This window comes from Panthera onca, chromosome X (assembly GCF_046562875.1).
Source record: "Panthera onca isolate mPanOnc1 chromosome X, mPanOnc1 haplotype 2, whole genome shotgun sequence".
NCBI lineage: Eukaryota > Metazoa > Chordata > Mammalia > Carnivora > Felidae > Panthera > Panthera onca.
Genome location: NC_138357.1, coordinates 42,201,987 through 42,323,882, shown reverse-complemented (window position 1 = coordinate 42,323,882; position 121,896 = coordinate 42,201,987). Strand labels below are relative to the sequence as shown.

Here is a 121,896-nt window from a genome sequence, read left to right as displayed (position 1 = left end):
TTATCATTGCCCTCCTGATTAAAAGCAGAGCTTACAATAAAGGAAATAATGGCATAAATAAATCTGTTTATACATCTGAAAGAACTAGAATTAAAAATACTGTTAAAAATTAAACCTTGACTGATCTTTTGTTACAGTATAACACATGGGACATAAAAATTAATGGAATGTGGCAACTCAAGTATCAGGCAATCAACAAATATTTGAGTGCCTACCATGGGCAAGGCATTGTACTTGAAAGGGTCCCTAGCCACTGACATATGTTTACTTTTCAATGAACAAACAAAGTGGCAGAAGATATTCCTTGGGGAGCCTGTTAAGAAAAATTCCACAAAGAAATAAGAGGGTAAAGGGCTTTAAAATCAATTCTACTGCTACCATAGCAGTTAAACTTACGGATCTTCACTTATTTCTGGCAGAACTGGTTGATAACATATTTCAGCAGGGCTTGGAAAACCAGTTTTGCGTTTTAGATATTCTGAGAGAGGTGACTTTCAGCCTGGTCACGTGGGGTTCCCAAGAGTCCAGTTCCTCATTCCAATCCACTCCATGTTTATGAAACTGCATTAGCTGGAACATTAAGAAAAAAAATCTCAGTGCAGGAAGTCATCCAATCCTGATAAGTTGACATGTAGAATAAAGTTTATGGTGTTATTTATTGCGAAGGTAGTCCTCGTTAAAAGTTACGTGTGTACAGTTGGAGGAGGGGCAGACAAGGGAGAATGTAGATAACTAAAGTGAAATAGAGCTGATGTATTCAGAGCTTATGTTGCTAGACGGGAGATCAGTTACCAGCTTGCAACTGAAATTTCAAACTTCTTAGCGGGGACGTGAGTGGACAAATGTTGACTGATAGCTGGAAATATCAGCAGTCATCTTAAATTTTATGCTCAAATGAACAAGCAATGAACCAGGAGAATAAGTCCAGTTGTTTTTGGCTGCTTATAATTTGTACCTTTTTATTTAGAATCACAGTGTCTTTTTCAATGAATGCCTATGTGACTGTGACTTACTACAACGAAACCAGCAACTACACTTCAATAGAGACGTGTGAATGTGGTGTTTATGGATTAGCTTCGCCAGTGGCTACTGCTATGGGGGTGGTGAGCATCCCTAAGAACAATAACTACCAAGCCTGTGACTACAACACTGAGTTTACTAATACTAACAGTCCCTGGATTGCGCTGATAGAAAGAGGTAATTGTACATTTTCAGAAAAAATTCAAGCAGCGGGCAGAAGAAATGCAGATGCTGTTGTGATTTACAATGTTCCAGACACTGGCAACCAGACGATACAGATGGCAAATTTTGGTAAGTAATGACCAAGACCCAAAAGGGGGTTATGTCTTTGTTTATCTTAAAATGGTATTTCCATCTAGAACTACTCTAGGATCTGGCAATGATGTTGTAAAACAATTTTACTTAATTTTTTTTTTTTTGCCAAGCACTACTTGGAATTTCTTTATTACTTAATATTTGTAATTAATTTATTCCAAGGATAAAAGCAGTTCATGAAGTGAGCCCTATTTTTTTTTCATGATTTTCTTAGCTGTATTAGTTTTCTCACTGTTTATTATATAACTACTTTTTAAAGAAAATGTACCATACCTAAAGGAATCATAAATATTTTAATTTCATTTTTAATTTGCACTTTTCAGTTTGATTCATTTTCTCATACAGAAAGGATTGTATGTATTCAAGTTATGTGGTAGCTACAAAACTAATTCATTATTATGAGTAAACAATAGCATATTGTAAGTATGCAAAATGTTTACAGAAAGAGAATTCAACTATCGGCTATATGCATGTGAGATGTGAATCTGTGGGACTAATATATATAAAACTACTCTCTAAAAAAATTATACATTGGAAAAAGCATGGTAGAAATAGGATCACACTGGAATTTACATTAAAAGTAAAGATTTCCCTTAGGAGTATTTACTTATGACTTCTTGAGTAAATATAATCATCTAATTTATTAACTTTGTATTGGAATTTACTTCCAAGAATCACTGTTTTTGTTTTGTAAAATAGTGCCACTTTCCAAATAAATAGTTTTAAACTAGTAAAGAAGTAGACTTCTGACCCAAGTTTTCTATACCATGGATGGGTAGGGGTGTTTTTAGCCCCAGATGGCTGAAAAGAAAAAACTGATAATAATTTAATTTCAAACAAGGTAAGAGCTGAAAGAACACAATATCAGAATAATTGGTTATCACCACTCAATCTGGCCTCTGAGAAAATTAATTCAAAGTAAACGTATTTTAGAATTGTAAAAGAAAATCAAATTTGTGGCATGGCAGTTTAGTAGTAATACTCGAACAACAAGTAGCTTTTTTCTCTGGGTGTCAAAAAAGCAGGTAACATGGTCTTTCAACAGTACAAAATTATGGTAAATGTAGAAAACTCCCCTCACTACTGGACATTCCCAGTATATATCCTGGACATTCCCAGAACTCAGGCATTCATGCTTTTTTTTTTAGTGTGCATTTATTTCTGGTCTCCCTTATTTTTCTACTCTCCTCCCTTCTCCTCCTAACTTCCATTTGTCCCCTCTTCCCCATTCCTACTCTTGATTTCTTTCTTTTCCTCTGGGTCCATTGAATCTCTTTCAGTATCTTCAGTTCCATTTTCCTTTATTTAATCTTTTTTGTTTGGTTGCTTGGTTTTGGTGTGTGGGGGGATTGTTTTTAATTTTATTTAAATCCAAGTTAGTTAACATATAGTGTAACAATGGTTCCAGGAGTAGAATTTAGTGATTCATCACTTACATACAACACTCAGTGCTCATCCCAACAAGTGCCCTCCTTAATGCCCATCGCTCATTTAGTCCATCCCCCCACCCAACACCTTTCCAGCAACCCTCAGTTTTTTCTCTGTATTTAAGAGTTTTTTACGGTTTGCCTCCCTCTCTGTTTTTATCTCATTTTTCCTTCCCTTCCCCTATGTTTATCTGTTGTATTTCTTAAATTCCACATATGAGTGAAATCATATAATATCTGTCTTTCTCTGACTTATTTCACTTACTGTAGTACATTCTAGTTCCATCCATGTTGCTGCAAATGACAAGATTTCATTCTTTTTGATCACCAAGTAATGTTCCATTGTGTGTGTGTACATGTATGTATGTATGTATATATATACATGACATCTTCTGTATCCATTCATCAGTTGATGAACATTTAGGCTCTTTCCATAATTTGGCTATTGTTGATAGTGATGCTATAAACATTGGGCTCCATGTGCCCCTCTTCAAATCAGCATTTTTGTATCCTTTGGATAAATACCTACTAGTGCAATCGCTGGATCATAGGGTGGCTCTATTTTTAATTTTTTGAGGAACCTCCATACTCTTTTCCAGAATGGCTGCACCAGTTTGCATTCCCACCAGTAGTCCAAAAGTGTTCACCTTTCTCCTCATCCTTGCCAACATCTGTTGTTTCCTGAGTTGTTAATTTTTGTCATTCTGACAGGTATGATGTGGTATTTCATTGTGATTTTGATTTGTATTTCCCTGATGATGAGTGACGTTGAGCATCTTTTCATGTGTCTGTTAGCCATCTGGATGTCTTTGGAAAAGTGTCTGTTCATGTCTTCTGCCTATTTATTCACTAGATTATTTGTTTTTTGGGTGTTGAGTTTGATAAGTTCTTTATAGATTTTGGATACTAACCCTTTACCTGATATCATTTGCAAATATCTTCTCCCATTCTGTCAGTTGACTTTTAGTTTTGTTTGTTAGTTTGTTTTAGTTTAGTTAGTTTGTTTAGTTGTCATTGTTCCTTAGCTGTGCAGAAGCTTTTTATCTTGATGAGGTCCCAATAGTTCATTTTTGCTTTTATTTCCCTTGCCTCTGAAGACATATCTAGTAAGAAGTTGCTGCGACCCAGGTTACAGGTTGTTGCCAGTTTTCTCCTCTAGGATTTTGATGGCTTCCTGTCTTACATTTAGGTCCTTCATCCATTTTTAATTTATTTCTGTGTATGGTGTAAGAAAGTGGTCAAGGTTCATTCTTCTGCATGTCACTGTACAGTTTTCCCAACACCATTTGCTGAAGAAAGTGTCTTTTTTCCATTGGATATTCTTTCCTGCTTTGGCAAAGATTAGTTGGCCATATGCTTGTGGATCCATTTCTGGGTTCTCTATTCTGATCCTTTGATCTATGTATCAGTTTTTGTGCCAGTACCATACTGTCTTGATGATTATAGCTTTGTAATACAGCCTAAAGTCCATAATTGTGATGCCTCCAGCTTTGGTTTCCTTTTTAAACATTATTTTGGCTATTCAGGGTCTTTTCTGGTTCCATATAAATTTTAGAATTGTTTTTTCTAGCTCTGTGAAGAATGCTTGTGTTATTTTGATAGGGATTGCATTGAATGTGTAGATTTCTTTGGGTAGTAGCAACATTTTAACAATATTTGTTCCTCCAATCCATGAGCATGGAATGTTTTTCCATTTCTTTGTGTCTTCAATTTCTTTTATAAGCTTTCTATAGTTTTCAGTGTACAGATCTTTTAACTCTTTGGTTAGGTTTATGGTTTTTGGTGCAATGGTAAATGGGATTGATTCCATGATTTCTCTTTCTGCTGCTTCATTATTGGTGTATAGAAATGCAAGCAATATCTGTACGTTGATTTTATACCCTGCGACTTTGCTGAATTCATGGATCAATTCTAGCAGGTTTTTGGTGGAGTCTTTCGGGTTTTCCATTTAAAGTATCATGTTGTCTGTGAAGAGTAAAAGTTTGACTTCTTCCTTGCCAATTGTTTTCTTTTGAAGCTCAGAGTACTTCATAAGCCTTCCCTGCATGTTCTTATTATTTTCACAAGTGACTTTTATTTTTGTAGAAATAAAGAGAGACAGCCTTCTCATGAAAGTTAGAAACTAAACCTGTTCTAAAGAACCTACTTCCCTTATGTTTCAACTTAGATTCTGAGTACTCTAGGTTTCCTTTTACATGGACAATCACATTCTTTTCACCCCCTGCTATCTTTAAAGCATAAACAGTACCAAACTGAATAGTAGTCCTCTTTTCAAAAATTGCTTTACAACATGCAGTAGGCACCAACATCTAGTGGAATGTAGGTACCCAACCATTGATTTTAAAAGATTTGCCAGAGGTCACTTACAGTAAATCTCACCAAAAGGCATGCCTGCAGTCATTTGAATGCATGACCCTGAGCAGAGTATTAAAAACAAGGAAGCTAGATTTGATACATGATCAAAAACGTATTTTGAAACTACTGCATTGTCCCTCTTTTAAAATAAGCGCATTGAAAAAGATAGCACAATGATAATACTTGTAATAGTTTATAGTTATTGCCATTTACTATATGTCAGGCACTGTTGTAGGGCCTTTATTTTATTTAATAAATATTGATCTTATCTCAACCCTAAAGAATTAAAATTGTAAGTTTAGTGTTTTGAAGTTATAAGACCTGTCAACTAGTGTGTTACTGGAGTTCTTCCCTCCCAGAAATTTCCCTTTATGTAGAAATTTTTAGATGATGCAGTTGACAAACAGGGAAACAAGTGTGTATACAAAAACTCTATGATCAACTTCTAGACCATTAAAGATTGAGTCATTATTTTATAACATAAGCCAAAATTTTGTTAGTATTTGCTAACATTTCATTAGTGTTCTGTTTTGTTTAAGCACACTACAACTCCTCTTCCTCCTACAAAAGCTCATGGCTTCATCTCCATCACCTCATCTTTTATCACCCCTAAAAACCACCTTTTCAGAAAACCACACCCTAGCCCGCTCAAGGCTGTAGAACCCTTTCATTCTTGCCCTGTTTCACCTACCTCCATTCCTTCAGTCCCATTTTTCCATGCTAGGCCTTAGTAGCTTTTCCACAATGCTGTGCCTCTTCACTCACTGATGTCAATGACTTCCAACCAAAAACCACTGGAAACAGACCTGTAGTTGAAAAAGTTGGGTTTATTATTTGCTGCAGCAAAGGGAGAATGTGCACCATGAGAAACCATGGGCCATTTCAATAAGAAGGTTTGTGCACTGCTGCATTGCCTGGATTCTCAGACAATTCTTGTTATTTAGATATATTCTTACTCTCTTTTCTCCTTCTTATCTCTTCCCTCCTCTAGTCTGGTTACTCTGGTTGTTGGTTTGTTTAAGCAGACATATTTAATCCATTCTCTTCATACATGTTCTACACCTCCTTCTTTATTTTCCTTTCTCTCTCTCTCTCTCTCTGGAATAATCAAGCCATATAATCACTCTGTCTGGGTAAATTTATCTTCGTTTCTTTTTCCCCAACTCCTTCTTTATTTTCCTTTCTCTTTCTATCTGGATTAAGCCATTTGGTCTCTCTGCCTGGTCAATCTTTACTTTTTCTTTTTCACTGCCCCTGTCATTTCTCTCTTATACGTGCTCTTACATCAGCACTGCATCCAACTTGTTCTTTACTTGTAGCTGGTGGTTCTGGTTTTTTGCTTTTGGATTGTTTTTGTTTGTTTGTTTTATTTGTGTGCTTGTGTGTTTTTGTTTTCTGTTTGTTTTCCTTTCCAGGGCTACTTCAAGGAACAAATCAAAGCACACCTGGTAGAGGGTCCAAAACATCATTACAAGTAGGGAAATAAAATAACCAAAGTCACAACACGAGACAGCAATAACACTCTCCAGAAAACACCTCCTGAAGGTCCAGGCCCTGGACAGTGTATGACCCCCTTTAATATAGCAGTGCTTGCAGGTGCACAGCACATAACAAGCTTTTAAAACTCATAAAGGACAGAAAACTAGCCAAAATGACAAAATGGAAGAATTCTCCTCAAAAGAAATTCCAGGAATTAGTGACAGCTAAAGAATTGATGAAAACAGATATGAGCAACTTAACTGAACAAGATTTTAGAATAATAGTCATAAGATTAATTGCTGAGCTTGAAAAAAGCATACAAGACAGCAGAGAATCTATTGCTGCAGAGATCAAGGAACTAAAAAATAGTCATGATGAATTTAAAAATGCTATAAATTAGGTGCAAAATAAAATAGAGGTGGCCACAGTATGGATTGAAGAGGCAGAGGAGAGAATAGGTGAATAAGAAGATAAAATTATGGAAAAAGAGGAAGCTGAGAAAAAGAGATAAAAAACCCAAGATCATGAGGGGAGAATTAGAGAACCAAGTGATATAATCAAATGGAACAAAATCCATACCATAGGGATTCCAGAAGAAGAAGAAGAGAGAGAGAAGGGGGCTGAAGGTGTACTTGAACAAATCATAGCTGAGAACTTACCAAATCTGGGGAAGGAAACAGACATTGAAATCCAAGAGGCACAAAGAACTCCCTTCAGACATAACTTGAATCAATCTTCTGCATGACATATAGTGAAACTGGCAAAATACAAGGCTAAACAGAGAATTCTGAAAGCAGCTAGGGATAAACAGGCCTTAACATACAAAGGTAGACACATAAGGGTAGTAGCAGACCTATCTACTGAAACTTGGAAGGCCAGAAAGGAATGGCAGGAAATCATTAATGTGATAAACAGGAAAAACATGCAGCCAAGAATCCTTTATCCAGCAAGTCTGTCATTCAGAATAGGAGAGATAAAGGTTTTCCCAAACAAACAAAAACTGAAGGAATTCATCACCACTAAACCAGCCCTACAAGAGATCCTAAGGGGGATTCTGTGAGTGAAATATTGCAAGGACCACAAAGTACCACAGACATCACTATAAGCATGAAACCTACAGATAACAAAATGATGCTAAAACCATATCTTTCAATAATAACATTGAATGTAAATGGACTAAATGCTCCAATCAAAAGACATAGGGTATCAGAATGGATAAAAAATAAGACCTATCCATTTGCTGTCTACAAGAGACCCATTTTAGACATAAGGACACCTTCAGATTGAAAGTGAGGGGACGGAGTACTATCTATCATGCCACTGAAAGTCAAAAGAAAGCTGAAGTAGCCATACTTATATCAGACAAACTAGACTTTAAATTAAAGGCTGGAACAAGAGATGAAAAAGGGCATTATATCATAATTACAGGGTCTACCATTCAGGAAGAGCTAACAATTATAAACATCTATGCACCAAATTCAGAGGCACACAAATACATAAAACAATCACAAACATAAGAAATCTTATTGGTAAGAAGGTGATCACTGCAGGGGACTTTAATACTCCACTTACAACAATGGACAGATCATCTAGACAGAAAATCAGTAAAGATACAATGGCCCTGAATGATACACTGGACCAAATGGACGTGACAGATATATTTAGAACTCTAAATCCTAAAGCAACAGAATATACTTATTGCTTGAGTGCACATGGAACATTCTCCAAGATAGATCACATACTGGGTCACAAAACAGCCCTCAATAAATATAAAATAAATGAGATCATACCATGCACAGTTTCAGATCACAATGTTATGAAACTTGAAATCAGCCACAAGAAAAAGTCTGGAAAATATCTAAAAGCATGGAGGTTATAGAACACCCTACTAAAGAATGAATGGGTCAACCAGGCAATTAGAGAAGAAATTTAAAAATATATGTAAACAAGTGAAAATGAAAATACAACATCCAAACCCATTGGGGTGCAGCAAAGGCAGTCCTAAGAGGAAAATACATTGCAATACAGGCCTATCTCAAGAAACAATAACAATCCCAATTACAAAATCTAAGAGCACACCTAAAGGAACTAGAAGCAGAACAGCAAAGACACCCCAAACCCAGCAGAAGAAGAGAAATAATCTCTTAGAAGAGAAGAGAAAAAAGATCAGAGCAGAAATAAAAAATATAGTATCCAAGAAAACAGTAAAAGAGATCAATGAAACTACGTGTTGGTTTTTTTAAAAAATAAACAAAATTGATAAACCTCTAGCCAGTCTTCTCAAAAAGAAAAGAGAGAGGACCCAAATAGATAAAATCATGAATAAAAATGGATTAATTACAACCAACCCCTCAAAAATACAAGCAATTATCAGGGAATTCTATGAAAAATTATATGCCAACAAATTGGACAACCTGGAAAAATGGGCAAATTCCTAAACAACACAAACTACCGAAACTCAAACAAGAAAAAAAAGGAAATTTGAACAGACCCATAACTAGTGAAAAAATTGAATCAATCATCAAAAATCTCCTAACAAATAAGAGTCCTGGACCAGATGGCTTCCCAGGGGAATTCTACCAGACATTTAAAGCAGAGTTAATACCTATCCTTCTCAAGCTGTTCCAAAAAAATAGAAACGGAAGGAAAACTTTAGACTCATTCTATGAAGCCAACATTTGTTTAATTCCCAAACCAGACAGAGACCTAACAAAAAAGGAGAACTACAGGCCAATATCCTTGATGAATATGGTTGCAAAAATTCTCCATAAGATACTAGCAAATCGAATTCAACAGCAAATAAAAAGAATTATTCACCGTGATCAAGTGGGATTCATTTCTGGGCTCCAGGGCTGGTTCAATATTCTCAAATCAATCAGTGTGATACATCACATTAATAAAAGAAAGGATAAGAACCATATGATCTTGTCAATCGATGCAGAAAAAGCATTTGACAAAATTCAGCATCCTTCCTTAATAAAAACCCTAGAGAAAGTCAGGATAGAAAGAACATACTTAAACATCATAAAAGCCATTTATGAAAAGCCCACAGCTAATATCATCCTCAATGGGGAAAAACTGAGAGCTTTCGCCCTGAGATCAGGAACACGACAGGGATGCCCACTCTCACCGCTGTTGTTTAACATAATGTTGGAAGTTCTAGCATCAGCAATCAGACAACAAAAGGAAATCAAAGGCATCAAAATTGGCAAAGAAGAATTCAAACTTTCGCTTTTCACAGATGACATGATACTCTACATGGAAAACCTAAAGACTCCACCAAAAGTCTGCTAGAACTGATACATGAAATCAGCAAAGTCTCAAGGTACAAAATCAATGCACAGAAATTGGTTGCATTTTTATACACCAATAATGAAGCAACAGAAAGAGAAATCAAGGAATCTATCCCATTTACAATTATACCAAGAACCATAAAATACCTAGGAATAAACCTAACCAAGGATGTAAAAGATCTGTATGCTGAAAAATATAGAAAGCTTATGAAATAAATTGAAGAAGACACAAAGAAATGGAAAAACATTCCATGCTCATGAATTGGAAGAATAATTATTGTTAAAATGTCAATACTACCCAAAGCTATCTACACATTCAATGCAATCCCAATCAAAATTGCACTGGCATTCTTCTCAAAGGTAGAACAAACAATCCTAAAATTTGTATGGAGCCACAAAAGACCCCAAATAGCCGAAGTAATTTTGAAGAAGAAAACCAAAGCAGGAGGCATCACAGTCCCAGACTTTAGCCTCTACTACAAAGCTGTAATCATTAAGACAGTATGGTATTGGTACAAAAACAGACATATAGACCAATGGAATAGAATAGAGACCCCAGAATTGGACTCACAAATGTATGGCCAACTAATCTTTGACAAAGCAGGGAGTATCCAATGAAAAAAAGACAGTCTCTTTAACAAATGGTGCTGGGAGAACTGGACAGCAACATGCAGAAGAATGAAACTAGACCACTTTCTTACACCATACACAAAAATAAACTCAAAATGGATGAAAGGCCTGAATGTGAGACAGGAAACCATCAAAACCATACAGGAGAAAGCAGGAAAAAACCTCTTTGACCTCAGCCACAGCAAATTCTTTCTCGACACATCTCCAAAGGCAAGAGAATTAAAAGCAAAAATGAACTATTGGGATCTCATCAAGATAAAAAGCTTCTGGAGAGGTTCCGGAAGATGGCGGCGTAGGAGGAGGCGGGGCTCACAGCGCGTCCTGCCGATCACTTAGATTCCACCTACACCTGCCTAAAGAACCCAGAAAACCGCCAGAGGATTAGCAGAAGGGAGTCTCCGGAGTCAAGCGCAGACTAGAGGCCCACGGAAGAGGGTAGGAAGGGCGGTGAGGCGGTGCGCGCTCCACGGACTGGCGGGAGGGAGCCGGGGCGGAGGGGCGGCTCGCCGGCCAAGCAGAGCCCCCAAGTCTGGCTGGCAAAAGCGGAGGGGCCGGACAGACTGTGTTCCGACAGCAAGCGCGACTTAGCGTCTGGGAGGTCATAAGTTAACAGCTCTGCTCAGAAAGCGGGAAGGCTGGAGCACAAAGGGAGGGAGAGCTGCTGAGCCCCCGGACGGCAGAGCTCAGCTTGGCGGGGAACAAAGGCGCCAGCGCCATCTCCCCCGCCCATCCCCCAGCCAAAATCCCAAAGGGAACCAGTTCCTGCCAGGGAACTTGCTCGCTCCGCGCAAACACCCAACTCTGTGCTTCTGCGGAGCCAAACCTCCGGCAGCGGATCTGACTCCCTCCTGCTGCCACAGGGCTCCTCCTGAAGTGGATCACCTAAGGAGAAGCGAGCTAAGTCTGCCCCTCCACCCCCTGTGCACCTTGCCTACCCACCCCAGCTAATACGCCAGATCCCCAGCAACACAAGCCTGGCAGTGTGCAAGTAGCCCAGACGGGACACGCCACCCCACAGTGAATCCCGCCCCTAGGAGAGGGGAAGAGAAGGCACACACCAGTCTGACTGTGGCCCCAGCAGTGGGCTGGGGGCAGACATCCGGTCGGACTGCGGCCCCGCCCACTAACTCCAGTTATACACCACAGCACAGGGGAAGTGCACTGCAGGTCCTCACCACGCAAGGGACTCCCCAAAATGACCAAACGGAAGAATTCCCCTCAGAAGAATCTCCAGGAAATAACAACAGCTAATGAACTGATCAAAAAGGATTTAAATAATATAACAGAAAGTGAATTTAGAATAATAGTCATAAAATTAATCGCTGGGCTTGAAAACAGTATACAGGACAGCAGAGAATCTCTTGCCACAAAAATCGAGGGACTAAGGAACAGTCACGAGGAGTTGAAAAACGCTTTAAACGAAATGCAAAACAAAATGGAATCCACGATGGCTCGGCTTGAAGAGGCAGAGGAGAGAATAGGTGAACTAGAAGATAAAGTTATGGAGAAAGAGGAAGCTGAAAGAAAGAGAGATAAAAAAATCCAGGAGTATGAGGGGAAAATTAGAGAACTAAGTGATACACTAAAAAAAAATAATATACGCATAATTGGTATCCCAGAGGAGGAAGAGAGAGGGAAAGGTGCTGAAGGGGTACTTGAACAAATTATAGCTGAGAACTTCCCTGAACTGGGGAAGGAAAAAGGCATTGAAATCCAAGAGGCACAGAGAACTCCCTTCAGACGTAACTTGAATCGATCTTCTGCACGACATATCATAGTGAAACTGGCAAAATACAAGGATAAAGAGAAAATTCTGAAAGCAGCAAGGGATAAACGTGCCCTCACATATAAAGGGAGACCTATAAGACTCGTGACTGATCTCTCCTTTGAAACTTGGCAGGCCAGAAAGGCTTGGCACGATATCTACAGTGTGCTAAACACAAAAAATATGCAGCCGAGAATCCTTTATCCAGCAAGTCTGTCATTTAGAATAGAAGGAGAGATAAAGGTCTTCCCAAACAAACAAAAACTGAAGGAATTTGTCACCACGAAACCAGCCCTACAAGAGATCCTAAGGGGGATCCTGTGAGACAAAGTACCAGAGACATCACTACAAGCATAAAACATACAGACATCACAATGACTCTAAACCCATATCTTTCTATAATAACACTGAATGTAAATGGATTAAATGCGCCAACTAAAAGACATAGGGTATCAGAATGGATAAAAAAGCAAGACCCATCTATTTGCTGTCTACAAGAGACTCATTTTAGATCTGAGGACACCTTTAGATTGAGAGTGAGGGGATGGAGAACTATCTATCATGCTCCTGGAAGCCAAAAGAAAGCTGGAGTAGCCATACTTATATCAGACAAACTAGATTTTAAATTAAAGGCTGTAACAAGAGATGAAGAAGGGCATTATATAATAATCACAGGGTCTATCCACCAGGAAGAGCTAACTATTATAAATGTCTATGCGCCAAATACCCGAGCCCCCAGATATATAAAACAATTACTCATAAACATAAGCAACCTTATTGATAAGAATGTGGTCATTGCAGGGGACTTTAACACCCCACTTACAGAAATGGATAGATCATCTAGACACACAGTCAATAAAGAAACAAGGGCCCTGAATGATACATTGGATCAGATGGACTTGACAGATATATTTAGAACTCTGCATCCCAAAGCAACAGAATATACTTTCTTCTCGAGTGCACATGGAACATTCTCCAAGATAGATCATATACTGGGCCACAAAACAGCCCTTCATAAGTTTACAAGAATTGAAATTATACCATGCATACTTTCAGACCACAATGCTATGAAGCTTGAAATCAACCACAGGAAAAAGTCTGGAAAACCTCCAAAAGCATGGAGGTTAAAGAACACCCTACTAACGAATGAGTGGGTCAACCAGGCAATTAGAGAAGAAATTAAAATATACATGGAAACAAACGAAAATGAAAATACAACAATCCAAACGCTTTGGGATGCAGCGAAGGCAGTCCTGAGAGGAAAATACATTGCAATCCAGGCCTATCTCAAGAAACAAGAAAAATCCCAAATACAAAATCTAACAGCACACCTAAAGGAAATAGAAACAGAACAGCAAAGGCAGCCTAAACCCAGCAGAAGAAGAGAAATAATAAAGATCAGAGCAGAAATAAACAATATAGAATCTAAAAAAACTGTAGAGCAGATCAACGAAACCAAGAGTTGGTTTTTTGAAAAAATAAACAAAATTGACAAACCTCTAGCCAGGCTTCTCAAAAAGAAAAGGGAGATGACCCAAATAGATAAAATCATGAATGAAAATGGAATGATTACAACCAATCCCTCAGAGATACAAACAATTATCAGGGAATACTATGAAAAATTATATGCCAGCAAATTGGACAACCTGGAAGAAATGGACAAATTTCTAAACACCCACACTCTTCCAAAACTCAATCAGGAGGAAATAGAAAGCTTGAACAGACCCATAACCAGCGAAGAAATTGAATCGGTTATCAAAAATCTCCCAACAAATAAGAGTCCAGGACCAGATGGCTTCCCAGGGGAGTTCTACCAGACGTTTAAAGCAGAGATAATACCTATCCTTCTCAAGCTATTCCAAGAAATAGAAAGGGAAGGAAAACTTCCAGACTGATTCTATGAAGCCAGTATTACTTTGATTCCTAAACCAGACAGAGACCCAGTAAAAAAAGAGAACGACAGGCCAATATCCCTGATGAATATGGATGCAAAAATTCTCAATAAGATACTAGCAAATCGAATTCAACAGCATATAAAAAGAATTATTCACCATGATCAAGTGGGATTCATTCCTGGGATGCAGAGCTGGTTCAACATTCGCAAATCGATCAACGTGATACATCACATTAACAAAAAAAAAGAGAAGAACCATATGATCCTGTCAATCGATGCAGAAAAGGCCTTTGACAAAATCCAGCACCCTTTCTTAATAAAAACCCTTGAGAAAGTTGGGATAGAAGGAACATACTTAAAGATCATAAAGGCCATTTATGAAAAGCCCACAGCTAACATCATCCTCAACGGGGAAAAACTGAGAGCTTTTTCCCTGAGATCAGGAACACGACAGGGATGCCCACTGTCACCGCTGTTGTTTAACATAGTGCTGGAAGTTCTAGCATCAGCAATCAGACAACAAAAGGAAATCAAAGGCATCCAAATTGGCAAAGATGAAGTCAAGCTTTCGCTTTTTGCAGATGACATGATATTATACATGGAAAATCCGATAGACTCCACCAAAAGTCTGCTAGAACTGATACATGAATTCAGCAAAGTTGCAGGATACAAAATCAATGTGCAGAAATCAGTTGCATTCTTATACACTAACAATGAAGCAACAGAAAGACAAATGAAGAAACTGATCCCATTCACAATTGCACCAAGAAGCATAAAATACCTAGGAATAAATCTAACCAAAGATGTAAAAGATCTGTATGCTGAAAACTATAGAAAGCTTATGCAGGTAATTGAAGAAGATATAAAGAAATGGAAAGACATTCCCTGCTCATGGATTGGAAGAATAAATATTGTCAAAATGTCAATACTACCCAAAGCTATCTACACATTCAATGCAATCCCAATCAAAATTGCACCAGCATTCTTCTCGAAACTAGAACAAGCAATCCTAAAATTCATATGGAACCACAAAAGGCCCTGAATAGCCAAAGTAATTTTGAAGAAGAAGACCAAAGCAGGAGGCATCACAATCCCAGACTTTAGCCTCTACTACAAAGCTGTCATCATCAAGTCAGCATGGTATTGGCATAAAAACAGACACATAGACCAATGGAATAGAATAGAAACCCCAGAACTAGACCCACAAACGTATGGCCAACTCATCTTTGACAAAGCAGGAAAGAACATCCAATGGAAAAAAGACAGTCTCTTTAACAAATGGTGCTGGGAGAACTGGACAGCAACATGCAGAAGGTTGAAACTAGACCACTTTCTCACACCATTCACAAAAATAAACTCAAAATGGATAAAGGACCTGAATGTGAGACAGGAAACCATCAAAACCTTAGAGGAGAAAGCAGGAAAAGACCTCTCTGACCTCAGCCGTAGCAATCTCTTACTCGGCACATCCCCAAAGGCAAGGGAATTAAAAGCAAAAGTGAATTACTGGGACCTTATGAAGATAAAAAGCTTCTGCACAGCAAAGGAAACAACCAACAAAACTAAAAGGCAACCAACGGAATGGGAAAAGATATTTGCAAATGACACAACGGACAAAGGGCTAGTATCCAAAATCTATAAAGAGCTCACCAAACTCCACACCCGAAAAACAAATAACCCAGTGAAGAAATGGGCAGAAAACATGAATAGACACTTCTCTAAAGAAGACATCCGGATGGCCAACAGGCACATGAAAAGATGTTCAACGTCGCTCCTTATCAGGGAAATACAAATCAAAACCACACTCAGATATCACCTCACGCCAGTCAGAGTGGCCAAAATGAACAAATCAGGAGACTATAGATGCTGGCGAGGATGTGGAGAAACGGGAACCCTCTTGCACTGTTGGTGGGAATGCAAATTGGTGCAGCCGCTCTGGAAAGCAGTGTGGAGGTTCCTCAGAAAATTAAAAATAGACCTACCCTATGACCCAGCAATAGCACTGCTAGGAATTTACCCAAGGGATACAGGAGTACTGATGCATAGGGGCACCTGTACCCCAATGTTTATAGCGGCACTCTTAACAATAGCCAAATTATGGAAAGAGCCTAAATGTCCATCAACTGATGAATGGATAAAGAAATTGTGGTTTATATACACAATGGAATACTACGTGGCAATGAGAAAAAATGAAATATGGCCTTTTGTAGCAACATGGATGGAACTGGAGAGTGTGATGCTAAGTGAAATAAGCCATACAGAGAAAGACAGATACCATATGGTTTCACTCTTATGTGGATCCTGAGAAACATAACAGAAACCCATGGGGGAGGGGAAGGAAAAAAAAAAAAAAAAAAAGAGGCTAGAGTGGGAGAGAGCCAAAGCATAAGAGACTGTTAAAAACTGAGAACAAACTGAGGGTTGATGGGGGGTGGGAGGGAGGGCAGGGTGGGTGATGGGTATTGAGGAGGGCACCTTTTGGGATGAGCACTGGGTGTTGTATGGAAACCAATTTGACAGTAAATTTCATATATTAAAAAATAAAAAAATAAAAAAATAAAAAAAAGATAAAAAGCTTCTGCACTGCAAAGGAAACAATCAACAAACTAGAAGGTAACTGACAAAATCAGAAAAGATATTTGTAAATGACATATTAGATAAAGGGCTAGTATCCAAAATCTATAAAGAGCTCACCAAACTCCACACCTGAAAAACAAATAATCCAGTGAAGAAATGGGCAGAAGACGTAAATAGATACTTTTCCAAAGAAGACACCCAGATGGCCAACAAACACATGAAAAGATGCTCAATGTCACTCATCATCAGGGAAATACAAATCAAAGCCACACTGAGATACCACCTCATTCCAGTCAGAGTGGCCAAAATGAACCAATCAGGAGACTATAGATGCTGGAGAGGATGTGGAGAAACGGGAACCCTCTTGCACTGTTGGTGGGAATGCAAACTGGTGTAGCCTCTCTGGAAAACAGGGTGGAGGTTCCTCAAAAAATTAAAAATAGAACTACCCTATGACCCAGCAATGGCACTGCTAGGAATTACCCAAAGGATACAAGAGTGCTGATGCATAGGGGCACATATACCCCAATGTTTATAGCAGCACTTTCAACAAAGCCAAATTATGGAAAGAGTCTAAATATCCATCAACTGATGAATGCATAAAGAAGATGTGGTTTATATATACAATGGAAATACTACTTGGCAACGAGAAGGAATGAAATCTTGCCATTTGCAGCAACATGGATGGAACTGGAGGGTATTATGCTAAGTGAAATAGGTCAGTCAGAGAAAGATACCATATGTTTTCACTCATATGTGGATCTTGAGAAACTTAACAGAAGACCATGGGGGAGGGGAAGGGGGGAAAAGTTACAACCAGGCAGGGAGGGAGGCAAACCATAAGAGACTCAAATACAGAGAACAGAGTTGTTGGGGGTTGGGGAGAGGGGAAAGTGGGTGATGGGCATTGAGGAGGGCACTTGTTGGGATGAGCACTGGGTGTTGTATGGAAGCCAATTTGACAATAAATTATATTTTTAAAATGCAACAGATTTATCTTGGTTGATCCTGCTACTTTACTGAATTTGTATATCAGTTCTAGCAATTTCTTGATGGAGACTTTCAGGTATTCTGTATATAGTATCATGTCATCTGAAAATACTATAAATGTTTTACTTCTTCCTTAACAATTTGGATGCCTTTTATTTCTTTTTGTTGTCTGATGCTGTGGCTAGGACTTCCAGTAATATGTTGAATAAAAGTGCTGAGAGTAGACATCTTTGTCTTGTTTCTGACCTTAGGGGAAAAGCTCTCAGGTTTTTTCCCCATTAAGGATGATGTTAGCTGTGGATTTTTCATAAGTGGCCTTTATTATGTTGAGGAATATCCCCCCCTAAACCTACATTGTGGAGGGTTTTTATCATGAATGGATGTCATACTTTGTCAAATGCTTTTTCTGTGTCTATTGAAATGATCATATGGTTCTTATCCTTTCTCTTAATAATGTGGTATCACATCAATTGATTTGCAAACATTGAACCACTCTTGTATCCCCGGAATAAACCCCACTTGATTGTGGTGAATAATTTTTTTAGTGTATTGTTGAATTCAGCTTACTAGTATTTTGTTGAGAATTTTTGCATCTGTATTATCAGGGATATTGGCCTGTAGTTCTCTTTTCTAGTGGTATCTTTATCTGGTTTTGGTATCAGGGTAATGCCAGCCTTATAGAATGAATTTGCAAGTTTTCCTTCTTTTTCTTTTTCTTTTTTTTTTTTTTTTTTTTTTGGAATAGTATTAGAAGAATAGGTATTAATTTTTCTTTAAATGTTTGGTAGAATTTACCTGTGATGCCATCTCATCCTGTACTTTTGTTTTCTGGGAGTTTTTTTTTTTATTACTGATTCAATTTCTTTGCCGGTGATCATTCTATTCAAATTTTCTATTTCTTTCTATTTCAGTTTTGGTAGTTTATATATTCCTAGGAATTGTCCAATTTGTTGGCACGTAGTTTTTCATAATATTCTATTTTGATTTTTTGTATTTGTCATGTTGGTTACTTCTCTCTCATTTGTAATTTTATTTATGTGAGCCCTTTTTCTCCTTTTCTTCATAAGTCTGGCTAGAGGTTATCAATTTTATTGATTTTTTTCAAAGAACCAGCCCCTGGTTTCATTGATCTGTTCTTTCTTTCTTTCTTTCTTTTTTTTTTTACTTTCTATATCATTTATTCCTGCTCTTATCTTTATTATTTCCTTCCTTCTGCTGGTTTTAGGTTTTGTTTATTGTTCTTTTTCTGGCTCCTTTAGGTATAAGGTTAGGTTGTTTATTTGACATTTTTCTAGCTTCTTGAGGTAGGCCTGTATAGTTATAAACTTTCCTCCTGGAATGACTTTTGCTGCATCCCAGAGGTTTTGGACCATTGTGTTTTCATTTTCATTTGTTCGATGTGCTTTTTTATTTCTTTGATTTCCTGGTTGACACATTCATTATTTAGTAGCTTGTTACTTAACCCCCATGTGTTTGTGGTCTTTCCAGATTTTTTCTTGTGGTTGACTTTTAGTCTCATAGCATTGTGGTCAGAAAAGATGCATGGTAGGACTTCAATCTTCTTGAATTTGTTGAGGCTTGCTTTGTGGAGTAGTAATATGTGATCTAAATGTCTCTTATTCTGGGAGCTCTCCCTCAACCATATTATTTTCCATCAAACCCCACTGCTCATTTCTTTTTAAATGTCTTATAATGTGTAATTGTTTTGTTATTTGTTTATTATCTGCCTCTCCCACTTGACTGTAAGTTCCAGGAAGGCAGAAACCATGTCTGTCATGCTTGTCATTGTATCAATTGTACTAAGAATAGCTCATGGTCTTCACTAGTTGTTGAATGAATCAAAGTTTAAGCAATTAGAAAGCAATTCCCTTTTACATAAGAAAAGATGGGCAAATTTAGCATCCTCTACTGACTGAGCCAGCCAGGCGCCCCTGAAATAATTTTAGATTCCCAGAAGAGTTCTATATACCCTTTCCCTTAATGTTAGCATCTTACATAACCTTGGTACATCTATCAGAACTAAAACAAAAATTAACATTGGTACAAAACTGTTAATTAAATTACAGACTTTACTTGGATTACATCAGTTTTTCCAATAATGTCCTTTTTCTGTTGCAGGATCCAATCCAGGATACCAAGTTGCATTTAGAATTATTGCTTACTTTTTTCCTAACTTTTTATTTTGAAGCCATTACAGATTCACAGGAAGTTGCAAAGCTAGAGGTACCCTTCACCCAGTTTTCCTTAATGGTTACTTCTTACATAGTTATAATACAGTATCAAATCCCAGAAGCTGACACTGGCACAATGTGGGTGTATAGTTCTCTGTCACAAGTAGATTTGTGTAACCGCCACTTCAGCCTAGATAGAGCTACCCCATCACCACGAGGATCTCCCTCCGGGCACCCTCTGAGAACCACACCCACCCCCTTGGCCTCCATCCCTAATCCCTGGCAACCACTAATCTAAGATTTTGTCATTTCAAGAATGGTGTGTGAAATCATACAGTATGTAACCATTTGGGATTGGTTTTTTTCACTCAGCATAATACTCCAGAGATACATCCAGGTTGTTGCATGTCAGTAGTTCATTCCTTTTGATTACTGTATTGTATTCCTTGATATACTCCTTGTCCCATTGAAGGACATCTGGGTGGTTTCCAGTTTTTTGGCTATTCCGAATAAAGCTGCTATGAACATTCAAAAAAAAAAAAAAGAAAGAAAGAAAAGATGGGCAAATTTAAATGACATTTATTAGATGAATTCAGCAAGCTGTTGCATTTTAAAACTGTTTTCATTTTTACCTATACAAGTAATACTTTCTCCTTTAAAAAACAAAACACTAGTGTGGCACCTGGGTAGCTCAGTCAGTTAAGCATATGACTCCTGATTTTGGCTCATGTTATGATCTCAAGGTTAGTGAGTTCAAGCTCCGTGTGTAGCTCCGTGCTGGCAGTGCGCAACCTGTTCGGGATTCTGTGTCTCTCTCTGCCCCTCCCCTGCTTGTGTTCACTCTCTCTCTCAAAATAAATAAATGAACTTCAAAAAAATAGGAAAAAAAACAATTGAGGGTTGCCTGGATGGCTCAGTTGGCTGAGTGTCTGACTCTTGATTTCGGCTCAGGCTGTGATACCAGGGTCGTGGACTAAGCCCTGCATCGGGCTCCACACAAGAGTGAACGCTGCTTGGGATTCTCTCTCTTCCTCTGACCCTCTCCCCTGCTCGATCTGTAAATACATAGATACATACATACATACATACATACATAAACCACTAGAGATTAAAGTCCGCATTGACTTCCACCCCCAATCTCAGTCCTCTCCTAAGAAATAGCCATTGCTATTCATCCAGTAGGTAACCTTGCAAGCTTTTTCTATTGATTTTCACGTATAAAGTATAGAATATATAGGCAACTTGTGTTTTTTTAAATTTTTTTAATGTTTATTTTTGAGAGAGGGAGACAGAGAGTGAATGGGGGAAGAGCAGAGAAAGAGGGAGACACAGAATCCAAAGCAGGCTCCAGGCTCTGAGCTCTCAGCACAGAGCCCAACGCAGGGCTCGAACCCATGAACCATGAGATCATGACCTTCAGTCAGACGTTCAACCAACTGAGCCACCCGGGCGCCCCAACTTGTGTTTTATTTGTAACATTAACGAAGTTATTCTGCAGCTTGATTTTGTTACTCAGCCATAGGGATTGGGCTATTTCCATGTCAATATGTTTACATTTAAATCTAATTAATTCTTTTAACTACTGCATAATATTTCGTAGTGTATACACACACATAATCTATTTAACCACTCCCCTATTAATGAACATTTGGGTTGTTTTCAACTCTGCCCTTCTACTTTGATGAACATAATTATTGCTGATACCCAAGGAAGCTATTGATATTGATCTTGCATCTGATCACCTTGTTGAACTTCTATTAATTTTAATAGTTTGACCATTGATTCGCCTGAATTTTCAAGATAAATGATAATTTTCTCCACAAATTTTTGCCTCATCTTTTATATTAATTATATCTCTTAATTCTTTCCAGTGGTCTTATTCCATTATCTAGGGCTCTAGTAGGGATAATAGTACACATCTTTGACTTGATCCTGACTTTAGTAAAAAATGTTCCCACGCTTCCACTATTAAGTGTGTTGCTTGAAAGAAGTTTCTGGGAGATACTCTTTATCAAGTTTCAGGACTTCAATAAGGCCTTTAATCTTGTTATTCTTATTGGCAAGCTATAATATAAATGTATATGTATATTGATACATATATGTGTAGATCAATGTAGATATAGATCAGATATATTTGCTCTGCTTGCACTCTGTATCTCTCTCTTTCAAAATAAATAAACATAAAGCACTGGGTGTTGTATGGAAACCAATTTGACAATAAATTATATTAATAAAAAATAAAAGGCAAGACTGAAGTGAAAAATAAATATAATAAAAATAAAATAATTAAGTAATTAAAAAATAAAAATTGGTATGATCATGACATGTACTAACAAATACATAACATGTTATGTCTGGAAAATACCTCAGCTGTGCTTGGAATTCATGAAACTGCAAACATCACAAGCCTTAATATAACCTAGCTTACACTAACAGTATTTTAGTACTTCTGTCTCATATATTCCCAAGGATCTCTATCTCTTTCTCTCTCTCTTCCTTCCCCTGACTCCATAGAAGTAGATACATATATAACCACACAAGAGTTTACCTTTTTATAAGGTAATTAAAGATACAGAACCTCTGGATGCTGGTTTCCAGAAAAAAACGAATACATTCACTATGAGCTCTTTTTTTTAATGCTTATTTCTTTATTTTGAGAGAGAGAAAGTACAAGTGAGGGAGGGGTAGAGAGAGAGAGGGAGAGAGAGAATCCCAAGAAGACTCCATGATGTCAGTTCAGAGCTCATCTCAGGGCTCAAAATCACAAACAATGAGATCATGACCTGAGCCAAAATCAAGAGTTGGATGCTTAACTGACTGAGCCACCCAGGTACCCCAGAGCTCTTTAATGTACATTTTATCTCCCTTTTCTCCATTTTAAAATCAAGAAATATTTTTTAAGAGTCTAAACACGTGTTTTTTGTTCATTAACATAGTCTTTGCTTAACTCTTGGCCTCTTCCTCCAAAACTTTTAATGTTTGTTGATTATATTATGATTTGTTGTGGACACAGATTTCCCCCTAAATTACTGATAACTATTGGGAAAGAATGTACACATGCACCTGTGTGTCTGTGTGTGAAAACATTCAGAGAAATGCCTGAGTGGGATTGTACAAATAGGCTCGTTCCTCTTAAGTACCCTTTCCCTCTCTTTTCAGCAATCCTTGGTTTCTAAGTCCTCTTACCCCAGCTACCCCTCTTCCTTTACTCAAGCCTACCTTTCCTAGGCAGCAAGTACTTCATGTAAGTAAATTGTATCCATTTCCATCTAAACTCGCAAGTCCTATGTCCTACTCATTTAGGGAATTGTTAGATATGCAGGAACTACTTTGATAGAGTATCCAGGTGGGAACTTTACTTATTGCACCTGGAAATGACTTGAGTGAAGAAATCTGATTTCCAGCTGGTGATAATAACAAGACTTTTGACAGAACCATCCAACAGTAAATTTGAGAAAATGGTATGTTAGACTCTCCCTCATTACATCATGTAAGCAACAACCTATTCCATCTACACTCAGAACCTTCCATGATCACACCAAAGTTTAACATTATAACAATGTTAGTTATGACTTTTTGGATTTTTTATGTATAGCATATTTTTATCCAAATTTTTAATAATATATAGTCTCAGTGTGACCTTCTAATGACTTCACCATGCAATGATAGTGACACCATGTGGTCAAATAAACAAGTCTCTGGCAAAAATCAATAAATACATTGGCCTCTCCTCAGTGGAAAACACAAATAGAAATGAAAATTTGCTTAATAATTCATTTTCTTTCAATTTCTCTTTTAAATGACTGTCTCTCAGTATCATTATTCCATAATTGGAGCTCTGTTTTCTTTCACTGTTGTACATAATTCCTATTAAAATGTTTTCCCTTGCCCTTTATGAAGGCAATTGTTAATAGTATTTTATTAGCCCTGTGCCAAGCATTCTTCTAAGTGTAATCATCTCAACAACTCCATGAGACACATAGTGTTAGTATCTTCATTTTATATATAAGGAAACAGAGGCATAACTAACTTCCCCATGGTCATACATCTCATAGGTTGCAAAACCAGGATTTGAACCCTAATCCTGACTCTGGAGCCTGTGGTCTCATTTAGTTCATGATACCTCCTCTCTAGTAAGCATATACTATGCAAAGAACTGTACAAAAATGGCACAAAAATATGATAATTGCCCTCAAGGAGGAAAATGTAGGGAGAACTGATATTTATATAACTAGTAGAAGGCAGACTATGACACTGTAATAGAAGTGTAAAGGTTATTGGAGCTGAAGAGATTAAGAAATTATGAGGCCAGGGTGCCAGGAGGGTCATCAGCATGGATGTTAAAATTATGGAAGATGTTAGCAGAGAAGTCAGAGATCAGTAGTGGGCATATTGAAAGGGAGAGCAACAGGGTAGGGCAACAGAAAGTGGGGTACTTCTGTTAGGATTTAGGAAGTTGAACCACATCTTCTTAATCCATTCATCAGTTGATGGACATTTAGGCTCTTTCCATAATTTGGCCATTGGTTTATATATACAATGGAACACTACTTGGCAATGAGAAAGAATGAAATCTTGCCATTTGCAGCAACGTGGATGGAACTGGAGGGTATTATGTTAAGTGAAATAAGTCAGTCAGAGAAAGACAGATACCATATGTTTTCACTCATATGTGGGTCTTGAGAAATTAGCAGAAAACCATGGGGGAGGGAAAGGGGGCAAAAAGTTACATAGAGGGACAGAGGCAAACCATAAGAGACTCTTTTTAAAAATTTTTTTTAATGTTTGTTTATTTTTGAAAGAGAGAGAGAGACAGAGCGTGAACAGGGGAGGAGCAGAGAGATAGGGAGACTGAATCAGAGGCAGGCTCCAGGTTCCAAGCTATCAGCACAGAGCCCGACATGGGGCTTGAACTCACAAGCCGTGGGATCATGACCCGAGCCAAAGTCGGACACTTAACCGACTGAGCCACCCAGGTGCCCCAAACCATAAGAGACTCTTAAGTACAGAGAACAAACTGAGGGTTGATGGAGAGTAGGGGAGAGGGGAAAGTGGGTGATGAGCATTGAGGGCACTTGTTGGGATGAGCACCGGCTGTTGTATGGAAGCCAATTTGACAACAAAATATATTTTAAAAATAGAAAATAAACTTTAGTTTCATGGACAAAAGAAAAAGGATTTCAGAAGTTGAGCAGATCAGGATGACACTAATGTCTTGAGTATGGCCATGGCAATTGGATGACTAAGGTGGCAAAGTTCCCTGAAGTTGTATCACAATGAGGTGAGAGTGTTGGATGATGGAAGGACATAGGGTGGAGGGGATGACTGTGATTCAAATGACAGTCTTCATATATGTGGGAGAATGACTGGGATGTTGGTCCATGACTAAACAGGCAGGGAAGAAAGAGAGGATGGTAAAACCAAATGCCATGAGTTTCTTGACTACCACAAATCTCCAAGAAACAGGGGTTTTATTTGTGAAGGTGGGAGGAAAGTGGTCAAGAAACCATGTGGGAGTGAAAGAACCCCCTATAGCCCAGAAATATGTGAGGTACAGAATGATGGGCTGCCTCTACCGAAAGTAGCTGAAGAAGTGGTATCTTCAGGGTTAAGATGGGTTAAGAGAAATGTCATAAACCTTAGTATAACCCTCAGTGAGGAGGAATGAGAAAGAAAATCTTACCTGTTATGCATGTGTCATGTAGCCAGAAATCTTGAAGATACAGTGGAAACTTCTGGGAGGAGAATAGTGGAAGAAGAATGAGCAGTATAGAGTGGGGAGAACAGAAGTGAATATGAACTAAATTAGCTTCCATTTGGGATAACAACTAAGGATGACATGAATGGGAGACCAGGGAGGCATTAGTGTAAAAGTTTCAAACTAAATTCTGGAATAAAGTTATCTCAGACAAGTAGAGCACTTGGTTGATTGGTATAGAAGGCTGGTGGTGTACACAAAATGTAAGAGAATTACTCACAAGAAAGCAGGCACTGTTGGAGGAGCTGAGAAGGGCAGAGCTGAATATGGTAGAGATAAAAATATGGAAGAATTTAGACCAGAAGGGTCCTAGAGGTGAGATTGTAGATTACAAGGATGAAGGAAGGGCCTGTTAATGTCTGGGCAGGAAGGGGTAATACAGTGGAAAGTAATAAGTGCTGAATGACCTGAATGTAAAACTAACCAGCAGTAAAGTTCCAAATGGAACTGCTTTAAAGTCTTAAATCAGGTGAAAGTTGGAGCTTGAGTTGAGTGTTACCTAAGTATCTGGAGGATGTTGCATGAACATATGAAATCATTATAAAGAATGAGAACACAACAAAATTCTTTTAGGCCATTTTAATAAATAAAATGTCCTGGGAAATGATCTGTTTGTTATGACTAATGCTAATTCCCTGTCTCTGCATTGAGGAGATTAAGATTTTAGTAAAAACTGACAGAAACCTAGTAAAGGCCTTAGGGTGTCAAAATTGCAATCATTAAATGCCTGAATGCCCCGCATTCCAGAATTGAATTAAATCCAATCTACATTTGCTTGTGTATATTTTTAGCTTTTAAATGAAATGCAAATTGAGTTCTTTTCCTCAAAGCAGTCAATTCAGTGGAGGAGGAGGAGGATGAGGAGGAGGAGGAGGAGGAGAAGGAGTGTATAATCAGTCAAATAGGATGTTTGACATTATTTTAGCTCTAAAAACATCTGCATAGACTAAATAACCATTTTTCAAAATAATTTTTGCACTGTTTTTATTAGTCTCATACAGGACATAACTAGCATCGAAATGCTCAGTAACTTATACATGGTAAAATTAGCTGCAGTCGGAGGCCACAGTGGTTTATTCTGAGACATTTAGTACCATTCCAAACACAGAGGCAAATGCTCTTTAAAAAAAAATTAGCCTTGTCAAAAAGCCAGGATATACAAAAAGGCCATATTTACCAAAGGGCTTTGTGCAGAATTTTTGGAACAGAACTCAGATGGAGAGAGGGGTAAGTTGCATGTTGGCTAAAGGAAGATGTGCAGTTTCTCTGACGGTTTCACACACACACACACACACACACACACACATCCTTTTCTCCCCTGAAAACTGCAGCCCTTTGACTCAACAAGGGAAACCTAAAGAAGTCCTGAAGAGAAATACTAGGGCTCTAACCTGATGTGTATTACTACAGGATACCTGAGGTTAAACCCTAGGGTATAAAGCCCTGGAGAGCTATTTGTTCTTGTTTACATAGCTAAACCCTGGACCAAGGGAAGTTCTGCAGCGAGTAAGCTCTTAGGAGGTCAAACTCAGCCTGACAATTGGGTTTTCCAAATGGGAATAAAAGAAGACATAAAAATGTGTGTTTCTTTTTTTCATCTAAAAGGCAAGGGTTTGGGGCACCTGGGTGGCTCAGTCGGTTAAGCGTCCAACTTCAGCCCAGGTCATGATCTCACAGTTTGTGAGTCCGAGCCCCGTGTCGGGCTCTGTACTGACAACTCAGAGCCTGGAGCCTGCTTCAGATTCTGTATCTCCCTCTCTCTCTACCTCTCCCCCACTCACGCTCTCTCTTTCTCTCAAAAATAAATAAACATGAAAAAAATAAAAAATAAATAAATAAAAAGCAATGGTATACTTAGTCACTCAACAAATATTTACTAAGGGCTATTTGTCCTGCCCTGCCACGTTTCACACCTCATAGTTCTCTGAGAACATGCGTTTAATGAAAAGCAGTGAATGTAGTATTGATTGAGAGCATGGGCTTTGTAGGGAGGTGGACTTGTGTTTGAATATCAGATCTTCCGTTTTCTAGCTGTGTGATTTTGGACAATTTATTTAACCTCTCTGTATTCCAGTCTTCTCTGCTCAGTCACCCCATCGGTAAGATGGGGATACGACAGTACTACTTTACAGGATGGTTGTAAGGATTAAATGAAATAACACATGTAAAAAAAAAAGCACTTAGCATGATGCCTATTCTGTAGTACACTCTCAAAAAAATCGTAGTAGTAAGATGATGCTGATGAAATCATCCCCCTTCTTGATTTATTCTACCTCTTCTTCTTTACCTGACCATGTCTCTTTCTCACTTTAAAATCTTGGGCAAAAATTACGTCCTATTAGAAGCCTGTCTTGACTAACAGTTTGCCCTGAGCTCTCCTTTATTTGGCATCTATCCAACACTTACAAACATGGGTAATAATTTACTCCTTACCCATTTGTATGTATTCATATGTATTATTTGTGTCTTTCCTGGGTTCCCAATTATCATATAGTAATAGAGTCAGAGGCAAAACATAAAAGAATATAAATCTTCCATGTACATCACAAACCCCTTCACCTATAGTTCTGTCTGATGGCCATCCATTCACAACTTGAGCACTTTCAGGGACAAGATTTCATCTCACAAGGGCTGTTCAGTTCATTGCTGGACAGCTTAAGTTTCCAGGAACTTAAGTTTTTCAAACTACACCAAAATGTACCTCCTTCTATCTTTCACACATTATTCTTAGTTGTGCCCTCTTGAACAATATGACTAAATATAGGTTTAATTTAGGCTTGCTCTAGGATTAAACTGTTCACTACATGAAATTGTCTTCTACTTAGTTTATATCATCCATTCAATTCTCAATCAGTGGTATTGACTTTTTTTTTTTAACTCATGGCAAAGTTGAATTTCAATGTTTTTAACTACTACAATCTTTTTTTCCCCCATTGATGGGGAGGGGGAATTGCCTTTGCTTTTTGAGAATGACTTTACTTTTTGAGTCTTGGAGAGGATGTGGAAGCCAGTCACCTGTGTGATGTGACTTGTTGGGTCCCAGGAATTCCCCTGCCCAACAATATCCTCCTCTCTATGATATCTGAAATTCCATCCATCATTAAAGCAGCATTCCTTTGGAGTTTAAAAGCTATAGGGTTTTTGAGTCCCTGTTTAAAAGGAACGTGCTCCTGGGAAAGGTAACATCTTAACCTTAACAACTGATACCACAGTAGCGACTACATCATTGATAGTGACTTGAGCACAAAATATCAGTTAGGCTAAGGTGTGACCTGGATGCAGTACTAAACAGCTGGAGATCCAGGGGGCTTTTTCATTCATCTGAGTACACACAACACTTAGCACAGTGACGAACCCTAGGCTCTCACTGACAAAAGAATGAATGAAGCTGAAGAGGGGAGTATATGCCCTTTCAAATAAATATTACCCACTTCACAATTCTATGTATAGCCAATGGAGTGTGGTAACACCAGAAATATTGGGGCTTTTCAGCTTAATGACAGCCTTGCTGGCTATTAACAGTGTTCTTTTTCTCTCTATTGGCTCTCCCTGAAGCTATTTGGTGTCTCACCTTCAGCTGGCAGTCGGGGACATGACTTCTTTGTTAGGCAGTTTCTATATAAAGCTCTGGCAATAGGAACTGCCTATATTGCCACCAGTGATTCACACACCTACACAGAGAGCTTACACCCACACAGGGTCATGGAGTGAAGGAACCAGATTCTAGTTCAAGCCTTGTGTCACTGCGCAGTACTGTGGAATTAACATTACTCTTTCACTTATTTGTATAAAGCTATTGTAGATGTGGTGACCTGCATTGTACTATGTGAATTTGGGAAGAGTATAATAGAAACCTCATTAATTCTCACCAGTGTTTAATCTAAGTTAAAAATATGGGGTTGGAACTTAAAGGAGTGGAGAGACGGTTAAGTGCCTTCAGAGAATAGAAACTCTTTTTAAGCAGTACATAAGAGCAACTCTTTTCCTGCAATCTTTGCCTTCATTAAAGGATATCCAGCAGTGCTTCTCTTTGGCATGATTTTAGCAGCAATTCGTTTGTGCTATTGTATCACTTGAAAATAATAAAGCTGCATTTTGTATTTTGTTAAAACTTTAAGAGGAAGGCCTATCTGACAGGAAATCAATGAACTATGGAAGAGTGTTTTTTAAAATATCTTTTTCGACATATACAGTAATGTAATCAAAGCTAATGAACTCTAGAACTCTACTTCAAAGAACAATGTAAATGATTTTAATTAATAGTCCAATTGCTTTTATGTAAATGAGTATTTCCTAAGGCACTAGAAAAATTGGTTTTCTCATTCAAGGTAACTGCTCCCAGTGCAGAACTTATATACACCATGAATTTCCTTTCATCATATAAGGAACAAAGTAACTTCCTCCAAAGGAAGTTTGAACTTCCTCCAAAGTAACAAAATCTTTCTATATTGTATAATTGCAATGATAGAACTTGCCAACTTCAAGCAAGTCTGATTTAGTAAGGCTTTACTCTATTTGCAAAACAATTTCATAATGCAAGTAGAGTTCTACTGTCTTTGTATGCTTGGACTATATTTCTAGCAATGAAAACAAAAAGTTAAACCTAAAAGAATATCCACATTGTTTATTTGTGAAAATTGTTTAAACTATTGGATATACTATTAATACTTCTCTAAAGAAATACTTGTCCACAGCACATTAATCCTCACTCTATGAATACTTAAAATGTTAGTGAAGTGGTAAATACTGACAAAAGGTGTCTCCTTCCAGCAGTCATACATTACAAACCTGGTACTTTAGGCTCCCATTTAATGGCCTGTGCCCTTAACCTGTAATTACATTTTACTTGTTCATTTACAAAAATTTTTTTTAACGTTTATATATTTTTGAGAGACAGAAAGAGACAGAGCATGAGCAGGGGAGGGGCAGAGAGGGAGGGAGACACAGAATCCGAAGCAGGCTCCAGGCTCTGAGCTGTCAGCGCAAGACCCAACTTGGGGCTCGAACTCACATACTGCAAGATCATGACCTAAGCCAAAGTCGGCCCCTTAACCAACTGAACCACCCAGGCACCCCTGTAATTACATCTTAAAAACATGAAGTTGTGGTGGTTTGTGGGGTTTTTTGACATTCATTTGGGACATTTATGGTATAACTTCTTATGGGGATACTTCCATTTCTTTACAGTAAGATCTAAGATCATGGAGAGAGTGAATCTTCTAAAAATGTCTTCTGAACTCACCCTATTTGCTCTTTAGACAAAGAAACTATTTCTCAGAGTACAAGGGTTATTCAAGATTTCTTTGCCTTCTGCCAAACAAAATGGCAAAAACAGACGGATAAAAACTGTTACCCTTAATTACTGCCTAGATTGTATTCTGATTTCTGAGAAGCTAAACAGTAAAGTTACGACATTCTATTGAAATATGAAAAAATACATAATCCCAATTCCTTTAAATATATTTGTGTTTCTGTCCTTGAGTCTGTGTTACCCTTGCCTTTGACACACCACTAACATCCATAACAAAAGAAAAGCGGTGATGACTGACACACCAATAGGCAAATTTCACTTAGTGCTCCAAGCATTAATTTTGCACCTGTTATTATTTAATAATGGTGTAAGCAATTGGAAACAATGTTTTAGATAACTCAGAGAACAATGATTTAATTGAGGGCATTGACTGAAACAGTCTAGAAGAATTTTCACTTTGATAGAATGAAAATCTTTTTGACTCCCAGGGGTATGAAAAGCTGATCTTTGTGCCTTAGGGAGAAATTCATAAAGAAAATAGCCAGCTATATTCTGGCCAGTTCTATTTTTTGAGTGCCAGTTGGCGCTGGGGAGAGTAAAAACAATAGTCTCTCTAGATTCCCTGTAGTTTCATGATTTGCTTCTTTTGAAGCTATAAGCAGGAATGTGTGGTCAACTAAAATGAGGCTATGTGTACAATTTATACAACTGAATTGCATACAACCCTACTGATTGTGAAAGTAGTTGTCTGGAAGATACTTGCTGAATATTTGTTACTTTATCACATAGGATGTTAAAAAATATTTTGATCCAAGAAAAATGTATAAATATCTTTTGCTAAAGAAAGCATTGACTCTAATTCTCCAATCTTCTCCATAAGCAAAACATCCACTTAATTTATAGGAATATGATTTATAAGATTGGGCCTCAGATAAAACCGCAGGGATGGGGGCAGTGGATCGAAGTGACTCTTTGCAAACTCTGCAAAAATCTTCAATTAAAACTCACCTCTTCACAGATGTCCTCTCATGGAAGAATTATTGAGTTGGTTTACATAATAATGTAATAATTACATAATAATGTAATAATGGTAAAATTATTTAGTTGGTTTACATATTTATGGACAGATGATCTGATGATAAAATTATTTTATTTCATAAAACACAGGAGAGTTCCTAGGCACATCACAAAATTTTACTTTCTTGGTGTCTAGACAGCATTTTAAAATCTTCCTTTTCAAACTAAGTGAGCCAGACGTATCCATTCCAGAAAGACTTGTGAATTGGTATTTATCGTTTATTCATTGCATGTGATAGTTACAGAGGAATTCCTTTCTCAACCCACTGTATAACTAGATGACACAGCATTTTTCTGTTCCAACCTTAGAAAGGCCCAGCAGAGGGCACGTTGAGCATTTTTATGGCTAATACAAACACCTTGGTACTTAAGCATATTTAAACAGTAACATGCTATATTGGCATCTGAATCAAAATTGCCAATGTCTTCTGACACCATATGGCAACTCTTTCAATTAAGAAAACACCAAGATGCTCAGTTAGTCAAGGTCAGCCAAATAGATTTGAATAAAACGAAAATCAATCTAATCGATTACTTTAAAACCAAGCACCTTGAAGATGTAAATAAATTCCTGGAATGAATAAGAACCATGCATCCATAGATTCTCTTTAATGGTTGGTTACATGCTCATGGGAGTAAGGCGATATTCAGAATATACATATGCTAAGTTATACCATTAATTTAATTACATGCATGCAGCAAATCCACTTGCAAGGTTGAAATCAGAGGCTGTCTTTGATCATTCATGCTACTTCAGAGTCACCTCTTAGGGGTCTGGAGGGAATGCCTGAGTAAAACATAAAATGAAAATGTGCTGAAGAATGCATTTCAAAGCCAACACCAGGGGTCTTTTGATTGTCTGCTGTTTTGTATCATCTACATCACCGCTTCCCACCTACTAGTATCTATAACTGAATTCTAACTCAATTCTTTTATAGAGGACTAATAGACAATGACCTGAGAAAACTATACCTTCAAATAATGATTCTGGTGTGTACTTAGCTTTAGGTGGAAACTGAAATTCAATTCAAAAAAGAAACAAGGGGCGCCTGGATGGCTCAGTTAAGTGTTGGACTCTTGGTTTCGGCTCAGGTCATGATCTCACAGTCGTGGGACTACTGAGCCCGGTTTTAGGCTCCCCACTGACAGTGTGGAGCTTACTTGGGATTCTCTCTCTCTCCCTCTCTCTCTCTGCCCCTTACCCCACTTATGTGCATGCTTTTTCTCAAAATAAATGAATAAATATTTAAAAAAATTTTAACGATTTCAATATTTGAAGGAGAAAAACAAGAAGGATGTTGTTTACATTTTAAGAATATAATTCTTCTAATAAAAGAAAGATCATCAGAGCTTCGATAAATGCCTACCACTTGAAGCATGAATGCCTTCCATTCCTAAATACTTGACAAATTACAATGAACCAGAAAGCTACTTATTGCAAGACACAAGTTCCCTTACATTTTCTACACCTTTTCTCTGCCTACACATCTAAAATGTCATTCAACTTGGCTATTTATTTTCCCATCACAACATTTAAAATCTTGTTCTTCTATTTCTATTTTAATAACCCTTTGCCACAGTATCATGTGTTTACATGACACTAAAATAAATTAAAGATACTAGTTGAACAAAGCAACTGAATGTTCCACTTTTAACCAACTGTTTTGGTATTATGTAGATGAGCCCGACTCCTGACTATCTCTTAATATCTATTCATCTGTATCTATTCTCCTCCAAAAGTACTTCATGCACTTGAAACAATGCTCCCTACTTGCAAATGTCAGCCCTGTCTTCTTCTGCCATTGTATATAATTGTTGAAATGATAATTTTGGTGTATAGTCTACCTAATTCAAAGGGGATTTAAATTAGTCCCTTGATTAAACCTGATACAAAAGAAAACAATTATGGATAAAATAGCATCCATCTAAAGAAGAGGTTCTTAGGCTGGGGTCCTTGGAGGTGCACAGGTGGGCTGCACAGGGTCTTTATACAAATGAAGTATTATTGAAGTTAAGTACAGGGAGTTGATTTTTAAAAAATAAAGTAGGAGTGCCTGGGTGGCTTAGTCAGTTAAGTGACCAACTCTTGGTATTGGCTCAGGTCGTGATCTCATGGTTCGTGAGATTGAGCCCCACGTCAGGCTCTATGCTGACATAGCAGAGCCTACTTGGGATTCTTTATCTCACACTCTCTCTCTCTGTTCCTACCTGCTCTCTCTCAAAATAAATAAATATTAAAAAAGTAAAAATAAAAAATAAAGTAAATCTTGTCCTAAATGTTCCAGAGCAATTCTGTTCAATAGAACATTCAGCTCTATCTCTATACTGTCCAATACATAGCCACAGCCACCTGTGGCCATTGAGTGCTTGAAATGTGGCTAATGTACCTGAAGAACTGAATTTTTTATTTAATTTTAAATAACCATATAAGGCTACTGGTGACCATTTAGAGCAGATAAACATTAACATAGGATCATTGGATAAGCTTCATGAGGCCCATAACACCCCTTGAAATTGGGCATAAAATTGTGTGTGTTCATTTATTCTGTACATAGGTTTCATCAAATTTTCAGAAGTAGCTCTGACTCCAAAAAAAGGGTTTAGAACCACTATAGCAGAAGCAGTGGTAGTTGCTCCTGTTTGGATTCTGTGTTTCCTGACAACATAGTTGAAACTAGAAACATGGTGAATTTTACTGTTGGTTGCTTTTTGTTGTTGTTGATTTTGCTTATTGAGCATCTTTTTATTAAGCATTTACTGTATGGCATATTTGCAATTTGACAGGGATACAGGGGTGACAAGAGGTGATCCCTGCCTTCAGTGATTCTACATAAGTGGACATGTATACAGATAATTACAATAATACAATGAAATAATTTCTAAGAGAGCTGCTATTACTGCAGTAGAAATGTTGAGGCTAGAATGACCAATTAATAAGACAATGAAGGAGGCAACAGAATGTCACCAGAAGTGACATCTAAAACAAGTCCTAAAAGAAGAACAAGATTTTAGCATGTAAATTAGGGGGAAGTACACTTTAGGCAACATCAATAAATAGCATGAGTTAATAGCATGAAGGAAAGAAAATAGGTAGCTTGTTTGAGAAACTTTGTTTTTTAAAAGTAATCTTTACACCCAACATGGAGCTTGAACTCACCACCCTGAGATCAAGAGTCTCATGCTATACCAACTGAGCCAACCAGATGCCCCTTGTTTGAGAAACTTTTAGTGATTTTGTGTAACATAATATGAGGGAAGGAAGAGAAGATGAGGCAGAAAAAGTAGTTTAGGATCAAATCATGAAGGATTTTAATTTTTTTTAATGTTTTTATTTTTGAGAGAGAGAGCATGAGCAGGGGAGGGACAGAGTGAGAGGGAGACCCAGAATCTGAAGCAGGCTCCAGGCTCTGAACTGTCAGCACAGAGCCCGATGCAGGTCTCAAACCCCCAGACCGTGAGATCATGACCTGAGCTGAAGTCAGTCACTCAACCAACTGAGCCGCCCAGGCGCCCCTAAAATCATGAAGGATTTTAATGTTATGCTATTTTTTCCTTTAGGACTGGTGGTGAGGAGTTCCAAAAGATTTCAAAAGAATCACATGGTTAGATCTTTGTTTTTTGAGGAGCAGTCTTGGTGATAATGTGGAAAACATTGTCTAGAGGCAATCTACCAGGAGACCAGGTAGAGTTATGTAGTAGAAAGGACAGTTAGAAACAAACTGGAGTGCAACAAAATCATCTGCATGGAGGGAGACAGATTTGGGAGTCATCAACCAAAGTAGTGAAGGGTGTAGGAAATATACGCCTAGGAAAATTTGTACATCTCTAGAAAAGTAGAGGCTAGAGAACCCTGGGGATGATCAGCATTTAAATAGCTGGCAGGGAAAAAGAAAACAGTTGGAAAAACAGCCAGAGAAGTAGGAGGACCAGGAAAGATTGGGTTTGTGAGATACAAGGCAAGGGAGAGTTTTTGAGAAGACAATTATTAACAGCACTCAAATGTCACTTTAAAGGGAGTATAAGTATCAAAAGCTGGGCTATTAGTGGAGTAGTAGGTATGGAAGCTCACTGGCAATGGGTAAAAGGCTATAAATAGTGAGTGTTACAGCTCTGACAGTGCTTGAATAAGTGGATGCAGAGGGTAATATTACCATGTAGGGGCACCTGGGTGGCTCAGTCGGTTGAGCGTCCGACTTCGGCTCAGGTCATGATCTCACAGCTCGTGAGTTCGAGCCCTGCATCGGGCTCTGTGCTGACAGCTCAGAGCCTGGAGCGTGCTTCAGATTCTGGGTCTTCCTCTCTCTCTGTCCCTAACCCACTCACATTCCGTCTCTGTCTCTCTCAAAAATAAATAAACATTTTAAAAAAATTTAAAAAAAAGATTACCATGTAAAAGATATGTGTATGTACACTTCCATGATGGTAATTTTTTTCTCCAGTTTTAGTTGTTGGTAATTCTGAGGAGACTTTGGTGGGTGGGGCGATGTGGAATGAGAAAAGTCTTCTAGGTTAGGCATTCCTTATCCACATTAATTTTTCAGTAGACTTAAATGTAAGTTGATACTGTATTGCATTAAATATAATTTGTGCAAATGGGACGTGAATCCCAGATGTCAAAAATGTATTGGAATATTAAAATTTTGTAATTCCACACATTAGAAATTCAGGAGCATGGATGATATTCTCTGGTACTTTTATATATATAATATATATAAAATATAATATATATATTAATTTACATTCAAATTAGTTAGCATTTGGTACAATAATGATTTCAGGAGTAGAATCCAGTGATTCATCCCCTGCATATAACACCCAGTGCTCATCCCAAGTGTCCTCCTTAATGCCCCTTGCCCATTTAGCCCATTTCCCCTACCCAAAATCCCTCCAGCAATTTCTCAGTTCTCTGTATTTAAGAGTCTCTTATGTTTTGTCCCCTCCCTGCTTTTATATTATTTTTGCTTCCCTTTCCTTATGTTCATCTGTTTTGTATTTTAAATTCCACATATGAATGAAGTCATATGATATTTGTCTTTCTCTAATTTCGCTTAGCATAGTTGTTTTTTAATGCCATAAGAAAACATCCAAATTCCTTGGCAAAAAGAAAACAAAAATAATTTCCTAAATTTAATTAAGGTAATATATCATACATTTCTATAACCAACACTATTCCTCCCTTTAAAAAACTTTTTATTTTGAGAAAATTGTGAATTCACATGCAGTTTTAAGAAACAGAGATATCGTATACTATTCGCCCAGTTTCCCCCAATAGTATTACCTTAAATAACTATATATAGTACAATATAGCAATCAGGAAATTGACATTAAAGCCAAATTATGGAAAGAGCTCAAATGTCCATTGGCTGTCAAATGGATAAAGAAGATGTGGTATATATATACACAATGGAATATTACCCAGAATCAAAAAGAATGAAATCCTGCCATTTGCAACAACATGGATAGGACTAGAGTCTATTATGCTAATCAAAATAAGTCAGTCAGAGAAAGATAAATATCATATGAGTTCACTCATATTTGGAATTTAAGAAACACAACAGATGAACATAGGGGAAGGGAAGGAAAAATAATATAAAAACAGAGAGGGAGGCAAACCATAAGTGACTCTTAAATACAGAGAAGAAACTGAGGGTTGCTGGAGGGGAGGTGGGTGAGGGCATGGGCTACTTGGGTGATGGGCATTAAGTATGGCACTTGCTGGGATGAGCACTGAGTGTTACATGTAAGTCATGAATCACCAAATTCTACTCCTGAAATCATTTATACACTATATGTTAACTAACTTGGATTTAAATTTTAAAAATAAAAATAAATAAATAATAAATAAATTTACCTTGATACAATCCACTCACCCTATTTGGATTTTACAACTTTTAATGCTCTCATTTGCATGTGCTATGTGATTTTATCACATGTGTGGGTTCATGTGCCATGGCCACAGTCAAGATTCAGAATAATTGCATCACTACAGGCTCCCGCATATTGCCCTTTTATAGCCACACGCACCTCTATCCCATACCCTCTCTTTTACTCTGGGCAACCACTAATCTGTTCTCCATTATTATAATTTTTTCATCCCCAAAACATTATATAAATGGAATCACACTGTACGTAGCCTTTTAGGATTGGCCTTTTTTTTTTTTGTAACTCAGCATAATTCTCTGGAGATTCATCCAGATTGTCCCATATAGTCATAGTTCATTCCTTTTTATTAGTGAGTAGTAGTCCATGGTATGGATGTACCACAGCTTAACCATTCATCTATTGAAAAACACCTGGGTTGTTTCCAGTTTGGGGCAATTATGAATTAAGCTGCTATGAACATTTGTATTCAGGTTTTAGTGAACATAATTTTTCATTGATCTGAGGTCAAGGCTCATGACTGAAATTGCTGAGTCATATGGCAGTTGCATGTTTAGTTTTTTTGTTTGTTTGTTTGTTTTTTAATATATGAAATTTATTGTCAAATTGGTTTCCATACAACACCCAGTGCTCATCCCAAAAGGTGCCCTCCTCAATACCCATCACCCACCCTCCCCTCCCTCCCTCCCCCCACCAACCCTCAGTTTGTTCTCAGTTTTTAACAGTCTCTTATGCTTTGGCTCTCTCCCACTCTAACCTCTTTTTTTTTTCCTTCCCCTCCCCCATGGGTTTCTGTTAAGTTTATCAGGATCCACATAAGAGTGAAACCATATGGTATCTGTCTTTCTCTGTATGGCTTATTTCACTTAGCATCACACTCTCCAGTTCCATCCACGTTGCTGCAAAAGGCCATATTTCATTCTTTCTCATTGCCACGTAGTATTCCATTGTGTATATAAACCACAATTTCTTTATCCATTCATCAGTTGATGGACACTTAGGCTCTTTCCATAATTTGGCTATTGTTGAGAGTGCTGCTAAAAACATTGGGGTACAAGTGCCCCTATGCATCAGTACTCCTGTATCCCTTGGATAAATTCCTAGCAGTGCTATTGCTGGGTCATAGGGTAGGTCTATTTTTAATTTTCTGAGGAACCTCCACACTGCTTTCCAGAGCGGCTGCACCAATTTGCATTCCCACCAGCAGTGCAAGAGGGTTCCCGTTTCTCCACATCCTCTCCAGCATCTATAGTCTCCTGATTTGTTCATTTTGGCCACTCTGACTGGCGTGAGGTGACATCTGAGTGTGGTTTTGATTTGTATTTCCCTGATAAGGAGCGACGTTGAACATCTTTTCATGTGCCTGTTGGCCATCCAGATGTCTTCTTTAGAGAAGTGTCTATTCATGTTTTCTGCCCATTTCTTCACTGGGTTATTTGTTTTTTGGGTGTGGAGTTTGGTGAGCTCTTTATAGATTTTGGATACTAGCCCTTTGTCCGATATGTCATTTGCAAATATCTTTTCCCATTCCGTTGGTTGCCTTTTAGTTTTGTTGGTTGTTTCCTTTGCTGTGCAGAAGCTTTTTATCTTCATAAGGTCCCAGTAATTCACTTTTGCTTTTAATTCCCTTGCCTTTGGGGATGTGCCGAGTAAGAGATTGCTACGGCTGAGGTCAGAGAGGTCTTTTCCTGCTTTCTCCTCTAGGGTTTTGATGGTTTCCTGTCTCACATTCAGGTCCTTTATCCATTTTGAGTTTGTTTGTGAATGGTGTGAGAAAGTGGTCTAGTTTCAACCTTCTGCATGTTGCTGTCCAGTTCTCCCAGCACCATTTGTTAAAGAGACTGTCTTTTTTCCATTGGATGTTCTTTCCTGCTTTGTCAAAGATGAGTTGGCCATACGTTTGTGGGTCTAGTTCTGGGGTTTCTATTCTATTCCATCGGTCTATGTGTCTCTTTTTGTGCCAATGCCATGCTGTCTTGATGATGACAGCTTTGTAGTAGAGGCCAAAGTCTGGGATTGTGATGCCTCCTGCTTTGGTCTTTTCTTCAAAATTACTTTGGCTATTCGGGGTCTTTTGTGGTTCCATATGAATTTTAGGATGGCTTGTTCTAGTTTCGAGAAGAATGCTGGTGCAATTTTGATTGGGATTGCATTGAATGTGTAGATAGCTTTGGGTAGTATTGACATTTTGACAATATTTATTCTTCCAATCCATGAGCAGGGAATGTCTTTCCATTTCTTTATATCTTCTTCAATTACCTTCATAAGCTTTCTATAGTTTTCAGCATACAGATCTTGTACATCTTTGGTTAGATTTATTCCTAGGTATTTTATGCTTCTTGGTGCAATTGTGAATGGGATCAGTTTCTTTATTTGTCTTTCTGTTGCTTCTTTGTTAGTGTATAAGAATGCAACTGATTTCTGTACATTGATTTTGTATCCTGCAACTTTGCTGAATTCATGTATCAGTTCTAGCAGACTTTTGGTGGAGTCTATCGGGTTTTCCATGTATAATATCATGTCATCTGCAAAAAGCGAAAGCTTGACTTCATCTTTGCCAATTTTGATGCCTTTGATTTCCTTTTGTTGTCTGATTGCTGATGCTAGAACTTCCAGCACTATGTTAAACAACAACGGTGAGAGTGGGCATCCCTGTCGTGTTCTGATCTCAGGGAAAAAGCTCTCAGTTTTTCCCCATTGAGGATGATGTTAGCTATCATCAACTTTTCATAAATGGCTTTTATGATCTTTAAGTATGTTCCTTCTATCCTGACTTTCTCAAGGGTTTTTATTAAGAAAGGGTGCTGGATCTTGTCAAAGGCCTTTTCTGCATCGATTGACAGGATCATATGGTTCTTCTCTTTTTTTTTGTTAATGTGATGTATCACGTTGATTGATTTGCGAATGTTGAACCAGCTCTGCATCCCAGGAATGAATCCCACTTGATCATGGTGAATCATTCTTTTTATATGCTGTTGAATTCGATTTGCTAGTATCTTATTGAGAATTTTTGCATCCATATTCATCAGGGATATTGGCCTGTCGTTCTCTTTTTTTACTGGGTCTCTGTCTGGTTTAGGAATCAAAGTAATACTGGCTTCATAGAATCAGTCTGGAAGTTTTCCTTCCCTTTCTATTTCTTGGAATAGCTTGAGAAGGATAGGTATTATCTCTGCTTTAAACGTCTGGTAGAACTCCCCTGGGAAGCCATCTGGTCCTGGACTCTTATTTGTTGGGAGATTTTTGATAACCGATTTAATTTCTTCACTGGTTATGGGTCTGTTCAAGCTTTCTATTTCCTCCTGATTGAGTTTTGGAAGAGTGTGGGTGTTTAGGAATTTGTCCATTTCTTCCAGGTTGTCCAATTTGTTGGCATATAATTTTTCATAGTATTCCCTGATAATTGTTTGTATCTCTGAGGGATTGGTTGTAATAATTCCATTTTCATTCATGGTTTTATCTATTTGGGTCATCTCCCTTTTCTTTTTGAGAAGCCTGGCTAGAGGTTTGTCAATTTTGTTTATTTTTTCAAAAAACCAACTCTTGGTTTCGTTGATCTGCTCTACAGTTTTTTTAGATTCTATATTGTTTATTTCTGCTCTGATCTTTATTATTTCTCTTCTTCTGCTGGGTTTAGGCTGCCTTTGCTGTTCTGCTTCTATTTCCTTTAGGTGTGCTGTTAGATTTTGTATTTGGGATTTTTCTTGTTTCTTGAGATAGGCCTGGATTGCAATGTATTTTCCTCTCAGGACTGCCTTCGCTGCATCCCAAAGCGTTTGGATTGTTGTATTTTCATTTTCGTTTGTTTCCATGTATTTTTTAATTTCTTCTCTAATTGCCTGGTTGACCCACTCATTCTTTAGTAGGGTGTTCTTTAACCTCCATGCTTTTGGAGGTTTTCCAGACTTTTTCCTGTGGTTGATTTCAAGCTTCATAGCATTGTGGTCTGAAAGTATGCATGGTATAATTTCAATTCTTGTAAACTTATGAAGGGCTGTTTTGTGACCCAGTATATGATCTATCTTGGAGAATGTTCCATGTGCACTCGAGAGGAAAGTATATTCTGTTGCTTTGGGATGCAGAGTTCTAAATATATCTGTCAAGTCCATCTGATCCAATGTATCATTCAGGGCCCTTGTTTCTTTATTGACTGTGTGTCTAGATGATCTATCCATTTCTGTAAGTGGGGTGTTAAAGTCCCCTGCAATGACCACATTCTTATCAATAAGGTTGCTTATGTTTATGAGTAATTGTTTTATATATTTGGGGGCTCTGGTATTCGGAGCATAGACATTTATAATTGTTAGCTCTTCCTGATGGATAGACCCTGTAATTATTATATAATGCCCTTCTTCATCTCTTGTTACAGCCTTTAATTTAAAGTCTAGTTTGTCTGATATAAGTATGGCTACTCCAGCTTTATTTTGGCTTCCAGTAGCATGATAAATAGTTCTCCATCCCCTCACTCTCAATCTAAAGGTGTCCTCAGATCTAAAATGAGTCTCTTGTAGACAGCAAATAGATGGGTCTTGTTTTTTTATCCATTCTGATACCCTATGTCTTTTGGTTGGCGCATTTAATCCATTTACATTCAGTGTTATTATAGAAAGATACGGGTTTAGAGTCATTGTGATGTCCGTATGTTTTATGCTTGTAGCGATGTCTCTGGTACTTTGTCTCACAGGATCCCCCTTAGGATCTCTTGTAGGGCTGGTTTCGTGGTGACAAATTCCTTCAGTTTTTGTTTGGGAAGACCTTTATCTCTCCTTCTATTCTAAATGACAGACTTGCTGGATAAAGGATTCTCGGCTGCATATTATTTCTGTTTAGCACACTGAAGATCTCGTGCCAATCCTTTCTGGCCTGCCAAGTTTCAAAAGAGAGATCAGTCACGAGTCTTATAGGTCTCCCTTTATATGGGAGGGCACGTTTATCCCTTGCTGCTTTCAGAATTTTCTCTTTATCCTTGTATTTTGCCAGTTTCACTATGATATGTCGTGCAGAAGATCGATTCAAGTTACGTCTGAAGGGAGTTCTCTGTGCCTCTTGGATTTCAATGCCTTTTTCCTTCCCCAGTTCAGGGAAGTTCTCAGCTATAATTTGTTCAAGTACCCCTTCAGCACCTTTCCCTCTCTCTTCCTCCTCTGGGATACCAATTATGCGTATATTATTTCTTTTTAGTGTATCACTTAGTTCTCTAATTTTCCCCCTCATACTCCTGGATTTTTTTATCTCTCTTTCTCTCAGCTTCCTCTTTTTCCATAACTTTATCTTCTAGTTCACCTATTCTCTCCTCTGCCTCTTCAATCTGAGCTGTCGTCATTTCCATTTTGTTTTGCATGTCGTTTAAAGCGCTTTTCAGCTCCTTGTGACTGTTCCTTAGTCCCTTGATCTCTGTAGCAAGAGATTCTCTGCTGTCCTCTATACTGTTTTCAAGCCCAGCGATTAATTTTATGACTATTATTCTAAATTCACTTTCTGTTATATTATTTAAATCCTTTTTGATCAGTTCATTGGCTGTTGTTATTTCCTGGAGATTCTTCTGAGGGGAATTCTTCCGTTTGGTCATTCTGGATAGTCCCTGGAGTGGTGAGGACCTGCAGGGCACTTCCCTGTGCTGTGGTGTATAACTGGAGTTGGTGGGCGGGGCCGCAGTCCGACCTGGTATCTGCCCCCAGCCCACCGCTGGGGCCACAGTCAGACTGGTGTGTGCCTTCTCTTCCCCTCTCCTAGGGGCAGGATTCACTGTGGGGTGGCGTGGCCCTTCTGGGCTACTTGCACACTGCCAGGCTTGTGTTGCTGGGGATCTGGCGTATTAGCTGGGGTGGGTAGGCAAGGTGCACAGGGGCAGGAGGGGCAGGCTTAGCTCGCTTCTCCTTAGGTGATCCACTTCAGGAGGGGCCCTGTGGCCGTGGGAGGGAGTCAGATCCGCTGCTGGAGGTTTGGCTCCACGGAAGCACAGAGTTGGGTGTTTGCGCGGAGCGAGCAAGTTCCCTGGCAGGAACTGGTTCCCTTTGGGATTTTGGCTGGGTGATGGGCGGGGGAGATGGCGCTGGCGAGCGCCTTTGTTCCCCACCAAACTGAGCTTTGTCGTCCAGGGGCTCAGCAGCTCTCCCTCCCTTTGTGCTCCAGCCTTCCCGCTTTCTGAGCAGAGCTGTTAACTTATGACCTCCCAGACGCTAAGTCGCGCTTGCTGTCGGAACACAGTCCGTCAGGCCCCTCCGCTTTTGCCAGCCAGACTCGGGGGCTCTGCTTGGCCGGCGAGCCGCCCCTCCGCCCTGGCTCCCTCCCGCCAGTCCGTGGAGCGTGCACCGCCTCGCCGCCCTTCCTACCCTCTTCCGTGGGCCTCTGGTCTGCGCTAGGCTCCGGAGACTCCTTTCTGCTAATCCTCTGGCGGTTTTCTGGGTTATTTAGGCAGGTGTAGGTGGAATCTAAGTGATCAGCAGGACCCGCAGGGAGCCCAGCGTCCTCCTACACCGCCATCTTCCGACTTTGCATGTTTAGTTTTATGAGACACTGCCAGACTGTTTTCCAGATTGGCTATACCATTTTACATTCCCATCAACAATGTATGTGTATATGTGATTGTTATGCCCAGAATTCGTGATCCCCAAAGACCACTAGGGAGCCGAGTCCGATGCAAAAGCAAAAGAACCTTTATTCGAGCTAGCTCGAGCTCAATCCCCTACCTGCACCGACACAGCGGTGAGATACCAGGGAGAGAGAGCGAGTTTCAAAAGCACAAAGGTTTTATAGGGGTCTAGGGGCAGTTGGTGAGGTAATGGCTGTGGCCTCAGCCGATTGGCTGGGGAAGGATCGTGGCCTCGGCCGATTGGCTGGGGAAGGGTCGGAGTCCTGTTACGCAGGTCGCTGGGCGTGTTTTGATCAGGAAGTTTGAACGGGTGAGCGGGAGGTTACTCAAGGGGAGGAGGCGCGGTCTGAGGTTTCTGTGATTTTCCCAGGAAAGGGGTCATGTCGGGGACATAGTCACTCAAGGTGGAGAACACAGAACAAGATGGAGTTGGCCGGCGTAGGCCCGCCCTTTCATGATCCCGTTTCTCCACATCCTCATTGTCACCTTTGGTGTCACCACTTTTTCTTAAGCCATTCTGGTAGGCACACTGTGATATCACATGTGGTTTTAATTGCATTTCCCTAATGGCTAACGATGTTGAACATCTCTTCATGCACTTATTTGCCATTTCCTCTTTGGTCAGATGTCTGTTCTTGTCTCAGAGAAAAAGCATCCAAAATACGAAGGGGGTTCTTTTTATGTAGAAATTTGAGTAACATTGGTGGGTAATAAGGTTTTACAAAAGAAACTAATGCTGTTAAGTTGGGACTTGTTTATTGGATAAGATAGAAGCCCTAACATTAATTCTTACCCCTGTGAAGACATTGTTTTTTAATGTCATAAGAAAACATCCAAATTCCTTGGCAAGTACTCCTGTGGAGAACTAGGAAAATGGGATCCAGGAACTATACTTGGCTTTTTGATACTTTGACTATAGAGAGAATACAAATGAATAGAGAGATAAGAGAGCTTTTTGTAGGTATTGGATTCAGTCATTTCATGAATACATTTTCTAGCAAGTACCGGTAATGCAGATATTTTATATTTTTGGCATGCTTTAGATATATTTGGATACCGTTTGTTGCCCTGTTCTAAGAGTCACTGTTGTATACTCACCCTGACAGAGACCAGTCTACTTCAGCTCTGGCGGGGCAGCATAATTACCTGTCAGCAGAACTACTACTCCCTTCAAAGAAGAGTTTGAATCAAAAACCTGCAATGACAGACCACTGCCTAACAAAATCAAGACCAAATTCCTAAATATATATTCAAGGTCAATAAAGCCCTAACCTACATTTTCTGCCCTCCCACTCCTTCTCTTGTGCTCTAACCAAACTGAAACAATGTTTTCTAAATCCATTCTGCTCTTTCCTGACTTCGAGCTTTTGTCCCTACTATATCGATTGCTGAAATCTCTTCCCTCACCATTTATACCTATAAAAACCCCACCTATCCCTTAAGGCCCTGCTTAGATGTTACTTTCTCCATGAAATCTCCTCTAATTCCTTGAGTCAGAAGCAAACATTCCTGCCTTTGTACTCACACAGAACTTTGAACCCCCTTACAGCACCCATCTTTCTGACCACCCTTTTGTGTAACTGTCATGCCAACACAGTAACATGGACGAATTTGAAATGCATTTTGCTAAGTGAAGGAAGTTAGACACAAAAAGCTACATACTGAATGACTCCATTTATCTGACATTCTGGAAAAGCGAAACCATAGGGACAGAAAACAGACTAAGGGTTACTAGGGTAAGGGTGGGGGGCAGGGTTTGACTATAAAGGCATAACACAAGGGAATTTGGGGGGTGATGGAACTGTTCTATGTCCTGATGGTGATAGTGGCTACACAACTGTATGTCTGTCAAAAAATACAGAACTGTACACTAAAAAGGGTGAATGTTACTGCACTTAAATTACACCTTCACAAAAACAATGAGAAAAATTTATACCAGCCAGCCAACCTGCCCTTTAGCTCTGGTCATCCATTTACTTGTTCTTCAAATGTACTGTAATGTACCAGGCTAAGAGCTGGGGCTACAAAGAAGAAAAATATGTGGCTCCTCCTCTCAAGGAACTCAGTCTCTGATGGAGGTGATAGGTATGCAGGTAAATAAATGCAGCAGGGTATAAAAGATGCTATATATAACACAGGCATATGTCAGATACAGTGGAGGCATAAAGGAAGGAGTGGTCATATGGACCTAGATTGTGGAGGGGCTATCCTTCCAAGTTTAGAAATTTATATTTTATTCAATATGCAATGAGAAGTGACATAATCGTAGCTATGTTTTCATAAGTGTAATATGGCAGTTAATATGAAGGATGATCTGGAGGCGGGGGAGAGACAAAAAGCAAGGCGGTCAATTAGAAAGCTATTTACAATAGTCTAAGAGAAAATTAATATTACTTCCCCATTAGTAGACGATTGAGATTGGACTAAGCTTTCAATTAAAGCTTGTATGGCTAATAATCCAGATGCATGTAGGCAAAAACAAACAGAGGGCCCACAAAATTTTTCTTGCTACAATTTACCCCCGGTAGATTGGCATACTTAATGGAGGGATCACATTGCATTGATCCTTTTTTTAATGTTTTTATTTTACTTCTGAGAGAGAGAGAGAGAAAGCATGAGCAAGGGAGGGGCAGAGAGAGACGGAGACACAGAATCCGAAGCAGGCTCCAGGCTCTGCGCTGTCAGCACAGAGCACGATGTGAGGCTTGAACTCACAAACCACAAGATCATGACCTGGGCCAAAGTCAGATGCTCAACCAACTGAGCCACCCAGGTGCCCCAACATTGATTTTTTTTATCTCCCCCAGCAACTATCATAAGACTTTGCAGATATTAGAAGCTCTAAAAAATGTTTATTATTCTAATGAATAAATTACAGAACAGGGGAATTTTCTTTTAAATTACTGAAATTCCAAAGGAGAAAATTATAATTCCTTCATGCCCGATGTCACTAACTGCTTACAATTTTGTATGTCAGACAGCCCAGAGGGTAAAGGTTAGTAAAAATGTTTTATTCCTAAATTTGTATACAGATTGAAGTGATCAGGTGGAATTAGTCTAGCACTTTTCCCCCCCGAAAGTCTGCTTCTTCTTTGCTCACTGCTACCTAACACAACTTTCAGTGACAGGGGTAAGATTCTGTAAAAAAGAAAATGGAATAACAGCAGGTATTATAAATACACTTCTGTTTTTTCTTTTTCTTTTTTTCTTTTTCTTTTCTTTTTCTTTTTTTTTTTTTAACTATGGCCTCTGTCTTGAAACTTTGAAAACATCTGCTGAAAATGCCTATAAGGGGCATAATTGAAAGCACTAATATAAGATAGCCTTCTTGAAACGTGTGAAGTTTTCATCCTGCCTTGAATCTAACCAAATAGAAGGTCCAAAAACCAGCAGAGTGCTATGCTGTAAACACCATGTAGGGCCCAAACGTATGCTCTCATCAGGTCCCTAAACACCTCAACTATCTGCACCTAAGAAAAACGAAGGCATTTAATGAACTTGGTGGGATTATTGAAGGTAAACTTGATGAGCCTCTTCATCAAACACACAAGAGCTTCAGGCTTTCAATTTCTGCTTTTTTTTTCTCTTCTCTCCCAAAGAGCAAACATTGCTGAGCCACTTCATTGCCTCTGGTGAAAGGCTTTCTGTGGCTCCAGAGTTGACAACATCCAGAATATTAAGCAGTCAGCGACTTCTGCATCTGAACTAGTTTGCTATGAAGAACATGAATTATACTGACGCTATCTGCACCCAAAGTTACACAGAGACAACTTAGAAAAAAGTGTACCTACTCCCTGCTATTTGAAAGTTTGTCAGCTAAGGGAGAAGTGATTTTATAGATTCCAGAGTGCGCTGTGGTTCAGTGGATCAGGACACTTTTTTTCCTTTGGATGTTCCCCTTAGTATTTTTCCTCATTAAAGTTCCTGTGCCTTTACATTGCATGATTTGTGATGAAGTCAAACCAAAGTAATTTTTGTAGCCACAAAATACCCTTTTGTTGAAGGCCTGCTTGCCCCTTGCCTGTTTCCTGTGACCAATATAACCATAACACTTACCTAATTCTGGTGTGACAAAACTTAATTACTGTGCGAATTACAAGTGGTAAGCCAGCTGATTTCAGCTGTCTCAACTATGTGACAGCACCCAGTCACTTAATGCCAAATACTTGTTTACTACATGTTATTGATCAGTTTTGAGCCCTGGCCAGTTGTGGCTAATCCTAATGCATATAGCTGGCAGCTGTGAATTTGTGACTTTGCCCCTTGGAATACAAAGGCTGCCTTTGCCCACACTTGGGCAGACTTGAGCTTCTAAAGGGCAAGCCTTGGCCTCAGTAGGTGATTGTGATTACGCACTCTAATACAAGTATGTTTATTCTTAAACTGCTTTTCAGAAATCCCAGCTTTACTAGGAATTATCAAATTATGTTCCCATTAAAAATGAACCCCTGGGGGGCGCCTGGGTGGCTCAGTCGGTTGAGCGGCCGACTTCGGCTCGGGTCATGATCTCACGGTCCGTGAGTTCGAGCCCTGCGTCGGGCTCTGTGCTGACAGCTCAGAGCCTGGAGCCTGTTTCGGATTCTGTGTCTCCCTCTCTCTGACCCTCCCCCGTTCATGCTCTGTCTCTCTCTGTCTCAAAAATAAAATTTAAAAAAAACGTTAAAAAAAATTTTTTTAAAAAAATGAACCCCTGGGGCAGCTGGGTGGCTCAGATGGTTAAGCATCTGACTTTGGCTCAGGTCATGATCTACGGTTCGTGAGACCCACTTCGGGCTCTGCGCTGACAGCGCTGAGACTGCCTGGGATTCTCTCTCTCTGTCTCTCTCTCTCTCTGTCACTCTGCCCCTCCCCAACTTACATGCTCACTCTCTCTAAATAAATACACTTAAAAAATTAAAATTAAAATTAACCCCATTCTGTCTGTAGGTTAAAAAAAACCACCCATTGTCCAAGTACATTTTTAAGAACTCAACTCCTCCCTAATTTAGTAAACTGATCCGATCTATGCCTGCGAGGCCCACCCTTCTCTATAGCTCTTCTATCATTTGTGCTAGGCAGTGGCAAGATCATAGATACTTCTTCAGATATACTATTTGAGTTGTTAGGCTTTAATTTGAGGGAACATTAAGTGGTTCAGAATATAGCTATATAATTTTTCATTATTATTATCCCCATTTTATAGTTGAGCAAGAAGAAAGAGAAACTGGGGTGCCTGGGTGGCTTATGGTTTGTGATCTCACAGTTTGTGAGTTTGAGCCCTGCATCAGGCTCTGCACTGACAGTGTGGAGCCTGCTTGGAATTCTCTCCCTCTCTCTCTGCCCCACCCCAACTTGTGCATGTGCTCTCTTTCTCTCTCTCAAAATAAATAAACATTTTTAAAAAGAAAAAGAAAGAGAAACTTCTTCAGTGTCAAACAACCAGTCAACAGTAAATCTAAAACTAATAGCAGATGGGCGCCTGGGTGGCTCAGTTGGTTGAGCGCCCGACTTCAGCTTAGGTCATGATCTCATGTCTTGTGGGTTCGAGCCCCGCATCGGGCTCTGTGCTGACAGCTCACAGCCTGGAGACTGTTTCGGATTCTGTTTCTCCCTTTTTCTCTGGCCCTCCCCCACTCGCACTTTGTCTCTGTCTCTCTCAAAAATAAATAAACATTAAAAATTAAAAAAAAAATAACAGCAGAGGCTGGAGTGTGGGTGCTCTGTGGATCTAGTCTACTGAGTAGCATTAATGGATTGGAACTGAATCTCACATGTTTTCATATCTGTAGGGCAAATTCATTAAAAACATTGTTCTCACTCATTTTCCCCAAGTAATTACTTTTCTTTCTTTCAATAGCATATACATAAATCTCTTGTGGTCACAGATCTAATTCTTTTGGAATCTTCATCTTACTAGAAACCTGAAAAGGAAAGAGAGGAGACTGCCTGAGACCAGATGAGTTTCCCAAGTAGGCTGTCCTGATGCCGGCAGTGGAGGGAAGGTAAAAATCAATTGTGCCATGTCCATCATTTCCCCCCAGCACTGGCCCTGCCCAATGTTCCGCCAATGCCATTCCTGTTCACCATATCTTGGGCCCTTCCCCACTCTTGTTCCTCTTTAGCAATCTGGGATCTCCTCAATCATCTCCCCAAACTCAATAGCTAATCTAATCCCCAGTAGCAACCAAATTGACACAATTTAGTACAAATTTTCTGCATTGTCATCCATCAATACAATTCCTTTCTGTACTCATTTTCATCCACGGACATAAAATACCCTTTCTGCACATAACACACACGTGTTCAGGCACTGCTCGCCACACACTCGTGGGAGTGAGAGTGCTCACCTGAAGATGTAAGCATTTATAAATGATGATGAAGCACTTGACTAAATGTACTTTCATAATCTGTTTAGGAATTTGGAGGCTGCAAAGCAGGAAATCTGGGCCCTCTGGTGAGGGGCTTCATAGAATACTAAAATATGTTACTGGATGTACTGTAAAACACCCATTCTTTGCACCCTGTCATAATTTCCTTACTATGTAAGTGGGGAGATGGTATAGGAGAGTGAAAATGGCATAGAATTTGGAGTCATACTCCTACTGTGAATTCCAACTCTGCCACATACTGGTTGTATGACCTTTGGCAAGATACTTTACTTTTCTGAGCCTCATTTTCCTCATCTGAAAAAAAAAGGGAATTATAATAGGATTTTATTACCTGTTGTAAGAATTGACTGATATATATAATTCATGCATGTAAAGTATCTGGCACATAGTAGGTTTGCAATAAATATGTTGCCTTCCTACCATTATTTTTGAAAGTACTATTGAATAGAGTGGAATGTGGTATAATAGGACAAGTGTAGTGTTTTTTTTAATGTTTATTAAACATTACCTGAGCCGAAGTCGGACGCTTAACTGACTGAGCCACCCAGGCACCCCGGAACAAGTGTAGATTTTATTTAAGATGGGTCAAATTCCAATTCTGCCATATGGTTACCATGGGTGACCTCAGTAAGTTACTTAACCTGATCCTCAGTTTCTTCTTCTGTATGATGTAGCATATACTTATCTCATAGGTAGAAGTACCTGGCCTATAGTAGGTTCTCAAGGATAGCTGTTAATGGGGGCTCCTGGGTGGCTTAGTCGGCTAAGCATCTGACTCTTGGTTTTGGCTCAGGTCATGATCTCACGGTTCGTGGGTTTGAGCTCTGCATCGGGCTCCGCACTGACAGCATGGAGCCTGCTTAGGATTCTCTCTCTCTCTCTCTCTCTCTCTCTAAATAAATAAATAAATAAATAAATAAACTTTTTGGTAATTTTTTATATTTATTTATTTAATGTTTTATCTTTTTTCCTTTGTTGTTTATTTTTTAATTTTTTTAATTTTATTTTTTAAATTTACATCCAAATTAGTTAGCATATAGTGCAACAATGATTTCAAGGGTAGATTCCTTAATGCCCCTTACCCATTTAGCCATCCCCCCTCCCACAACCCCTCCAGTAACCCTCTGTTCTCCATATTTAAGAGTCTCTTATGTTTTGTCCCCCTCCCTGTTTTTATATTATTTTTGCTTCCCTTCCCTTATGTTCATCTGTTCTGTGTCTTAAAGTCCTCATATGAGTGAAGTCATATGATATTTGTCTTTCTCAGACTGACTAATTTTGCTTAGCATAATACCCTCTAGTTCCAGCCACATAGTTGCAAATGGCAAGATTTCATTCTTTTTGATTGCCGAGTAATACTCCATTGTATATATATACCACATCTTCTTTATCCATTCATCCATCGATGGACATTTGGGCTCTTTCCACACTCCGCTATTTTTGATAGTGCTGCTATAAACATTGGGGTGTATGTGTCCCTTTGAAACAGCATACCTGTATCCCTGGGATAAACACCAAGTAGTGCAATTGCTGGGTCGCAGGGTAGTTCTATTTTTAATTTTTTGAGGAACCTCCCTACTGTTTTCCAGAGTGGCTGCACCAGCTTGCATTCCCTCCAGCAATGTAAAAGAGATCCTGTTTCTCTGCATCCTTGCTAACATCTGTTGTTGCCTGAGTTGTTAATGTTAGCCATTCTGACAGGTGTAAGGTGGTATCTCATTGTGGTTTTGATTTGTATTTCCTTGATGATGAGTGATGCTGAGCATCTTTTCATGTGTCAGTTGGCCATCTGGAGGTCTTTGGAGAAGTATCTGTTCATGTCTTTTGCCCATTTCTTCACTGGATTATTTGTTTTTTGAGTGTTGAGTTTGATAAGTTCTTTACAGATTTTGGATACTAACCCTTTATCTGATATGTCATTTGCAAATATCTTCTCCCATTCTGTCAGTTGCCTTTTAGTTTTGCTGATTGTTTCCTTCTCTGTGCAGAAGCTTTTTATTTTGATGAGGTCCCAATAGTTCATTTTTGCTTTTATTTCCCTTGCCTCTGGAGACGTATTGAGTAAGAAGTTGCTGTGGCCAAGATCAAAGAGGTTTTTGCCTGAAATAAACTTTTTTTTTAATTAAAAAGGGGTAGCTAGTAATGTTATGGTCGTGAGAAGACTGTTTCAGAGAGAGCATACTCACTCTTGGAGATCCCTTCGTTGAAAGTCTGTCCTGTCTTTGAGTGCAGGAAAGCTTGGTTTAACAACAATCCCCTGTTTTCTAATAGTTGCATACCCACTTGAGTTGACTGAAGTTTACCTGCACTCGGAAATGATGTTATTTGAAAGTATGCTGCACCATCACATTGTGGGCTTTTTGCTTTGTTTGGCTGCTCACTCTCTCCACACCCCCATCAATTCCCTCTTGCTATCCACAAAACAGCTGCCTGGAGCAGAAAATTGTTGCCATCCCCTCTCTACACATTTTCTACACCTATATTATGAGCCATGTAGCCATGACATTGCTTAGTTGTCAAGACACTATTTGTCCCAGATGGTGCTTTGCCATTTATTTAATGGTAAGAAGCCAGATGTGATGTCTCATTTCTTGCAGACATATTAAAGGCTGAATGCTGTTGTCCATCTCTGCACCTCTGCAGAAACTCAGGGTGATTGGAAACATAATTGGTCACAATGGTGCCCTGCTGTTGCTTCTGCATGATGCTTCTCTGCTTATTAGTTCATTATTTTGATGGCACACTGCTCAAGGCACCTTTTGGCTCAGTACTGCTGATACGAATATTTAGCAGGGTTAGCCTTTGTGGTAGGATTTGAGAAATCCCAAAAGGTTCCTGGCCCAAGTGTGTCTCCCTCACTGGTTACAGTGCCTGAAATGCATATGAGAAATATTTCACTTGAACTTACTTTGGTATAAGGCCATGTTAAAGTGCGAAAGCCACTCTCCAAAAGGAAGATACGGAGTCATTATCAGCTATTAACACTTAGAGTCAGGACTGCATTGGAATCCTGATTCTGTTACTAGTTATATGACCTCAAGCAGGTTGTAAATTCTCTCTGAGCTGGTCTCCTCTTCTGAAAACGGGGATAATAGTGGATGATTGTGAAAATTAAATGAGATAATAGGGGCACCTGGGTGGTTTAGTCGATTGAGCTTCCGACTTCAGCTCAGGTCATGATCTCGCAGTCTGTGAGTTCGAGCCCCGCGTCAGGCTCTGTGCTGACAGCTCGGAGCCTGGAGCTGCTTTCAGATTCTGTGTCTCCCTCTCTCTCTGCCCCTCCCCCACTCATGCTCTGTCTCTCTCTCTCTCTGTTAAAAATAAACATTAAAAATTTTTAAAAAAATTAAATGAGATAATGCATGTACAGTACATAGTGAATGCTCAATGAGCAGTAGCTGTTATTTAGCCTTACGGACAGTAGGACCCCTAGGGAATACTTCTATGGCTAGTCCATTTGGTTGGAGGGTTGGGAATAAGGTGAAGTTTGGTACAGGAAAATTGCTCAAAGCAAACGTCCTGGTGCAGTGGCAATATAGCCATGAGTAGCAAGGAAACTCTAGGGGCTCGGGCTTGCAGGAGCTGGGTGGGAGGAAGTGGAAGGACTGAAGCAAAGTCAAACTACACTTTCATGAACTTTCCAACAAGCAAAATGTAGTACTATTCAGGATGCGATGCTCTGTGAGGTAGTAAACTCTGACACTGGGAGTGTTCAAGCAGAGCCTGGGTGCTGGCTACCCATCAGCAATACCCTAGTTTGCCCCAGGGTTTCTCAAACTTGTGTGCATGTGTACAAATCATCTGCGGATCTTGTTAAAATGTAGGTTCTGACTCAGCAGGTCTGGAGTGGGACCCAAGATTCTTCATTTCTCACAAGCTCCCTGCTGATGCTGATGCTCCTGATCAACAGGTCTTATCCATAGGAGCAAGGCTCTGTTGCAGTTTGAAAAGAAATCACAGACAGAGGGATATGATTGGGGAAAGCCACAGAGTTACCCAGACAAGTCTCCACAGAGTGGAAGGACTTTGATGCAGTCATGATATGCGGTCTGGTTCTTAGCTTTGTAGGTTTTGAGATTTGATTGGTAGTATAACTAGAGACTGGGCTCTTGGGGACTGACTCATATTTAACCAAATTCACAAGAGACCAATATCCATGCCAGAATGCCAACTGATTAATTTATAATGAGAAGTATAACTTCCAAGCGGACCAGATACTAGTGTTTGCTGATCAGTGCATTATCTCCCTATAGGCATATTTACATGGGGAGCTAGCTGATAATAAGAAGGTTGCTTGATGAGGATGGACTCGTAGCAAGGGGAGAGTTCATAGGATGATTTTAACAGTTACATGTCTTTAAGCTATAATAGTGTGATATCTCCATCTCCACAACTGGGCTAGACCTCCAGAAAAGTGCTGCAGATGTTAGCTTCCTCACTAGTCTTTCTGCCTCCTGTCTTGTCTTCATACAATTCAGATGATCTCTTTGAGCCTAGGTATGATAGTAATCATTTATTTGTTCCACTGACTTCAATATAAATTCACAGTTTAAAACATCATTACAAAATGCTTAAAACATAGAGACAAGGGGCACCTGGGTGATTCAGCTGGTTGAGTGTCCAACTCTTGACTTTGGCTCAGGTCATGGTTCCAGGGTCCTGGGGTCAAGCCCTGTGTCGAGTTCCACGCTGAGCATGGAGCCTGCTTAAGATTCTTCTCTCTCTCTCTCTGTGTCTCTCTCTCTCTGTCTCTCTCTCTCAGGAGTCTGGGTGGCTCGGTTGGTTAAGCATCCAACTTCAGCTCAGGTTATGATCTCACAGTTCATGGGTTTGAGCCCCGCATCAGGCTCTCTGCTATCAGCACAGAGCTTGCTTTGGATGCTCTGTCTCCCTCTCTCTCTGCCTCTTCTCTGCTGATGCTTGCAATCTCTCTCTCAAAAATAAATAAACATTAAAAAAAAAGATTCTAGCTCTCTCCCTCTGCCCCTCTCAACCACTCATGCATGCTGTCTCTAAAAATAAAAAAATTAAAAATTAAAAAATAGAGAGAAGTTGAAAAAAATAGTACAGTGAGCACCTATAGACCCACCATCTAGACTCAACAATTGCTATCATTTTGCCATATGTACTTTATGTAGGTGTGTGTGTGCCTGTATGTACATATGTGTTGAATCCATACTCTTTAACACAATTTTCTAAACTCTTCATATTCTGGCACAGCCTACTTGTCCAGCTTCACTTTCCCTGGCTCTCCCTTTGCAACTTGCATCCCAGCCATACTTAACTATTTAATGTTAGTTCCTTGAATGCTCCTGGTGTTTTCATGTAATATATTATTGCCTATGCCTGAATATCCTTACTCCCTTTTGCTTGATTAACTCTATTTGTTCTTAAAGACTCAGCCACACCCATGTTGCCATAGCACCCTACGTTTTTCTCAGTCATAACAGTTATTAAACTGTACTGTTATTGTCTACCTCCCTGACTTTCCTACTAAACTGTGAACTCATTGAGGGTAGGGACTTTTTTTTTTTGTCTCTGTATACCTATGCCTCTCCAGTGGCTTGCACTTGGTAGGTGTTCAATAATCACAAAATCCAACTGCCCACCGGAGGGTTCTACCTAGTTACATCATAGGCAACTCAAAATCAACCTATCTATACTGAGCTCATCTCTCTTCCACCCGCTTCTGCCCATTTACACCCCTCCTCTGGGGTGCCTGGGTGGCTCAGTCTGTTGAAGCTTCCGACTTTGGCTCAGGCCATGATCTCAATGGTTCGTGAGTTTGAGCCCCACTTTGGGCTCTGCACTGACCCTGTGGAGCCTGCTTGGGATTCCCTCTCTCTCTCTCTCTCTCTCTCTCTCTCTCTCTCTATCCACCCCTCCCCCATTCGTGCTCTCTTTTTTTCTCTCTCAAAATAAATAAACTTTAAAAAAATAAATAAAGCCCTCCTCCTGACTGAACGTCATCCAGTCTTCCAAGCCAAAAACCTCAGAGCAAACCCTAACTCTTCCCTCTCTTTCATCCTCCAACATAAGTTTCCAATCTGTCCACCTCTCTTTATCTCTGCTACCTGTCTAGCTTGGGCCAGCTTCTTCTCTCACCTGGAGCACTCCTGAAAATCTTCTATCTTGGCCCACTGCTTCTCATCTTGTCCCCTCCAGCCTATTATCCACAGAGGAGCCATAATGATCTCTAAAATTCAGAGCTGATTATATTACTCCATGTGTAAACCCTGATTGTATTACTCCCTGCTTTTGGATAAAGTCCAAACTCCCCAGCTTTGATGAAAGGACTCTCGAGAACTGACCTCTGTGCACCCATAGAACTTTGTGTCTTGTACTCTTAGGTTCCAACCATTTTGTGTTTATAGAGCCTGTAGTACTTTTTGTCTCCCAACATTTTCAGTTTCATGCCTCAGCGCATTCCCTTGTATTGTTTTCTGCCTAGGAAGGCTAACCCTCTCAAACTCAGCACGGACAGGTGTCACCTCCTGTGGACAGCTTTTCCTTACTTCCCAGCCTGGGTTAGGTTCCTCTTCTCTATTACCCGTTACTGCCCTGTGCACACCTCTGTCACAGCACTCACACTATACACATATAGCTCTCTATACTGCAATAATAAGTTTGCTTGTTTGTCCCATTGAAACTAATTTATGAATTTTTTGAGAGCAGAGTTAATGTCTTATTTGCTTTTTTTCCTTTTTACCCCAGTGCTTAGTTGAGGGCTGGCATATAGTAGATGTGCAAGAAATACTTGTTTAAGAATGAATATTAACAAATGTCTCTCCAAACTTCATTTTTGTAGATGCCTTATAAAAGATCTCTTTATTTTTTTTAATCTTTATTTATTTTTGAGAGAGAGAGAGAGAGACAGAGTGCTAGCATGGGATAAACAGAAAGAGAGGGAGACACAGAATCCGAAGCTCACCAATCATGGCTGGAACTCACCAATCATGAGATCATGACCTGAGCCAAAGTCCAATGCTTAACCCACTGAGCCACCCAGGTGTCCCAAAGATCTTTTTAATTTTAAATACATTGTTTCTTTAAAGTACAACATAGTCGATTGCCACACAGGTAATCGTTATTGAATTTTGTGTGTTCTTCAACAAATTCAGACAATTTCTAGAATTGTACTTTCTTAGAGATGGTCGATCCTACCCTTTCCTTTTTCTGTAGGTAATTTTTATCTCAGAGATAAACATCATCCGTAGTTGGGGGTGTCATGCTGTTGGCCTCACATACCCACTTTGATCTCTTATGTTCCTTTTAGTATAATAGGGTTCATGTTTCACAGATTTGCCCATTTAATTTGGATTCTAGTGCTGTTTAGTTATGGTGTGAATTTTCCCTTAGGTTTGTCTCAAGCCATGAGAGTATCAAGTGAAAAATTGTCCCATTGCTTAATCTTTGGGAATAATATTGATTAAGTAAATGTTGGTCCAGGGACGGAGGGGAGTGTGACTGGGAATTTAACAAATGCTGGGCTGGATAAAGTGAATTGTCTCTTTGAACTGAAAATGTAGCTAAAACTGAACATCCTGAACATCACTGTCTCTGATTATTATCTCAAAGTGACAACTTTAAGATTATTTACAAGGTATGGGGTCCCTGACCCTGTTTACTAATAATAGTATTTAACAGATATATTTTTTACACTGTGCTAAGCACTGTTCTAAGTGCTTTACATGTATGAACCCATTTAATCGTCTGAACAACTTTATGAGGTAGGTGATATTACTATCCCCATTTTACAGATGATGAGGAAACTGAGTCACAGAGAAGTAACTTCCCCAAGGTAAAAAGTTATCCATAACTGTTATACAACAGGTGTATTAATTCACTTTTGTCCAATGCATATTTCTTAAGCACCTCTTAAATGCAGTAATTGACAGGGCAGATAAAAATTGTACACTTAAAGTAAGGAGGAATAATAATGCAATAGTGCCATGCATGAATCACCAAGGTGAGTCAGGCTCCCTTCAGTTGGCGGTAAATGGGCAAAGATTATATAGCGAAGGTCAGGAATGGCGCAGATGTATAGATTCGAGTAAACCTGTTTGTGGAAGACGAGAGAAGAGATTTAGTTTTGATGTGTGTGAAAACGGTAATTCTTTTCTGAGGACTAAGATTACTTTCAGAAGGGGCTTCTGATGCAGTCTATTTAGCACGAGGTAAGCGTCAGAAGGAAATACCCAGTATGACGCTTGTCTGGAGCAAGAAAGGAGAAAGCTTTAAAAAAAAAAAAAAAAGTAACAATGCGCTTTTCCTGTCCATCCCCCTCTAGAGAATCAATAAACAGCCTGCCTGCCCCCTCTCCGGACACCACCCACCCACCCGAATTCCCTTGACTACAACTCAGACCCTTCTGATTCGCGCTTTCTAGTACTTTCACATTCTGGCACCTTAAGCCAGAAAAGGCCTTTAGGCAAATGTTTGGAGCGAAAAAGCTATTCTTGCAACCCCAAACGGGCTCGGATCCTACTGGAGAGCTTTTACGGTCGCAGATGGTATATAGTTCCTGGCCTGTCCATTTTTTAGAACGCGACGCGACACACCTGGCCACACAGCCTCAGAGCCTACTCTAGCCTGCCCATCCTGTTACCCTTTTAAGAGGCGGATCCCGCAGTGTCCTTTCCTCCCTCCCAGCCACCTCTACCCCCAGTCCTCTGGGCGGAGCTTCCAGCTAAAGCCCCAGAGCCCGACGCGGCCGCAGCAGTAGCTGCGAGGACCGGAGCTGCGAAGAGCTGCATCTGCTGCAGCCCCTTCGCCGACGCTACGTGCCTCGCGGCTCCCACCTAGCTCCGGCGCGCGCCGGCCCCTCTCCGCCTCCTTCCCACCTGGCGCGCACCTGGGCCCGGCCGGGTCCCGCCGAGAGCCAGGAGGGCGCGTGCCAGGGGACCCTCGGGAACCGCATAGCGCGCGCGCCATGGGGCTGCTGCCCGGGGCCGGGGTCTTGTGCCGCGGTGGCTGCGGCTTTTCCCGATTGCTGGCGTGGTGCTTCCTGCTTGCTCTGAGTCCCCAAGCCCCCGGCTCCCGGGGGGCCGAGGCTGTGTGGACCGCGTACCTCAACGTGTCCTGGCGGGTTCCGCACACCGGAGTGAACCGCACGGTGTGGGAGCTGAGCGAGGAGGGCGTGTACGGCCAGGATTCGCCGCTCGAGCCCGTGGCCGGGGTCCTGGTGCCGCCCGACGGGCCGGGGGCGCTCAACGCCTGTAACCCGCACACGAATTTCACCGTGCCCACGGTCCCGGGGGACTGGGGAAGCGCCGTGCAGGTCTCTTGGTTGGCCCTCATCCAGCGTGGCGGGGGCTGCACCTTCGCAGACAAGATCCACCTGGCTTACGAGAGAGGGGCGTCTGGAGCCGTCATCTTCAACTTCCCGGGGACCCGCAATGAGGTCATCCCCATGTCTCACCCGGGTGAGTGCAGCTACTACATTGCGCCCCATCAACCCCCCTCCGAGGCCAGTTTTTTTTTTTTTTTTTTTCCTCTTATTTTGCTCGTTGCTGTCTTTCCCCTATCCCCTTCCATCGCCGGGAAAACGAGTGCCCTTTCTGTCCCTACCAAGTGAGGCAGGGTCTTCTCCTTCCCGAGATCTCACCCTGCGTGGGGAGTGGGGCGAAAAAATCCTTCAGAATGTGCCTGTCTGGTGGAAAAGGGTAAGACCAACGGAGTGCGTAGGCTGGCAAGTCGAGAAGGACTGTTTGGGCTCCTTGGGTCGCCTTTTCCTGGTGTTCCACCAAGGGTGCCTTGCGTTGGCTGCTTTGGTGGTGGGCATTGGCTTTGAAATGACTGGAGTGCAGGCGGCCTGGAAATCCCTTCCTCATTCTTTTTCCTGTTTAACAGCCTCAGGCCCGAGGCAGGTTTTGCCCTCCTCTCTCCCAGTTTTTCTCTCCCTGTTTCCTAGTATCAAGTACACGAGATTGTGTTACTGTGCCCTGTTAACCTCATTGCAGTTTGGGTGGAAACTGCCTAGTTTAGGGGCTCTTCTCTGCCCCGGGGTCTCGGGTCCCAAGCGACTGTTGGTATCAGTGCTTTCGTTTGCCTTTGAAACATCCGATTTCGGTTATTGAGTGGCCAAACAGGTGATTAATGTTACTGAAAAAAAAAAAAAAAAAAAAGCTTTGTGGATGAGGATAGCAAAGGCCTAGACTTTGGGAAAAATAGTCCAGGTGGGTCTTCAATTTGTGGAGATGGTGTGGGTTACAGTTTTTCCCTGTTGGGTGATTCTTCCAGAAACCTTCTCCCTATTTGTGATTAGGTAGTGACAGTGTATGTATGATCCGAAGCCCCAAAGGACAAAGAGAAAAAAAAATGGAGAAAAAGGAAGAGACACATAATAGCAGTATATCATAGTTGTTCGAGAGCTGGGCCCCAAGTCAGACCTTGGTTAAATTCCAGCTCCATTGCTAACTAGTCCTGTGACCTTGGGCAACTTATTTGAAGTCTTTCGAGTCTGTGTTCCCTCATCAATCAAAAGGGAAAGAACTGAGAAAAACTACTCCCACAGGTTTGCCTTGAGGATGAAATGAACTAACGCCTGTAAAGAGTTTTAATACACCATCCTTTTCAGTAAAGGCTAGCTGATAGGATTAGCCTTTTAAGGAGTCACTGGAGAGATGAATCTGCTTATTTCAGTACTAGAGGTTTTGTGTTTTTCTTAAAGCGGTGGGTTTGGCCCTCCCTAGAGAGCACTTGCATGGGTTGGGTGGTAAAATGGAAAGAGCACTGAACTGGAACTCAGGAGATGCGAGTTCTTTTAGTCCCTTCTTTGCCCCTAGCAGCTTTGTGACCTTGTACAAGTTACTCACTAGCCAAATGATAGTATAGAGTTAGGAGGTGGAGGCCAAATTGGCAGAGTGTGCAGAGACAAAAGCGAAGGAGATGAACTTTTAAGATCCCTTCCAGCTCTAACATGCTGCGATTCTTAGATTTTAATATTGATTAAAGGAGCAAGGGTATCTCTCCTGGTTGATAAGTCATTGATTAGAATGAAATTATGTTTTAAAGTCTAATAAAAATGAAGAATAAGGATTTGGTAAATTTTAAAGTCCTTACGTTTCAATTGGCTATCTAAATGCAAAAGTTTAACTTTGTCTCCTCCAAATGAGATTCGTTTGCATGAATGATTTGAAATTGAGTACTCTTTAATAAGACAGTTCCTATTTAGATCACTTTTATCCTACTTTCTGTTAAGGATGTAAGCTTATATTTATCTGATAGTTTTAAGGGACACTAAAATTAATTTTTGTTGAGCTCCCACTAAGTGCCAAGCAGTCTACATACATCTTACTTATATGCTATTCAGAGACAATATGGTGTACTACAAAAAGCACAGGCATCATAGTCAAGAACGGGTGTCAAATTCTGGATTTACCACACAATAGCTTTGTACCCTTGATCAGGTTCTGTAACTTTACTGAGTCTCAGTTTCTGCATCTGTAAGATGGAGATACTTATGTTGCTGGGATTGTTTTCTTCTTTTTTTTGTAATTTAAAAACCTTTTTTAATGTGTATTGATTTTTGAGAGAGAGGGAGACAGAGTGCGAGTGGGGGAGGGGCAGAGAGCAAAGGAGACACAGAATCTGAAGCAGGCTCCAGGGTCTGAGCTGTCAGCACAGAGCCTGGTGCGGGGCTTGAACCCAGGAAACATGAGGTCGTGACCTGAGCCGAAGTTGGATGCTTTACCGACTGAGCCACCCAGGTGCCCCTACATTGCTAGGATTAAGGATAATATATGTAAACTACCTAGCAGATAATAATCACACTCAATTAAAGTTGGTTATTACAGTAGGTTAAAGCCAGCAAGATGCAGAAAACATACAAATAGATGCTTATGCAGCTGTCAGTTTAAATAGAATCATGGCTGTTTTATTTCAAGATACTGTCTAGAAATGCCTAAATATTGAGCACTTAATTAAGTGACACTCAGAAAGGTATTTTGAGACTTAAAAATTTTACTACTGAGATGATAACTACAGAAAATTTTACCACTAGGCTAACTAGCCATAAAAAGCTAGCTAGTTACTTGAAGTATAGAATCACATTTCTTCCACGAATGCGTCGAGAAACTTCTTTTCAACACAGGGGACAAAATCACTTTGCATTTCATGCACGTGTGTTGTTGAATATTTGCTCCCAAAGTTTTGTATTGTTTGCTTTGCTCATTCTTGAGAGTTAGCCTAGGCTAGGGTTCATTGTAATCTCTGGTCAGAAATGACTTATCTGGGATCTTAGTGGCAAAGAGGTAGGACTGAGGTTTAAATGTTGATTAACTCAGTATGTATTGTCTTGAATTACCCAAGGGCCACCAAATGTGGAAAAGCCATTGCTGTTGTCTTTGTTTATGAAACCTCTCTTTAGCCATTCTCACAGGAGTGCTTGAATTGTTTGCCTTTTGAATTTAGGATGAACATCCATACTCTCCCCTATCACAGTCCTGGGAACATGAAGACCCATTTGTTTCAAGTAACAGAACTAACTGGTTTAGAGCAGTTGCTTTAACACTTTTGTTTATTGTAGAGGAACTCCACTATATAAAGAGCAATCAGTCAGGAAAATGAGGCTGTTTTTATGTATACCGAAATTTCACAAAAGGTAGTCATAGCCTTGCATCAACCCATGCAGTTTATTTCTGTCTATTGTTTTGGGTTGCAAAGTATCCAGAAAAATCCTGATTTACACAGATAAATAATTGCAAGTGATAGATGTTTATTAACAGCTTGTCTTACAGTCTCTGGATATTTTTCAATCACGTTGATCCAGAGTCCTGGAAGGGAATTAGGAGAAAATTTTGGTTTCCAAGGCTAATCACTATTCATATATCTTATCTTAAATATGAAAATGAGATAAGCAGCCAAAACTTAGAGTAAGCACTAAAGCCATGTAAAATGTAGGATTATCATGATGAGACACGTTACACATGTTATTGTGCAACTGACTGTTCTGCTTTTGCTGGGCAGATGGGCCTGAACCTTGCATGCTATCTAATTGAGCACAGCCCACGGGTTGAAGTGCTGTAGGTACCTGCTTGTTCAATTTTCTTCGAGTAAACATGTGCAGGCATGAATTAATTGAAAGACCCGAGCAGTGCTACAACCTTCATAATCCATGACACATTTAAGGGAACTTGAAACATATTCCAAGGCATGACAGGGTAAGTGTTATTCCTGAGGGTTGTAAAAAAGTGAATGAACCAAGCAGTTTAAGTTAATGATTTGGTGGTCTCCAATGAGATGTATAAAACAGTTGCTTGTATACATTGTTGAAAGACAGTAGAACATATTAACAGGTTGGGCTCTGCCACTTACTTCAGATTTTTGGTCAGATTTTGGTCAACTTAGGATGGGGTTACACCTCTGATTACCCCATCGTAAATTGAAAATATCAGTAAGTCAAAAATGAACTTAATACACCTAACCTACCAAACATCATAGTTTAGTGTAGCCTACCTTAAACATGCTTAGAACACCTCCCTTAGCCTACAGTTGGGCAAAGGCATCTAACACCAAGCCTGTTTTATAATAAAATGTGGCTATCTCATGTAATTGGTTGAATACTATACAGAAAGTGAAAAACAGAATAGTTGTAGGGTACAGAATGGATGTAAATGTAGATTGTTTACCCTCACAACCGCATGGCTGGCTGGGAGTGCCAGGTCGCTGCCGCTGCCCAGCATCACTGCTGGCCTCACTACTGCATATTGCTAGCCCCAGAAAAGATCAACATTCCAAATCCAAAGTTTCTACTGAATGTGTTTTGCTTTGATACAGCCATTGAGTCGATCCATTATTAAGTCAGGGACTTTCTGTATTTTAAAAATCTTAGGCCAGTTATTTTACTTTTCTATGTGCCTGTTTTCTCCTGTTTAGGATGGTCGTAATAATACACTTTCCTCATAAAGTTGCTGGGATTAAATGAGATAATACAAATATAGTATTTAACACAGTGCCTGGCATATAAGGAAGCTCCTGAAATATTTTTTTATCACGATCAAGATAGTTAAATAAATGTATTTTAGAAAACAAAAATGGAACCTGATGTTTGTAGTACATACTTTGCAAATGAATAGCCTAGAGTACTAAATCCACATTACTTGAAATCCTAACTTTCACACTTTAGGAATAGGGTGAGTAGACTTGAATTCTTCACAAGAAAGTCATCTTTGGGCCCACCTGTGTTTGTCATTCTTTTTTCAAATAACTATTTCTCCCTCAAGCTACCAATCTTTTCATTCACAAAGGACTTCAAGATAATATTTTATACTGATTTATCACCACCCAATCCCTTCTCAACCACTTGACATTTAATTTTTATTCTGCTTTTTTCCTACGATGTTGACTTTGAAGAGAACCTTTTTTCAATAGAGAGGTTCGAAAGAGGATGAGAAGAGACTGGGTGGTGATGGTTTACCAATGTAAAGAACCATTTCAAAATCCATTTCTAGATAACTCCTTTTTGATATTTCTGCTGTACCATATTTAACACTGTTGACCACTGCTCCGAAATTCTCCCAAGCTGTCTTTTACTTCTCTTACCTCTCTTTTGTTTCATTTTGGTTGTTTTATTAATTCATTCATCTAACACCTCTTCTTCCTGGTGTTCACACCCGGGCCACCACCACCCTTGCCTCTAGTACATGCCACATCCAATTGATTCTATCACTTTAAATCTCACATATGCCCCATTCTCCCTTGCAACTGTTATTACCCTGCTTTTAGTTCCTGTGTCTTCTCATAGGAACAAATGCTTAGCTTCCTAATTGTTCTCCCTGCCACTGATCGGTTGTTTCTTCCTTCCAGATCTTCCACATTGCCTCTGGAACACAGCTCTGATCACATCTATGCCATTGTGTGAAAAGCCATTGCTTACAAATTTTACACTCCATTTCCCAGCATGGGATACAAGACTCTTAATCTGGTCCCAACATACTTTCAAAGCTTTATGTACCTCTTCTCTCATGTTGATCCCTAAATGCCCTCTGTCCTTTCCCATTATCATTCCTTTGTTTGTACTTCTCTTTTGCCTCTATACCCTTTTTTTCCCAGCTCTGCTTGCCAAAAACTTACCCATCCTTCAAAACCCAACACAAATGTCTCATCTTTGAAGCCTTTGTCAATTCCTTCCTTTACTCTTCTCACCACAGTCCACACCAAAAACAAAATAATCCTTTTGTTTTAGCTCCCATGGCATTCCGTGTCTTATAGTACTTTTTGCATTTTACAGGTAGTTATGTGTTTATATGTTTTACCTTCCTACTGGATTGTACTTATTTTAATATTTTATTTTCATATTCCTCATGGGAACCTTTGCACTGTGTGTGCTCTGAAAATGCTTGTTGAGTTGCTTTAAATACCCAAGAATGAAAAAAAAAATACCCAAGAATGAAAAGAATGCCAGAGGGTCATAAGATTCACTAGAAAAGTATCTAGTGGGGAAGGGGATTGAAATCCAATTCATTGAGCATTTATCAAGGATATATTGTGTGCATACTATGCTTCTTACCTGAATATACAAAATAATTAAGGTAAATTAGGAGGAATAAGAGTGTACAAATTCTTCCAGATTGCAGGCTCCTTAATTTCTATGGTAATCACCATCATGGGCCAGTTAATGGGTTTTTATTCATTTTTTATTTTTTTATGCCTTCACTAGTTTATTCACACAGTGTATGTTTACTGAGTGCCTACTCTGTTCCAAGCACCTTGAGAGAGAGTTATGAACACAAACATTCTGCATTTTAAAGGAAAAGACAGTGAACAAGTAATGATTTCATTGTTCTGTATTCCATTATTCCATAAAAATTGTTAGAGATTGATTTTATGGAAATACAACAGAAAGTTGCAACTTCTGCTCTCGTCATTGGATTCCACACACCCCGTCATCTGTTCTGGTTGTCCATCCTCACTCTCCAGGTTGCGGAGCTTGGGTCATAAGTATGGTTTATGTGTTTTTAATGGCAAAATGACCTATGTAACAAAGAGATAGTGAGAATGAGTATTTACATTGAACTTTCCCTGTTCTGTTTTTTTGTTTTGTTTTGTTTTAAAAGCTTGATTTACACGAGCATTCAATTTATGTCTCCACTTAAAATGCTTCCACTGAATTTGTTGTGGTATGTGGAATTCCATTACATAAAAACCTTTAAAAAATAGCTTGATCAGCAAATTATTTTTTTAAGATTTTATTTTTAAGTAATCTGCACTGAATGTGGGGCTCAAACTCACAACCCAAGATCAAAAGTCACATGTTCTCCGACTTAGTCAGCCAGGCACCTCAGAAATTGTTTTTCTAAGCACATAAAGAACTGCATGCCCCCCTCAGTCCCTGGAAGATGCGTTATCTCCTACAGAATGCCATATTTAATCTGTTCCCAGCCTTAAATGTAATAAACAGAGGAGAGTATCAAAGACATTTTCTGTTATTTCTGATTATGAAGTTAATCCTACTTCTTGAAGAAAACTTGGAAAACACAGAAAATTATAAAACTAAAAACTATGGATAATTCCTGGGGCACCTGGGTGGCTCAATCTGTTAAGCATCTGACTTCAGCTCAGGTCATGATCTCACAGTTGGTGGGTTCGAGCCCCATGTCGGGCTCTGTGCTGACAGCTCAGAGCCTGAAGCCTGCTTTGTATTCTGTGTCTCCCTCTCTCTCTGCGCCTCCCCTGCTCATGTTCTGTCTCTTTCTGTCTCTCAATAATAAATAAATGCTAAAAAATTTTTTAAAAAACTATGCATAATTCCACAATACCATTAATATTCCTTCATGTTTCTTTTTCATGTGTAGATAGGGTTTTATACCCTACTTGTATCATAATGGTTATTTTTTATGAGTATTAATGTATTAAGAAAATAAAATTTAAAGGAAAATATAAAAATCCATAGATAGAAGCATTTTATCATTTTGGGGTATTTTTGTTGTCATTTTCTTCTTTTGCTCTGTATATATATTTAAAGAATTATAATTATATATTGTATGTACAGTTTTGTATCCAGCTTGTTATTGTAAGCATTTCCCTATGTAATTAAAAATAGAGGATTCCCTTACTAGTTGAATGGGGTAAGTTTTGAGGGGGGTAGGGATCGAGCTTCTCTTTCATTAACTGGCAGAAAGGAAGTGCTGAAATGGTGACAGGGAGGATTATGAATTGGTACATTTAAAAAATGGGGTGCCTGGGTGGCTCAGTCTGTTAAACATCGGACTTCAGCTCAGGTCATGATCTTGCAGTCCATGGGTTCAAGCCCCGCATCAGGCTGTGTGCTGACAGCTCAGAGCCTAGAGCCTGCTTCGGATTCTATGTCTCCCTCTCTCTCTCTGTCCCTCTCCCACTCACGCTTTGTCACTCTCTGTCTCTCAAAAATGAATAAATGTTAAAAAAAATTTTTTAAGCAAAAATATGCTCTATAGAGATTTATGTAAATATATAAACTTCTGGCCATAAACGTGATCTGGTCTAACCCATATGCATTACCTATTGTGTACTTGGTCTTTTGAAAGGTTTGATCACCATTTGTACCTTTAGTTTCTCTTCTCCCCATAATATTCCTATCGGTGATGTCTTTGTCACAAATGAGTTTTGCACCTAATTAATTTCCTTGTTGCTTGGTGAAGTAGCACCTCATTGGCTAAGATCGCTTTTCGTTTTCATGACGACCACTGAACTGTCAATTATTGGTTGGGGTTTTCCCCAGAGTTTACTTGATAGGGTACCACAAATATTATCTTAGGGACAAAGAATTTTTTGTATATGTAAATTTTGTTGAAGTATAACATACATACCAATGAGGTACAGAAATCATTAGTATATAGCTCAGTGAATTTTCCCAAAGTAAACATGCCTGTGTAGCCAGAGCCTAGATCAAGAAACAGAACAGTACCAGAACCCTAGAAGACTACCTCACACCCCAAGATGAAGAATTTTTGAACTTTGTCTCTTCAGGGAGTGACCTCTTGCAGCATGTGGTAGGAACTTTGTCACCCACAGAAATGCTTTCACTGCTCCGGAGCTAGTTAACTGTGACGCTCCTCAGCTATATAGTGTAGGGAGTTATTTCCAAGCACAGAGTACATGCACTTTTTGATGCAGTTACCAAGCCAGTTCAGAGTTGCTACATTTTGCTGTGAACACCCACTTTGGAGCCCTATGAGCAAAGCAGAGTACAAGGGCTCTTTGTTATTATTGTATTTCCTGTTCTTTTTTCTCTTTCAGCTGCATGTGCATGTCTTTCTATATATCATGGCATATACTTGCTGCTTGAATTTACCCATAGACTTATTATAGTATTCATTTCTTTTGAAAAGAAAGTTTGGTGATTCATGCCTGACTTCATGGAGGCTGTTAGGATCAGGACCTAGTCGTGATTTACTTGGTTTTCACGCTTGAATGCTCAAGTTAGATACAAATCAGTGATTTTGAGTTAACCCTATTTATTTCTGCTTTTTTGAAATAAGATGGTCTAGAACTCCCTTGTTGATGTGTGTGTTTCTCAAGACATTTATCATTTCAGATAAAATGTTGAAGTAGCTTAGTTAATTAAATGCTGCCTTCAACTAATAAAAAGTCTTAGCTTTTAAGAAGAAAATACACCAAAATGTTAACGTTGGTTATTTCTGGTTGGTAAAATTATGGGTGATTATTGTTCTTTTCATTATGTTTTTCTGTATTTTCTGAATTTCCTATAATTAGTATGTTTTATACTTGTAATTAGAAAAAAAATCCATTATTTAAAAAAAATTTTTTGTATGTTTATTTATTTTTTGACAGAGACAGAGTATGAGAGGAGGAGGGGCAGAGAGAGAGGGAGACACAGAATCTGAAGCAGGCTCCAGGATCTGAACTGTCAGCACACAGCCCGATGTGGGGCTTGCACTCACGAACTGTGAGATCATGACCTGAGCCTAAGTTGGACATTTAACTGACTGCGCCATGTTGGACATTTAACCGACTGAGCCATTCAGGCGCCCCTGTTATTTTTTAAAAACCCAAAATATTCCTATACCATTGATAAATCTTGAAGCATTAATAATGTGACTATAGCAACAATAGGAACAAATCATATCTGATAATAGAAATGATTTACAGACTATTAGGAGAATTTAAAGAATTGTTTTGGCCCTTTGAATATATCTAACCTGTATGATTGTTAATGTCGTCCTTTCTTGTTAACACTAATTGGTTTCTTCATATGTAAAATGAACCTTGAACACTAAAGAACCTTAAAGACTAATTTTTTCCTATTTTAATGTGAAAAATTTCTCTTTACCCTTCATATCACTATTTACATATGTTTTCTTTCCCCCCTTACGCACATACCCACCTCTTACCTTTCTTGGTATTTTTGCTTATTTCCCATTAGAATCCTGCTTCCCCTCACTTGCCCCCTTCAATATCTGTTCTTGTCAGTACTTAATAGTGCTAAGTTTAACAGCTTTGTATGAAGAATCAAATATATTAGCAATTTTCATTTATGACACACTGGGTTCATTTGATGACAGTAGTTTTTGTCATTCTAGGAAAGAGGAAAATTTGTTACAGTAAGGGCAGAGGAGAATCATAATATTCTTATCTTACACCTTATTAATGATATGCAGAACATACAAGCTCAATCAAGATGATATTTAAGACATCATTAAAATCGAATTACTTGTTTTTAAAATTAGCATGTCCCTTGAAATGATAGCCCACTATACAAAACTACCAGTTGGCAGTTTGCACAGAAACTCCTATTCAGGGGTGCCTTCTGCACCACTTCTTTCCTTCTGAGAGCAGATTTTGTATCCTACGTTTCCACCCTCTTCCCCTGCCTTTCATAGCATGATTAATTTTACCTTAGATAATGTTACACACATACCCTCACACCCTCTTGGAGCCCCATGTTCTTTTTTAAAAAATCTGAGCTTCTTTCTGTGGGGTTCCACTTCTTTTGAAGTGAAATTTAACATAACAGGTCAGCGCTCTCGTATTTAACAACCTTGAATGTGTCCATAACTTACTCCCACAATCTCCACAAAAACCACCCATTAGCCATGTAATCCTCCTGAATATATATGTATTTTCTTATGTCCTGGTATTTAAGATAAGTTTGAAGTGCTTTTGTTTGTTTTTCTTTAGTTATTCCAGTGATCCTGCTTCCTGAAAAGTTTTATTACAAATATGGGCTAAATAATAGTTCATAATTTGCTTTGCAGTTTTTAGTTCTCAACACCTTTCACATGTAATCATTTGTAGGCTCATTTGGGAACCCAAACACTGTTTAGCACATTACTATGGGAAAATATGCTGCCTTTACTTCCCAACAGCTGACTTACAAGTGAAGAGGTGAAACACAACCCACTAGGGTTACCTTTGTAGCTTTTGTTCATAATGATAGCCTGGTGAAATATACTTTATTATATTATTCCTGATTATGCTGGTTTAGAATTTTCTCTGCTTATTTAGTGTCTTTGTAATGTCGATTCAAGCTTTACCTCACCTTTTCTGTGTGTTTCACCTTGAGGACTCTGCATTTTGTTTTCCTAACCTATGGTGATCTCAGAAGTTGGCTTATTTTAATAGCATTTGTAATGTTCGTGAAAGTTTTAAGAACGTAACTGATTTGTAAATCAGTTAGCCATTAATACATTTTCAAGTTGGTACATCTTTTCTCATTGTAGAGGATTTCAACAGGCATTTAGGCTAGAAATGAAGGCTAGAAAATGTGATTATATCACAGTTGTCATTCATAGATCTATGAGCAACCTATATTTAACATCGCCCCAAAATGATTTGAGTTGTAATGGTATTGAAAATTCTTGTTTTCCACCACCATCATTTCATTTTGGCAAGAGGACAGGATGTTTAAGAGAGACCAAAACTGGCTAGTGCCAACTCACCAGTCACCTCCCTTACCCTAATCCCCCAACCTCCAACCCTTTTTGCTGTTCCTATTTGACTGATGCCTTTTGGTTGAACTGATGAAGAGGAGCATATTGATTTACCTTGAGTAATGTAATTAAAGACAAGCGGATTATTCTTTGATGATAAGGAAAGCTACATGATTGCTCTATTTTATTTCAGTATATTGTACCAAAGATGAATGTGGTCTATTTGAAATTGAGAGATAGCATATTACAGTGGAAGAATGGGTGTCCTTGAGTCTGACTGCTTAGCTTGATTTTAGTTCTACCAACTAATAAATATGTAATCTTGGGTGAGTTGTGAAACCTGGACTTCATTTATCTTGTTCATAAAAAGTGGAATAATAATGCCCATTTTCTGTGATGTTGTAAATAAAGTGTTTGACATGGAGTGGGCATTTAGCAAATGTTAGTTCTCTTGAATCTTTTACTAACATTTTTTTATTACTAAACGTGCTGTTTCTCCTTTGGTTATCACAGCTGTTCCCTACTACATTTTGAGATATGTAATTGTTTTAGATGTAAAAGTGGGGAAAAAAACCATGCCATCCAAATTTCTGGTTTTCTGGGCTGGTTTTGAGAAATTCAGGGAGAAATCACATAATCAAGAAACTATAAAACAACTATCTTGTTCTTCTCCATGTGCATTTTCATTTTAAGGAGCAACAACTCCTTAAAATCAAGACGTTCATCCCTAACAATAGAAATGGCTGTGGACCTTTTGATGGCACAGTGATAAAGAGAGGGGATTTAGGAATCAGATGGATTTTGATTTGAATCCCAACACTGTAGTGTAATAGCTTTATAACCTTGGCCAAACTAACCTCTTGAAGACTCAGTTTTTTCGTCTATAGAATGTGGGGGGAGGGGGGTGATGGTAATAACTGTACCTACCTCATAAGGTTATTGTGAGGGATAAATCAGATAAGATACAAAGCACTAAGTATACAGCCTGGTTCATTAAAGGATATTTTAACCACCTCCTCACCCTCATCTATAGCACTTTTTTTTGGAGACTGACAATGCATATCACTGCAGGGCTTCTCAGGGCCTCTGATATGCTAAAGAAGCACTATTCAACACTGTTAAATGAAATATTTTCTAAATTTGTTTATCTATAGAACTCATTTTGTCTTAAAATACTTAACACCTGAAATAGAATTTGGAAAACACTGATTACCATGCACTTGATAGCTTCTCCTTCCTTCCCTCCTCCTGCCTCATTTTCAGACTGGCCTCAGGCTTTAACTGTATCTATTGTCAATGTCAAGGAACTAGTTATCTCACATGATAAGAACAGAATGTTTTTGACTGTGATAACAAGCATTTTAGTTATATTTCTTTGTACTAATGTGGTACTTTTTATATCAAGCTAATGTAACTTCAAAGTGTAGTTTTACAGGCTAGATTTATTTTCCTTATTGACTTTCAGAAACAATTTATTGTGAAAGTATAAAATCGCAAGGAAGACCGGTTTATGTTTATTAAAAAAATTTTTTTAATGTTTATTTTATTTTTAAGAGAGAGAGAGACAGGCATGAGCAGGGGAGGGGCAAAGAAAAGGGGAGACACAGAATCCAAAGCAGGCTCCAGGCTCTGAGCTGTCAGCACAGAGTCAGGGGGCTCAAACTCAAGAACCAGGAGATCATGACCTGAGCCGAAGCTCAACGCTTAACAGACTGAGCCACTCAGGCGCCCCTTATGTTTGTTTTTATATTTAGTGTGTGGACCTTAGTACAAAAGTTAACTTTTGTAATACTTCATACAGGAGGAAATTTAATATTCCCAGTACACTGTTCTTATTTATGAAATTTTTATACTAAATGATACAAAAATTTCTGCAGAGGCGTACCAAATTCTCTTTTTCTCTAATCCAGATACCTCATAGAATACTAATGGGACACCTGTAACTTTTGTACCCTTGGGTTCTTATGGCCAGATCAAAATGAATACCTTATCCCTAAACACAATGTTGTTCCTAATTTTAATGATTAATGAATTTTCCAATGTAATCCCCCTATTACAATCTATACCTGAAGAGAATGCGTACAAAAAGTTCCAAATTCAGCAAAAATTTGAATACCCTTTATGACCAGCACTGTACTGGATGCTGTGGTAGTAGAAGAGTGAGAAGGGAATTGCTAAAGATAAACAATGACACGGTCCTTTCCTTCCAGGGACCTCATCTTTTCAGGCCTTATTGCATTTTTTTAACTAAGGACATTTTAGTCTAACATTGAAATATCAACTTAGTTGGGGCTTTTAGGCACTTGGGTGGCTCAGTCCATTAAGCTACTGACTCTTGATCTCTGCTCAGGTCATGATCTCAAGGTTTGTGAGTTCGAGCCCCTCATGGGCTCTGTACTGGCAGTGTAAGCCTGCTTGGGATTCTCTCTCTCTCTCTCTCTCTCTCTCTCTCTCTCTCTCTGTCAATCTCTCTCCCCCTCTCCCTCTCTCCCCCTCTCTTCTCTTTCCCTCTCCTCCCCTCCCAGCCCCCCTTCCCCTCCCCCGCTCACATGCACTCACACTCTAGCACTCACTCCCTCTCAAACAAACATTAAAAAGAATAGATGGGTCTTTTAGATCTACACAAAAATGGCACTCGCTAGAGTTTGAAAGTATTTAAGGTACAAAGTGCATGTCCCTTGCATACATTCTTGGACCAGTTTCACCTGGTCTGAAAGGTTGCAGGTAAAGTGGCAAGTGGTACAGACCATGTCCCAATTTCATTGTAGGTCTAGGCTATGGCTTGCTTTTGTGCTCATGTTTTCCCCCTGGATATAGCAACATTTTGTTCACTGGAATTCTGCTTCCCAAGGTCTCATGTTATAGGAAAACAGAACTGATTAACACAAGGACAAAGGGTCACCAAAATTTCTTATGTTCATTTGTATAAGTTTTCTTTGCCTCAAACCCCTAAATCTCCAGTTTATCTTTTTACACTGCTCAACAAATATCGTTCTAATTGTTATTAGCCTGTTGTGTATATGTTGCTAGTCAGTAGTTGCTTCACCTTGCACCATCAAATATTCTTATCAGATTCTGAACAGCTCTGGATATTGCACAATTTATTGTCCCAAAGGATTGAATAAGTACATTGATGTTATAGAGTTTACCGACTGATATTCCTCCAGAAAACATTAACATATAGCAACAACAAATGTTGAATTTGCTTTCTAGAAACCTTGCCACCCCAAAACAAAAACTATGACCATAGACCTTTAGCATAAAAATTTTAATACAATTACAGAATACCCTACTAATTAGATAACATGTATGCTACAATTTGTGCATCGCCTTGTAATAGCATATCTTATTTTCTTTTCCTCAGTATCAGCACAAATTTAGAGTTGTGTAGACATTCAGCCTCTTCCAAGTGTTTTAAGACTTCTCTTTTATATCCTCTGAACCTCCTCATAAGTGTCTAAATTACCAGTCTCCTAGTGAGCCAGGATGACTGTGTTCTAACTTGAGCTTGGGGCTGAAATGGCACCTGTCCTAGCTCCTGAATTTAAGTGGGAAACTGAGGCATAGTCAAGCCCCAGGTTGGAGAGGGATTATTGCCACCATTAGCACTACTCTGCCAGTATGGTCATTTCAGCGGGATCAGCACTGTGGCAGTAAGCGTCACATTAAACCCAAAGTCTATAGAGTAGAATTGGTGTTTAACTTTTTATCTGTGTGTCTGTGATATGTCCTTTCTGTGGGGAGACATGCCCTGTCAAGATATGTGGTCTTTGACTGTAGGGAGGAGGCAAACCTTAGACTCTGTTTTCTACAATTATCTTTAAGGATAAATCTGTTTTCAGATTGAATCAAGATTCACATTATCATTAAGTATAGCATACTTAAAATTGCTTTATCAAACATTTATTTGACATATATTATGTGCCAGGCACTCTGCTAGATGTTGCAGATACAGTGATGAAAGACTCAGTCCCTAACCTGCAGGAGTTCATAGTTAGTGAAACACAAATAAACCAGATAACTTCAAGGGAAGTCTGCACTTCTGCACTTCCCTTCTGCACCATTTTGAGTTTATTCTTGTGAATGGTGTAAGAAAATGGTCTAGTTTCATTCTTCTGCATGTTGCTGTCCAGTTCTCCCAGCGCTATTTGTTAAAGAGACTGTCTTTTTTCCATTGGATGTTCTTTCCTGCTTTGTCAAAGATTAGTTGGCCATACGTTTGTGGGTCTAGTTCTGGGGTTTCTATTCTATTCCATTGGTCTATGTGTCTGTTTTGTGCCAATGCCATGCTGTCTTGATGATTACAGCTTTGTAGTAGAGACTAAAGTCTGGGATTGTGATGCCTCCTGCTTTGGTCTTCTTCTTCAAAATAACTTTGGCTATTTGGGGCCTTTTGTGGTTAGCCAGTCATTTTGAAGAAGAAGACCAAAGCAGGAGGCATCACAATCCCAGACTTTAGCCTCTACTACAAAGCTGTAATCATCAAGACAGCATGGCATTGGCACAAAACAGACACATAGACCAATGGAATAGAATAGAAACCCCAGAACTAGACCCACAAACGTATGGCCAACTAATCTTTGACAAAGCAGGAAAGAACATCCAATGGAAAAAAGACAGTCTCTTTAACAAATGGTGCTGGGAGAACTGGACAGCAACATGCAGAAGGTTGAAACTAGACCACTTTCTCACACCATTCACAAACAAACTCAAAATGGATAAAGGACCTGAATGTGAGACAGGAAACCATCAAAACCCTAGAGGAGAAAGCAGGAAAAGACCTCTCTGACCTCAGCCGTAGCAATCTCTTACTCAACACATCCCCAAAGGCAAGGGAATTAAAAGCAAAAATGAACTACTGGGACCTCATGAAGATAAAAAGCTTCTGCACTGCAAAGGAAACAATCAACAAAACTAAAAGGCAACCAACGGAATGGGAAAGATATTTGCAAATGACATATCGGACAAAGGGCTAGTATCCAAAATCTATAAAGAGCTCACCAAACTCCACACCCGAAAAACAAATAACCCAGTGAAGAAATGGGCAGAAAACATGAATAGACACTTCTCTAAAGAAGACATCCGGATGGCCAACAGGCACATGAAAAGATGTTCAACGTCGCTCCTTATCAGGGAAATACAAATCAAAACCACACTCAGATGTCACCTCACGCCAGTCAGAGTGGCCAAAATGAAGAAATCAGGAGACTATAGATGCTGGAGAGGATGTGGAGAAACGGGAACCCTCTTGCACTGTTGGTGGGAATGCAAACTGGTGCAGCCACTCTGGAAAACAGTGTGGAGGTTCCTCAAAAAATTAAAAATAGACCTACCCTATGACCCAGCAATAGCACTGCTAGGAATTTACCCAAGGGATACAGGAGTACTGATGCATAGGGGCACTTGTACCCCAATGTTTATAGCAGCACTCTCAACAATAGCCAAATTATGGAAAGAGCCTAAATGTCCATCAACTGATGAATGGATAAAGAAATTGTGGTTTTATACACAATGGAGTACTATGTGGCAATGAGAAAGAATGAAATATGGCCCTTTGTAGCAACGTGGATGGAACTGGAGAGTGTGATGCTAAGTGAAATAAGCCATACAGAGAAAGACAGATACCATATGTTTTCACTGTTATGTGGATCCTGAGAAAGTTAACAGAAACCCATGGGGGAGGGGAAGGGAAAAAAAAAAAGAGGTTAGAGTGGGAGAGAACCAAAGCATAAGAGACTCTTAAAAATTGAGAACAAACTGAGGGCTGATGGGGGATGGGAGGGAGGGGAGAGTGGGGGATGGGTATTGAGGAGGGCACCTTTTGGGATGAGCACTAGGTGTTGTATGGAAACCAATTTGACAATAAATTTCATATATTGAAGAAAAAAAAACAAAATGACTGGCTATTCGGGGCCTTTTGTGGTTCCATATGAATTTTAGGATTGCTTGTTCTAGTTTCGAGAAGAATGCTGGTGCAATTTTGATTGAGATTGCATTGAATGTGTAGATAGCTTTGGGTAGTATTGACATTTTAACAGTATTCTTGCAACCCATGAGCATGGAATGTTTTTCCATTTCTTTATATCTTCTTCAATTTCCTTCATAAGCTTTCTATAGTTTTCAGCATACAGATCTTTTACATCTTTGGTTAGATTTACTCCTAGGTATTTTATGCTTCTTGGTGCAATTGTGAATGGGATCAGTTTCTTTATTTGTCTTTCTGTTGCTTCATTATTAGTGTATAAGAATGCAACTGATTTCTGTACATTGATTTTGTATCCTGCGACTTTGCTGAATTCATGTATCAGTTCTAGCAGACTTTTGGTGGAGTCTGTTGGATTTTCCATGTATAATATCATGTCATCTGCAAAAAATGAAAGCTTAACTTCATCTTTGCCAGTTTTGATGCCTTGGATTTCCTTTTGTTGTCTGATTGCTGATGCTAGCACTTCCAACACTATGTTGAACAACAGAGGTGAGAGTGGACATCCCTGTCGTGTTCCTGATCTCAGGGGGATCAGTTTTTCCCCATTGAGGATGATGTTAGCTGTGGGCTTCTCATAAATGGCTTTTATGATGTTTAAGTATGTTCCTACTATCCCGACTTTCTTGAGTGTTTTTGTTAAGAAAGGATGCTGAATTTTGTCAAATTCTTTTTCTGCATCGATTGACAGGATCATATGGTTCTTATCTTTTTTTTTATTAATGTGATGTATCATGTTGATTGATTTGCGAATGTTGAACCAGCCCTGCATCCCAGGAATGAATCCCACTTGATCATGGTGAATAATTCTTTTTATATGCTGTTGAATTCGATTTGCTAGTATCTTATTGAGAATTTTTGCATCCATATTCATCAGGGATATTGGCCTGTCGTTCTCTTTTTTTACTGGGTCTCTGTCTGGTTTAGGAATCAAAGTAATGCTGGCTTCATAGAATGAGTCTGGAGGTTTTCCTTCCTTTTCTATTTTTTGGAATGGCTTGAGAAGGATAGGTATTATCTCTGCTTTAAACGTCTGGTAGAACTCCCCTGGGAAGCCATCTGGTCCTGGTCTCTTATTTGTTGGGAGATTTTTGATAACCGATTCAATTTCTTTGCTGGTTATGGGTCTGTTCAAGCTTTCTATTTCCTCCTGATTGAGTTTTGGAAGAGTGTGGGTGTTTAGGAATTTGTCCATTTATTCCAGGTTGTCCAGTTTATTGGCATATAGTTTTTCATAGTATTCCCTGATAATTGCTTGTATTTCTTTGGGATTGGTTGTAATAATTCCATTTTCATTCATGGTTTTATCTATTTGGGTCATCTCCCTTTTCTTTTTGAGAAGCCTGGCTAGAGGTTTATCAATTTTGTGTATTTTTTCAAAAAACCAACTCTTGGTTTCATTGATCTGCTCTACAGTTTTTTTAGATTCTATATTGTTTATTTCTGCTCTGATCTTTATTATTTCTCTTCTTCTGCTGGGTTTAGGGTGACTTTGCTGTTCTGCTTCTATTTCCTTTAGGTGTGCTGTTAGATTTTGTATTTGGGATTTTTCTTGTTTCTTGAGAGAGGCCTGGATTGCAGTGTATTTTCCTCTCAGGACTGCCTTCGCTGCATCCCAAAGCGTTTGGATTGTTGTATTTTCATTTTCGTTTGTTTCCATTTATTTTTTAATTTCTTCTCTAATTGCCTGGTTGACCCATTCATTCTTTAGTAGGGTGTTCTTTAACCTCCATGTTTTTGGAGGTTTTCTAGACTTTTCCTGAACCATGAGTTTTTGATATTGTATAATCTTGAATCACTGTTTGTAAAATCTGCATAACTCGGTGAACCAGTACTTCCCAAATGACCAATGTATGATATTATAAAACCATGCATGGGAAAGGGTCTATTTGATATGTGAGATAGAGCAATGCATTTTTATTTAACCAAGTACAAAGAGTTCATTGATGTGGTGTCAAATTCTACCTTGTACCTAACGTTTAGGAAATTACCACTTGATGGAGCGCCTGAGTGGCTCAGTCCGTTAAGCATCTGACTTTGGTTCAAGTCATGATCTTGCGGTTTGTGCGTTCAAGCCCCTCATTGGGCTGTGTGCTGACAGCTCAAAGCCTGGAGTCTGCTTTGGATTCTGTGTCTCCCACTCTCTCTGCCCCTTCTCTGCTCACACTCTGTCTGTCTCTGTCTCTCTCTCAAAAATAAATAAATGGTAAAAAAAAAAAAAAAAAGAAAAAGAAATTAACACTCGTTGAGTTTTGGTGTAGTATCAAAGAAGAGCATCTACATTTATTTCAAAATGCTATTAAATGTTGTAAATACAATTTTCTAATTATAAATCTACATGAGTACAGATTTCCTTAATATACCTAAACCAGAAGAACAGATCACAATAGATCTAATGCAGAAGCAGATCTGAAGATCCAGCTATCTTCTATTAAGTCTGACATTAAAGAGGTTTACACAAACGACAATACCATGCTTATTACATTTTTTAGGGGGAAATATTTTTTATTTAAAAAGTCTATTACATTAACATTTATTTACAACTGCTATTTTAAATGAGTGAATAAATATTTTTTAAATTTCCCAGTGTTAATTTCTAATATGCTAACTATATGTACATAAACAATAGTTCTTTGGATTCCTCAGTAACTTTAGAGTATAAAGGGGTCTTGAGACTAAAAACTTGAGAGAAATGCTGATCTAGCCCTCTGTTTCTTAACAATGTGCTAAACATTCCCTAATGGGAATCAGAGTAGTATTTTTAAATAAGGGCTAGGTATTTTTAAATAATAATTCTAAGAATTGTTTACCTCTGAATATGACCTGTTATCCACAACTTAGGCAAATATGACCTTTTCAACAGCGATGTTTCTAATTCCGTAATGTCTTTAATATGCTGTTTTCTGAGGACTCCCAACTGCCAGAGATTTTGTGGTGCGATATCAAAGCTGAGACCCATTCTGTAACATACTGTCATCTCCACAACCTATAGCAGAAGTATCTGTGGGTTCCTGGCAGAAAGAAAGGCCACTTGCTGTGCTTTGCATGACTGTCTACCTCTGTGTCATTCCTTTGGCATAAAATAATGATAATAAAAGATGATTTAGGTTGTTTTCACTGTCACCATCCCTCCCCCCCAAAAGATAATTTGTTAACAATACAATATGTTAAGAAATATTGCTTTACCCAACAGCTGACCTGTACTAATGCCTGTTTCATATCTGGCAACATAGTAGAATTTAACTAAGGCTAGTTAGGAGCATACTGGTGTATTAAAGAGGTATGCAGTACTGATTTGTCTGATTCCCAGTGAAACACAGACATATATTTCCAATACCTTTCAGAAATCATTTGTGTATTTTTTTGTAGTACAATGGTAGAATTATTATTTTTTTAATCAAGAGAGCTGATGTGAAGAAGTCAATTTAAGAAACCTAAATTCGGTTCATCTGTGGCTGGCAATCAAAAGGGGGCCAAAAAAAGGTCACAAAACGGGAATTTGAAGAAAGATAAGCTAGTCAGACCTGAAAGTTCAGATGTTTAGGTTTTTTGTTTGTTTGTTTGTTTTTTACTGGTTTAAAGAAAATGCCACTTAGGACTCCTTGGTCTTATGACCTTTAGTGTTCCTCTTTAAAATACATTCACCATCCCTACTTGCCCTAAGTTGAAATACATTGACCTGCCCTGGTTGCTATCATGGGGGGAACTGAACCTTTGAAAGCTACTGTGAACAAAATGAATATTCAGAAGTCCACTTGAATCAGTTCCAGATTTTCTAATGGAGGAAATGTTTGTTGGAGAATCATGTTGGACTTCTTCACACCTAGATCTTATTCATTGTACATATGAGTGAATTCAGAAGTGTTGATTTCATTGTATTATCAGAATGTCGGGCAGTATTGAATGTGAACTAAGTTTTGGAAGAGCTACTTTGGCCTTCAGTTGCCCTTACTTATTACTTGTAAGTCACTCATTGCAGACACTCTCTTTTCTAATATTAAAAGTGGAAAATGGTTGAAAGTGATACTGGAACAGCTTTCCACACCTCCTTGTATTTTGTGTTTGAATACCAAGGTGCTGGAAGCACGCCATCATTATACTTTGAATATTTCATATATTGTAAAATGCTTTTGAATTTATTTTGCATTTTGACACATTAATATTTAAATGTATGTGTGGGGGGGAGGTCCAGAAGTACAGAACTTAGTACATAGTTTATATTGAATAAATATTCAGTGAACTTGTGTTCATAAGTAAGATTAGGCCATAACCATAATAGCATTAGCTCTTCGAAGGACACGAAAGGGGCTGGCCACCAGCAGAATCCTAGATCAAATTTCTCCATGTTATGAACTGGAAAGTGTTTTTCACCAGTAGTGCCAAGGGTCGACATGCTTTATTTATATTAACATTTTAATTGAAAGATACTGCGTAAGATTAGTAAGAGTTGCCACAGTCTAGTTCATTACCTTTTTCCCAAGCTAGACACAGGCCAAAACCTTTATTCTTTGTTGAACATTTGAAATTGGAGTATTTCTTCTGCTTAATTGTTACCTATTCCTAATCTATCCCTTCTCCCAAAATATTTTAGGTAGCAGAGTGAAAATGTAAAAAACTTGATCTACATTGTGTTACTAATGATTTTTAAGTAGCAAGTTCAAGGATTCCTTATTGAATGGAGTGAATGCTATCAAGATAATTGTTCCCATATTTTCCCAACTCTGCATTCATATGGCCACAGGAGCATTATTTACACCATGGAAATTGGCACACACTACCATTCAAGGCTTCCTCATTGTTAAACATTTACCATGACATTCCCCCCATCCTGAAGGTATCTATTTAATTTTCATTTTTACAGTCAAAGAATAGCTGATGTAGAATGGTGGTGAAGAGCAGAGACACTGGAGTCAAACTGCCTGGGTTCAGGTACCAGTTGTGTACTTATTAGCTTGTGTTCTCCTAGGCAAGTTAGTCAATCTTATCTTTAATGAGATAATAGCAATGCTTACCTTATAGGGTTGATGTGAGGATTAAATATGTTAATGCATATAAAGCACTTGGAACAGAGTCTAGTTTATAGATAAATCTTATCTGTCAACCTCAATTATGCAGAGCATAGCCAGGATTCAGGAAGCAAACAAAAATGTCACTGAGCAACCAATATAAATATCAGAGGGTACTTGCAACTAAAACCCTCAAGCTCTCTTTGGAAGCCTGTTTACTTTTTCTTTGGACCAAAGCTTCACTGACTTTTCAGAGTTGAGAGCAGATTTGAAGTATAAAATTACAAAGGGGTGAGAGATACTGCTAGAGGCAACAAGTGAGAACCTCCCTCCCTGAAAGAAAATAATCCAAAGTGAGAACTCAGAAATGAGTCAGACTGTATGATTTCTAAGGTCCATTGTAGCTCCAAAAAAATCAGTGACTTCAGTGAAAACTCGTAACAGTTTAGGGACAAATAACCTTACTAGTACCGTGTAAAATAATGGCTCACAAAGGTGATCCACTGCTAATAATAAATCCTAATCAGTATATCTTGGTTAGGAAAATAGGACAGTATAGATTACTTTTTAAAATGTCCATTCAAGGAATATTATTTAGCCTTAAAAAGGAAGGACATTTTGATATATACTACAACACCATCATTGGTTGAAGACATTATGCTAAGTGAATAAGCCAGTCACAAAAAGAACAATATAGTATGATTCCACTTTGAGGTACCTAGCATAGTCAAATTCATAGAGGCAGGAAGAATTGTGGTTGCCAGGGGCTGGGGGAAGGAGGAATGGGGAGTTAGTGTTTAATGGAGACAGAGTTTCGGTTGGAGGAAATGAAAAAGTTCTGGAGATGGATGGTGGTGATAGTTGCAGAACAATGCAAATGCACTTAATGTCACTGAACTTGACACTTAAAAATGGTTAAAATGGTATATTTTATGCTGGATGTATTTTACACAATAAAAAATAAAACTATAGTTAAGTGGGGAGAGCTGTCAATATTAGGAAAAAGAAGCCTAATAAATGGACCAATAAACCTATACCACCTCAAATAAATAAATAAATAAATAAATAAATAAATAAAATGTCCATTCAAAATTGTTAAAATTAATTATTTGTGTAAAACTTTTTGTTACTTGGAAATTTTACTTATACAGAATACCTAATTCCCTGACAATACCTGTTAAAGGAAAGCATTACTATCATTAATTAAAAGACACTCTCTGTCCTTAAAATGCTCTTAATTTAGGGAGGGAGTACGACATGCCAATTGAAACGCAAAAGCAAAATGAAGTATTAGATAAAGGTTAAAAACTAAGTGACAGGGGAACAAAGAGGGAGCATTTACATTCCCACTTGGAACTTGGGAAAATAATATAAGAGGCAGCATTTGATCTGGGATTTGGGTAATGAACAGGCAGAAAAGGAGGGGAGAATGTCAGCAGATGGAGGAAATTTTAGTCTGAGGGAACAGAATGAACAAAAGGAGAGTTATAAAAAGTGAATGACAATAGCCAACCCCATGTGCTTGGGATCTGAATGTTCATGAGATGGGCGTGTAGTGGGGATGTATCAAACTGGAAAGGTCAGTTGGGACCAGATCATAAAAGGCTTTAAATGTGAGGCCAAGGAATCACTAAAGACTTTAGAGCCGGAAAGAGGCATGATGCAACCAAGTGACGGCTAATGTCAACCAGGAAAGTAAACTCTGATGAAGCTTTAAGGGAAGGGGAATGTCGGATACAGAGTCACAAGTTAGGAGATTACTGAAGTAGTTCAGGCAAGGAAATCATGAGGACCTATATTGAATAGGCAGCAAGAGTGGAAAGAAGGATCTGATAATGGGAGACACCAGGAAAGTAGCATCTGCATGACTGACTAGGTTAGCAGTGAACATTCAGACAGGATTCTGGGTATTCACACCAGATGACCAGAGGGTTGTGATACCATTAACTGTGATTGGGAAGGGAAGGAGGGGGCAGTTTTTGAATAGTTGCAAAGGTATGGGGAGGAAGAGATGTATAATAATGTTTAGAAATGGGCCTTTTATATGATTACAAAGCTAATACAATGGTTGGGCTATATAGATATAGATATAGATATAGATATAGATATAGATATAGATATAGATATAGATATATATTCATACATTATGAATGAATTGTTTGCTGTGTGTAGACAAAGTACATTTCCTTAGTGTCCTTGCTTTTTAATCTCCATCTGACTACAATGGTCCATATTTTCCTGATCATCCACCCCTGCCACCCACCTCATGTCTTCTGAAAGAATGAAAACTTATTTCTATCAGTCAAAAAAGTTTAGAGGGACACATCTTTGATTTAAAAAGAAATCTTTGAAATGATATTCTAAAACCTGAATTTTTATAATTATCTTTACTTTCAATTATACAGGTTACAATATCTGAAATGAATGCTAGATTATATAATTGCAATTTTATAACCAGAAATATTCCTGACAGATGGCTTATAGAGAAAAGACAAATAATGACAAAAGAGAATTGAAATAATATCTGGGCTTTTAGTGCCAAAGCTAGAAATTTAAAGCTTCCAAATAAATAGAAAAGTGAGCCACTCTCTTGCAAAATAGCCAATACTCTAGATCCATAAGGGATATTTGGGTCATTTACTGAAAGAGGAAAAAGGTACAACAAAAGCCATTTCAGACTCCTTCACTGCTTTAGAGATTTTCTTCATGTAAATGAGAAGAGAGAGTAAGTCATTGTCTACCAAACTGAGGGATGGCAAATTAGTAAAGTTGTAAAAGGTTTTAACTAGATGGCTGTCATATGTAAAAAACAAAAATAGTGTCTTTGGAACTTTAAGGATCTGTAATCCTACCCTGTAAATATATTTTTTGAATTAGTAACTTCAAGTAAGGACGTCATCTTGAACTTTTGAAGACTTTGGCTACTGGGGGACCTTAAATTTAAGGGATTACTTGGGTAGTAATTCTGCTATGTACATTGCCATTTAAGGTTTGTACTCTTAATTTGATCATTGAAAGTGAGTACTATTTGAATAATGTACTTTTGTGTTTAAATTCTAGTTTAAAGGGCCTTTGGGATTTATGTGTATGTGTGTGTGGTGGGGGGTTGTGTATAGTTATGTTTATTCCAGATTGAAGTTTGATCATTAACCAAGATTAGTACCTTAACCTAGTATCAGTGGGAGGTTTCTCTGGTCGGTAATCTCTTAACATTCAAAGAACTCTATTCTTGGGGCGCCTGGGTGGCGCAGTCGGTTAAGCGTCCGACTTCAGCCAGGTCACGATCTCGCGGTCCGCGAGTTCGAGCCCCGCGTCGGGCTCTGGGCTGACGGCTCAGAGCCTGGAGCCTGCTTCCGATTCTGTGTCTCCCTCTCTCTCTGCCCCTCCCCCGTTCATGCTCTGTCTCTCTCTGTCCCAAAAATAAATAAAAAAAAAAACGTTGAAAAAAAAAAATTTAAAAAAAAAACAAAAAAAACAAAAAAAACAAAGAACTCTATTCTTTTGCTTAAGATTATTGGTCTCAGGTCATATAAACTAGAAGGAATATAAACCTTGATAAGCATTGGAATGACATGAGTAATCTGACGTTCTCACAACATTGGGAAAGATAATGTTTGTCCTTTATTTTTTTCACAAGATTTATATAGTTGGGGGTAGAGAGGGAAGTGTTTAAGCCTCTTGATTAAGATTTAGACTATTAGACTAAGTAATAAGCTTAGTCTAATTTCAGGCTTGACTTTAGTTGGTGTTGAGTAGAACCATACAGTACTATTAATTTTTCATGTTCTATTCATTGCTAACCTGATTAGGTCCATGCAAAACCTTAGAGTACCCTGGACAAATTTTATATTGCTTTTGAGGATATAGAAAAATGTGCACATGGAGATATATAAATATATACATTGTACATTTGGGCTTGTGGACATCATTTATCTCAGATTACTACTCCTGATATGTAAATTCTTGTACATTTTAAGTTTATTTTTGAGAGAAAGAGAGAGCAAGCAGGGGAGGGGCAGAAAAAGAGGGAGAGAGAGAATCCCAAGTAGGCCCTGCACTGTCAGCCCACTATCATGGGCTTGAACCCACAAACCATGAGATCATGACCTAAGCTGAAACCAAGAGTCGGATGCTTAACCGACTAAGCCACCAGGCACCCCAATAAATTCTTGTACATTTTAGTAGTGACCTTGTGAGATAGTCTATCACTTTGTAAATTGGGAAAATACATAGTTAAGTATTTCTGTCTTTCCCAAATCTCAGATTCCCTAGGATGTAAAGCCCTGTTCTCTACCATCCAGGGGACTATTTGTCTTTAAGAAAGCTTTCATGTAAGAGGTAAATTGGACCCCTGTTGAGTTATAGGTGTTTAATCTGAGGAGAGTGGAGGTATTTGTTAAATATCATAGCTCCTTACTAAACTTATGAGTTACTTAAGATCAATAACCAAGTCTCAGTATGTTTATATCCCCTATAACGTATGTGCATAGTAGGTGCCCAATAAATGTTAATTGAATGAATGAGTATCCTTTCATTTGTCTCATTGGGAATACTTTAAAATCACTTTAGCAATTGGATTTTTATACTAAGAGTGCCTTACCAAAACTAAAACTGAATTTCTTTTCTTTTACAGGTGCAGGAGACATTGTTGCAATCATGATTGGCAATCTCAAAGGAACAAAAATTCTACAGTCCATTCAAAGAGGCATACAAGTAACAATGGTCATCGAAGTAGGGAAAAAACATGGCCCTTGGGTGAATCACTATTCAATTTTCTTCGTCTCTGTGTCCTTTTTTATTATTACGGCAGCAACTGTGGGCTATTTCATCTTTTATTCTGCTCGAAGATTGAGGAATGCAAGAGCTCAAAGCAGGAAACAGGTCCGTAATGGTCCTTTCTTCCAATCTAAAAATACTCTTTCAGTTGTAGCTTTGTAGTCATGCATTTTAATATACTTCACTTGCTAGACAATGGATCCATGCATATGTTTTATGAAAACTGCTAGTTTTTAAAAGCATATCAGCTTCCATCCTCTCACAACTTTTATTTTTTGTAATTTGTCTTTGGCCTTAATCCTGCTTAATTAAATCTTCTGACACTTCATTAGGGAGCACAGCCAGCAATTAATTATATATGGGTATAAATACATATGTTCTTTTAAATTTCTTTCTAAATTACCAAAGTGTTTCATGCTCCATATAGAAAATTGAGAAATCAGAAAGTACAAGGGAAAAAACTCACTCAAACACCATATAACAAAAAACTGTAATCACCACCCAAAGTTAACTACTGTTATTTTACATGTATGTGTGTGCCTGTGGATGCATGTATTTGCATGTGGGGTTAGGACTGGGAAGGGAGACTAGGCTGAATATCATGAGAAGGCAGATTTAAATACCTAATTGTGAATGATATAGTGCTAGGCTCCAAACAGAGTCACATATTCATAATTTCTATCATATTTTAACTGACATATAAATAGGTACAAAGTATAGAAGTAATAGAGCAAAAATACAAAAACATCATTGAACAGGGTGGTTGTATGCCATTAACCCCACCACTTTTAAACTGTTCCTCATCCACCTGATATCTTCCCTTCTCTTCTTACCCAGCTTCACTTCCATGGTCATTGCCATGTATACATCTTCAGTTCCTTTGGCCCCTCTATTTGTTACACTTGCTGTCAAAATCCAACCCTGGTTAAATCCTAATTCCTCCCTACTCTGTGTCTACTTTGAAGTAACAGGAAAACACTGACATCATTACAGACTGGTCTCTCTTTAAATCTATGACCACAAACTGAGAGTGAGCCTTTAACGTGGCCTGACAACCATACTATGTTTTCTTAGGCATTTCCCCCTGCTTTCACAGGTAACTAATCATTCATGTTCCTTTCTCCTTAAACTGCCAACACCTCCTCCAACTTAACTCTCAACTTGGCATTTGGATCTTACTCCACTGAGGAAATTGATCAAAAGAGTACCTCTCCATGCTACCACCACATCTACGCATCTGTCTGTGACTGTCTATATCCTATGTCCTCTGCCTTGTCTTCTGTTACTGTGGACACACAAACATGCTATTACTGCTTCCCTTTTCAAAAGAGCTTTTCCTGACCCCAGGCCAGAAATCTTGGAGTTATTCTTTATTCTTCTTTTACCTCTCACTTCCCATATAACCTCTAGCAGCAAATCCCATTGGTTCCACCTTTGTTGTATATCCAGAATCCAGTTACTTCTCACTACTTCATTGCTTCCAACCCTGGTGCAAGCCACCATCATTTAACTCCTCCCCCTCTCAAGTATGTATTCTCAACACAGCTGCAGAGTGGTGTGCTATTTCTCCAGAATGCTCAGTAGGGATTTAATGTTTTCAGCTGATCATTATAGTAAGGGCAAGAATATATTTCTATATGCACTGAGAAGTTCCTCCAAAGACAATGAAATTCTGGCCACTTCATGTACTCTTTCTCCAAGAAACAAAAATGAACCCAATTTATTTGGGAGTGGGGGAGCAGTGAAGATTTCTATATGGCAAGAAAGTTCATTGAATTTAGGAACAGATGAGAAATTGAAATCTTATTACAAAACCTTCATAAAAATTAGACACCGGTATATGGTAATGAGTGATGATTATCTCAATGTTTAAAGTTAATTGACTTCTGTTCCTCATAGAACATTGGTGGCAGGTTCAGCCTGTTACTAGCTGTGGTCAAAAGGATGTTTAAAATTCCTAGGCCAAGCCATTCAATAGTTTCACACTGTGTTAATATTTGACATTTCTATATTGTGCTGTTTTATCTCTGAGGTGGGAAAGAAATTCGTATCTAGTATGAGTACTAAAGGTTATGGATACAATGACAAGAGTGTTTGGTTTGTGTATGTTCATGGTGGGGCATGAATTCCTATATTCTGAGTGCTATAATAAATCTATTAATATGGCATTAAATCCAGTCAGAAAGCAATACAGTTTATAAAGAATGGCCTGGTGTTGCATAAGTTCCATTGAATATATAACTCTGGTTTCATCATTCATTTAAGTAATTTTCATAGTTTATAGTATATTTTATGAAAATTAACTTCTGTAAAAATGGTCAAGAATAACATTAAAACTTCTCACCTTTTAGAGAAGGCTTTGGAAAGGGCTTCTTTCACAACTTAGTGGGCTATATCTATGTATCCTTTGGTGACTAAAGGATTAAATATATGACTGGTAATCCCTTTTGCTTATAAATATTTGAGTGTTATGATATCATTTACATGTTATTTAGTTTTCCTGACTTCCTGTTTTTTTTAAAGGTAGAGCTTGATGCATATGATGGTTATAACTATCACTAAATACTTAACTGCATTAACCCCATTTTACAGGTATAAATGGTAATGAAACTGAGTTATGGAAACTTACCTTCATTAGAATATTAGGAATTCATTAGAGTATTCAGGAATGTCTTTTCTCTGAACTATTATAATGCATAATATATAATGTCAGTCAAACTGATAAATGTGTAGCCATAAATTTTGATGGCCAAGATGCCCAAATGTATTGGGCAGTATATAGTGGCCACATGCTTGATATGTCATAGTATGATGTGTGAGAATACATATCATCCCTGTTTCTGTGCAGTGAAAGCTTTTAAACAAAAGTATCAATGGATTGTGAACAAAATTAACATATTAGGCATTACATGGTAGATTTGTGTCCACACTGGGAACAACCCTAACCCGAGACAAGGAAGATTATGGAAAACCTTATGGCGTGCTCAGACTAAATTGAATTTGGGAGTGACCACAATAAACTTAACTCAAGCATGAGATACCCAGAATTTTGGGGTTTGGTACACATACCCTAACCATACTTTAAGCAGTTAATACTCAGTACCAACAAGGTGTGTGTTGGAGTGAACATTGGCTGGTGAAATGAAAGAGAGCTGTAGGTGAAATAGAAGCTGGCCTAGGTATAATGGAAGAAGCTGAATTAACTTTTGATGAAGAGTGACTTTCAGAAGAAAATAATTTATTCTTTGAAATAGACACATTGCAAGGGATCATCTTCTAGGAGGAGGGAAAAATGGGAATCCACTTGGAAGGATGATAAAGCCTTGATAATATGGCCACACAAACCCAATACATAATGCTAGATAATGCTAGCACTTAACACTGGGAAAGAGCATATATCTGACACAACAGGGCCTGCTAACGATCTTAATACAAATGGAGGCCCAAGTAACCATGGGGCAATATAATGGCCTTCCATTTTTAGCTATGGAAGCTCAGGGAGAGCATCTTTGAGACACATACAGATCCCAAACTTATGGAAATTTTTTGAGTGAATTTGAAATTACATTACTGATCTCTAACCTATCTTGACTAAAGGGATGGACCAAAATAAGATGAGCTAGTAGGAATAATATCAAATGATACCCATCAAATGATCTCCCATCAGGAGAGGGAGATGGCCTTGCTGCACAGCAGTCAATGGGAACCTATAACTATATAATACTGTGAAGTGAGACAAATGATTGACTTTGTCCTCAGCTAACATGGAACCTAGAAATGACAGAATCATCCTCACTGGTGACAACACTTGTCCATAATAATATCTAATATGTGGCCAAAGAGCAGTTCTTCTAGGAAGGTTTAGTAAACACTTCGGTGATACTTCCTGATTTATTTTGTGACCAAACCTAACTGCATCATAACCATATTGTGATATGGTGTAATACCAGTATTGTTAGTGAAATTCAACTACCTGATATAAATAAATCATGTGATAGTCATATGTATTGGGAAACTGAATTAAAACCTCCAAAGGATATGATACCAATGGAGAGTAATTAGCCTGAGGAAGAATTAGATTTAATTCCATTATTACATTAAATGACACTGTAAGTTTATCACAAAGTTCAAGTAGTCATAGAATAAGGAAGTAAACAGATAATTAAACTGGCACATCAACATAAAGATGTTTGAAATTGTCTTATACATTAAAAGAATCCTATTTACACCCTTCACTGGCTTCTGCAAGTATTAGGTATGCTTCTGTTATCCTTACTGCACCTTATGTATAAATGCTGTACTAATTGCAGAAGTCCAAATAACTATGACTATTTTGTTGTTAAAAAGACCTTGATCAAGAGATAGGGGATGGATTATGAAGTAAGAAATAGCATAGTACATCTGGTTGCTTACTCCTTGCCAGTCTCCAAGGGAACCATGATTGGCCTTTGGCCAGCCCTGGGAATGTGGCCCTCAAAGTGTTCTTTATGTTCGTTATTGATGATTTTGTTATACACACCTGGAGCAATGGACCATGTTGTGCCAGCTTGTCATGGTTGCCAGGCGCGGCAGTAAAGATGGATGATATGCACCTATTTTCATTGTTGCGGTCCTGAGTGTCAGGCAGCATGGCCAGTTGCTAGCAGGATTACCTAGTGACCAGCCTCAATCTGAGTCTCAAACCCTGAGACTCCAGTTGGTTCCCTGGGCAAAGATATGTCACACATGTCTTTGTAGTTTGCTGCCAAAGAGATAGCACTCCTTTGTGGTCTCACATGAGGAAGAACTAAGCTACATTAATATCTTAAAATTTGTCCTTCAACTTAAAGCATGACTGAAAATATCTGAAGTATTTCTGGTTATATTAGGTTTTCTCTACTAGTGCATGAAGTAAACTGGAAGACTTATCAGGTGTCGCATACTGTACCACTGTCAATACACACATTTGCAGTGGGTGTGTTTGTATGTATCTGTTCCTACCTGAAGATTTATTAGAGCCTTTTACAAAACCATTGTTTGGCTTTATGTTAGAAGAGCAGATTAAACAAATTATTCTCTTAGTAGGACTTAGTTTTATAGACTTTCTCTGGCTCTCATTGAACAAAAGGAAGCTCTTATAATGGGTCTCAGGATTATTTTATATTCACTTTCTCTAATTTTATTTTTATATCACTAATTCTAAAGGTTTTGATTGCCTTTTTTTTAATTCAATAATCTGAGTCATAACCTATCTACTGGGTCAAATTCCCCATTTCCTCACCACTCTTCCTTACAGTGCATTTCCTCACACTGTTCACAGTGATCACCTCCAGGCAAGTAGTCTGTACTCCTATTTATCTCCATCTTTATAGTTCCATAGACTTATAAGAAACTGCTTTATAACCTGTACCTCTTTCCTTTAGGAATACTTCATTAAAACAATATGCATAGATTTTCATTGAAAAAATAGTCTTTCAGTTCTCATATATCAGAATAGCCACATGACTCAGACATTGATTTTGTTCAAAGGAATAGATCTGAGGAAAAGAATCCTGTTACCATAATTCTTGATTTTAAGTATTCTGTCCTATAAATTCTGAGTCAAACTTTTTATGAAAAATTTTATTTAAAAGAAGTAATGACTTAAAGCAGGAAAATCTAGTTTGCTTACATCCACTCTCCTTTCTTGCTTTTGCACACCCTGCCCCCCATCAAGTAAGTAGGTTTGACTCCATGCCTAGTGTTATTCATGTGGGTTTCAGTTATGCTAAAAGCTTGAATGCCTTGGGACCAAAAGCCAGGCTGACAAATCACCAGCCTGCAACATTTATTTTACTTAATTGGATGTAAATACACAAATAAACTAGGTAGGATATCTTTGAGTTTATACTTTAAAAATTGAATGTTGGAATATCTGATGATAATTGGCTTGGCTTTTCATTTCCAGCCCAAATACAGTCTCATTCAGAACTAAGAAAACTATATAGGTGAGATTCTTCAGTGACTAGAACGATCACAGTTTTTGAATAGAGTAATGACATTAAGTTTCTGTTAAGAAAACTGGCCAACAACCAAGCTTTTTTGGATTAGTCTTCAAGTCTCTTGCCAAATATTCTTAGACCAGGTATCTCTTAGGATTGGAGAGGAGGCAGGGAGAGTCTGTTGGTATAAAATATTTGCTTAAAAGAGTTCCCCCAATCACAGTAAGTAGTGAATTTAGGTAGGATTTGAAGATTGGATAATAGCTGACTTTGAGGGTTTTTTTCTTTCATTTATCTTCTTCACAAAGAATGTGAAGCCTTTTTAAAGGCTTCTTTGCTATTACACAATGGAGGCAGTGTACTATAGTGGAGAGATCATGGGCTTTAAAGCCAGGTAGAACCTGGGCCTGAATTGAATCACAGCTCTGCAACTAACCAGCTGCCTGGACTTTAGTCAAGCTTCTGAACCTTTTCTTGTCTATAAAACTTGGATATTAAAATACCTATTCCATAAGGCTGTTAATGATTAAACAAGATGACACATGTAAAAAGCTTAGGGTTGCACCTGACACACGGTAGAGGCCAATACCTGTTCCTGAAACCTTTCTTTTCCCAAATTTAGCAGAGTAGAGGCTTTTAATGAGTGCAAGTGTGACTTGGATGAGAAAATTGCGACAATCTGTTTTGATTTTCTAAATTCAGAAGCTATTCTTTGAGCAATTACTAGGTTTTATGGAAAAATTTAAAAATGTTTAAGCCCCACTCCTCCAGTTACTCACAACCTAGTAGGAAAGACACATGAATAGTACAATTACAGAATATGATAAGAGGTAGAAATAATGAGCTATTGGAATTTATAAGGTAGGAGGGAATTCTGAAATGGTGGCAAGACATTTAAAAAGTGTCCAGAGGAAAATTTGTGTAAAAAACTAGATACATGCTTAAAGTTCTTTTTAAGGAATAGAATACAAATTACAGTTAGTATTGGGCACATTGTCTTTAAATGTGGAAACATATTTGGGCACCCAAGAAGTTTGACTTGAGTAATATATCCAAACATATGTATTTAACATAAACTGCTTGATCTTAATGTTGTTCTCAGATTTCAGTTTTTAGAGGAATGAATGTATCTTGGAAACTCTTGCTGTCAGTGTGACTGAACTATTTTGAGGACTGGCAGTTTTGTGAGTGACCCTCATTCAGGCTCTAAAACATAGTTTGTGCTTCTTACCAAAATGATGATTCTCACATCCATGTTTAAAGAAAATGGCTTTGCTTTTCCTTATAAAAGCTCAGTAGGAGCTATTGGAATTACCCACATTTCCTTTTAAAGGACTTGTTTTTATTCCAAAGCTGCTTTAATAAACATGGGTTTATACTATTATGCAAGTCTTTTACAGATCCTTCAAAATCAAGTCCCTTGCCTAGGATCCTCTGGCATCTTGGATTTTGCCCTGTATTTTTATAGTCCCTCAACTTTTTTTAAGCATTTCTCTATAATCTGAGTTCTATTCTCAGAAGCATAGACTTGGACATTACATTTAGAGCTTGCCTTTGAGGTAATCCCTCAAATTTACATTAGTCTTTGATATGGTTAAAGAAAGTTATATATTTAACATTCATTCCTAATAAATTAATAAGCACTCACACTGGAGACTCAAGCATTTATATTGTGTTGAATATTTTGGAATGAGAAAACAGACTACATAGACTCAAGTAAATACTCTAGAGATGTATCACCTCCTAGTGAGTGCAATTCCTTGATTGTGTCACAGAGCTTGTTTAAATCAGAAGTGCTCTAAAGACAAAATGCAAAATGATTGTCAAAGACTTATCATCAACTACATTTTTTTTCTTTGCCTGTTTTTCTTGTTAGCTCTTTTTTTAAACCATTTGCAGTCTTCACATCTAGGTTTCTAAATAGCTTATGATCTATGTGAAAAGAAAGTACTGGGGCGCCTGGGTGGCTCAGTCGGTTGAGCGTCCGACTTCGGCTCAGGTCATGATCTCACAGTCTGTGGGTTCGAGCCCCGCATCGGGCTCTGTGCTGACAGCTCAGAGCCTGGAGCCTGTTTCAGATTCTGTGTCTCCCTCTTTCTCTGACCCTCCCCTGTTCATGCTCTCTCTCTCTGTCTCAAAAATAAATAAATGTTAAAAAAAAAATTAAAAAAAAAAAAAAAAGAAAAGAAAGTACTGATGTTTGGAAGTCTAGGCCAGCACCAGGACCCTTGGGCATACTGATTGTTCACTATAAGGACTGGCCACAGTTTCATAGATCTTAGAATCCAGGAATTGGAAAAGCTTCAGAAAGTAGCTGAGTTGTAGACGTATTGTAATGGAATCTTGAAGTATGAAGAGCAAAGTCCCAGTAACAGCTCTATCATTTAGAGGTTGCATGCCCTTTTGGATGAGTTATTTCACTTTTTCAAGCCTCCATTTACTCATCTCTAAAATGGGGATGTTAATCTCCTTCAAGGAGTTGTTGGGATTAAATGAGGTAACAGACATCAAAAATAATTTTAAATTATAAAATAACTACATAAATATAAGGAAATAGTAGTACTAGCTTCCTAGTGCAAGCTACGGTAAAAAAAAAAAAAAGACAACTACCTTGATATTAGGGAAGGGAACACTTAACTCTAGGCTTCAATGGGACCTACACTAACCAACTCTGAGATTTTGAGCAAGGCAGGAGACATCAGTTTTCTTATCCATCAGATTAGATATCAGGGTAGGTGATTTCTAAGAGTTCTTCCAGCTCTAAAGATCCTAAGTGTACCTCATTTACTTTCACTGTCCCCCTATTATTTACTTATGATGCAGGTAACAGGACAGAAAATATGTGTGCATAAAATAAAGTACCATCACTGAATTGCCCTTTTGAGTTAACTTACAATTAAGTCCCAAAGTGGGAGTGAAATGGTCTTGATTACCATCTTTCCTTCAAAGGACTAGCTAGGCCTTCCTGTTAACTGTTTCTGTTAAGCTAGATCTGCTACTCAGGTAACAAGCTCAGAAGTTTCAGCTGTTCCTGAGACAGCAAGGAAATAGTTTGTCTAGGAATCTCCTTGGCATTAAGCCAAATACCTTTCACAAAATACTTTATATAGAGGCAGGTTTAGGCATTAAGGAATGTCCTCATATATACCTTTACTCATGGATTATTTCTTTCCAAAATATATTCGCTACAGATATGTATAAATATGTTACAAGAAACTGTTAGACTTATTGACGAATAGTAGTTTATATTTTCATTTAATCAACATTTTATTTAGTGTCTGCTATATGCCAGACATTATACTGAATTCTTACATTATCTCTGATTTCCACATATTCTTCATGTTAGCTGGGGGTTTCCCTGCTGGGGGTAGAGGAACATATTCACAATGACCTCTGGTTCTGAGTACCTACTGTTTGCTGAATTTCTACTAAGTTCATTTTACAGTAGAAAATAGGAAGATTGCTTATCATCTTGCCATGCTGCACATGCTGTGTCTCTGTTCCAAACAGCATTCACCCAAGTGTGAAACCTAGCCTTTTCTTCAATTTACTCATGTATTATATTCACTTGAGGCATTCATGTATGTAGTAGATTTTACTGAAGGGGAAGAAAGGATTTATTTGCAGGATTACAAGTAATTTTAAATTAACACCAAATATCTCCTACTACCTGGGATTTTTTTCCTTTTAGCTGTTCACCCCACAAAGAGGGACAGCCTTTCATTGATTCTTTCTTACCTTTCCCTTACCTTTTAGATTTCCCCCTATACCCTAACTTCACTTCTTGTATTTTTATTGAGGTCAAATTGGTATATAACTTTAACTTTTAGGTGTACAACATAATTGGACATCTGTATGTACTACAAAATGATCACCACCAAAGCCTAGTTATCATCCATCACCATTCAGTTGACCTCCTTTGCCCATCTTGCCCAACCCCTTTCCCTCTGGTAACCATCAATCTCTTCTCTGTATCTGAGTTTTGTTTTGTTTTTTTTTTTATTTTTTAATATATGAAATTTACTGTCAAATTGGTTTCCATACAACACCCAGTGCTCATCCCAAAAGGTTCCCTCCTCAATACCCATCACCCACCCTGCCCTCCCTCCCACCCCCCATCAACCCTCAGTTTGTTCTCAGTTTTTAACAGTCTGAGTTTGTTTTTATATTATTTTGGTTTTTTTCTTAGATTCCACATATGAGTGAAATCATAGGGTATTTGTCTTTCTCTGCCTGACTTATTTCACTTAGCATAATATTCTCTCTTTCTAAAATTAATTTTAGATGTTTATTTTTGAGAGAGACAGAGACAGAGAGACAGAGCACAAGCAGGGGAGGGACAGAGAGAGAGGGAGACACAGAATCTAAAGCAGGTTCTAGGCTCTGAGCTGTCAGCACAGAGCCTGAAGCTGGGCTCAAACTCTTGAACTGTGAGATCATGACCTGAGCCAAAGTCAGACGGTCAACTGACTGAGCCACCCAGGTGCCCCTAGCATAATATTCTCAGGGTCCATCCATGTTATTGTAAGTGGCAAAATTTCATTCTTTATGGCTGAATAGTCTTCCTGTGTGTGTGTGTGTGTGTGTGTGTGCGTGCGCGTGTGTGTGTATGTACCAACCACATACTCTATTCATTCATCTGCTGATGGACATTTAGGTTGTTTCCATATCTTGGCTATTGTAAATAATGTGGCATTGAAGATAGGGATGTATGTATCTCTTTGAATTAGTGATTTGATTTTGTGTTCTTTGGATAAATGCCCAGAATTGGAGCAGCTAGATCTTACGGTAGATCTATTCTTAACTTTTTGAGGAACTTCTATACTGTTTTCCTAGTGGCTACATCAGCTTATATTCCCACATCCTCTCTAACATTTATTTCTTGTCTTTTTGATAATAGCCATTGTAACAGGTGTGAGGTGATATTTCATTGTGGTTTTGGTTTGCATTTTTCTAATAATTAGTAATATTGAACATCTTTTCATGTGCCTGTTAGCCATCTGTATGTCTTCTTTGGAAAAAAATGTCTATTCACAACCTCTGTTCCCTTTTTCAGTTAGGTTGTTCAGTTTTTTATTGTTCAATTGTAGAGCTTTTTTCTCTATTTTGGCTATTAACCCCTTATTAAATATGTGATTTGCAAATATCTTCTCCCATTGAGTTGCCTTTTTGCTTTGATGATGCTTTCCTTTGCTGTGCAGAACTTTTTAGTTTGATGTGTCCCATTTGTTTATTTTTGCTTTTGTTTTCCTTAACTTTGGAGTCAGATCTACAAACATATCACTAAGACTGATGTCAAGGAGCTTACTGCCTATGCTTTCTTCTAGGAATTTTATGGCTTCAGGTTTTACATTCAAGTCTTTAATCTATTTTAATTTCTGTGTATGGTGTAAGATAGTGGTTTAGTTTCTATTCTTTTCCATATGGCTGTCAAATTTTTCCAGCACCATTTATTGAAGAGAAGGTCCTTTCTCCATTATATATTTTTGGCTCCCTTGTCATAAATTGTCTGCATATGCATGGATTTATTTCTGAGCTCTCAATTTTGTTCTATTGATCTGTGTCTGTTTTTATGCCAATACCATACTGTTTTGATTACTATATAGCTTTGTAGTATAGTTTGAACTCTGAGGGCGTGATACCTCTAGGTTTGTTCTTCTTTCTCAAGATTGCCCTGGCTATTTGGGATCTTTTGTGGTTGCATACAGATTTTAGAATTATTTGTTCCAGTTCTGTGAAAAATGGATTGGAATTTTGATAGGGATTTCATTGAATCTATAGGTTGCTTTGAGTAGTGTGATCATTTTAGCAATATTAATTCTTCCAATCCAAGAGCATGAGATATCTTTCCTTTATTTTTGTTTTATTCAGCTTCTTTCATCTTATAGTTTTCAGTGTACAGGTTTTTTTTTTTTTTTTTTTTTTTACCTCCTTGGTTAAATTTATTCCTAGGTATTTTATTGTTATTGATGCAATTGTAAATGGGATTGCTTTCATAATTTCTCTTTATGATACTTCATTATTAGTGTGTAGAAATGTAACATTTCTGTATATTGATTCTGTATTCTACAACTTTACTGAATTCATTTTTTCTCATAGTTTTTTGGGAGAAACTTCAGGGTTGTATATATACAGTATCATGTCATCTGCAGTTTTCCTACTTCCTTTCCTATTTGGATGCATTTTATTCCTTTTTCTTACCTTTTTGCTGTGGCTAGGACATCCAATACTACATTGAATAAAAGTGGCGAGAGTGGGCATCCTTGTCTTGTTCCTGATCTTAGAGGAAAAGCTTTCAGTTTTTTTACCATTGAGTATGATGTTAGCTGTGAGTTTCTCATAGATAGCCTTTATTATGTTGAGATACATTCCTTCTATACCCACTTAGTTGAGAGTTTTTATCAGAAATGGATGTTGAATTTTGTCAATGCTTTTTCTGTATTTACTGAGATGGTCATGATTCTTATCCTTCATTCTATGAATGTGGTGTATCATGTTGATTGACTTACAGATGTTGATCCATTCTTGTATCCCTGAAGTAAGTCATATTTGATCGTGCTAAATGATCTTTTTAATGTATTGTTAAATGCACTTTGCTAATGTTTAGTTGAGGATATTTGCATCTGTGTTCATCAAAGATATTGGCCTGTAATTTTCTATGTGGTATCCTTGTCTGGTTTTGGTATCAGGGTAATGCTGGTCTCGTAAAATGAGTTTGGAAGTGTTCCTTTCTCTTCAATTTTTGAAAGAGTTTGAGAAGCATAAGTATTAAATATTCTTTGAATGTTTGGTCAAATTCACCAGTGAAATCATCTGGTCCTGTCCTTTTGTTTGTTGGGAGGTTTTTGATTACTGATTTAATCTCCTTACTAGAGAATTGGTCTGTTCAGGTTTTCTATTTTCTTCATAATCAGACTTGGAAGGTTGTGTGTTACTTGGAATTTATCCATTTCTTCTAGGTTTTCCCAACTTGCTGGCATATAATTGTAGTAGTTTCTTATGATCCTTTGTATTTCTGTGGTATCAGTTGTAAATTCTCTTTCATTTCTGATTTTATTTACTTGAGCCCTCTCTCTTTTTTTTCTTGGTTGTGTAGCTAAACATTTATCAGTTTTGTTTATCTTTTCAGAGAAATGTCTCTGAAAAGTTTTATTAGTTTTATTGATCTTTTCTACTATCTTTTTAGTCTCTGTTTCATTTATTTCCACTGTGATCTTTATTATTTCCTTCCTTCTACTGATTTTAGTCTTTGTTCCTTTTTTTCCCTAGTTTCTTTAAGGTTTAAAGTTATATTGTTTATTTAAGATTTTTCTTGTTTCTTGAAGTAGGCCTATATTACCGTGAATTTCCCTCTTAGAACTGCTTTTGTTGCATCACATAGGTTTTGGTATGTTGTATTTCTGTTTCCATTTGTCTCTAGGTATGTTTTTTCTTTGATTTTTTTTTTTTAGTGACTCATTGGTTGTTCAGTAGTATGTTTCATTTCTACATTTTTGTGTTTTTTCCGTTTTTTTAAATGTTTATTTGTGAGAGAGAGACAGACAGAGTGTGAGCAGGGGAGGGGCAGAGAGAGAGCAAGACACAGAATCCCAAGCAGGCTCCAGGCTCTGAGCTGTCAGCACAGAGCCTGACGTAGGGCTTGAACTCACGAACTGTGAGATCATGACCCAAGCCAAAGTCAGACGCTTAACCAGCTGAGCCACCCAGGCGCCCCTCCACTTTTCTTTAATTGATTTCTAGTTTTACAACCATTATGGTTGGAAAAGATGCTTGATATGACTTCAATCTTCTTGAATTTTAGACTTGTTTTGTGATACGACATGTAATTTATCTTAGAGAATGTTTCATGTGCACTTGACAAGAATGTATATTCTGCTGCTTTTGGATGGAATGTTCTGTATATATCTATCAAGCCCATCTAGTCTGAAGTGTTGTTTAAGGCTGATGTTTCTATATTGATTTTCTCTCTGGATGATCTATACAGTGATGTATATGGAGTGTTAAAGTCCTCTGTATTGTATTGTATTGCTGTATTATATTGCTGTCAATTTCTCCTTTTAGGTCTGTTAATACTTGCTTTATATATGCTAGTGCTTCTGTGATGGGTGCATATATGTATATATTTGTAAATGTTATATCTTCTAGCTGGATTGGCCCCTTTACATTAGGTAATGTCCTTCTTTGTCTTTTTTATAGTCTTTGTTTTAAAGTCTGTTTTGTCTGGTATGAGTATAGCTACACCATCTTTCTTTTCATTTCCATTTGCATGGAATATCTTTCTCTGTCCCTTCACCTTCAGTCTCTTTACTTTTGACGCGAGTCTCTTGTAGGTAGTGTAAAGTTGGGTCTTTTTTTTATCCACTCACCCACTCTGTACCTTTTGATTTTAGAATCTAGTCCATTTTACATTTAAAGTAATTATTGATAGATATTGACTTATTGACATTTTGTTACTTGTTTTCTGGCTTTTTTGTAGTTTCTTCTCTTTCTTCTTTTTCTCTTCCCTTGTGGTTTAAGGGCTTCTTTAGTGTTATATTTAAATTTCTTTCTTTCTTTTTTAAAAAAATGTTTGTTTGTTTGTTTGTTTGTTTGTTTGTTTAGAGAAGGGAAGAGAGCACACAAGTGTGGGAGGGGCAGAGAGATCCCAAGCAGGCTTCGTGCTGTCAGCACAGAGCTGGACACAGAGCTTGATCTCACAAACCATGAGATCATGACCTGAGCCTAAATCAGGAGTTGGACACTCAACCAACTGAGCCACCCAGGTGCCCCTAGGTTTCTTTCTTATTTAGTGTATTTACTAAAGTTTTTGCCTTGTGGTTACCATGATGTTTGTATGTAACATAATATGTATATAATGGTAGGTTTTAAATTGATAGGAACTTAAATTTGAACACATTTCAAAACTTCACATTTTTAGTCCCCCCCATTTTATGTCTTTGTCACATTCTACATCTTTTTGTTTTATGCAACCCTTAAATAATTACTATAGTCTTAAATTTACTATTGTCTATTAATCTTATACTTGTTTTATAAGTGATTAATCCACTCTCTTTACCATGTACTTACCTTTTCCAGAGAGATTATTACTTTCGTAAATTTTCTATTGATTAGTGCCATTTCTTTTCAGCTTAAAGAAATCCCTTTAACATTTCTTGTAAGGCTGATTTAATGGTTGACAAACTTGTTCTGTTTTTACTTATCTAAGAAACTCAATCTCCCCTTCAATTCTGAATGATAACCTTGCTGGGTAGAGAATTCTTGCTTGGAAATTTTTTTTGCTTCCAGCACTTAAATATGTCATACCACTCCCTTCCAGCCTGCAAAGTTTCTGGTGAAAAATCTGCTCATAGACTTATGGGGCTTCCCCTGTATGTAGCAAGTTAGTTATTCTCTTGCCTCTTTTAAGATTCTCTCTTTAATTTTTACCATGTTAATTATAGTGGTTTTGTTTTTGTTTTTGTTTTTGGTGTGTATCTCTTTGTGTTTGTCTTATTTGGAACCCTCTGGGGTTCCTGGACCTTGTTCTTTCATTTGGAACATATTCCTCTCATTTTGCCTGATGTTCTGTATTCATTTCTCTGTATTATGCAAATCAGATACCTTTCCCAGACTTGATGGAATGATCTTGTGTAGGAGATGTCCCATAGAGCTCAGCAGTGCTATCCCCCTGGCCGCCTCCACCAGGCTTGAGGGATGATGCCTGTGTGAGCTGGGCATTACTGCTTGCTTTGGTGGGGCCACAGCTCTGGCATGGGGGTGGGCAGGGCCCTCAGTGGGGTGTACCATCTAGCACCAACAGGCTAGAGTAAGAGTTCTAAAATGTCACTGCCAGTACCAGCATTAGCAAGTTAGAGTGAGTTATCAAAAATGGCACTTGCCAGTGTCTCCATCCTCAGATAGAGTCCCAACAAGTTTCTGGCTCTCTGGCACACACTTAAAGCTGGTATTTTTACAATGGGTCGAGTGGTAAGTGAGTCTGTGCATTGAGCCCTTTGAGAGTGGGTTCTCTGTTCTCTATTTTAATGGTTTTCCTAAAACTAATCCCTGTTGGTTTTCAAAGCCAGGCACTTTGGGGGCTTGTCTTGCCTATGCAAGATCTAGGGGCTGGGGTGCCTGATGTGAAGCATAGACCCCTTGCTTCTTAGGGAAAAGTTCCATATTTTTGAGATTCCTCTCAATTGTGGATCACTGTATCTGGGGTGGGTTTTGTTTTGTTGTGTTTTGTTTTGTCTGTTTTTGATGAGACTATGTCTCTGTCTCACCCATTTTGATGCTACTCTTTTATCCTTTGTTATCCTCTGTTTATTTAGTTTTCAGCTCTTTTTCGAAGGAAATTATTCCATATGTCATACAACTAATTTGTTGTGTCTATGGGAGGAGGTGAATTCAGGATCTTCCTATGCTACCATCTTGAATCCCCAATTTCATTTCTGATCCAAGTATGCATATTTTAGTCCTTAGTCCCTAAATGAGTCTGGGGCTTGCTTTCTCATATCTAGACTCAGGTACATATATGTTCAGTGAAACAAGAAAGGCTTACTACTACTTTATCAGACTCCACCCTTCTTAAAAGGCAGTAGTGGTTATAAACAGCAGTTTTCCCCCTAATATGAAATAACACTGTATGGATTGGTATTATCTGCATGGTATAGGTGATTAAACAAGTTTAAAGATTTAATCAATCACCTGTCCAGGACTATTCATTTAGTAAGTGACAAAGTCATATTTTGAATCTAGGTCCATTTGAATACAAATCCTGTACACTTTTTACAAACAAGACACAATTCAAAAAAGAAATGGGAAAAGATGCATTTTAAGATACTCTAAGGTTGAAAATAGGAAGTGCTTTGAAAATTCATACATCTGAATCCATTTGCAATAGTAGCTTTGTCATTGGGTTATTGCAATAGTAGCTTTGTCATTGTAATCCAAAGGTACTATTTAAGAACGTAGGGAAACATAAGTGAAAAGTTTCAGTAATTTGAAAATTCTGCCTGATAGATAAGTGGGACATTTATTATGGATAATTAAATTATCATTAAAAATGTTATTTATAGTTGTACCTGAAAAATATTTATTAATCCTCCCTCCCTTTTTCACCATATTTTTTTTTAATTTTTTTTTCAACGTTTTTTATTTATTTTTGGGACAGAGAGAGACAGAGCATGAACGGGGGAGGGGCAGAGAGAGAGGGAGACACAGAATCGGAAACAGGCTCCAGGCTCCGGGCTCCGAGCCATCAGCCCAGAGCCTGACGCAGGGCTTGAACTCACAGATCGCGAGATCGTGACCTGGCTGAAGTCGGACGCTTAACCGACTGCGCCATCCAGGCGCCCCCATATTTTTTTAAAATATTTTTTCTAACATGCTTTTTATATTGCAGAGACAACTAAAGGCAGATGCTAAAAAAGCTATTGGAAGGCTTCAACTGCGTACACTGAAACAAGGAGACAAGGTACATCTATGACTTTTAAATCCTGTTTGTTTTAAAGCAATGCTACCAAGTTATTGTTAAAACAAAATGTTCTTCCGAAGTATGCTTTTCATTGGAATTTATAAATCTTATTGACTTTTTTTATTTATTTGATCCTGGAAGTAGGCTGAATAATGACCAGTGGCTTCCATAGATGTCTAGGTTTTAATCCTTGGAACCTGTAAATATTACCTAATATGGCAGAAAGGACTTTGCAGATAAAATTAAGTTAAGGATCTTGAGATGAGGAGATTATCCTGGATTATCCAGGTAGCTCCTAAACATAATCACAGTGTTGTTATAAGAGGAAGAAAAAGGGAGATTGGACTGCAGTACAGTAGAATATGTGACCAAGGAAGCAAGAAGGTTATAGTGATGCCGGAAAGGGGTCATGAGCCAAGGAATATAGCCAGCTTCTAGAAGCTAGAAAAGGTGAGGAAATGGATTATCCCCATGAAGCCTCCAGAAGGTACATGGCACTGCCAAAACATTGACTTTTAGGCTTCTGATTTCCAGAACAATAAAAAAATAAATTTGTGTTATTTTAAGACACTAAGTTATGATAATTTTTTATAGCAAAAACAGGGAACTAATACAATTCCTCAGTGCAACTTTACTTGAACAGTTTTAGATTTAGGACAGTTAAAACTGCCATTGGTGTGTAAAACATATATCAAAAATACCTATAAAAATAGCTATAGAGCTTATTGAAATAATAATTACCATTTATAATAGCACTCAGACCATTAAGTACTTAGGTATAAATCTTGCAAAATACATACACGATCTATATGCTGAAAAGTGCAAAACACCAATGAAAGAAATCAAAGGACCAAAAGAATGGAGAGATATGCCATATTCATGGATCAGAAGACTCACTGTTGTTAAGATGTCAAATCCCCCCAAACTAATCTATAGATTCAGTGCACTTCCATTCAGAATCCTAGTGGGATCATTTGTATTTATTGACAAGTTGGTGCTAAGTTTATATGGAAAAGCAAAAGAACTAGAATAACCAAAACAGTCGTTATAATGAAGAACAAATTTGGATGACTCACATTTCCCTAATTTTCAGAATTATTTTGAAGATACAATAGACAATATAGTGTGGTATTGGAGAGAGGCTAGACCTTTAGATCAAGGGAATAGAAGAGAGTCCAGGAGCAGACCCACGTGTATATGGTCAGTTGATTTTCAACAAAGGTACAAAGGCACTTCAATGAAGCAAGGGTAGTCAATTGTTGGCTCTCCATATGCAATGATTAGGTATCTTTATGCAAAAACCATGAACCTCAATTCATACTGTCTGTAAAATTTAAGTCAAAATGGATCACAGACCTAAATATAAAACCTAGAACCATGAAATTCTTAGAAGAAAACTTTGGAGAAAAATATCTTCAAGACTTGGGCTAGGCACAGATTACTTAGATAAGACAGCAAAAACAAATCCATTAAAGAAAAGAAAGAAATCTAATTTTGTCAAAATAAAGAACCTTTGTTCTTTGACATTGTTACGAGAATGAACATACAAGTCACAGACTGGGACAAAATATTTGCAAATTACATGGCTGATAAGGGACTATATCTAGAATATATAAAGAACTCTCAAATGTCAGTAGTAAGAAAACAAACAGCATACTGAAAAATGGTGAAACAGACATTTACCAGAGAAAATATATGGATGGCAAAAAAGCACATGAAAAGATGCTCAATATCATTAGTCATTAGGCAAATGTGAGTTAAAATCATAATGAGATACTACAACACATTCATTAAAATGGCAAAACTAGTACACCTGACAATAACCAAGCACTGGCCAGTTGTGGAACAACTGAACTCTTACGGATTTGCTGGTAAGAATACAATGTATAGCTAGTCTGGAAGACAATTTGGCAGTTCTTTATGAAGTAAAAAATAACCCTTTCTGAAGAACCCAGCAATCTCACTGCTAGATAGTTAACCTAGAGGGAAAAAAAAAAAAAAAACATGTTCAAATAAAAACTTACACATAATTGTTCATGGCTGCTTTACTCATATTTACCAAAAACTGGAAAGAACCCAAATGTCCTTCAAATAGTAAATGGATAACTAAACTGTGGCACATCCATATCGTGGAATACTATTTAGCCGTAAAAAGTGTGTGTGTGTGTGTGTGTGTGTGTGTGTGTGTGGGGTGGGGGAAGACCCTATTGATATAATAACATGCATGAGTCTTAAATGTATTGTGTTAAGTGGAAGAAGCCAAATTAAAAGGCAGTATAATACACGATTCCATTTATATGGCACTCGAGAAAAGCAAAAAGTATAGGAACTGAAAAATCCATGTGGTTGCCAGACGGTGGGGGTGAGTGAAAGTAGGAGTTAATTACAAAGAGGTATAGAGGAATTTGTTGGGGTAATTGAAGTATCCTATATCTTGATTGTGGTGAAGATTAAGTGACGGCATATTTGTCCACACTTGCAAAACTCTATACTAAAAACTGTGAATTTTGCTGCATGTGAATTATACCTTAATTTTTCTGAAATTGGGAGCATAGCTTTAGAACTTGTACAAATGGCATTTGAATTCTAACACCAATTAACAGCATGCATTTGTTCAAATCACTGCTACCTGTTCCTCTTTGCACTGTTCCTCTTTTGGTTGACTCTATTTTCTTACCTTTTTTAAGTCTAAATTATTTTCAAATTTCAATTGTATAAGAGTGTTATCAATGATAGTCACAATGTTTTACATTAGATCCTCAGACCTTATTCGTATTATATCTGAAAGTTTATACACGTTTTACCATCTACTCCCTATTTCCCCCATCCTCCAGCTCCTGGCAACCACTTTTCTACTGTTTCTATAAGTTTGACCTTTTTTAGATTCCAATTAAGTCTAAATAATTTTAAATCACTTTTTGAAAGAATCTATGCAATTTAAATACATATATATTGTGATCTTGCTCTGTAGTTTAATGTATTTTTTCTTATCCATCAGAGTAACAATAACTATTTGCTCATAGGAAATTGGCCCTGATGGAGATAGTTGTGCTGTGTGTATTGAACTATATAAACCAAATGATTTGGTGCGCATCTTAACCTGCAAGTAAGTTTGATTTTCTTTTATATCCTCAGTAAAAATATCTGGTTTATTGAAATGATTATAATGGGGGAAACTATTTTGAATGTTTCCAAATTGAGGCATTTGGTTTATTTTCATTTTTTATTCATTTTCATTTTATTTTCATTTTTTTAAATTTTATTTTTTATTTTTTAAAATTTACATCCAAATTAGTTAGCATATAGTGAAACAATGATTTCAGGAGTAGATTCCTTAATGCCCCTTACCCATTTAGCCCATCCCCCTTCCCACAACCCCTCCAGTAACCCTCAGTTTGTTTTCCTTATTTATGAGTCTCTTCTGTTTTGTCCCCTTCCCTGTTTTTATATTATTTTTGTTTCCCTTCCCTTATGTTCATCTGTTTTGTCTCTTAAAGTCCTCATATGAGTGAAGTCATATGATTTTTGTCTTTCTCTGACTGACTTATCTCTGGAAAACAGTATGGAGGTTCCTCAAAAGACTAAAAATAGAACTACACTACGACCCAGCAATTGCACTACTAGGCATTTATCCACAGGATACAGGTGTGCTGTTTCAAAGGGACACATGCACCCCCATGTTTATAGCAGCACTATCAACAATAGCCAAAGTATGGAAAGAGCATTTATTTTCATTTAAATATAGGTGAATGCTTTATATTTTAATATCATTGAAATAGGTATAAGGCTAATTATATAAAGTTTCAACAATCTGATATAATTTAGAAACCAGTTCCATATAAAACTAAGAACCTAGCCAGCACCATAACCATAGTGTGTGTGTGTGTGTGTGTGTGTGTGTGTGTGTGTGTGTGTGTGTATTTTACTGGATTATTTAATTTAAAATCATTTTAATAGTCCTGTTGAAGGAAAAAAATTCATCTCAATGGGCACCTGTTTGGAAGTCTTCGTTGTTTAGTTTTTCATTATCCCTCTCCTGGAAGCTGTTCTTAACACTCTTTCTTTTAGCTATTAAATGGTGATGTTCTTAGAACTTAACACATGGCCTAAAGTATCAGCATTATCTTGTGCTCTGTACTATACTATACTTTATTATTGAGAATGACTGTGCCATTTTTATAGTTAAGGAATGACAAGACAATAGCGATCTGAAATACTGAATAAGTCTTAGGTCAGGTAATGTCTTAGCCAGTTTTGAAGTAGTAAGTATTGAAAATAGTGGGTTTTTTTGAAACTAAGGTAATGAGGCTTTTATATTTAAAACTTCTATATTATGAAATTTCCAAGTTTTGTTTCTGTGGCTCCTTTATAGTTTTTAATGCTGTAATAGTGTGTTTAAAAGAAAAAAGTCATCTGTTAGAAAAACTAAATAAAAATATAGGGTAACCTGTTAGTATATTAGGCCAAGTGTTGTTGCTATTTCACAACTGATAACCAAATTATGTGTCTTTTTTCTTTCACTAGCCATATTTTCCATAAGACATGTGTTGACCCTTGGCTGTTAGAACACAGAACTTGCCCCATGTGCAAATGTGACATACTCAAAGCTTTGGGAATTGAGGTAAATATTGCTGAACTATTTAAGTATTTAACTATTTAGGTGAAGGAACTTAAGTTATTTATGTACCTGGGCCTTCAGGAAAACAACATGCCTAATTTTTACCTATGTACCTTGCTAGACTTGTGATTTATACCAAAAGTTGGACCTATTTACATCATATTGACAGTGAGGTGCCATTTTGGACCACCTCCATTTTTCTTCTTCTTCCCTCTTATTATTTGGTCAGAATTTTAAGTGATGGCTTGTGATACCGGTTGCATTTTTTTCTCTTATTATTGCACAGCCACCAAACTTGTAGTTAAATGAGCATCTATGTTTCTTGACTTTAGGAGATACATAGATGATACCGATTCTGAGTTCCCCTGGGGGACAGCATGAGATGTTGTTGTTGTTATTTATGAATAGTTTTAGATTTACAGAAAAGTTGCAAAGACGATGCAGAGGGTTCCCAGATACCTCTCACCAGTTTTTACTATTGTTAACATTTTGCATTACTGTGGTACATATGTCAAAAGTGAGAAACTGACATTGAGTCATTACTATTAACTAAACATCAGATTTTGAGTTTTGCCAGCAAACTGCCTTTTGAAACTGCTAGAGGTGAACTTGACTCAGAGTAGTTTTCTGGGTTTTTTTGTTTGGAGTACCTACCTTGTACCAGCCATTATATAATGAAGTGTTGGGATCACCCAAACGAACATCAGATGTGAAGGCAATCTGCCTATAACTTCTTTCACCCCATTTTGAACCCAGTTACTCCAACTGCTCTGTCTGGGGCCAGCAAGAGATTTTTGTGATCATCAAAAGGGATTATAGGCTTAAAAGGTTAAGAAGCATTGCTCTAATAAGTCACTTATGAAGAAACTTTGTAATGATATGTCAGGGAAAAGCATGTACTCTGAGCATCTTTTAATTAGTTCAAATGCTTTCCAAAGGCGGATGTTGAAGATGGATCGGTGTCTTTACAAGTCCCTGTATCCAATGAAATATCAAATAGTGCCTCTCCTCATGAAGAGGATAATCGCAGTGAGACTGCATCGTCTGGATATGCTTCTGTTCAGGGAGCAGATGAGCCACCTTTGGAAGAACATGTGCAGTCAGCAAGTAAGCACCATGCTGAGGGGCAAGGAGGGCCCCACAAATGATCCATTGAGGATCATATTCCTGGCAGAGTGCTCCTGCTTTTTAGTGTTTGTTCCTTTCATTCATTAAATACATTCCAGGTTTTTTCTAGTAACAATGATGCAGTACAGGGCACACCCCTACTTTAACTCAATATGCACATATTCAAATGTCTCTGAAACAGATGAAATGCATCAGGATTATTCACAGAATAAAAATATTTTTTTATTGGATAGCTTCTCTCTGATGGATTTAAGTATTGGCTATTAACTTACAGAGGCTGATAAGAAACTTCAAACTTTAGAAGCCATTGTTTATTGTGGAGCAATCAGAAACTAAGGTAGAGGGGTCCTGAGATGATAAAATAGAATTCAGTTTACAAAAGCTTGATTTCGCAGGAACCCATCTTTTGCACAGATTAGAAACTGTGTATAAGAATATGTGCTGCCACCTGTTGATTATTTACCATGAAATGAACAAACCATAGAAACTAAAATTGAATATATATTTTCAAAATTCATGTGAATCAATATTGTAACTTGGTAATGTCCTTCCAGTGGAGAAACTTTAGGGAATTTTGTTACTTTTTTCCCTTAGAAAGAGAAGACCCTCATACAAATTATTTTTTCTTTCTTTAACTGCTACCTTTTTCATGGTTTTTGTTGGTTTGATGGTTCTCAATCCTCATTTTGAAATAACCTAATCGTGGCATTAAAAGTAGAAGAAAACGAAATGTTAAGATGATTAATGAAAGTTTCAGCTTCCTATGACTTAAACCTTTATCCTCTGTAGGCTTATCAGTGCCATAGACATCATTCCTGAAGATGTCAAGAGCAGTACTATCACGCAAAATGTGCACTTTGTATTTCTTGTAATCTAATCTTAAGATATTTCTTGGAGTACAGAGTAGTCATAAGAACCTTAATAGTGGATTATTCTACCTATAATAGAGAATCATTGTCTATTTGCCCCAGGTGATTTTTTGTTTCCACAACTATGTGATAATAGAATTCAGTGATGATAAGGGAGAGTGTACAGGATAATTCAGTTTATTGTTAGGCTTGTTAAAAAGGTCCAGTCAACTTCTCTGTGTGCTCTGTTCTTCTTGTGAGGCAAGGTGGTAAGCAGAATGGTTTTTGCAGAGAATTTGACGAGCAAATGAAATGATGATCAACATTCCTCCCCCTGTATTCTTTATCTGGATAAATGGTAGTAACACCCAATCAGGTGCCTCAAACCAGAAACTAGGGAGACCCTAGATCCTTCCCTCTCCTCTTTCTTATTGATTCAATATCCCTTTTCTGTAATCCATCTCCTAATTTCCAACCTTAATTCCACAGTCATAGTTTGAGCCACTGTTTTCTCTCTGCCCATTCCTTTCACTCTTCTTCCTCCCAAGAAATTGGGGAACCCAGTCTAACTCCTGGTCCTCCTTTAAAACTTACCCCCCTTTGAAAAGCCTCCTTTGGCTCACCTGTGTGGCCCTACTGTCTGCTTTCACAGAATTTCTGGAATTGCATTTATTGTACTGAATTGTATTAAAACTTTTAAAACATTTGGATAGGGACAGTGTCTTATTAGTCACTGTCATATACCCAGCACCTAGAACAGCCTGGCACACAGTAGATACTCAAATGTTGAATGAATGACCAGATAGAATAGATTTAATTTTATCTATAATTATGTATTACTAGTGTGGGTATCTTGCCTATCAGCCACTGATTAATGTGGTGATAGTGGTTTAAATAACTTTGCAAACATATAGTTGATTAGTTCATGTCCATTTGTTCCATCGTGGCACTAAGTTCTATTAGAGCACTGGTTTTAAAACTAAAGTATGCATCAAGTCACCTGGAGGGCTTATTAAAACAGATGGACCACCACCAGTTTCTGACTCAGTGGGTTTGGAATAGGGCCTGAGAAGTTTAGTTTCTGGTGATACTGAGGCTGCTGGTCCAGGGACCACACTTTGAGAACCACTAAATAAAGCCCTAGTTTTTAACCCTAACTGCACATTAAAATCATTCAGAGGTCACCTGGATGGCTCAGTTGGTCGAGCGTCCTGTTCTTGACTATGGCTCAGGTCATGATCTCACAATCCGTGGGTCTGAGACCCGCGTCGGGCTCTGTACTATACAGACTGCTTGGGATTCTCTCTCTCCCTCTCTCTCTGCCTTCCCCCACGTTCGTGCACTGTTTCTCTCTCTCTCACTCTCTCCTCTCTCTCTCAAAATAAATTAACTTAAATCAGTAGAGTTTTTAAAAAAACTCACTCAGAGAAACTTTAAATATCACTGATGCCTGGACATTACACCAGAATGGTTAAATCAGAATCCGTGAAGGGTGGGGCCCAAGCACAGGTTTTGTTTTTCAATTTTTAATTTAAATTTTGGCACAGTTTCAGGCTAAGTGTTTCAGAAATAGTACAAATAATACCCATATACCCTTTGCCCAACTTCTCCAGATGTTAACACCTTCTATAACCATATGTAATTGTTAACACCAGAAAATTAACTGATAAAATGTTATTAACTAAATGACAGACCTTACTCAAATTTCACCCATTGACCCACTAATGTCCTTTTTCTGTCTCAGGATCCCACATTGCATTTCCCCTTTACTCTTTTTCCCCCAGACTTATTGATATATATTTGACACATAACATTGTGTAAGTTTAAGGTATACAGCATGATTTGACACACCTATATATTGCAAAACGATTACCACAGTAAGGTTGGTTAGCAAATCCACCTCACATAATTACAAATTTGTGTGTGTTTTTGGTGACAATATTTAAGATCTACTCTCTTAGCAACTTTCAGGTATATCCAATAATTCCACTACTGGGTATTTACCCAAAGAAAACAAAAACAGTAATTCAAAAAGATATGTGCACCCTTACATTTATTGCAGCATTATTTACAATAGCCAGGATATAGAAGCAACCTAAGTGTCCACTAATAGACAAATGGATAAGGAAGATATGGTATATATAATAAAATAGAATATTACACAGCTATAAAAAAGGATGAGATGATGCCATTTGTGACAAGGATGGACCAAAAGGATATTATGCTAAATGAAGTAAGTCAGACCAAGAAAGGCAAATACCATATTATTTCACTCATGTGGAATCTACAAAAACAAATGAATAAGCAAACAAAAAGCAGAATCAGACCTGTAAATACAGAAAACAGAGTGATGGTTGCCATAGGGAAGAAACCAGGGGGATGGGCAAAATGGATGAAAGAGAGTGTGAGATCCAGGCTTCCAGTTATGGAATGAATATGTCATGGGAATAAAGGGCACAGTATAAGGACATAGTCAATGATGTTGTAATAACATTGTATGGTGACAGATGGTAGCTACATGTAAGGTTAAAATAGCATGATATATAAACTTTTAGAAGTATGTAATACAGTATTGCTAACTGTAGATATGATGCCATATATTAGATCTCCAGAACTTATTCATCTTATAGCTGAGCATTTGTGCCCTTTGGTCAACACTTCCCCATCTCCTCTGCTCCTAGCCCCTGGCAACCACCATTCTACTCTCTGTTTCTGAGTTTTTAAGACTCCACAGATAAATGACATTATGCAGTATTTGTTTTTCTGTGTCTTACTTCATTTAGCATAAATGCCTTCAAGGTCCATCCTTCTTTCTCTTGGCTGAATAATATTCCTGTGTGTGTGTGTGTGTGTGTGTGTGTGTGTGTGTGTGTGTGTGTATCACATTTTCTTTATCCATTCATCTGTCAACTGATACTTAGGATATTTCCATATCTTGGTTATTTTGAATAATGCTGCAGTGAACATGGGGGTACAGGTATCTCTTCAAGATTGTGATTTCATTTCCTTTGGATATATACCCCAAACTGGAATTGCTGGATCATATGGTACTTATACTTTTAATTTTTTGAGGACCTCCATGCTGTTTTCATAGTGGCTGTGCCAGTTTACATTCCCACCAACAGTGCACTGGGATCCCTTTCTCCACATCCTTACCAGCACTTATATCTTATCTTTTTGATAGTAACTATTCTAACAAGTATGAGGTGATTAGTGTTTTTGATTTGCATTTCCCTGATGATTACTGATAATGATCATCTTTTCATGTACCTGTTGGCCATTTGTACATATTCTTTGAGAATAGATCTATTCAGGGGCTCCAGTGTGGCTCAGTTGGTTAAACATTCAACTTTGGCTTAGGTCATGATGTCATGGTTCATGAGATCGAGCCCCACATTGGGCTCTGTACTAACAGCACAGAGCCCACTTCGGGTCCTCTGCCCCTTGCTCGCTGGTGTTCTCTCTCTCTCTCTTTCTCAAATAAACCTTAAAAAAAAGAAAATATGTCTATTCAGTTTCTATTTTCAGTGCCTATTTTAATTGGATTATTTGGGGGTTGTTTGTTGCTACATTGTATGAGTTTCTTATATATTTTAGATATTAATCCTTGATATGTAAATATATGCAAATATATGCAAATATATAAATACGATATTATATATCGTTTCCCATTCTGTAAGTTGCCTCTGCACTGTATTGTTTCTTTTGCTGTGCAGGAGCTTTTTAGTTTGATGTAGTTCCCCTTGTTGATTTGTGCTTTGGTGTCCTATACAAAAAATCATTGCCAGGACCAGTGTCAAAGAGCTTTTCCCATATGTTTTCTTCTAGGGATTTTATGGTTTCAGATCTCATGTTTAAGTCCTTAATCCATTTAGAGTTCATTTTTGTGAGTGGTGTAAGATAGGGGTCCATTTTCATTCTACCATATGTGAATATCCAGTTTACCCAACACCACTTACTGGCTTTTCCCCATTGAGTGTTTTTGGCTCCCTTGTCAAATATTAGGTGACTACATGTGCATGGGTTTATTTCTGGGCCCTCAATTCTGTTCCAATGGTCTATGTGTCTGTTTTTATGCCAGTATACTATTTTGGTTACTATACCTTTGTAGTATAGTTTGAAATCAGGAAGTGTGATGCCTCCAACTTTGTTCTTCTTTCTCAGGATTGCTTTGGCTATCCAGGGTCTTTGCAGTTCCATATACATTTTAGGATTGTTATTTCTGTGAAAAATGTCATTGGAATTTTGATAGGAATTGCATTGAATTTATAGATGGATTTGGGTATATGGACATTTTAACAATATTCTTCTAATTCATGAACCTAGGATATCTTTCCATTTGTTTGTATTTTCTTCAATATCTTTCATCAAAGTTTTCAGTATAGATTTTTTACTTCCTTGGTAAACCTATTCCTAAGTATTTTATTGTTTTTGATGCTATTATAAATGGAATTGTTTTATTTCTCTTTCAAATATTTCATTGTTAGTGTATAGAAATGTGACTGGTTATTGTATGTTGATTTTGTATCCTGCAGCTTTACTGAATTCATTTATTAGTTCTACTAATCTTTTGGTGGAGTCTTAATCATTTTCTCTATATAAGGTCATGTCATGTGGATATAATTTTACTTCTTCCTTTCTGATTTTGAGGCCCTTTCTTTTCTTGACTAATTGCTCTGGCTACAATTTCTAGTACTATGTTGAATAGAAGTGGTAGAAGTAGGTACCCTTGTCTTGTTTCTGATTTTAGAGAAAAGGGTTTTGTTTTTAGCTTTTCACTGTTGAGGATGTTAGGTATGAGTTTGTCACAAATGGCCTTTATTATGTTTGGATATGTTCCTTTTCTACCCAATTTGTTGAGTGGTCCACATTGCGTTTAATGGTCGTATCTTCATCTCCAATCTGTGGTTGTTCCTTAGTCTCAGTCATATATGATGTTAACACTTTGAAAATTACTGGTCAGTTATTTTGTAGAATGTCTCTCACTTTGAACCTGTCTGCTATTTCTCAATGATTAAATTCATTGTTCACTGTTTCTGGCAAGAATACCAGAGAAATAATATTGTGCTCTTCTCTGCTTCATATAATGAGGCACATGATGTTCATATCTTATTACTGATGGTTTTTAATGTTGCTTACTTGGTTAAGATAGTGAGTGTCTGCCAAGCTTCTTTTAAAGTTACTATTTTTCCCTTTGTAATTATTATCTTACAGGGAGACACTTAGAGACTATGCAAATGTTCTGTTTCTCATCATGCTTTTTACCCACTAATTTTAGCAATTGATGCTTCTTCCTTGCAATAATTATTACTGAAATGTGTGCCAAATGGTAATTTTCTATTTCCATCCTTCTTTCTACATTAATTAAGCTTCTATTTTAAGGAACAGTTATCCTTTATCTATTTATTTATTCAATTCATTTATAATAGTATGGACTCATAGATATTTCTTTTATTCTGTAAAATTATTCTCATGAATTATTAATTGCTTAGATTCTCCTAGATTTGGTCATCGGGAACTCTCTCAAGGTGGTTCCTGTGTTCTTTCAACATGCCTCATTTTTTTTTTTTTTTTTTGAGCACTTCCTTACTTTTCTGGTACCACAGGATGTTCTAGGCCAGGGATTGGCAAACTTTTTCTGTAAAGAGTCAGATAGTAAATATTTTAGGCTTTGAAAGCCATGAGTCTCTGCTGTATTTGGCACAGTGAAGAGGGGGGTGTTTGACTTACAACCTTTTAAGAATGTGAAAACCATTCTTAGCTATTGGTTTGACTTGCAGGCTATAGTTTGCTGATCCCTAAGCTACAAGGGGTTAATCTTGTGCTCTCCTTGCCCTAGCCCTAGAATCAGCCACTTCTTTGGGGGGTGGGTGGCTTTTTTTGGAAAATAGTACTTCAGAACCAAGATCTGGGCACTAGGTATGCTCATTGCTGTGGGGGTATCGTCTACATATCTATCTATCTGAAAAACAGTGAACTTAATACTGATACACCTGATTCTAGTCAAATACCACAAGTTTATTCTAGCCTTCCCCTTTCCTTGTTTGTAACTCAACATTTCACTAACTAGTGTAGTCCTTTTTATTTTTAGCCTTACAGGATATAGTCAAAATACTGCTTTCCAAAGTTACTTAGGTTAGTTCTTTTCTTCCCCACTGTTTTCAGGATGTTTATATATTTCCTCTTTATATAATTATGCTCATCTGTTACTGTTTGTACTCCATTTGAAGAACTCTCTCTACCTTCCTGTTTGTTTTAAGTCTATTTATGCATATGAAAAGGTATAGGTAATTTTTTTAAGCACCCAGGTGATTGAAATGTGAAGCTGTGTTTAAGGATGGAAAAGCAGAAGACAGAACTTTTGCTCTTAAGGAGGCTATTAATCTAGGTAGAAGTAAGCACACATGTGAATTTAAAAATAAAAGAGTAATTGTAAATCAATGTAATAATGTCATATGTGCCTTATGTAAGACATAGCCTAAATCATGTAACTATTAAAGGAACTAGGGAATGAGTATAATAATCAGAGTATGATAGCATTAGACAAGAAAAGCTTCTTAGACGTGAGTGTTGAATTTTGTCTTAAAGAAGAGAGGGGTGAAATCATCCTAAAATTGTCATTTTTTTTTAAAGATGAAAATCTACAGCTGGTAAACCATGAGGCAAGTTCCGTGGCAGTGGATGTTGTTCCTCATGTTGACAACCCAACTTTTGAAGAAGATGAAACTCCTGATCAAGAGACTGCAGTTCGAGAAATTAAATCCTAAAATCTGTGTCAATAGAAATCTTGAAACTTTAGTAATAACAACAGAACTGCCAATCAGGGCTTAGTTTACTATTAATGAACTGGATAAACTTAATTAAATAAGAAAGATACTGAAAGTGCTGAGATGACAAATATTATGCTATAGTTAAATTACTTAAAATATTTAATCTATTAACTTTTTTCCACAAACTCATAATGTTTTTCATAGGCAAGTTTCCTCTCAATAGTGATAGCAACATTTTTAAACATTTAAAACTCTCTTCAAGTAGTCATGTTTTTCATTTACAACAATTTTGTTATAAAAACATGTTGCTTTTAAAATGTGGAGTAGCTGTGATCACTTTATTTTATGATAGTATCTTAATTAAAAATACTACTATTTTAGCTTGGGCTATATGTGTCAGGGTTTTTCTCCAGGTGCTTATATTGATCTGGAATTGTAATGTAAAAAGCAATGCAAACTTAGGCTAGTACTTCATGAAATGTCTTTTTAAGCTACATTAAGTTGATAGAACAAGATTAAAACAAAATATTCATTTTAACTATTTCTTGTTTTTAAAATTAAGGTAAATGTACTTCATTTGAGTGTGGAGCATAGTTTGTCAAAGAATATGGACTGGACTGGATTGATTGGTATATTAATGACACCAATTTGACACAAGTTTATAGACAAAAAGTTTCCTTATAAAAATGCTGTATAACTATTTCTCAAAGTTATGGGATTTTCAAAAGCAGAGTATATAAATTATCATACTATTTGAAAATGATAATGAGTAAGTCACACAAAAATTGGTAATTGATCCTTGTGTATGAATTAAGTCTGCAGAAATTAGTCTGCAGAAAATGTTTTCCAAACAATGTTGACTTTGAAAATTTAGTTTACATTTTACCTAAATGGGCTAATTACATTAGGTAAACTAAAATTCTGTCCATATAGCTGTAAATTTTGTGAATGCATTTTCTTGGAGTTTGAAAAAGAATTAGGTGGGGGGGGGGGAGAATTCCAGGTGCCTTAATATAAAGTTTGAAGCTTTCATCCACCAAAGTAAAATAGAGCTATTTAAAAATGCACTTTATTTGTATTCTGTGTGGCTTATCTTGGTTTCAAAGTTGTGTTTCCAGTGAAAATTCCAGCAGAATTTAGGCAAAAGCAGAAAAGACATGTATTTTTGTTTGCGAAATGTAGAATGGAAAAAACCATTGCATTCTTGTACACTTATTTGAAATTCTGTAAATATTCCCCGATTTGTATTGATTCTCTTTAAATATAAAATGTAAATAAAATATTCCAATAGAAGTTTGCATCTGCTGTTTAGTTCAGTTAGCCTATACTAACTTTTCATATATGCTTGGATTTGGGAGAGGAAAAAAATGGTTGATGTAAATGGTCATTGATATATTTGAATAAAAACTCAAACTTTAGTATGATATTTATTTACGTATTTCATTACAGAGAGGGGAATTGCTGACATTTTAATACAACTGAATGTACCATGAATTATTATTTTTTAATTTTTTTAATGTTTACTATTGAGAGAGAAACAGAGTGTGAATGGGGAAGGGGCAGAGAGCGAGGGAGACACACAATCTGAAGCAGGCTCCAGGCTCTGAGATGTCAGCACAGAGCCCAACACAGGGCTCAAACCCACAAACCATGAGATCATCACCTGAGCCAAAGTCAGACGCTCAACCGACTAAACCACTCAGGCACCCCCTGAGTTATTTTTCAATGTCAGCAAGGTAAATAACGAGGTTGATCACTGATAATATAAGGTTAGAAAAACACCTTGATGCCAGTCCATCTTTATACTACCCAAGACATAAAACCACTTTATTAAAGTTTTCTTTTCCTTCAGCCTTCTCTTTGGCAGTACGGTTGTTGGGATACTGTTAATGAGTTAACTCTTTTGTCAAACTTGTTAAGAATAAACAGATGTTTATTAATAAACAGGGACACCTCAGAATCCTGATTATCAAACCAATGCACACATATGTCTTGGCTACACATATGTCTTATGTGGCAATATGCCAGGTGTACATGTGTGTGATGCCCCATAATAAACAACCTCTTGATCTATATTCTTCTTGTTTTATGTGTGTGTGTGTGGGGGGGTCCTTTTTAGGGAAAATTTATAATTTTTAAAATTTTCATCTTGGGACGCCTGGGTGGCTCAGTCGGTTAAGCGTCCGACTTCAGCTCAGGTCATGATCTTGCTGTCTGTGGGTTCGAGCCCCGCATTGGGCTCTGTGCTGACAGCTCAGAGCCTGGAGCCTGCTTTGGATTCTGTATCTCCCTCTCTCTCTACCCCTCCCCGACTCCTCTCTCACTCTCTCAAAGATAAATAAACATTAAAATAAAATTTTCATCTGTATTGAAGTATAATTAACACACCCAAAATTTGCCCATTATAAATGTATAATTCCACAATGTTTAGCTAATGTACAGAGTTGTGCAACTGTCACCACAATCCAGTTTTAGAACATTCCATCATCCCCAAAAAGTTCCCTCATACCCATTTGCAGTCAATTTCTGCTCCCATTCCCAGCCTCAGGCAGCCACCAATCTGCTTTCTATCTCTATAGATGTGCTTATTCTGGACATTTCATATAAATGGAACCATTCAATATGCGTGTGATCTTTTGTGACTGGCTTCTTCTACTTAGTATAATATTTTCAAGATTCATTCATGTTTGAAGCATGCATCAGCACCTCATTCCTTTTCATTGATGATATTCCATTTTTCCACATCTGGTTATCCATCAGTTAATGAACAGTTCCTACTTTTTGTCCATCATGGATGATGCTGCTATGAATTATGTACAAGTCTGTGTAGATGTATGTTTCAATTCTCTTCGGCATATGCGAAGGAGAGGAATTCCATGTCACTTGTGCATTTTCTTCCTATATTGGTAACAAAAAGATAGTTTGAGCAACAGACTTTATTACTCTCACATAATAATCAAAATATAAACTGATTAACAGTGGCAGTACATATATATGTATAGGGAGTCTCCAACTTTGGGAGGGATTTTCCAAGAGTTCATTTGTAAGTTTAGCAGGAGTCAGTTTGTATTATGTTACAAATAAGAACGTACATGGTTCCCAGGCATTTAAAGACTAGGTTGGAATGCTAGAAACATTCCTTCCCCACACCACCCCCCATCTAGTTTTTGATCATTTACTAAGTAGTTTAATTAAGCTCTGTAACATCTGGAGAAATTTTATCACCCTAGGCTATAACAAATACTGAGGCTTTTACTTTACTCATTGCCTCTTCTGTTTGGAGTGAATTTTAAAAATATTTTTAAACATATATAAAATTTAAATATAAAATATTTTTAAACAAAATAAAATTTCGGGGTGCCTGGGTGGCTCAGTTGGTTAAGCGTCCGGCTCTTGGTTTCAGCTCGTCATGATCTCACAGTTTCGTGAGTTCGAGCCCCACATTAGACTCCAAGCTGACAATTCAGAGTCTGCTTGGGATTCTCTGTCTCCCTCTGTCTCTGCCCCTCCCCAACTTGCACTATCTCTGTCTCTCTCTAAATAAATAAACTTAAAAAAAAAAACAATACAAAATTTAGACTATGTATGTATGTAGGTGGGCACTTTGACCTCCAGAGATAAATGTTCACTGTCCTCT

The 121,896-nt window shown here is 38.1% G+C and overlaps 1 protein-coding gene across 2 annotated transcripts; it reads left to right on the top strand.

The window, feature by feature from the left end:
- The first annotated feature begins 657 nt into the window (after window positions 1-657).
- RNF128 (ring finger protein 128) lies at window positions 658-119,557 on the top strand. Of its 2 annotated transcripts, none has more exons than XM_081792982.1 (7): window positions 658-1,311; window positions 87,338-87,585; window positions 104,824-104,895; window positions 107,919-108,001; window positions 109,420-109,516; window positions 110,452-110,620; window positions 118,123-119,557. In XM_081792982.1, exons 1-7 carry the CDS (start codon window positions 906-908, stop codon window positions 118,254-118,256), a joined length of 1,209 nt encoding a protein of 402 aa, XP_081649108.1. In that variant the 5' UTR covers window positions 658-905; the 3' UTR covers window positions 118,257-119,557. The 2 variants fall into 2 exon arrangements, with proteins under 2 accessions (XP_081649108.1, XP_081649107.1); XM_081792981.1 differs by lacking the exon at window positions 658-1,311 and adding an exon at window positions 59,532-60,267.
- The last annotated feature ends 2,339 nt before the right edge of the window (window positions 119,558-121,896 follow it).

Bases quoted from the DNA above. Each gene is read 5' to 3' on its own strand.
- RNF128 (XM_081792981.1), top strand. From the start codon at position 59,775: ATGGGGCTGCTGCCCGGGGCCGGGGTCTTGTGCCGCGGTGGCTGCGGC. The intron at 104,896-107,918 runs GTACATCTATGA...ATTTGCTCATAG, and splicing joins CACTGAAACAAGGAGACAAG to GAAATTGGCCCTGATGGAGA. The intron at 108,002-109,419 runs GTAAGTTTGATT...TTCTTTCACTAG, and splicing joins GTGCGCATCTTAACCTGCAA to CCATATTTTCCATAAGACAT.